Here is a 144,179-nt window from a genome sequence, read left to right on the forward strand (position 1 = left end):
TGCTTCCATCTTGCACTTCGAAGAATTCTTTTGTCACTGGGAGAGATGGCTTGAATGATTAGCATTCCACACAGACAGTGCCAAACTGATGATGCAAAAAAATCAACAATTGAGCTCCTCGTTGTATCAGATGGACGATGTTGTGAATGGGGTCATCTCCATGGATGAGAATCCTCCAAAATGAACTAAGGGGTAGAGTAAACACGCTAGTGTGGCGTCAGCCAAATTGCCTCCGATGCTTAAGTCAGTAAGGGAGAATGATTCCAGAGAGAAAAATGAGTTGAGAGTGATTTCGTAAAGTATTTGTGTGTACCTTTAACTTCTGTTGTCTTCTCTTTTATAGTTACATGCCTTACTAATGGGCAATGATGTGCTGTATTCATGCTCAACGACTAGTGCACTATAGAATCTTTGTCTAGGGATCACAACTTATTCTGTGACCGTTGCTTCGTTCGTTACGTTTTGTCATCAATGTGCGTAATAAATGCATAACGTCTTCTCTGGGTGAACGAAGATTTCCGTGAAACGATGATCATAAATTTCTGGTTCATCAATTTATATTATCAATAAATTAAAAATAATAATTTGGTATTATATTAACCTATTTACAAATTTATATAATCCAATCACAAGTCTATTTAAGTATAGTTTTAGACTAATATGCATATAAAAATCAAATATCATATATTGTTAAACTGAGCCATCTTGTTTACGAGTTTGTTTATGAATATATTATTATATTTGAGCTTGACTCGTTTAATAGTTGAGCCTAAACTTAAGCTTAAACTTGGCTTGTTTGCTAAACAGTGGTCATAATTTTTTTTCTTTCAAAGTTGTGCTCGAGGTGTTCAAAAATAGTTTGGTTCATTTATAATCCTATTCAATAGGTCCCACTCAATATATATATATATATATATATATATATATATATATATATTTTGGAGTGAATAAGAAATATTTATTAGATAAGAATTTACACGAGTTTTTTTTTTTTTTTTTTTTTTTTTTTGGGACTTAAAAATGATAGCTGATATATTTATTCATAATCTCGTTGTACAATGAAAAAGAGAAAGGAGGAGCAATAGCCATAGACATAGTAGCTCTATTACATCGCAATGGAATACTAATAAAACAAACATTATGAAAACTTTCACAAATCAAAGAAATATCCCCCAAATCCAAGCAGCTTATGGGGGTAAATTTTGTCTGAGTTAAGAAGGGTCGTTAATTCACCAAAAGGGTACTCCACTACAATGTTAAGAAAGCAGTTGGAGTGACAAAAGAGTAGAGCTTTTCTCTAGGGTTGGTCCTTCCATTAGGCGAGTTAGACAATCATCTAAGGCTCTCAAATTTTAACCAATATCGTTATCCCAAATATTAGCCAATGGAAAAAAAAATACCAAACGAGGATAAGTTTTACTAAAAATACTACAAATTTTATTACATTACTCTATTCTTTGTCCATATAAACTATGCAAAGGATATGTTTTTATCCATGTAAAAAGAGTCAGAGTAAGGGGTTTTGGTTCAAAAAATCTAGTACAACAAACTTATGTGACACAACTTTGCCATAATTTGGTGCGTCAAATTATGAGTGGTGGAGGGAAAAATAATGGATTCATGTGAATGTGGCAAACATCTAATCATGGTTTGTCATATAAGATAGTTTTGAAAAAGAGTTATGATAATTTTTCTAGTCCTAAAATTATTCGATTTTGGTTTTGTCCATATAAAAGGGAAGTCCCCAATCCTCTTTACACAAATTAGTAGCTTTGTCACTGTATTAGAGTGACTTTTCATTTATTTAATTCTTTGTCAGGTTTTTTTATTTTTTTTATTTTATAAGTATTATATTATGTGACTAGGACTTTGTTATTGTTATTGTTTTTGTATATAGCTTTTCATTTTTTTGTTAAATATTTTTTTATTAAAAATGTTTACTATGAAATATGCATTTAGACATGAAATTTTTTAATAAAATATACAAAAATCAATTGAGTTATAAAAGGATTATTGGATAAATTTTTTATCAGCAATAAACAAAATATAATAGAAAATTTAGATATAAAAGCCTCATTTTAGTTGTCACTTTACGCCTTAAAATGTAGGGCAACCTGCTTTTCTTATATGACCCATCAGCTGTGAGAGAGGAGAAGTATATATAGGAGAAGCATATATTCAATGCTGGGTATACTTTCTCTCTTTTTTTGAATGCTGGGTATACTTTCTCTCTTTACACGATCACATGTTGCTGCAAGAACTTCTCCTTTAGACCTGTGAACTAATAGACCAATACCCACTGTAAGAATTGATAGACCATTTGCCAAAGCGAGTATAACAAAAATAAAAAATGTAGAATTTACACTATCAACGAAAACAAATTAAACAAGAAAAATTATTTAATCATATAATATATCATTAATAAAAGAAAAATAGCAGCAATCCCTAAAAGGCTTAAATGGTGGTTTAGTAGAAGGGAACAAAAAACCTTGTATGGATATGCTGTCTAATTGGGTCTCCCTCCCTGTGGCTTGAAGAATTGCAAATATTATTGAGGAGATTAAATTTAAGGCTTTGGAAAGCACTATCCACATGCTATCTTTCACCTGGGTTCTTAGAACAGCCAACAAAAGCAGCTCATGAGCTTGGAATGGTCTTTCTCTGTCTTTGTGACTCTTCTTTAGTTAATAAAGTTTTTTCCATTCTAGGAAAAAAAAAAAAAAAAAAAAGCTTCTTCTCTTGAAGAAGCTATAGACCTTGAAATTTCATTGGTGCTTCAAAATGATGTATTTCTGAGCCTTCATGAGCAAATCTGTCATTAATGTTGGGGGACTCTTAGCAAGTGCCACTATGAATTCTTTGGACCTCAATCCTGCTTTGAACGTCATTAGCTGCACTTGATCCTCTGCCTCGTCCACTTCTAGCACTTCCCTATTAAATCGCTTCATGTAGGATCTTAAGGACTCTCCTTCTCATTGTCTGATTGTTAGTAAATGATCTACTGGTCTTTTCTAACGTTGTCCTCCAACAAAGTGACGAACAAACAAGCTACTGAGTTGGTCAAAATCATCAATGGAAGACTACGCCAACTTACTGAACCACACTCGGGCTGCTCCTTTGAGGGTGGTTGGGAAGGATCTACATACTATTTCATCCGGGGTCTGCTGCAGGCTTAAGGTCATCTTAAAGGTGGTGATGTGATCTAGTGGGTCTTTCAACCCGTCATACGACTCTAGCTACAAAAGCTGGAATTTTGGCAGGAGTGAGTGATTGAGTACCCGTTGTGTGAACAGATAGTCTATCCTTCTCACCTTCCCGTCTAAGTTCTTAGCTGTTTTTCCTTTTATCGCATTCTTGAGTTTGTCCATCTCTTTTCTCATACTCCTCAGGAGGTTGTTACTGGCCTTGTCGGACCACTCCGTCCTCCTTGAGCCATTTCTCCTTTGGCTCCCTTTTGGACCTTGCACTTCGTCTTCATTCTTGTTGTTTTCGACCCTTCTCGGTGGACGGTTTTCTTCCTGTTGCAGTCGCTGCCTTATCTCCTGGTTTTGCTTTGTTAGCTCTTCAGCTTGGACTTGCAATGCTAGGGTGGCTGATTCAGGTTGTGCACTGGACTCCATTTGGATGACAGTAAGGGTAGAGCAACGTTTCTGTCCTTAGGATTAGGAGAAAGAAAGCTGTCCCCACAGACGGTGCCAAACTGATGAAGCTAAAGTCGTCAGTCGTTCAGGTTGTCCAGATAGCCTCGATGCAACCTACAAGAACACGAGGGAAAATAACAAGAATGGGTCACCGGTGTGGTGTCTGCTAGCAAGCCTCTGATGATAAAGTCAAAATAAGAGAGAGAGAGAATAAGATTGAATATATTTGGTTGGTAAGAATAACTTAGTTTTTGTACCCTTTACCTTTGGTGGAGTGTGGTATTTATAGGTCATTCTTCTTCTAGCAGTTGGAACCACTATTAATTATGGTTTAATTCTGGGTAACGTTTTTAGTATTTAATGTGGGGGAAGGGGAATATCCTGATATTTAATGTGTGAGTATAGGAGCCTCTAATTTGTCGCCTTGCTTCATCAAAACCTTAATAGTTCTGGTAATAATATCAGCATCTATTGTTATACCCTCTTCCTTAGCTATGTCTGGACGAATGATTTCCTCGGGCTCATCAGCTTCTTCTCTTGAAGAAGCTATAACCCCTAAAATTCCATCGGTGCTTCAACATGATGTAGTAATTAACTAATTATTGTCCTTAATTAACAAAAAAATATGCACATCTGAAATGTTTCTTGGTACGTACCAAAACCCCACCCCCCCGCGGGGGCCGCGTATACGTTTCTTGGTACTCGCTTCAATTAAGTTCAAATATAAAAATGGTATTTAAAAACACATATTTGTAAATCTGGCATACTGTTTAGAATCTTTAGAGGATAAAGCTTGTCCAAAAACGAATAACATGGCCCATGTCACGATGAGGACAACGCCTTTGTCTATATCTTCATCTCAGACTCAGATGAGTCAGATAATGAAATAGCAGGTCAAAGACACAACCAACCAAAATAGCGCGAGAGATCAATGCCAATTGCGTCGAAGAACTGCTTTCTTGCTTCGTTTTTGTTATCTTTTATTTTTCTTTTTTCTTTTTTTTTCTTTTTTTTTTAAATCATTCAAGAATTACAATTTTTTATTTTTTTAATTATTTTTAAGAAGGGAAATTTATTTAGATAACAGAGCTAGTGCATCAGAATTGTGCATGAAACACATGTGAAAGGTGTATAGGAACTAAAGTCAGGGATGAAACCAAGATTCAAACTTAAGGGGACCGTATTTCTTTGTTCAAGAGTCTTTTTTTAAAATGGAATATCGATATTAGAGGTTGAGAACGATAAATTATTTTCATTAATTTTTTAATTTTTTGTATTTTATATTTTGAAAAAAATTTAATAATAAAAATTTATAATCAAGATTTCTATGAGTCAATTAGCGTGTTCTGAAAGGTTATTGGGTTTTTATGATTTGTTTTGTTAAGATTTGTAATTGAGTTGTTGTAATTATTTTTCTTATTATCCAAATATGTGAATTGTTTTGTAAATTTTTCTTTTTGTCCAAATTTGTAAATTGCCCAAATGTTTTTTTTTTTTTGATTCTGCCCAAATGTTTTGGCTAAAGGTTTTTCGTGATATATACAATGGATGATTTGATAAATTTTTCATTTTAGAGATCAAAAGAACCTTCACATAGCTAATACACGTGATGTTCACGAGGGCCAAATTACCTGCATGTAGCTGCGATCCGCTTCCAGTTCATTGGCTAATCTCTGCCTAGCTATCCGGGCTTATCTGAGTTGGCTCAACCCCAGAGTGCACAGGAAACATTGACTTTAATATATCAAGATCTTGCAGGATGATACGTGTTCTCCACGATACTCCCCTACTAGTGCATTCACATTAATTAAGCTCAACAAACTTCACTTTCTATCAATTTTGATGTGTAAAACTCACTTTTTCATCTCCGTATAGCTATTGCCTCAACAGATATTTACTTTGCTATAGCAACTCAGCAAAATATATATATATATATATATATATATATATATATATATATATTGTGAAAGAAGGATTTATTATTGAAATTTAAGAGCTAATATATTTGTTCAAAAACCATGTCAAATAGATGGCTAATTACAAAAGGGACCATAGGGCACTCATAAGGAGTACCGATTTGAAAAAGATCCCATACGTAACTGCACATTACAAAATTTGGACAGTGATTATATTCTTTTCTCTCTCTCTCATTGTTATGTGTACAATTCTTTGCTTGTTATTTCGAGAAAACCAATACCTTCAATTTGGAAATTAAACAAATAATCATATCCTTACATATTTGTTAAGAATATAAAGTGACAGAGAAAGATTGAATAGTTTGTATATTCTGTGTAAATAATAATGTAAAATAGAGAGCCTTAGATAGGCTAGGTATGTGTGCAGTACAATTAATATAAATAAACTACAAGTACAATATACTGGACTAAGCCCAATGGGCTAATTTAGTCTAAACTATACATTAACATCTCCCCTCAAATTCGAGGTGGCAAGGAAGAAGCCAATTGGAGTTTGGATATAAGATCTCGAAGACGACTATGCGAGTGAGACTTGGTGAAGATATCAGCAGGCTGATCAGCAGAGGAGATGGAGAACAACTTGAGATTGCCTTTCTTGAGATGCTGGTGAGTGATATGGTAGTCAATATCAATGTGCTTGGTGCGTTCATGGAAGACATCATTATGAGCAATTTAGATAGCACTACGATTATCACAATAAAGAGGAATGGCAGTGGGCTGTGGAGCATCCATGTCAGCCAAAAGCCAACGAAGCCAGACAAGCTTGCAGGTGGTGTCAATAAGGGCACGAAACTCAGCTTCAGTACTGGAACTGGAAACCACATCCTACTTCTTGCTACGCCACAAGACAAGAGAAGTACCCAACAGGAACTAGAAACTTGTGATAGAACATCGATTAGTCAGATCACCTACCTAGTCTGCATCTAAATAAGCATGAAACTCGAGAGAAGACCGATAGGAGTAGTGGAGACCATGATAAAGTGTGCCCTTAACATATTGGAGAATTCGAAGAATGACAGCATAGTGGACAGAACGAGGGGCATCCATGAACTTACTAACCATACCCACGGTGTGTGAATTATCCGGTTGAGTAATAGTGAGATAGATTAGACTACCAACCAATTGACGATAGCGAGTAGCATTGGAGATAGGTTCACCATCTAAGGGTGTGAGCTTTGCATTGTATTCCAAGGGAGTGGAAACAGTCTTGTTGTTGGTGATACCAGCTTTAGAGAGAAGATCAGAAGTATATTTAGCCTAGGAAAGATAGTATCCTTTAGAGGATGAGGTAACCTCAAGTCCAAGAAAATAGCTGAGAGTGCCTAAATCTTTTATCTTAAAATGTTGAATAAGGAAGTGCTAAAGAGAACGGATACCTGCAGAATCATCTCCAGTAATAATTATATCATCAACATAAAAAAGAATAAGAGTGATACTAGTAGAGGATCTTCGGACAAAGAGAACAGTGTCATAAGAACTCGAAGTGAAACACTGCTAAGCAACAACTGAGCTAAACTTTTCAAACCAAGCTCAAGGAGCCTGCTTGAGGCCATAAAGAGCATGGTGAAGGCGACAAACTTGATTGCCTGAGTATGGATAACCAGGGGGTGGTTGCATGTACACTTCTTCTTGGAGGTCTCCATTGAGGAAAACATTCTTCACATCCATTTGATAAAGAGACCAATGATGAACAACAGCCACAACAATGAGACATCAGATAGATGTAAGGTAAACAACAGGAGCAAATGTTTCCTTATAGTTAATGCCATACTCTTGAGTAAAGCCTTTGGCAACGAGGTGAGCCTTGTATCGTTCAACAGATCCATTAGCCTTGGTCTTGATCTTGCAAACCCACCTACAACCTACTACAGATTGATTAGGAGGCAAATCAACCATATCCCCAGTGTGATTCTTATGAAGGGCATCTAGTTCTTCGTTCATAACTTGCTGCCAAAGAGGGTTAGTATGGGCCTCACGATAGGTGTGAGGTTCATAGAGGGTAGCAAAAGTAAAAGAGCAGTGATAATCAGTGAGATAAGGGGGAGGAATGCTTAACCGAGTGGAACAATGAAGTTCAAGACTAACAGGAGACTTAGGAAAAGGTGGTGCCATAGGATCCAAGACAGGCGGGTCATATGTTGGGGACAGAATCGGAGATGAGTCGTCTGGAGAGGTAGCCGATGTCAAAAAATCCTCCATAAGTTTAGGATAGAGAGGGAGGTAAAGATCAGTAAAAATGAGAGATTTTGAGGAAGAGGACGCAGGAAATTGCTAAAGACTCGTGAAATGATGATGTTCCTAGACGGGAGACACGAAGACAATGAGAAATGAGATCATAGAAGCAAAACCCCTTTTGAGATACACCATAACCAAGGAAACAATAAAGACGAGCATGAGGTTGGAGCTTTGTTCATTCATGAGGAGGAAGGGAGACAAAGCAAGTACAACAAAAAACCCGAACAGAGGAGTAGTCAAGGGTTTGACCATAGAGAAGCACAAATGGTGATTTTTTGTATGTAGTTGGTGAAGAAATACGATTAATGGTGTACACAGCAGTGAGTACGACCTTACCCTAAAAGCGTTTAGGAAGAGCGGCAGAAATGAGAAGGGTGCGGAAAACATTAAGAATGTGACGATGTTTTCGTTTTGCATGACCATTTTGTTGAGGTGTAAGGACAAGACCACTGAGGAAGGGTACCGTGACTGTTTAAAAAGGATAGGAAAGATTTATTATTATATTCTTGAACATTATCTAATCGAAAGACTTTGATGGTGCGATTAAACTGTGTTTCAATCATTTTATGAAATGTTTGGTAAATAGACACAAGTTCAGATCTATGGTGAAATAGATAAATTCAAGTATATCGAGAAAAATCATCTACAAATATGACAAAATATCTAGATCCCCCCCCCCTCAGTGGGAACAGGTGCATGACCCCAAATATCAGAATGTATAAGTCAAAAGGTATAGAAAAAAAGGAGTCACTATTGTTATAGGGAAATTTTGTTTGTTTACCAAAATGACAGGAAGTACAATCAAATTTTTGAAATTGAACTGAACTTAAATGACCTTGAGAAACTAACAACTGAAGAGATAAGGATGGATGACGAGACGAGCATGTCATAGATCAGGTGAGGGGGTGGCAGTGGTAGCAGCTGCAAAAACAACTTGTGAAGGAATCTTCAAGTCATGAACCTCAAACATGCAACTAATCTTATAGCCTGTCCTAAGCACTTGACCCATCCGGGAATCCTGCACATCCACACCATGATTAGTAAATAGAAGATCTATGCCTAATTCATAAAGTTGACCAACAGAAAGCAAATTGAGGGATAACTTTGGGATATGAAAAGTGTCACTAAGGGATAAACAAGGAAAATGAATTGTTCCTTTATGACTATTAGGCATAGGAGTTCCATCAGCAGTGTAAATGGTGATGGGGTGTTCTAAGGGTGCCTTATCGAAAAATTGGGATTCATCAGGAGTCATATGGTTACAACATACAATATAAAAAAACCAAGGTTGTTTACCTGAGGTGATAGAAAGAGTAGTGGAAGTTTAGGATAAAACCTATTGAATTACTGTCTCAATATCAGCCGTAGTAAGTGAGGAAGCCAAAGATGGACCTGTAGGAACCGATGGATCTGAAGGACATACAACAGTTGCCCGAGGAAGAGAAACTTTATTTTGCTCTTGCATAAATTTCTATAGTTTGTGACAAATTGAGATGTCATGGCCTTTGGCACGGCAAAACTCGCAACAAGTACCTTTGGAAGACTGAGAGATGGGATGCCTAGAGTTTATTCGTGGAGGAGCAGTGAATGTAACAATGAGAGGTTGTGGAGATGGTGTAACTAATACATGATCAGATGATGACATGTGATGAGTACGCTGACAGTTCTCCTCAGAAATGAGCTCCTTGACTGCAGCATCAAGAGAAGGAGTAGGAGACTGGCTAAGCAGAGAAGCCGTAGTTGGCTCAAAATCCTCACGTAAACCTATCATGAAGTGCATAAATTTACAGCAATCTCGATATTTGAAAAAGAGCTCAATGTCCTTAGAACTCACTAGTGGAGAATCTGCAGTAGAAAGTTGTTCCCACACAGTAAAAGTATGAGAATAAAAATCAGAAATAAACTGGTTTGTCTCTTGGTGCATTTGATAAAGTTTTGATTCAATGTAGAACTCCAGGCTTGAGTCATTAGTGCAATTATAGTGATTGGCCCAAAATTTCCTAGCAGCCTCAGTAGTCTCAAGACAAGGAAGAAGATTATGAATGGAGGGAATAGAGGTATTGATAAACCAAGACAAGATTTTAATCTGAATATTCTTCCATTTCTCTAGGCGTTCTTCATAATCATTTGTTGTAACAGTAGTCTTAGAGGCATCTTTAGTAGTTGTAGTTTTGGACATAGATTTTTGTACTGGTTTAGGAATTGAACCAGTCACATATCTCCACAGTTTACGACCTTTGAAAAAGACAGTCATATTCTGAGACCATGTATGATAGCTAGTAGGGCCATCCAACATAATGGTGATAAGATGTATGATATCTTGTTCGTTTTGTTGAGCCATAATGAATAAAATGACCAAAAAGAGGGATTTAGGGTCCTTAAACAAAGAAATTGAACCCAAAAACGGAATCTACACAAAAAACTGAGCAAGATAGACCCATTTGAAAAATTTTGAACTTAGTCAACGACGGTCAAAGTCAACGGCGTCGTTAAGGTCAACGGATGCTTATGTCACACGGCTAACGTGTGCTAACACAGTAGTGAATGGCACGTGGGCACATGATGGTGCGTGAGATTGGGCGGTGGCACATGGGCGCGTGTTACTGCGAGATTGAACTTTCTAGTGGCACGTGGAAGTGTGTGCATGCCTGGTGGAGTTGATTTAGGTTGGTTTTTTCTTGGAATTGTGTGATCTATCAATTTGTGCACTTAGTTGGCAGGGTGATGGATAGAAAGATTGGATCCAAAAGTTTTTGGTGCTGTGGGTCTGACGGCGGTAACTTACTTCTGACAGTGGGCACTCGACAAAGGCAAGGGCAGCAGAAAGACACCGAAGAAGACCACAGGTGCTAGAAAGTTAGAGCATTGGCTCTGATACCATGTTAAGAATATAAAGTGAGAGAGAAAGACTGAATAGTCTGTATATTCTGTATAAATAGTAATGTACAATAGAGAGCCTTATATAGGCTAGGTATATGTGCAGTATAAGTAATATGAGTAAATTACAAGTATAGTATACTGGGCTAAGCCCAATAGACTAATCTAGTCTAAACTATACACTAACAATATTTACTCAACCCCAAATAACAAAAATACGATCTTAAATAAAATAGAAGCACCTAACATTTTCCCATCCTTAATTTAACCCTTCTAATCAAGGGTAGCTCTCTCTCTAACTATCTTCAAGGTTGTCTTGATGCATATTTTTCCTAGTCTACTGCTTTCCTTCTTCTTGAATAACTAGTACCCACGAGAATGCTTCTCCTTCAAAATGATAGCTAGTCAAAGGAATTTCTACCTTTTCTAGTTTTTGGCTGTTTGAGTTCAACGAACCACTTGAGAGATAGAGAGAGAGATCTGGGTCACTGCTCAACTTAGGACCATTCTCCAGATCAAGACCTAGCTCTGTCGTCAAGATTGGCTCTCTCCTTTTCAAAACTTTTGGATCTCGTTGGCGACACAGATCTTGTTGAAGTCTTGCTTTGGGGTTCCAAACTTACCGGCCTTGATTGTGCCACATAGAATTAATGACAATCATTAGGAGGAGGTAGATGAATGCGATGGTGTCGTTTCATAGGTGATTATTGAACGTGATTGTATTGGAATAGAAAAAAAGTTATTCATTTCTTTTGTTTCGTTGAGAAAGAAATTAAGTGAAAAGGAAATGTAATTTGCACTAATTTATGGATAATATTTAGTGATTTATACATAAGAATCAATTTTTTTTATTATTATTTATTTTTCATATTATTTGAGGATTTCTGCAAATAATGTATTACATAATTACATCAACAAATTAATTTTTATATGCATATTTTACGGTGGTGTGAGTTCCACCCCCTTACATTATTATATGCACACCGTGATGGCAAAAATATTTTGCATATTTTTCATGTGATATATGATATACCTTCTGTAAATTAGGATGATAGTTTTTTTTTTTTTTTTTTTGAGTCTTGATTGAAAATTTCAATCCACCCCCACTTTTCATCACCACATATTATATTATATCATATTATTTTATAATATTATCCATTATTTTCATCACACCGTGCAAATAAAAGAAATGTCCAATTTGCCATCTTTCAATATTTCCCCATCAAACATATCCTTTCAGCCATGTCTACTTCCTTCTCCAAAATTGCATGCATTTATTATCCTGAAAAATAGGACAGTATTTCGTTTAGTACGGCAGCTCTATATATATATATATATATATATATATATATCCGATCTTCTCAATTTTTGTAATTTTCTAAGATTAAGGTTAGTCCCATCAACAAGTATGTGTATATAGATATCATCGTATTTTATTGGGAGGGTCTGCTGCATGTATATTTTTTACTCTTTTCAAACAAAAATCTCTCCAAGTTAGATGATCAAAAAAATAAAAATCTCTCGAAGTTAAGGAATTGACATATGACTTATAGTTAAGAGAATATTCTTGTTTTGTTTTGTTTGTTTTTTTCAAACCATCCCAAAACATTACGTATAATTATTGATGGCCACAATTATTGTTGATGCTATAGCTATACATCGATCATGTAACAGAAAGAGCCAAGCGGCGGGGTCGGGAAATTTTACATTCTTCCCAGATCTGTCTTAAAGTGATGGAGACAAGAATTAGAGGATAAGATCGATGGGGCCTTAAAGAAATTATATGGATTCCATGTCATGTGCCACCTCACCCAACATAATGTGGATTCTTACTTATCCACAGCAGCCACAAATCCCAATCATTTAAGTTGAAATGAAACAACTAATCCAATACCGCTGCTAAGCTAGGTTTATCATTAATTGAGCTTATCATTAGGTATGGATAGGTCGTCATATATACCAAATATTCTCTAATAACGGTGCAAGGTTTAATTTGTAATTTTTTTTTACTGGTTTTACCAAAGATATATGGTACAATAGAAAAATATAAGAAAATAAAATAATGATACCTTGCGAGATAGATGTTGCCGAAGGAACCTTTGTCCTTGGACCCTGTTTTGGAAAACCAGCCTTGCATGCAAGTAAAATTCATAAACCGAAATATATAGTTTTCATTCTAATCCAATTTCTTATAGTTAATTTTCTGCAAAATATGTTTTTCTTCCATGATATGGGATGAAAATGTTGAACATTCGAGCCTTTAGAATTTGGGTTTCCATCTGCTCAGGTGATGGTAACATGATCAAATTCTCAAAATCCTAGTTACTAGGTCCATTTTTCTGATAACAACATATGTTTTTATTGATTGTGACATGTTTGGATGTTATATCTTGTTTGCATTACATAAACTCATGGCAATTAATGATGTTCTAGATTGCAAATTTAAGTTGAGCGGAATAGGTCACAAACACTTTATTTCAAAATGTAGCCTTCGAACTTAAATTATTGGTTTTAGACTAGGTTTTATTTATGTGATTTTTATCTTTTTTAGAATATAACTAAGAATTGAAGCATTGTAATTTCTTAGAATGCAATTAGGAATTAAAGTGTTATTATTTTCCCTTTTTTAATTCTATTCATGATGTAAGCTCAATATTTTTAACGACATAAATGGATTTATTTCATTTGATAGTTTTTTATTTTCTATTTTCGTTTTAAATGAAATAAGCGGCAACTAAAAATATAAAAACTTGATCTAGAAGGGAAAATATTCTCAGTCAAGTGGCTATTTTTGAAAGAAAAAAAAATTAAACAGCCTAATCTATTCACCGGGTGATCTCCACGTTGCAATTTCTCTTAGCTGCGTGATGCAAGATTTGGTGGGTGATTCTCTCTACTTCAGTTAGATCAACTTCAAATTTTTGAGTGATGTGGTTAGTGAATCAAAACAATTTATGGAGGACGGCTTGGATTTGATAAGGACAATGCTCGAATGGTAATGAAAATAATGTCGGAAGGTGACATTATTGAGGGAAACACCGAAAAATGACAAGAGAAATTCCTAAAACCTGGGCTCTATTTATGGCATGTTAAAAAAGGGGTCAGAAAAAGAGAATAAAAACCTGGGCTCTATTATGTAGTGTAGAGAGAGAAAGTGGCATTAAGAGGGTTAATGTTCAATTTGATAACCAACTTTCATAATGGTCCATAACGAAAAGCATAAGCAACTACATTTTTACTCTATTTAATTGTATATTACAATGGACCAAATGTAGGGTATATATAAAAATATATGTGTTGGTTTTAATATTGTAAACATAAAACCACAATAGCCCATAGTATTACAAAACCACAATAAATAATGGTTTTTACATAAAGCCTTATCTGCATATATATATATATATATATCCATGGTAATAACGAATTTATAGTAATTTCTTGATATATTTTAACAGTAGGAAAAACAAACAATTTAAGACCTGGAAAGTAACTCACCAACATATTTTTCTTTACATGCCTTTTTCCTCCTCTCCACCAGGTCTTTAAATTGATTTTTTTTGGGGATAAATTTTGGACACAAGCGCAGAGGAAAAAAGAAAAAGAAATTCAAACTAGACTTTGGAATGGATAGAGACCATTTCATGATTAAGATATATTTTTGACAAACTTAAAAGTGTGCATGGTATTACATCATTTAAATTCTCATTGCACTAAACAAGAGTTCAAAATAAATAACTGGTTTCAAATGACATAAAATCACCTATACATTGAGATATGTAACAATTAAATGGTTAATCAATTTCATATACAAATGACAAGGATCTTATCTCCTTTATTCTGCTCAGTCATCCAAGAGGTTTTAGGCTCTGTTTATTGCAACATAAAATGTTTTATTATAGAAAATATTTTAAGTGAAAAATGATTTTAGAGCAAATGATTTATTTTCAAATGTTTGTTTATGATTGAAACATGCATTAATTTTCTAGGATTCTGTTACACCAAGAAATCGGTGGCAATAATAGTTGACATCTTTATTTTTCATTGAAAATTTGCCCCAAAATTTTGAGTAAATTCAGAATTCAAATTTTGGATTCATTTAAGTTTTGAAAGGCCAAACCTACGACCTTAAGTTTTGAAGATTGCCACAAGTTGTTTATATTCTCTTATCATTTTGTGAGGTAGATTGATAATGCAGGTCGTCAGATATTTGTTGAAGTGGTTTTAATTATATTGTTTAAGCCGTTGGAAATCTTGTTGATTCCGCTGACTTGAATCTAGAACATGTTCGCAGGGTTAATAATCTGAATTCAGATGCGGATCATCAGGGGGTTTGATTTATATATAGGACTCCTTAGGATTTTTGGACAACAATAATATTGGATAATTTTGAGAGACAGAGAGAGAGATTCATAGAAATTTATTTCTCTTTTCGTTCCCAATTAATGCTTATACTATAACTCAACTTGTTCTTGGTATGTAATTGTGAAACATGTAGTTGGACTGTATAAAGGACACTTTTTTATTTTTTTTGTTTTTGGTAAGTAATTCGGATAAGGAGGAAACACATGAATATGACGTGGGTGAGCCAACCTCAGCCAATAATAATACAACTCAAAATTTTGACCTTATCCGAAGCGGTGGCATTCTTGTTAGTGTAATATATATAAAATTTCAAGGACGGCTAATTAATCATCATGTATTCATGTTCATGTAATTCCATTGGTTCGTTCCATTCAAGCTGCAAATCGATAAGGTCAACCGATTTTATATACATACTTATCGTGCAAGGAATAAAAACCTCAATTAGTATGATCGAGTTGGGGGCAGTACCAATATTTTCAACCGACGGGCACTGCAAGTGGTAGATTCTAGTATTGTATACCGTACGTTTTATAGTGCCTAATTACGTTAAACTTTAGTTGGAATTAAAAAAAAAAAAAAAACCGAGAGAAAGTCAAAGGAAGTGATACAGGTATTGCTTTGGACATACATGCATGTTGACTCTTCGAAGAGTCGTGAATTTCGAGGCTATATATATATATATATATATATATAGCTTCGCCCTGTCCTTAAATAAAGTTTATAAGAGACGTTTGTTGAATGTTTTCAAACCATAATTGTCAGTTTTTAAATAATATTATATGTATTTTTATATATTTTTTTTTATCTATATGTATTTTTATACATGTTTTTAAACAATAATTTTCAATTTTTAAGTGCATGTATCAAACCCTTCTTAATCTCTTGCATTTTCTTTTTCTTTTTTTCAATTCCTTGACTTTGGCAATAATCAGTAATTTAGCAAAAAAGAATTTATATTTTCTAGATACATTATTATTATTTTTTTTTTTTATACAAGATAGAATTTCTATTCTAACCTAATTTAAGTGTATATGTGTGTGAAGCTCCCTCCTAGAGACTTGAATCCCGGTCCTTACCCACACTACACAAGCACTTATACTTGTAGAGTGACCATCGCATCAAGGATGTGCGGTGGTGATACATTATTTCTATTAAATTTCATTTTAGGGGCAGTTATGTGCATGCGTAGACGCTATTCATTGTACCCATTACCCATACATTGACCTAGCTTTTCTTTAGTTGCTAAAAATAGAATGCTCCAGTTGCCTGTGATAATTAATAAATTAAACAATTAAAGCAACTAGGGCATTCCATTTTTAGCAAATAAAGAAAAGCAAGGTCAATGTGTCGGAAGTGCGTAATATTTAATATATTTCAAAGAGTTCTGCTTAGGAGTGTCAAATGGGTGGGTTTGGGTGAGTTTGGAGCTGGCATAATTAGGTTGGGTATATAAAACTCATTCATCCATTAAAACCCATTTAACTAATTGCTTCTAACTTAATCCTAACCCAACCCAAGTATAATGGATAAACCACAATCCACCTAATTACCCAATTATCAAAATTACCAAAATGCCCCTTAAAGTGAAAAAGACCAAAGTACCAAAATATTTTAGTTTGCATTTTTTAAATGACACTTCGACATTTTAATTTTCCGTCACTTTCCGTCACTTTCTCGTCGATTTTCACTCTGCTCCTCCTCTTCGGCTTTGGTACTAGATAGAAGGGACAACCTACTCTTCAAGCTTCCACCGATTTCAATAAGATCGTTGCAAATTCCAACGAAAGCTTGAGATTGCGATTGCAAGTGCGATTCTGATGATGATGATGGATCAACGACTGCGATTGAAGAAGGTGGTGGTGGTGGGGCTAGGAAGTTGGCAGCACTGCAGAACTGGCGACCGAGGGCGGAGAGGTCATCTTTAACACCATGAGGAGTCGTGGATAGGCTGTGATCATTGTGATCCTGCTTCGACGAATCTGGATCGTCGGATTGGAACGATTTGAATAGCTAAGACATTACTGTAAATTTGAGTTAATGAAATTGAGAAACAAGAACATAATCGAAGAATGAGGATTATGTACTTGAGTTTGAAGCTCTGTATTTTTTTTTTTTTTAAAGTGCTCCTTCTAGTCTTATCTAAACAACTGTTAAAGCAAGAAGCCGAGAGTAATGCTTTTTTTTTAAAAAAAATATATTAAAGAGTTTGGGTTTTTGTTTGGTTATCAAGAAAATCATAGGATGATTAATTTTCATTTGTTTAGTCTAGATTTTTTATTATTAAAAACTATGTTTTATTCTTCTTCTTTATTTATTTTTATTTTTTTAATTATGAGAAGGGCTGGGTTAAATTTTGGGTATATTGTTTTTGTGTTAAATGGGGTTCAATGGGCATTTAGTTAAAACCCAATAATCACTAGTTCTAATTGGGTTGATGCCCATTTAACCCAATTAATAATTGGGTGGGTTTGGGTTCAATTATAGTGGGTGGATTTGGATGGGCAAATAAGATTGGGCTTACTTTGCTACCCCTAGTTCTGCTGTTACCGACAGCATAGCCATATAGAGGCATCCTAATCATTCATCCGTCTTGTGTGGAACTAGCCCTTTGTTTTCTTATATATTTATATATAAAAAATTATTAGAATACGTATCAAAGTGTACAATGTTGTGCATGTATAGTTTGTTTACAATATAGATCTTATATTATTATTATTTTTTTTGAGAAAAATTCTTATAATGATAATACAATGTAAATTACCATTTTTTTATTGAAAACAAATCATCACACTTTTTTTTTCTTCTTTTTAAATATGATAAAATATTAGTCTATGATATTCACTCTGAGATGATTACTTTTATCGTTAAACTAAGACATTAATGAATTTTTAATATTGAAGAGGTTTGAATCCCATATTTCTTATTCAAGAACAACAAACTTAATTACTTAAACGTGGCTAACACAGCTAACGCGTCCAACAAAAAGTGCACGAAAATGCAATCAACTAATAAAAGTTGGACCTCGTGCATACCCAGCCCAGCTAAAATTAACCTTTATAGACAAACGTTAGAATAAAGAGAAAAAGCCCAAATCCAATAGCAAAAGATTGATTCAAGGAGCATCAACGGTAGAGGTCGTGAGAGTGCTGCATTAACTGAGACTAAAAGTCTAAAGCCATTACCTTAATTTTCCAGGACTTTTTTCCCTTGAGATGTCTACTGCATGAAGTGCTGCATTTCCATAATTCCTTTACCTTTTCCAGGAAGTTGTCCCTCTGATAGTCTGATCATAACAACATCGTCAAAAGTAAAGGTTATATATGTTCAGGCTAGCGGCTCCCACAGTTTTAAAGCAGCAACCTATATGCACACAGATTCTTCTTAATATTGTAGGTACTCTGAAGAAGAGCTAAGGGACCAGAGGAGGTTGGCTAAGGTTGAAAAATAAAAAGGGACATTAGGTTATGCTTGTAATTAATTGATTTACTAACACCAAGTAAACATAAAATAAAAGACCATGTGCTGGATTTACATCCAGCTCCCCATTACTTTTTAACAAATAAAGCAATACTACTCCATGATAACTCGATCTATTCCTCTTCCTTAATTATCTAATAATGTCAATACCCTCCCTAATGCCAAACACCATTACCATCAATGGCACAATATATCGAATGGACATGTAAAAACTATCCCATCCTTGATGAAACCCAAAATCGTTAGTATGTTGTTCATCCAACGGAGCCAACGTCTTCATTGTGTGCCTACAAAACAAAAGAGAGATTTTGGTGGAAAAAACACCAGTGGGGTGTTTCCTTAAAACCCTTCGATGATAAAGTCAGAATGACAGCTAATAATGGAATAATCAGAACTTCTTTTGGGGTTTCAGAGTGTTTTTTTTCCTTACCTTTCCTTCATTTGTTTGATTCCTTTTATAGGACCTGGACCTTGTAACCTGCTTTCATTACGTTATTAATTGGGCTTTATTGCCTTTATAACGTATTAGGTGATTGAATTGGCCATCCTTAATAATCATCAATTACAAAACCTGTTGGAGGTTTTGTCAGTTACTGGTGCACATAACTCAGCATTAATGTCCATTTATTGTTGTTTGGACGAATCATTTTCCAATTCATTAGTTGCCCCCTCATTTCAAAATTGTTCTTTTAGAAGGAGACAATTTGTAGGAATGAATTATCTTCGTCCATGTCGCTTTGGATTCGTTCTTGTCACATTTATGAGGCACAACTTTTTTGGTCAAATTCATGCCACATGTCATGCTTTGATTGGTTGTTCATGCATTGGGAATTCATAATTTTCCTGCGTCTTGATTTTTTGTCTACCCCTTTAAACTTTTATCTCTTTCTCTTTCCTCATTCCTTTGTTTGGCTTTTAACTCCGAGCATTATACTCCTCTATTTCCAGGTGAGTTCTTTTTTCTTTTTCAATCATTAATGGTTGATTATTCTCTTGTTTGGCATGATTCCCTTTCGATTTCTTTTTTATTTACTAGGTTGTGTTTTTTTCTTCAAACTTCTAGTAGGAGAAAACCCCAAGTAGGTGTGTGTTACTCAAGAGACTCGTTTAGGGGAGGTTTTGTTGTTGTTGTACCCCTTATGTCACTTTTCAGTTGGTTTCGCTCAATCTTTAGAAAGGAGAGTGATGTTTGGGGATGGAGTGAGGTCTAGTGATTTAGAAACTGATTTGTCCTCTAGTGAAAAACTGTTCCCCAAGAGACGGATACCGCTTCGGCTCTTCTCTTAACATTTTAGGTTTGGAAAGAAAAGTGTGGGTATTTGAGGAAGGACCATGAAAAAATGAGAGATAGGATTGTTGATAAGTATCAATTTCCTCCTTTGACTTTAATTAGGTTTCCTGAGGCGGATGAAAGAGCTTGCACCTTTCTTCTTGAGGAGGTATGCTTCTTTGAATCATATTTCTAGTGTGGGTTGCGTTTTCCCGTCCATCCATTCTATAAAGAAGTTCTTTCTCGTCTAAAGATTGCGCCGGGATAACACGTTCCAAATGCTTGGAGGATGATGGTGTGTTGTATGGTAATTTAGTCTACGGTAAATGAAAGAGATTTTATTAAAGTGGACGAATTTTTCTATTTGTATCGTTTGATGGAATAAAAAATCAAGGGTTATTGGGAGTTGAGATTGGAAACGTTTTTTCTTCGTCTTGGGAGAAGGTTGGGAAACTCTTCCAAACGAGAACTTGGACAAAGCTCCTAGGTTTCTTCATTAATGGGGGACCCAGATGTATGGTGCATCTTTTTAAGCTCCTTTCCTTTGTTTCTTTTGTATTGGCTTGTAACAATTTGATTGTATGTTTTTTTTTTTTTTTTTTTTTTTTAGTGAAAGCTCATCCTCATTTGAAGAGTCGCTACAAAGATTGTCTAAAAAGGGTTTTGGGGTATGTTGACGAAGTGAAGGATTTCGAAGATCTGATTAGTCCCAATAGCTTATCCCTTCACTTCCTTGGTCCAAAACCTTCTGGCAGTGTTTTACAGCATCTCAAGACGAACAAAAGGAGTTAGTTTATTCCCTTCTCCTCCCTTTTTTTTTTTGAGCGAATGTGTGGTGCTTGTTTTTTGATATCTTTTGTCATGTAGGGATGACTACTTGGTTTAACAAAAATAGGTATGTGGAAATCAAGCAAAAGGAAGGTGAAAAATCCCAACCTGGAGGGAGTCTCCATAGCAAGAGGCGTCGTTTGAAGAAGGGTGGTGATTCAGAGAAATCTTCTGTTCCTTCTGCTATTCAAGAAGTTTCTGAAGCTCCTTCATCCTCCCCAACAATTTTTATTGAAGAACTCACTCCTTATCTTCGATCCTTCAAATGTCAAGATAAGGGAAAGTCAGTTTTTGACTTTTGGAATGACCCTGGTTTAGCCGTGGCTAAGGTTCATGATGTAATCTCTATGGATGAACTGGGGCATTTTCATCCATTGAATCCCATGACTTGGTTACTCAACATCTCCACAAAAATGTCCAGGTTTGTTTTTAGGAATGACTTCTTCCTTGTTGATATTGATTTTTTATTTTTATTTTTTAATCTTCTTTGTCCCAAATTTTGGCGGAGTCTATGTACATGACAACCAATTACTTGGACATGGAAGAGAAATTGGCTTCGGTGCAAGCTATGATTAAGAAGCTTTCTCTTGAAAATGCTTCCTTAAAAGAGAGTGTGAAGAAAATGGTTGTTGAAAGTGTTGAAGTCCGGAAGCAGTTGAAGACAGTCCAGGTTGAGTTGATAATAGAGAAAACTTTAAGTGCCCAAAAGGCTGATCATTTGGAGAAGGTGAAGAAAGAAGACGAAGAGGTTGTGAGGAACTTTAAAGCGCCTGACTAATATTCAGATAGGTTGATGATGGAGTATGCTGATGGTTTCAAGCTTCTTCAGAAGTATCTCATCAAACACCATCCTAACTTAAATTTCTCTTCATTGGATAATGAGCAGATTGAGAAGGAGATGCTAACTACAGAAGCTGAACCAACCAGTGCAGTTGTTGATAACATTGAAGTGGAGGTCAGAGGTGTTGAAGGTGATGCTGGAAGTACTGTTCCCATTACTGGTGATGCCAATGTGGAGTAGGCATGTGTTTTTATCTTCTTAGGCCCACATGTTTTTAAGCAAAGATAAACCATTTTTTTTTCTATTTTTAGGCCCATGTGTTTTGGGCATTAGACAATGTTTTTCTTTTGGGCCAGTATGTTTTGGGCATAAGATGATATTGCTGTTTTCTTCTATTTTTAGGACTTTGTTGTTATTACATGTTCTCCTTTTGCGTACGAGATCTATTTCTTACTTGAACCTTGTGAATTTGTGGTAATATATCTGCTTCATCTATAATTGCTATGTACCATGGGACAATACTTTTGTGGAAAGTCCCGTGTTGGACGATCAAACATATTCATTGGACGATTGATGCGGTTGTTGCATATCATAGGATGATTGTCCTTTTTGTTTGCAATTGCTGCACGTATTAGGGCAATTCATCTTTTATTTGCAATTGCTACACGTAGCAGAGCAATTCATTTTTTATTGCATGATCATTGTTTGCATCAGGACAATCAACGTGCCATTAGGACAAATAAATAACTCATTTGGAAGAGAAATTTCAAGATCTTTTTATTCAGGGTCTCTTGTTTGGAAAGGACCTCTATTTTGGAATGAAATACAAAAAAAGGGAAATAAAACTCAAAGGCAGGAAAAAATAGGGAAATACTTACTGGCAGTATTTCCTTAGATGCTCGACATTCCGTGGACAAAGCAGATCTATCCTATCCATGTTCGTCAGACGTTAACTTCCCTCTTACATGTAGCTTTTGACTCTATAGAGTCCTTTCCAGTTTAGGCCCAATTTTCCCTATGTTGGGTCTTTGGTAGCTTGGGAGACTTTTCTTAGGACTAAGTCACCCTCTTCGAATTTTCTAGCTTTCACTTTGCTGTTGTAATATCCTATAACTTGATTCTGGTATCTGGCCATTCTTGTATAGGCTTTTTCCCTTAACTCATCGAGTAGATCAAGATTGACTTTTAGCTCTTCGTCATTCTTTGATTTGTCAAACGTCATGGCTTTGAAACTAGTGAGTCCAATTTCCACAGGTATGATGGCTTTGATAGGAGTTTCACTTGTTGGAATTTTGACTATTGTTCTGTATGCCCACAGAACACTGGGTAGTTCATCTACCCAAGCTCCCTTTGCCCCTTCAAGCCGAGCTTTGATTATCTTGAGTAAAGTACGGTTTGTCACTTCTACCTGCCCATTGGACTAGGGGTGTCCTAGTGATGAATAGTGGTTCTTAATCCCTAGCTTGCTACAAAAACCTTGAAAGGAAGAGCTATCAAATTGACGTATGTTTTCTGAGATAATCACTTTGGGTACCCCGAACCTGTAGACAATATTCTTCCAGATGAAGTTTTGCACATTCTTTTCTATAATCCTTGCCAGGGGTTCTGCTTCCACCTACTTAGTAAAGTAATCTATAGCTACCAACAAGAACTTCATTTGTTTTTTCCTAGTCAATAGTGGTCCAACTATATCAATCCCCCATTGAGCGAAGGGCAAGGAGAAGTTATTGGTGTAAGTTCTTCTGCTAGTATCTTGCTTAGATTGGTAAATTGTTGACACTTGTCACATGCTTGGACGAATGCAAAGGCATCCTTTTTTCAAGTTGGCCAATAGTAACCTGTCCTTAGTATTTTTGAAGCGAGTGATCATGTCCCTGAATGATCACCACAAATCCCTTCATGGACTTCCTAAAGTGTGTAGTTGGCTTCTTCTTTTGTCAAACACCTCATGTAGGGAAGCATGAATCCTCGTTTATACAAAACCTCATTGATTAGAACAAATCTTGAGGCTCTTAGGCCCGACTTTCTTGATTCCTGACGGTCTGTTGGAAGATTTCCACTATTAAGATAGTTAAGGATAGGAGTCATCCAATTTTCTGGGGTTTGGACAAGAAACACTTCTACTTCAGTAGTGCTTGGTTCTGTCTGTATTTTGATATGAACTACCCTTTCCTAATCGAAATCGCCTGATGAAGCTAACTTTGCCAATTGATCAGCTTGGCCATTTTGTTCCCATGGGATCTGCAGAAAATTCACCTTTTCAAAATGATCAGCCAAGTGAAGAATCATCTGTAAGTAACGCTGCATCCTTTCCTGAACAGCTTCATGTTCACCAACTGTGAGTCGTTGTAAACATATAGCTTCTGATCTCCCATGGATTTTGTTAGCTTCAACCCAGTCAAAAGGGCTTCATATTTGGTCTCATTGTTGTTAGTCAGGAATTGAAGCCAAATAGCATATTGGATTACATCCTTCTTTGGTGTCTCAAGAACCACTCTTACTCCTCCAGCCTCTTTGTTTGACAATCCATCCACCTTAACTATCCACACTATTTCATCAACCTCGTTCTCCACTCTTGAAGTGAATTTTGCGACAAAATCAACCAATGCTTGAGCCTTGATTGCCATTCAAGGATGATATTTGATATCGAGCTCCCCCAATTCTACTACCCACAAAATCATTCGTCCAACTGCATTTGGCTTGTTCATCGCCTTCTTTAGGGGTTAATCGGTTAGCACAATTATCGTGTATGCTTGGAAGTATGATTGCAACTTCCATGATGATACAATTAAGGCAAAGACCATTTTCTCAATACTAGGGTATTATGCTTCTACTCCTTTGAAGGCCTGGCTGGTGTAATAGATGGGCTTCTATACTCCATCTTCCTCTTGTATTAGAGTTGAACTAACTGCAGTCTGTGACACAGTCAAATATGAAAATACGTCGTCCATTCAAATTTTTTCTTAAGAAGCTCAAAAAATGGGAAGCACTTATCTGTGAATTGAGAGACGAATCTGTTGAAGGCAGCTATTCACCCACTCAGATGTTGGACTTCCTTCACATTTGTTGGGGGTGACATTTCTATTATCGTTTTTATTTTTTCTGGGTTCACTTCGATGCCTCTTTGTGATACCATAAAGCCAAGAAACTTCCCAAATGGCATAGTAAAGATGCACTTTGATGGATTCAACTTCATGTTGTACTTTCAAAGAGTATCAAAAGTTTCTTCTAGATTTGTTAAGTGATCCATGGTTTGCTAGCTTTTGACCAGCATGTAATCTACATATACCTCCATATTTCATCCAACTTGATTGTGGAGCATGTGATTAACCAACCTTTGATATGTATCCCTTGCATTTTTGAGTCCGAAAGGCATTACCATGTAGCAGTATAGGTCTTGACTAGTAATGAATGCTATCTTCTCCTAATCCTATTCGTCTATCATGATTTGATTGTAACCAGAAAATGCATCCATGAAGTTAAGCATTACATGTTTGGCAATCGAATCCACCAATTGGTCGATTCATGGTAGAGGGAAGCTATCTTTTGGGCAAGCTTTATTCAAATTAGTAAAATCTACGCACATCCTCCACTTCTTGTTTGATTTCTTGACCATGACCACATTTGCTAACCACTCCGAGTAATAAACCTCTTGAATGAAACTAGCAGACAATTGCTTATCTACCTCTTACATGACAGCCTTATTACGCTCTGGAGCAAATACTCGCCATTTTTGTTGGATGGGTTTCTACCTTAAGTCTACTAATAGGTGATGTACAATCACTTCTTTGTCTATGCCAGGCATGTCTTCATGGCTCTAGGCAAAGATATCCTGGTTATTCTTTAGGAACCACATTACTTTCATCTTCATTTCTAGTTCTAGTCCATCCACTATCTTTGTAGTTTTGGTCCGATCTGCTTTGGCTAATTGTATTTCTTCCAACTTTCCTGCTAGGTCCTTTTCTAGTTTTGCTTCCTAGACTAAGTATGGTTTTCCTTTGCCGCAAAGGCTACTTGAAAACACTCTCAGGCCAGAACTTGGTCTCTTCGAACCTCTCCAACTCCATTTTCCATAGGATAAACTTCATCTTCAAGTAATAAGTGGAGGTCGATGCTTTGAATTTGTTCAGCACAGGTTGTCCAGTGATCACATTGCAGGACGAAGAGCAATCTACAACAAAGAAGTCAATATCCTTCTTCACTTGATTTGGAAAAGTTCCTGCAACTACAGTTAGCATAATAATTCCTTTCGGTATACCTTGTCTCTAGAGAAACTTACCAAAGGAGAGTGGAATGGATGAAGTTTCTCTTTACCGATCTTCATCTGTTGGAAAGTGGATCGATACATTATGCCTGTCGAACTACCATTATCTATCAAAACCCGGTAGATATTGAAATTTTCAATCTTCAACATGATAACTAGCGGATTATCATGTGGTTATTTTACCCCCCACAAATCCTTTCTTGAGAAGGTGACATCTGGTTTGTCTGACTTGGCATGCTTCATCCAAACAAGTTCTGTACGTATCTTGTTCACTTGTCTTGAGTATACCCGTCTAAGTGACTTGGACGAACCTCCAGCCACTACTCCCTCAGCTATGGTTTAAATCTCTCTTGCTATTACTTGTTGCTTCTCCTTGTCTCGTGTTTGTGGGAGACTTCTATCCTCATCTTGAGGTCGAGTCCCATCTTCATCTTTCTGGGACTCATAATGCTAATCACTTCGCCCTACAAACCTCTTTAGTTTTCCTTGCTAAATCAAATTTTCGATCTGATTCTTCAAATCACGACATTCATCTATTTCGTGCCTATGATCCTTATGGAATCGACAATACATGTTCTTATTTCTCCCCTATGAATTACTTCTCATTGGCTTTGGCCACCTCAAAATGAAGTCATTTTTTACCTTCATTAAAATGTTGCTAGGAGACATTACTAGCGGGGTGAAGTTTGGGAAACACCCTCTATTATCCTTTGGCAGGCTATGTGTGAGTTTGCCCTTTTCGTTGTGGTTTAGATAACCCTCACTTTCCTTCTCCTTTCTTGGCCTTTTCGTAATTCCTTTAAAAGCTAGGACATCCTTCGCATTCATGTACTTTTGGGCTTTGAACAACAAGTCGGCCATGGTTGCCGGCAGGTTCTAGTTATCAAAAACAAGAAGTTGTCTAACCTTAACCCTACTTGAAAGACTGTGACCAACACTCAATCTTTTGCTTGTCCACTCGAAGGACTTCTTTGTTAAATCTTGTTACATACATTCTTAAGGATTCTTCTTCTTCCTGTCTTACACTTAATAAGTGCGAAGTGGGTCACTTGTATCTTTAGCCACCAATGAAATAGCAGAAGAAGGCACCTCCTAGTTCGTTGAAACTCCTAATCGTTGAAGGGGGAATTTAACCACACCCTGGTTGGCCCTTTCAGAGTAGTTGGAAAAGCTCTGCACATAATTTCATCTAGGGTTTTTTGCAAGTTCATTAAGCTTATGAATGACTCGATGTGGTCAAGCAAGTCTTTTTATACATCGAATGAATTGAGCTAGGGGGGCCTAAACTTTTGTGGCAACGGTAAGTCGAGCACAACTGCTGTAAACAATGATGTAGTTTGTTTGATCATTCCATCTAGGTTTCTCTCACCTTTCACCTTCACTGCATTATTCAATTCATCCATCCGTTTCTTCATGTTTTGGAATTCTTCTTCCAACCTACTTGGACGCTTAGTTCTATCAGAATTGTCTTTCCCCCGATTGTCCCCTTCGTTATTACTTTGTTGTTCTCTGTCTTCTTAGCCTTAGTTCCTCATTTTGCCTAGTTAGCTCTTCTACAGTTGCAACAAGGGCTCGAATCTGCTCTTCCGTTTGGTTTGAAGAATTGAGAACCATTGAAAAGACAATAAAATTTCGTAGTGGATTAGATCACTGGTTTCAGTATGTCCTCCCCACAAACAATGTCAAACTAATGACGCTTGAAATCGTCAGTATGTTGTTCGTCCAACGGAGCCAACGTCTTCTTTGAGTGCCGACAAAACAAAAGAGAGATTTTGGTAGAGAAAACACTAGTGGGGTGTTTCCTTAAAACCCTTCGATGATAAAGTCAGAATGACAGCTAATAATGGAATAATCAAAACTTCTTTTGGGATTTCAGAGTGTTTTTTTTGTGTTCCTTTCCTTCATTTATCTGATTCCTTTTATAGGAGCTGGACCTTGTAACGTGCTTTCATTACGTCATTAATTGGGCTTTATTGCCTTTATAACATATCAAGTGATTGAATTGGTCATCTTTAATAATCATCTGTTACAAAACTTGCTGGAGATTCCATCAATTATTGGTGCATATAACTCAGCATTAATGTCCATTTATTGACTAACATTTTCGGTCACATTAAATACAAAAAAAAAAAAAAAAAAAAAACTTAAAAAATGTTTTCCCAAAAAAACTGTTGTATGTTGAAATAAACATGCTCTAAGTGTTTGTTTGTTTGTTTTTTTTTTTTTTTAGTAAAAGTTTTTGACAAAATTTGAGTAAAGAATTTAAGTTTATGATTTATTTAAGTTTCGAAAGGCCAAACCGATCTTACCAACAAGAAGATTGTAACCCAATCGATTATATTCTCTTACCATTATTTGAGGTGGACTGATAAAATGAACGTCGTTGAATATTTTGTAACACAACTTTATAATACGTAAGCTTTTGGGATCTTATTAATTCTGTTGATTGAAGTGGAGTTTGGATCATTTGTGCTTTTCAAATTTGGATCAGGGATTTTGAGTTTGGATAGAGATTAGGCTATTGCATTTAATGTGATTTCTCTCATTCATATCACAATTCACTACAAAAAACCGATTTGTCCCAGTGTTTTTGAGTTAGAAGATTTGGACTCGTGTTTTTTTAGAAAATACAATTTTAAACTAACAGTTAAGTCTATTAATGATGTTGGTGTTTTTTGTAAGTGAGATGACAACAAGGACCAAAATGATAGCAAGTTTAAAAATACAAGGGCCAAAATAAATTATTAAAATTTAGGGGGCAAATTGAAAACATAGCCAAAATATAGGGACCAAAAAGATATATTTATCTTTTTTTTTTTAATACAAGATAGAAATTCTATTCTAGCATAATCTAAGTGTATATGTGTGTGAAACTCCCTCTTGGAGACTTGAATCTCGGCTCTTGCCCCCCACACCCCACAAGCACTTATACTTGTGGAGTGACTATTGCGCCAAAGGTGCGCGGTGGTTTATCTAATTTCAATTATCAGATTACATTGACTAATAAATTAAACACAAACACATTTATCTTTTCTAAGGATAATTAAACTCGATGGAGTTATGTGTTTGAATTTAATTGAGAAACCTAATGTACTTCAACTAAAGACTGAATTAATTTACTTAAGTTTTATCCTTTTTTTTTTTTTTAAACTCTCATTTTTCTAGATTTTGTTTTGAATAAGATTTGTAATCTTGAACTCCATTTTCAGAATTAGCTATTCTAGTGAAAAATTTCTATACATTAATCAAATACTGGTCTATTCGAATGCCATGAATTTAGCCTGTGGATTTGGATTTGAGGGCCCAAATCCAAATTTGTTGTTTGGATATGTTAAAAAGAGATGAATTTCGATTTGGCCCAAATCCATCCAAGATTTGAGACATCCAAATCCCTTGATTTTAAATTCACTTACATCTATCCAAATCCCTTGATTTCAAATTCACTCACACCTGATGGAATTTGCCAAATCCTCTAGCTTGTATCTACATTCTTCTTCAAGCAGACGCTTCCTTTTATGTTCTTCCTCAAGCTAAAACTGAAGTCACCATTAATCCCAGTGCTTAGGTTGTCTCTCTCAACTCATCTCATCTTCTTAAACATCTTTGTTTGTCTCTTCTATCAATTGTAAATCTGAATACAAAATATTGATAGAATTGTCCAAGTTTATCTGTGCCCTTGTGAGTTTTGTTTGATTTGTTTGTTGGTTTTGTTTGATCTGTTTTTTATGTTTTGTGGGTTTGTATCTTCTAGTAAGGATGAGAATTGGGTTGGTTTAGTTTTGTTAAGAAATTATTGATTTATATTTTATGTTTTTTGAAGTTCAGGGTTGGACTAGTAGAAATACAAATTGTTTGATGAAATGCTTCCATGAGCTAAGATTTCCAAAAGCTACTTGTATGAGTTAGTGATACAAATTTTAAAACTTACCCACATGTAGTTTGATCAAAATTTAAGCTGCCTATCTGTGGTTTGAAATTTGACACTTTACTCACCTAGGGTTAGCTCAGTTAGTGTTCTATAACCCACCTTTATTAACAATAGGGCTAAATGTGTAATATTGCTCAACTCTTATGTCTTTATTTTTCCAAAGAAAAAACACATACAAAAAAAGATCAAAAAGGGAGGGTTTTATACTTAAGTTGTCTATTATTAAAATACTCTTTTTTGGTCATGTGGTTTATTTGTAGGGAGGATCCACTAATGCTATGGTAATCCAGTTGCGTGGAGAGATAAAGCAACTATTGAAAGAGGCGAGCTCCTTGTCACAGTGAGTGGTTCTAGAGGTTTTTGAAATGACAAAACTTAGGTACAGTACTTTAGGTGCTATTTCTTAGATTCCCCTCTTGAAATTTAACCATGTGGTTACTTACCTAAAAAATACACTTCCATTCTATAAAAAAAATCCACATGACATAATCTTAAGAGGAGAACCTAAGGAACAATACCTAAGTATTATACCTAAGCAGGGGCGGAGCTAGGGGGGGTCAAGAGGGGGCAATTGCCCCCCCTGGCCTCACCCAAACCCCACCCCCTTAATATATATATATATATATATATATATATATATATATATATATATATATATATATATATATATATCTTTCTTTTAGATTTAGTCTTGCTTTATATATGTTTCTCTTTGCTCTAAGCTTATGGTCTTCAACTCTGCATGTAATTGTGCTACAGGGCTGTCACTCTTGGCTCCACTTTTAATACACTTTTCTTGGCCGGTGATTAGTAAGAAACCCCATTAACTTCGTATAATAATAACTATATATTGATTTTTTTTAAAATCTTTTACTTACTTGAAAAATACACTTATAGTCACCTATGAAGTATCTTAATTACAACAACATTTATACTAAATCTAACGTTACACACGAGGGGAAAAAAAAAAACTTAATACTAACATTATATTTTATATTTTAATCAATTTTTTTTTTAATTAGTTAAGTATTTTTTTAATTATACTAATTAAAAAAATTGAAATTGATTTTATCTTCAGCTCTTTATTTTCATCTTCCCCCCCTAAATTAAAATCCTGACTTCGCCACTGTACCTAAGTCTTGCCTTTTCTGAAAAGTCTTTTCTCCAACCTCATCGTTGAAATCCATCGTATCAAAGTTTGTTATCAATGCCACTAGCATTTTGAAGACCTATTTGACCAATCAATGATTAATAATAATTTGTCTACAATTGTGGAACTTAACACGATATTAGATTTTTGGATGGTTAGGTTCTAAAAGCTGTGTTGTGGATCCATATAGACTATTCAAGGGTGAAGATGATTGGCAAAGAGAATAGTGATAATTGTTGGAATGAACTAGGTCATTTACTTTTAGGTGCTGGATAAACAATTTAAATGAAGTATAAGAGTTAAAGAGCTAGCTTGAATTGATGTCATTTGTGCTGTTGTAGTTCAAAGTAGAGAAAAGGAAGCAGAGTCTTTTATTTAGAAGAATCCACTTCTTCTAGACTTTACTTTTTGTCTATTTTGTTCTAAAGATCTCCTATTTTATTTTTTAATTTGGAGTGGAAGGCTTGGCAGTGGACGTATAATGCTTGTAGATAGATTCATCTCCAACATAAAGAAAGAAGTTCTTTTGGCTGGAGCTTTGATGGTTCATAATTTTTATAAAACCCTCCCTTTTTTATATTTTTTTGTCTCGTTTTTGTATGTGTTTTTTATTTTGGGAAGAGAGAGACACAAAAGTGGAGCAAAATTACACATTTAGCCTTATTTTAATAGAATTGGGTTATAGAACACTAATTGAGCTAACCTCAAGTGGGTAAAGTGTCAAATTTCAAATCACAGGTAGAAAATTAAATTTCGGTCAAACCAAAGATAGTTAAGTTGTAATTTGCCCAAAATATTAAAAATACAGACTTTAACATCTTTATTTTTTTCTTTTATTGGACCAAGAAATTATCAAAATCTTAAATTTTATTATCAATAGCTAATTTAATGTCCAAGTTAAATATTCAAAAGCATCACTGTAAACCATTCCATTCAAACTGCCTTGAAAAAATTTCAAACTGAATGAGTTTATGCGGAGTAAATGATGTAGTCCAGATTGCTACCCCTTTCTTTGACTATAATTTGTATCCATCTAATGCTCCATCGTCATAATTTATCACCTTCTTAATGGTTTATAATCTTCATGATGATAATGTAAAGGTGGTACACCATTGTGATTGAATCTTAACCTTGACTGAAGGCAGATATTAGGTAATTTTGTCACTAGCCTGGTCACGAACTCACAATGAGGGATATTCAGAATAAGCTTTGGACAATTAACTCAAAACCAAAACATGCAAATACTAAAATAACACAAAGAACTTACCACTACAAAATATAGATAGTTTTCCCATTAAGCTTGCTAAGGTTGAAAGTGGTACTAAATTTCTGTTTTTTCATTTTTTAACGTTTTTGCCTTTTGTGTATGTGTTGGGTTTTTCTTAGAGTTGGTTGGTATTTGTGTCAAATTTTACAGGTTTTGGGCCTGTTAGGTTGTAGGCTTAGACCCCGGTTAGCTTCAAACCAATGGATTTGGTTTGCTATAGAAAACTGCAAGGACATACAGGCAAGGTATATTTTTTATGTAAAGATTAATATGTGCTAATTAGGATTGCTTGTTAGTTGTCCCTGATATTAGTTTCTGAGAATGCTATAGTGACATTACATGCATGAGTTTTTATTAATTAGCTATAGATTCTTATTGTTTGTATACTAAAAAATAAACAAAGACAAAAAAGACCAATGATGGAAGAGATATTCCACTCAATGGAAACATAGTAGAGTCGAGAGGAAATAGAAGTATATGAGGAAGAGACAATGTGGTGAATTCTCCTAATGCACAACAACCATGTTAACATTCAATATCAACAAGTTATGCAATTGAGCCTCACCAAAGAAAAAAGAGTAGGACAAATCCACAAGTTGAATTTTTGCAAATATTGGTTCCTCTCTTAAAGAGTATTGTTCCTTTCTAAAAGAGTAATTCACATAGCAAAGAAAATCAAGAGCAACCACAACCTTTTGGTGAAGAGATACATACAATGGTTTCAAAGGTGCTGGATTCATGCAGCTTGAAATATTCAAAATTGTTGAGAAGCTAATGCATTGAGGTGCAGAGGACTTTAAGTATTTGAAAAGTCTCTCTTCAACCACAACCTTCTACTTAGTCCTCATTAGTTTGTTATTTTGGAAGTTGTGTAAAAAACTCATATTTTTCGCATTTAATCCGTTTCTCTTAATATATAAATTTTTATTTGTAAGAACTTTAGAATAATTTTTAGTTTGAGATTTTGAATGTTGTGAAAAAACTCATGCATTTGGTTCTCTCTCTCTCTCTCTCTCTTTGTTGATATAGAATTTTTTTTTTTTTTTTTTGAGGGAAAACACATTGAACTTTTATTAAAATAAACCTGATAAATTGGTTTGTAATACAGAAAGAAAATTGTGGTGGAACATCCTCCATCCAAACTAGGAAATTTGGAATGCTAACTGCATATCTAGCCAGACTATGTGCTAAACCGTTGCCTTCCCTCTTTGTATGAGAGTAACACAGCTAATCAAATTGTCGAGACAAAATCCTTGCATCCTCCAATAGTAGTCCATGGTACCAATAGCCTTTCACCCTCTCTTAAACCTTTTATCACTGCCAAGGAATTGCCCTCTAACACAGCTCGTTTCGCCCCCACATCTAATGCGAAAGATAAAGCCCACGCCGTAGCCATGGCTTCGATGTTAGGACTGCCTAGCACCTGATGCACCGCCTTTGAACACGATGCAATTACTAAACCCCTACTGTCTTTGATGACCACCCCAAACTGAAACAACTTCTTTCTTTTGGGATGATCCAAACCCAAAAAAATAATGTGGAAAGGGATTTAATCAACACTTCCCTACCTACTTGTGAAAGTAACTTCCCTTCCCATCCTTGTAATTTTCGCCATACCCTCTCCTTAATGTAATTGAAACTTGCTTTTTTTCCTTTCCCAACAAAAGAAGGTAGACCTAAATATTTCTCATATTAGAATATGTTAGTTGTCATTAGTTGGCAAGACATTTTTTTAGTTGGCTATAATGAAAGATATTTAGTCATCAGCTTGTCAATTAGATTATCAATAGCTTTTTCATTATCTCATATATTTATTAAAAATGTTACTAAAATTAAAATGTAGGAGGATTAAGAAAATTAATAATTAAAAAATATATAATTTATTGATCATAAATCCAAATCCAAATCCAAATTTAGGTGTCAAAACAATGGAATTTCAAATCCTTCATTGTTTAAAGAGACCCAAATAAGGAATTTTAAAATCGATGGATTTAAAATCAGAGTATTTTAAATCAAAAGATTTCAAATTCAAATCCAAATTCAAATGTTACCATCCAAACACAACCTACATAAATTCAACAAAAAAATCTTTACCTATACCAAATATATAGATTTAGACAAATACACGACCAAAAAATTTATTCAACCCAACAAATATGTGGATTCCCTCTCCAAACCCGATCAGGCAAGGTCAAAGTCCATTCAACCCAATCCAAAAAAAAAAAAAAGGAGATTGAAATAGCTAGTCTCGAAACTTCTTGGAACGTAAATGAAATAGGATTGGAATCCAGACATGACTCCTTCCGTCAGGATGTGACTTGTTTTATGGTGGGCAAGGGCCATAGGTTCCGAGTCTATACATACAACCTGATTCAAGAGATGTTGCAGTGGGACGTTAATGACACAAGTGGTAGCATTGTATTTGTCAAGATGCTCTTCTGACGACACCTGAAGCAGTAGCATTAATGAAAAAATTTCTCAATTTGCTAAGGTAAGTATTTTCGTTGTAGGCCAAATACCTTTTTGTCCATATATTTTGGCATTGTTTTCAATTTGGTCCTTAAGTTTTTGAAGCTTTCATTTTGGCTATTATCGTTGTCACATTGACAGAAAATACCTACATCGCTAATAGGCTACGTAGTTTAAAAATAGTAGTTTTAGTAAGTAAAACAATGATAGGGTGCAAAATAACAAAAAGTTTAAAAGCATAGGAACTAAAATAAAAGTTGAGAAAACTTAAGGACCATATTGAAAATAATGTCAGTATAGATCAAAAAGGTGTTTTAGTTGTATATTAAAATGAGAACACTAGTTTAAACTAAGGGTGTCAAATGGTCGAGTTTGGATGGGTTTGGGATGGAACGAAATGGGAAAATAGGCATAATTTCCCAACTATCTAGTTAATAGGTCCGGTTTTGAAAGAAATTGGGTTAGTAACATCTCGAGTTTATGACAGTCGATTTTGGGCTGTATAAATCGACTCTCACAGAGTCGGTTTTGGTGGTCCGTGGCATCTGATGTGGCGTTATTGCCAGGTGGCAGCCATCTGAAAATCGACCATCAGAGAGTCGATTTCCATGTTGGTGTCACGTGCCATTGACGTGGACTGACGTGGACCCACGTGGACCTGGAAACCGAGTCTATGAAAGTCGATTTCTAATAGCATATTTTTGAATTTAACGCTCTCTCTTTCAGTCACCCACCCACTCACTCTCCCTCATCAGTCAAACGCCTCTACAGACGGACACTCTCACTCACCCTCTCCTTCTCTCACTCTTTCAGCATCACCGTCGCCGACGCCGACCCCAACCCAGTCACCCTCTCTTTCAGTCACCCACCCACTCACTCTCCCTCATCAGTCAAACGCCTCTCTGTCTCAGCAAACCGACACTCTCACTCACCCTCTCCTTCTCTCACTCTCTCAGCGTCACTGTCGCCGACGCCGGCCCCAACCCACTCACCCTCTCAGCCTCACCGGCCCAGTCTCAGTCACCCTCTCACTCTCTCGCTCACCTACGCGGTATCTGAAAGAAATAGAAGAAAAAAAGGTGAGTCCCTTTATGCATTTTGCAATTTAATCAGTTCGTTTTGTTTGTTTGTTTGTTTGTTTGGTTTTTTTTTTTTTTTTTTTTTTTTTTTTTTTTTTTTTTTTTTTTTTTTTTTTTTTTTTTTTTTTTTTTTTTTTTTTTTTTTTTGTATAAGAAGCATTCTTCTTCATTCCCAGATTGTTGCTTCAATTCCTTCCCATTTTTCAAGTATGCCATTTCTCAGTTACTTACTTTTTTAGATTCGAATTTTATGTTCGAATTAAGACAAATTTCGGGGATGAATTTTAGATAACATCAGTATTTTTTATTTTTTTTGTTTGAGTATATTATTGTGATGAAGGAGGACAAAAAAATGGCATGACATGTGGTGTGGCTTTGAAGGGGATGAATTTGGGTATTTGATTGCAGATAACACAGATGCTTCAGATTCATCTTTGGTAGGTTTTAGAAAGACCATAAGAAATGTAGAATGTACTGCTGTGCAGATAAACACTTAGGAATGAAATAAGACAAATTAATAAGCAAAGCACTTAAAAATCCAAATTTCTCTTTGACAGACCAATATATAAGATGCTGGTGTGTTCGTGTGTGTGTGTGTGCGTGTGTGAGAAAGAGAGAGAGATGCATTTGGCTTAGAAATTGAACTGCAACATGATGAAAAATCAATAATTGTGTCTATGCTATGTTATAGATAGTACCTCAAGAACCCCATCATGGGCAACTAATCTCCCTGCTGCTGATGTAGCACCTCCCGATAGAAAACTTGAGTGCTGAAAAACACCTTTCTTCTTCTGACCCACATACAAAGCCCTTGATGAGCTGAGCACAAAAATCCACTTAGAACCCTCAACTGTGTTAATAAGCATCCCTGTTTGCCTGTATAAAAGCTTTCCACTCTCTACAATTACTTCATATGCTTCCCTCTCTTTCTGTAATACCAAACGACAGAGAATGTAAAGTTATAACAGTGAAATAGTGAAATATATGCACTTATCCACATTCATAAGAAGCCACTTAGTTATCTATCTAGGCACTTATCTAGGTTGCAAAGATGCTTATGGGAGTGTGTGCATGTAAATTCAACACAACAAATTTGATGAAGAAACAAGATTGGAGGGGGTCCATTTCACAGTTAAGATATTATTTTTTGGATCTAATGTATAAAGAGCCATGTTACTTAAAATTTTAAATGATGTTGCAGTGGATACACTTAAATTTGTAATATTTAATCTAAACCATGAAATGAACACATTTAAAATGGAGAGGGGGTGTATTATTGGAATGCAGTAACAGATGGTATGATTAGTAATACTTACTGGTCCAAGATACGCGATGCATTGACGTTGTAGAACAGTCCTTAGGCACCTTTCAAGATTTAGGTCTTTACCATCACCAACATCCAACCTTCAGTTTCAGAGGAGGAGAAAAATAAAGTTAGAAATGAGTGATAAAGAAGGATAAGGCTAAATCAAAAGCAATTATACCAAGAAAGAAAAAGTTAATTTTCATGAGTACCAGTAGAAGAAAGGTTGGGTGCTCTTGCTATCAGACCAGACATCATAGTAGAAGTGTAAATTGTGTCCATAACGATGGCGTGGATCAATCTGAAAAAAAAACAAAGATTAACAAAGCCCATTAGTCCAGTGATTCTACTTCCTTACCTATTAATTGGGGACTAACAACATGGAACCTATTAATATCCAAAAATATAAATCCATAGAAGATATGTACTTAGCTAGACCACTATTCAAAAGCCCAAAACTTGAGCTCAATTTGAAATTTCATCCAAAAAAAAAGTCACCAATTCCTATATAGGAAGCATACATTGGCCAAGTTTGACTCTCTTTTTTAAGTCTTATTATGAGAAGTGACTAGGAATACATGTCCCCTAAATTCCTAATATCTAATACAGCAGTCGTTTTTGAAACCATCACTTGACCAAAATTAGATTGTTTTGAGGAAAATATTACTTTCTCCATTTTTAGATGGAAACGTAAAAAAAAGCAGAAAGAACAAAACTGCATCAGATTTAGAAAGAAGCATGTCTGGTATAAGCATATGAACTTACAGCTTCAAGCCAGTGTTGTAGTGCTGTTGATGATTCTAGGGAATAACAAGCTTTAGCATTTTGAATATTGAATTCTTTTAGATAACTAAACTAAATTATTTTGCATATTGAATTCTTTTTTAAAATTATTTCTCGTATTTTGCATATTGTAATAAATAAAAAATCTAATGCCATATAATTGTCAATAATCAGTTATTCAAATTATTGAACTCTCTCTCTCTCTCTCTCTCTCTCTCTCTCTCTCTCTCTCTCTCTCTCTCATATGCACTCTGCAAACCATGCAATACATACACAACAACAAGTTGCTTAATTAAAGCTTTGGGACAGAGATTGTTCCTTTGTGCTCTATTTTTGACCTATTAGATGGATGCAACTTGAAAGTAATAATTATTTGTATTTTGTGGTTTTGTTAGAGGTTTGTTCAAATAACCTATATAAAAGAAAAAGTTAGATGTAACATCAAATGCATACCTTGTTTCATTATGTATTATTATTGACAATATTTTTTAGGTTGTTTTTGTTTTTGTTTTCAATAATGTCTAGTATGTGCTAATTGCTTATCATTTTTGTGCAGTATGGCTGCTGCAAATGCTGGACAGATTAACCATGCACAGCCTGGCCCCATTGACAAGTCAGTTAGGGGTGTCCATCAGAACCCGAAAACCGACCCACCCGCCCAAACCGTCCGGGCCGACCCGAAAACCGGCCGACCCGACGCCGGTGATGGTCGGAGACGGGTCTCCGCCACCAAAAACCGTTTTAGGCGGTTCGGATGGCGGGTTTTCTTCCTCAAAACCCGATATACCCGATCCGACCGACGAAAGCGAAGAAAGAACGCCGGTTTTACCCAGATCCGTTCAAATTTGTCGATATTTCGGTGAGAAGTTTGGTAGTTTTTGGTCAGATTCGGCGAAGATCTTGGTTTTCTCTTTAAATCCGGTGAAGATCTTGGTTTTCTTGCTTAGATCCGGTGGGGAGATGAAGATTTTGCTTGATTTTTACTTAGATCCGGCTAGATGTGGTGCTTTTGCTTCGATTTTGCTCAGATCTGGGATTGATTTTTGCTTCGATTCTTGCTTGATTTTGCTCAAATCTGGGCTTGATATAGTGCTTTTTGCTTCAATTTTTGCTTAGATCTTGTGATTTTCTCTGAAATCTGGGCTTATGCGGTGGATTTAAGTCAATCCGGCGAAGATTCCGTGATTTTTCTCAGTACCGAGGCCGACCGACCCGACCGTCGTTCACCGGAGACCGATCCGACTCGACCCGATGTCGTCGGCGGTCGGCAGCGGGTCGTTCCATCAGCCACCTGATGTAAGCGGGTCGGTTGCGGGTTGGGCATAAACCCGACCCGAACCGACCCGTGGACACCCCTAAGGTCAGTGTTGACATTGCAGCCCAACCATCGATCAGAAGCCATTTGGAATGGGCAGGTAAAACACACCACTAAAGATTTCACTTTTTTTTTTGTGTGGTGAATTTCGTTTTTTGAACCTGGACTTTAGTTTGGTTTTAATTAAATGAATTTAAAATTTAAAAATATTTTTTTTAGTCGAAAATAGGTTATTTGTATTTTAATTAGGGGGATCCTTGTAATATCTATCTCTTTTTTTTTTTTTTTTTTTTTTTTTTTTGGGTTTATAAATCATATTTTTAAAAAATGTATGTTGTCAGTCCCTATCCCTGGATATAATAGAGATTAGAGAGACCTCCAAAATATTATGCATTTTTGGCTCCTTTTATTATTATTATGATAAAAGAGACGGTTTATCTGTTAGGCGAACAACGGGACAAATTATAAATACAGTAAATAAGGATTGAGCAATCACAATGAGACATTTCAATCCTTACGTCTATTAATATAATTGAGGGGGAAAATTGTGAATTCTCTACCTGCAGACCAAATGCATGAAAATTGTCTTCACCCAAAGGTCCATAAGTTACTTTGAGTGATTGTGTTAGTGGAGGTGGTGTGTAGGAGACTGTTTCAAGGCTTTTCACCACCAAAATAAAAAAATAAAAAAAAAATTAAATAAAATGATTTTCTTTTATTCACTCATGAATTCGCTTGTAAGGGAATACGGACATATGCAAGTTCAGGTGATTGAAAGTCGAGACTTTTAATTTTTGCAAGATGATGGCAAGTATCTTTGATGAATTAACCTATAGAGAATTTTCTGAGATATTTGACAGAGGCCTGGAAGATACCATTTAAAATAATACATATTCTCTACCCATTTTTTAGTCTGCTTTTTTCCTTTTAATTGAATGAGTTCAAGCCTAATGTCACACCATATCTAAAATATGAACAGAAATACTCTTCAACCACTGGTTGCTCTTATTAAGGGAACTACTAGTGTTCTTTCCCTTTTTCTTGTCTCTGATATTCCTGTTTCTGCTTAAGAAGCCATGCATACGCAAAGCCATGCATATGCAAAGCCATGTATATGAATTAATGCCTGGCTTTAATGATGTTGGACCCAACACTAGGCCTTTTGTAATTTGTAGGGCTAGTTATATTTCAAAAGGCTGCTTTACGTTCCACTTCTCTCCTCATTTCCCTTTTTCCAGTTTGATGTTTAATGCTGCTATTTTGTGATATGGTGCCTATAGAAAAGATAAAAAAAACGAAAAATATGATAGAAGATGAAAAAATCTCATAATTTAGTTTCCCTGATCAGCCTGATAACTGGGATGATGAAGAGAATGGTGCGTGGAAACCCCCAAAGGTACCTAATCCAGTGTATAAAGGACCATGGAAGCCCAAGGTATGCCAATTGAGCTCAAGAGATACACAAAAATGCTTGAAGCTTGATTCTCCTTTGCAGTTTCTCATGAGCTTGCTTTTTTGACTTGACAGAAAATTAAGAACCCCAATTATAAAGGAAAATGGAAGACTCCTTGGATTGATAATCCAGGTATTGTGAAGCATACCTATATAATTTTTTTCATTGATTATAAAATATAAAATAATTTGGACCGCAGGTACAAAAATTTGAAGTTGACATTAAGTGGTTTCCTTTTTCCTATGTCCAGAGTTTGAAGATGACCCTGATGTTTATGTGCTTAAGCCAATTAAGTATGTAGGAATTGAGGTTTGGCAGGTAGGACATAAGTCTCAATCTACTATGCTAGATAGACTGATTATTATGTTGCTCTTGTTATCAATAAACTATATGATTAATGGGGTCAAATAATGCAGGTAAAGGGTGGGTCAGTTTACGACAATGTTTTGATCTGTGATGACCCAGATTATGCAACACAAGTTGTGGAAGAAGTATTTGCAAACAGGGAGGTGTGGCCCTTCTCCTTAAACTTCATTGTTAGATTCCAGATCAATAGCAGTTCCTTATTTGCATATCTTTTCTGTAACTTCAGATTGAAAAAGAGGCCTTTGAGGAAGCAGAGAAAGTGAGAAAAGCACGAGAGGAAGAGGTTCTTAACGATACTTACTGCTGATTGCAATTTCTTTAGTCTTAGTTGAATTTCATTCCAAGTGATTTTAAATCTTCAAACATCATGCAGGAAGCTCAAAGAGCAAGAGAAGAAGGTGAAAGGAGGAGAAGAGAGCGGGGTTATGATCGACGGTACAGGGATAGATATAAGGACAGATACAGAAGGGTTTGTACAATTGGCATCACTCCTTTTAAATTTTTCATGATTTCATCTGTTTCTTTTGGTTGTTTGATGATCACCCTTATGATAAAAGTGATAAAGCCTATCATAGGCTTGGGCCAGCCAATCCTTTAATTTTTGAGGAAATTTTGGTCTTCTGTGATTAATTAATTGATTGTGTTGCATTTTCTGTGTATTTAATGGCTGTTCCCCATCAAAGGCTTCTTTACAGACGTGACAAAAGACATTTTTGATATCAAGATTTTATTTTTGTGAAGATGTCATAATAATACAATGAATTTCCTCTGTGGTTGTGTCCAACCAAGATTTTCATTGGAAGCTTTTGGCCTTTTTTCTAAATAATGTTGAATGTACTGCCAATCAGTTGATGGAAACACTTCTTTATTTTAATGGAATTTTATAATAGGAAACTGATGCAGATTGATGATTGTTTTATTTACAAGTTGACCACATTCCATATAGGGAGAGTTTTAGAGAGCTTCCCCCCCCTACCTGGCTCTCTAAAACTCTCCCTATTTTTTGGACTCAAAAGACTTGTATGATTGTTTCAAAGTTTGTCCTAAGTTCAAGGTTTAATTTGTTATGCAGGACCGTCGTGATTACATGGATGATTACCATGTAAGCTTCATTCTTTTCTCTACTTATTTTTATTGCCAAATAGAGGTGGTATTCGTCATGACAAGCATATGTTTTTCTTCTACTGCTGAGAGTTCCCAGTAATTTGTTCAACATCCCCAAGTATTGTGAATTATTTTTATTTACAAGTTGACCACATTCCACATAGGTCTATTTTTATTTATTTTTTTCCTCCATGAATATTAATCTCTAGGAAATCCTGAATGTAGTAAGTAAATTCTCTTTTTGGAAGCATCTTATAGCAGACTTACAGTCAAACATATTGGAATCTATTTTGTTTATTATTATTATTTTTTGTATTTTTTTTCCAGAAGAATCTAATTGCTGAAAAACTTTGTTGCTTTAAGAAATTGCAAGCTTGTTAAGCTGCTTCATAGAATTTATATCTTGAGAGGAGATTTGAAAGAATGTTGGTGTGGAGCAGTTGGCATTGGCAATGTATTAGTGATGAGTGATTTGGAACACACCTTTCTTGTTAAAAAAAAAAAAAAAAATTGTTTTTTCATTAGTTGGGATGAAGAATGAGTATGTGAAAACAAATTTATTACAATGGGTCTATTTTGCCTTTGATGTCATGGCCTGTTGTGTGAACACAAATAGAACACTGATACTCAATAATTTCAGCCATTTCTTAGGGAAACAATTATTAATTGCAGTTTTTGTATTTTGTGCAGAAATTTCTACTGAACAAACGTGAAATGGAGTTGTTGAAGTTAGAAAACAAGGTTAGGTTTATCCTTGCAGTTGTGAAGGGAGAGATCATTGTAAGTAATAGGAAGAGAGCTGATCTGTTTATTGAGCTGCAAACAAAAGGTTTCACTCCTTTTCCAAAGAAAACTAAAGCTGTTGAGCCAGAAGTTGCTGGTGCAACTGATGATACAGAAGAAACAGAAGTGAAATCTCCTGCTGACAGCAGTAGTAATGGGGTACAGATAAGTGATTATGAGTATCTACTGGCCATGGCAATTGGAAGCTTGACCATTGAGAAGGTTCAGGAGTTATGCGCTGAAAGGGATAAGGTCAATAAGGAGGTTGATGATTTGAGAAAGGAAACTCCAAAGTCCTTTTGGAGGACAGATCTTGATGCTTTGGAGGGGCAACTCGATGTATGACTGAAAAATTAACAATTCCTTGTGATGATTTGTTTATTTTTCTGTCTTTCTATTTGTTGACTGTTTTTAGTTTTATGTCATTTAGGAGCTAGAGAGAAGTGATGTGAGTCAGAGGAGTTAAGAAAGAAAATGAGAGGCAAAGCAAGGGGTGAAGCTGCTATGAAGTCTGCTAGACAAGCACCCAAGAACCCACGCAAGAACAATAATAAGAAGGCAAATAATGCAGAATCTGTTGCAGAAGCTGTCTCGTCATCTGTGGCTGCAATGGAAATTGGTAAGTGTCAAAAAATATTATGTTTATTATATGGGAATTACTTTTTGTTTGATTTTTGGTTTACTTCTGCTTCATTTACCAGAGAAAGCTCCTGAGGCAGCAAAACCCAAAGACAGAGCAGGCTCTAGGAAAGCTCCTGCTAAGGTCTGTTTCTGTTCCTATGTTCTATTTTTCCTTGGAAAGGATGAGCTTAAAGAACGACTTGCTGCCTATAACCTCGATGCATCTCCTGATCAATCAGCCGGTAAATGCTATATTATTATATTTCATTAGGTTGTGTTATTATGATCTTTACACAACTCAGCTGTAATGTAAGAAAAATTACAGTGGATGATATGGGGATATTGTTTGCAAACCAGTTAATATATGATCTTGTGTGAGAAATTGTGTTTCTATTATTCTTCTTCATAAAATCAATTATAAGAGAACAAAATACTGTAATGTACATAGATAAAAATTTTCCATGTTACAAGCACCAACTAAAATTTCCACTTGAGATTCAGCATCACTAATAATTAGTTTCTTGGTTATTTTTCCATGATCTTTTACCGTGATCATTGGGAATGTGTTGGACTGTTTTTTCTGTAAGTATTCCCACAGTAAATTTCTCTTTGTTTTTATGCCTGACAGCCATGGAGACTGAAGTGCCCAAAGTACCAGCCAAGAAGAAAGAACCTAGCAAAAGGGCTGCTGCTGCACAGAAGAAGAAGCCCTTGGCAACTGTTTCGGAGATATCTGATGATGATGATGATGATTATAATGATATTAATGAAATTGATGATGATGATGATGATGATGATGTGAGATAGAAGTTGTAGCTACTCCAGAAGCGAGGAAAAAGGGCGGGGGAAAACTGGCTGCAAATGCTAAGGCAGTTAAGGCCCCTGCAGCGGCAAAGAAGAGAGGTGCAGCGAATAAGCAGCAGCCTCAGACATTGGCCCAGAAGCTTTTAACTGACATGTTAAAGCCTGCTGAAAATTCCAGGATTTCACTGGAGAAGAAAGTGAGAAAGATGAGGGCATCTCCATTCAACAAGAAAAGTGGTTCTGTGTTGGGAAGGGTTGGTAAGGTAAATGAAGTGACTGAAAATGAAGAAAATTCGGGTTCTGCTTCTACTTCTGCCAGTACTGAAGAAACTATTGAAGTTGCACCAGCAAGAGCAAGACCTCAAAGGGTGAACCAAGTTAGAAAACAAGGTATGTGTTGAGTGACTCTGAAAGTGAACATGCCACTGAGGATTCTGAATTTGATGAAGTGACTGATGAAAGTGAAAACAAGAAAACAAAAACAAAAAACAAAAATAGCATCATCTCATAAGAAAGCACATTCAAGCAATTTTTTATGCCCAGTTGTGCTTTTGCTTGCTAAGCTTAACTTCTTTTTGTGCTTTCAGAAAGAGTATGACAGAATATGATCCGCGTCTTGTGGCTCCAACCTGCTTGTACCTGGCATCAAAAGCAGAAGAAAGCACTGTGCAGGCCAGGCTTCTTGTATTTTACCTTAAAAAATTATGTAATTACTTGATACTAGATTGATTGTATGAATTTCCGCTAAATTCAATTGTTGTCATTCTACATTAGTGTGTGAAGTGCTTACAACATACCTTTCTTGTTTTACAGATGCTGATGAAAAGTATGACTCAATTAACTTGGTAAGCGTCCAATCCCAGCATAGTCAATTTGGTGTGGCTGCTGCCAGCACACATCACCATGCTTCTCAAATTCTTTGCTTGCTAATTCCTGTGCTTAATGACCATAAGCCTTTATTATGAACATCGCATTTTTGACCATATAATTAATAAATTGCAATAAAATTTTCGCCAATTTTACCATTATGATTTGGTAGCTTGTAACAAGTGCAGATGCTCTTTGATAACCTTTTTTTGATGCTGAGTAGAGATGAAAATGAAAATGAATTGATAACATGTTGGATTACTGTTTTGGTGGAGTTGGTTGTACTTTCTTTTCTTTGACTTTTCTTCTGAAATGGATGCTGGTGTCTTTATGAAAGTTTATTCTTAATAGCACACTAAATAAGTATGGAATGCTTCAATTAAAAATGCAGGTGCTATGGGCCAGGTAGTTGCCCATCAAAGAGGGTCGCATGGGCTAGAGAATTGATAGACGAAGAAGCAGAACAGTTCCTCATGCCTCGTTTCATTGACCCAGATTCAGAAAGACCTTGGCTTGCCCAGAGAATGGCCTTGAGGATACCATATTCTGCGTAAAGTTAATGGAAGGAGACCTGCTTATGCTTCCCAGCAACTAATATAAGATCTGCATAATACGTTTTATTTTTAAGTCTTTGATTGGTCAAGTTATGAGAGAATAGCATGGTGCCTTTTGATGTATGAACTTCCTCTATAGATTGTTTGGCTTATATTTTGTGAACTTGTCCGATCAGCTTGTGTTAAGATTCTTTCAAATAGTGTTTCAAAAGGGACAGTATCATTTTCAGCAATTCGTGACTGATGGTTTTGTAGAAGCAAGATGGTTTCTCCATTTGAAAAACCAGTTTTAGTTTCTCGGAACAAGCAGTGAGCATTTTATAGTTGGGCAATAATAGGTCTCATGTTGACTGCCATGAAGATCAAAACTATAAACACATGGGTTATGACTTTATGTTAAGTGCCAACTTTGGCATCAACTTTAGCTCTCGTTTGATCTGGCATATGTATTTCATGCAAGACCTACAAGGGTTATGACTTTACAATAAGTCCCATTTGGTCCATTTCGGTCTAATTTGGTCCACTTAGGTCCACTTTGGTTAATTCGGTCCAATTCAGTGTATTTGGTCCTTTTGGTCTATTTTGGTCCAATTCGGTCCACTTAGGTCCATTCCGTCCATTTAGGTTCATTCGGTTCACTGCAGTCCAATTCGGTCTATTAGGTTCATTCAGTCTATTTTAGTCCACTTCAATCCTATTCGGTCCACTTAGGTCCATTCAGTCCAATTCAGTTTTGGGCTCGAAGTTTTATTTTATTTTTCTTAATTTTTAGGTTGAAAAGCATGAAATTTTATTCTATTTCTGTCAAACTCTTTAGTTTTAGGTTAAAAAATACAAAAAAAATAGGTATTGGAAATAAAGATATGGGCCCTAGAAAAGCAATAAAAATAATAAAAATTCAAAAAATTACCTAAAAATTAAAATTTCAACAATATAGGTATAATAATTATATTTGGAAAGAAAAAAAAATGCTACAATTCTAAAATTATATAATAATTTAAACTTATTGTAATATGTAACATGTATTCCATAGAATGGGGGTGTACAATTTTTTAAAAATCTTCTTGGATATGTTTAAATTAGTCAACTAACTATAATATATTTTTAAAAAAATCACTATAATAACATATTCTCCATTTATATAAGAAAATATTATAATAATCTAAGTTCAAATTTATCGTTATCGCTCTTCCTGTGTAGAGTGTGTATCCAACCCACCAACACAACCCAACCTAACCCACCATAAGTCTATTTGGGTGGTGTCATGTGTAGTGCATAGAATGTGACTTCAAGGCTTTAGGTGGCACGTAAGGGTCAGTGGAAGCTTGAAATCTTCAATAATGAGTTGATCTATCAATCTGATTGTGGAGAGCTGAATGTTGGGGTCAATTTGGTGAAGAATGGATCAATGATGGATTATAGCTCAATGTCATCGGTGGAATGTGTGAGGACGGTCTCTCTAGGCACGTCAATGTCTTACACCACTAGGGAGACACTTGGAATGCTAAGGGGCGTAGAGACACGTCAATGTGTTTGGTACTATGTTTCAAATAACATGTTTTAATGTGTAAAAAAACATTACTCAAATTTTTTCCTTTCTCTTTTGCCACTTAAACTGTACCAGCCTTGTGATTTTATCGTGAATATGAATGCAAATATTTGAATAATATAGCATGATTCGTTGAGATGAGTGGCGTTTGAATTCTATTTTTATGCTTAGTACCTGTATTTTAATGGTTACAATATACCGTCTATCAAAGTCTTACATTAAAGCCTGTGTGATAAAGTAAAAAAGTTTCAAATTTGAGCTTTTAGACTTGGCAGCATGCCCATAGGGGCCACCTTGCAATATATGGAGACAAATAACCTAATTTATTTAATTTGACTCTTGCAATTTAATTTCTGCATTGTAGTTAGTTTTATGCACAAAATAGGAAAGTTGAGTTAATTGTTATATTTCTCGTGACTTTTTACATCTATACGTTTCTATTTAAAGCAATAAGTTATAAAAATACCCCTTTTCACTTGCCTGTTGAAATTAGTTCCCAACTTGGGATTAAAAAAAAAAAAGATCTCCCAGTGGAAGTCGACCATCTTATACTCGATTTCCATAGGAAATCGACTATCAGAGAGTCGATTTCCACTGGGGTTTTTTTTTTTTTTTTTTGGCACCTACTCGTGCAGCAGTAAACCATAATTGGTTTCCCTTCCCCTGCAGCAGTAAACTAGATCCAGAACACATAACATGAGCAGCGGTAAACAAGTAGATACAAGCATATGATACTGGTAAATGGCTCGTACATCATATGCAAACAACTGGATTCAAACAGTTACTATTCATGCCCATTATAGGTTCCCTATTAACGGACAAAAAACATTCAATACTAGCTATCATCGCTTCAAAGGAGGGCCCTGTAGTTGAATTTGCCAAAGTAGTAGCTACTAATGCCAAAGTAATATAATTGCTGGCATTATAGGCAAAAACTGCACAACGCAACTATAGTAACAAGTACAATGGACAGCAAATAGTTCAATTACAACAACATTCAACAATAACCAAAATAACAACTAATAAATACAACGTAGTCTCCATATTTGTCTACCACTTGTCCATACTAAACCATACTGATACAACATACTCTACATAGTTACCAAGCACTTCTCCATACTGATACAACAGACTCTACATAGTCACCTAGCACTTGTCCATACAGAAGATAACCACAAGTCCCACGTACAATGTGACTTAGCAAAATCGAGTTTCCGCTTGCCTGCCAAAAATTAAAATACGGTCATTAGTTTCCAAATGCAAAGAACAATAAGAAAATGAAATTTTGAATATATTATATAAAAACAATGAGGGCACTTGCCTAGTTTATAGCAATACCACTTGTCGATGCCCCACGGGAATTGGGACAACTTCTACGGTTATGCCCCTCTTGATGACACACTCCGCATCGTTGCCTCGGTTGAGTCTCCCTCAAGTCCGGATCTTCCCTCCGGCTTCCCCGTTCTCGCCGTACCCCATCCATTTCATTCCTTATTCTTGACTTCACAGGACGACCTATGCCCCGCAACAGCAGTGGGTCAGGCACCCATCGTGGTCCGGAAACGTCCCTCCACTCAGACTCTGACTTTGGTACCACAAAATTATGTGAATATGTGAGAATGGCGTTGTTCAAACTGTAACATGGGTCAATATAGTTGGTCGCATTGAGATGCAGACTTGAAGAACTTTAATTGCATGTGAACAAGGGATCTTCAAGTTTTGCCACTTTCTGCAACCACATGTTCTAGCAAATATGCGCACTTCATGACTGTGGTTTCCCCCTCCACCTCTATGGTCATTGTACGGGGTAACCACCTGATATACACCCTCTGCATGATTAAATTTCCTCACAGTGTGTCCTGCAATTTTCTGCTCATTTCTGCTATAGATCTCCATTGCATAATCACTCCACAGCTTACCTCGAGAGAGATCAGAAGTAATTTGTTTATGTCGATCGTGGAAATATGCAACAAGTTTGCACCAAGTGAAATGAACCATTGCAGCAATGGGCAAACCGCGGGCACCTTTAAGTACCCCATTAAAGCACTCGGAGATATTGGTTGTCATTGCCCCATAACGTCTTCCACCATCATGTGACTGGGTCCATTTCTCCACATCCTCACTCACTAGATATGTGTATGGCATATAACGTTCAATCCGCGTATCAGTAGGGTCTACACCCCTCAGTAAATTAATCTCGGCCTCCTTAATGGTTTGCATTATGGACTTAAATTTAGCTTCATTACTCGCATATCCAGCTTTCAAGGCCAATGCCTTTAGAATCGGGTTATCAAAGTGTCTGTTGAAGTTGCTAGCAACATGTCGAAGGCAATATCGGTGATATACCTGTTCTCTTCCGTCCTCACGTCTAGGCCACTCTCGAATGGCACATTTGATACCTTTATGTCGGTCAGAAATAATACAAATGCCATCGTTAGGTATGACATGCTCTATGGAAGTCCTGAGACACTCTAAAAACCACCCCCAACTAGCCCCTGACTCCTTGTTCACAACAGCGAAGGCGAGAGGCAAAACCTTTTGGTTAGCATCCGTTGCCATTGCAATCATCAATACCCCTTTGTATTTACCATACAGATGAGTCCCGTCAATACTAATCACTGGCCTGCAATATTGGAATGCAGCAATGCATGGAGCGAATGCCCAATATACATAGCGTAGTAACGCAGTACCTTCGTCTGGCCTAGGTATGGTGTGATAGCTGTACTGGGTACCTGAGTCCTCATCCAAGTATGCCAACAACAACTTTCGCAACTTTTGGTAAGACTCCTCCCAATCCCCAAATATCTTAGCAATTGCCTTTTGTTTTGCGTCCCATACTTTATAGTAAGAAAGCTCATGATTATACTTAGTACGTATGATCTCCCATAGCTCATCAATACGTGCAGTGTGATTTTTTTGCAATTTTCCCACAATTTCTGATGCAACAAAATGCGAATCCATCATTCTACCATCTCTTTTTAGGCCAAAGGGTATACAAGTGTGTGGACCCACATAAGACGTAACCATCCACATACCATTGAATTTAGTCTTCATGTATGCCCCAACATACCACTTGCAGTTGTCATCAACACATGCGGCGCACAATTTCGTTTTGGTCGACCTCCGGATTATAAAATTTCTATTATCATTTGCTGCGTATATTATCAATGCATGCTTCACCGCATCTTTATTTGCAAAAGTCAACCCTTTAGAAAAATGCATCCCATCTTCCCAAGTAGAGACAAATGGTATCTGAAGACGTGAAGGATCAACCATATCTTCCCAAGTATTTGAGTAGAATGACTCAGCAGGAGGTCTGTAGCCAGTGGTCGTATTTCTATTATGCTGGACACCAATATCATCATTTGCATCACCTTCATCATGGTCCTCCATATTTTCCTCTTCAAAATTGGGAACGACTTCATGTTCATCCACATCGTTCTCAAAGTCGCCTTGCTCAATCCTCTCTTCGTACTCATCCACAATCTCAACATTTTCACCATCATTCGCAACATGATCTTCGTCTTCGTCTTCCTCCTCTAAATGTGTCTCTTCACGATAGAGGGTTTCACTAGTATTAGCAACATGATCTTGAGATGGGAGCGTATAACCTCCCATCGTATACCCTTGTGCAGTATACCCTCCCATCGTATACCCTCCCATTGTAGTGCATCCATCATCTAGGGCTGTAAATTGTAAAGCCGTAGTTGTTTCTTGCACCACCTCAGTAGTGTTATCTGCAGGCGCCTCCAAACTTACATACAACTCAGCAGCATTTACTTGGGGCATTTTCTGGATCCTATTAAACATCATCTTTACATGTTTATCTTCTTTGATCGCCATATACCCATAATTTATCCGTTCATGAAGGACTTCTTGTGGGTAACGATAAATAATCTTGATGTCATACCAAGCAGGATTCAATTTCAATTCGTCCATTATTTTCCTCTTCAAATCATTCAACGTCTTCAACTTACGACGTAACATCATGTAGTAGCATTCGATACCCTCCCCTCTAAATGGGAATCCGTCAATCCCTTCAGGATTGTGAAGGGGTCCACCGAAGTATACATTTATATCAATATTCTTCAAAGATTGTGAACCTATTAGAGAGCCAAGCCAAGGAAATTTATGTTAGTGACATATTTTATCTCTTTCATTTATGTTCGAATTACAAAACCTTTTCTATCTACTCAAAGTACAAAAATTACAAGGGATCTAAAAGTGTAACAATTGCATATACTCACCCCACATCACATACAAACACACTCAATAATTATAATTTCGTACTCAAACAAATAAAAAAACTAAAAACAAAACTCACCCCCATTACAAATTTTAAACTCAGCTCTAACAAAAATATAAATAAAAATATCATCATTCCAGTGCTACGGAAATTAATGGCATACCCTATTACACTACTATTAATGAAATAACATAGAGCAGGGTTCATCAGACAAAAGAAAATAAAAACACTAATGTGAATATGATCATGATCAATCAAATTAGGCATATCATCTAATTTGAAAATCAAGGCATTAATATACAGTGAAATATACTAGATGTGATATACAAACTCAAATTTTGACAATGGTAGTCATAAAAATCATACAATAAAAAATCCGTCATGACAGTAAATTTGTTTCGGATCAGCTAATATGTCATCCAGAAAATGGAAAAATGCTAGCTGCTTAATTAGGTGCAACTGGACCGGTGACCCAATTATTTTCATAGCTTTTACTGTATTCAATAATGTCTTTCTCATGGTTGGAATTTCATAAAAGTTGGAGGTTGCACAATTCTTTGAACCTGTTTCTTTTTTCTTTCCTTATGTGTCTATTATTTATATATTTATATAAATATATAGTTGTATAAATATATAAATATAAATATATAGTTGTATAAATATATACATATATTTATATTTATATAAATATATAAATATATAAATATAAATCTATATATTTATATATATATATATATTTATATTTGCATTTAGTTGTGTAAATATATAAATATAAATATATAGTTGTATAAATATATAAATATATTTCTATAAATATATAAATATAAATAAATATAAATAAAAATAAAAATATATATATAAATATTTAAACATATAGTTGTATAAATATAAATATATATACATATTTAAACAACCAACTAATATACATAAGGAGCCCTGCTTGGGCTTCCAGGCCGATTACTCAAAAAAAAAAAAACTAATATTATGAAACAAATATACATATTTAATACAAACAAATATCTTATCAGGAAACAAATATAAATATTTAATACAAACAAATATCTTATTAGGAAACAAATATAAATATTTAATACAAACAAATATTTTATCAAGAAATGGCATGACAAATTCAATGCAAGCAACACTTTTTAAAGCAGCTATATACACTAAACAACCAACTAGATAGTGAGGAGGAGACCCTTACTTGACATGAGGATGAGCAAATATACTGCTGAGATTGTATGAGAGTGAGAGGAGCAATGTTTTGCTGCTGATGTATGAGAGTTTATGAGAGTTGTATGATGTTTTGTGAGAGCTGTTGAGAGAGGTTTTGTGATAGAAGTTGCTGAAGGTGTGAGTTGTGTGAGGCAGTCAAAATATTTTCTGAGAGTTGTGTGAGAGGTTGTGTGAGAGTTTTTTATTACTGACCAATCACCCAAAAATAAAACACGGATATGACCAATGCCAAAACAGTGCTGGTCAGCTTTGCACGTTCAAAATAAACATTTGACATGACCAATCACTACACAGCCCAAAAGAGACCAAAAACAAAACACTACTGGCTGGTCAGCCACTCAAAAACACAAAACACTGTAGGCTGGTCAGCTTTGCACGTTCAAAATAAACATTTGACATGACCAATCACTACACAGCCCAAAAGAGACCAAAAACAAAACACTACTGGCTGGTCAGCCACTCAAAAACACAGACATGATGGCATAGTCAGATATTCTCTGCACGCAAAAGAGACAAAAAACATGGACACGACCAAGACGTGAGTAGGGGGTCTGAATGCGTAAAAATCGAGTTTCAGACACTCGATTTCCGCGTGTAGTCCACGTGGACTTTTGGCATGGAAAACCAGGTAAACCGAGCCTTAGAGGCTTGATTTAGAGGCCCTAAATCGACCCTCTAAGGCTCGAGTTGTTACAATCACAAATTGTTTGCAAACGGGGCCAACTAACTAAATAGTTAGTTTTTTAATGCTAGTTTCCTACAATCTCCTTTGGGATGGGCATAATTGGGTTGGGCATATAAAATCTATTTACCCATTAAAACTCATTTAACTAATTATTTCTAACCGAAAGCCAACCCAACCCAACCCAATTATTTTGGGTAAACCCCAACTCACCCAATTATCCAATTATCAAAATGCCATTAAAGGGAAAACCCACATGGTCACTACCACACCAAAAAAAAAAAAAAAAAAAAAAAAAAAAAAAAAACTATAGCATAGATCTAAATTTCCAAAAATAAAAGCAAGCAAATTCCATGACAATTCACACAAACGCTATGTTTGTTTGCTGAGAAAATGCAGGAAACTATCAAAACAGAACAAAAACCCAAAATGCGAGATCCAAAAAAAAAAAAAAAAAACCAGTCTCAAACTCAAGTATATTTTCAGAGCTTGAAACTTTCTTTTTTCTTTCTCTCTCACTTTCTGAGCAACCAAAACAAACACTACATACAAACACATGCACACCCAAAGAATAACATGAAACCCATGGAAGAGCTCTTGGAGCGGAAGTTCTTGGCGAGAGGCAAAAGTCTCTTAGCAGCTCGGAGAGCCCCAACTAGATCGAACAACCACATCCACATCATCAGAAGTTGCCGTCGCCGCTAACGCCGCATCATCCACCGACCGATCACGAAACTCTCTGATCTCCTTAAGCAAATGCATGAGTAGCGAAATCCTCCGCACCAGATCCGTACAGTCCTTCCTAAATGACCAACCGTCATTTCCACCACCGCCAACAACAATACTAGCCGCAGTAACTTCCCTGACGAGCTCAAGCACCAATGGATTCCATGACTTCTAGATGAGAGCTAGAGAGAGCAAGAGAGAGAGATAGAGAGAGGTGTTTGGAGGCCGAGAAAATGAAGGAAAATGAAAACCTAAAAACTGAAATGTCTGAGCTTCTTTCTTCTTCTTTTTATCTATTATTTTATTTATTTTTTATTTCATGGGAAGGGCAAAGTTAAATTTGGGTGTATTGTTTTCGGGTTAAATGGGTCTCAATAGATTTTTAGTTAAAACCCAATAATTGTTGGGTTTAATTGGGTTGATACCTATTTAACTCAACTAATAATTGGGTAGGTTTGGATTCAATTAGAGTAGGTGGATTTAGATAGACAAATAGGTTTGGGCTTGTTTTGCAACCCCTGGTTTAAACTGATGGTTAAGATTATTAGCATAACTTCACAGCCGTACTCATGTAAACAGTGAAAGAATGACATTTTATTTTATTTTTTGGGTATTTGAATAAATCATTCCTAACAAAATGATATTTTTAGCACATTTTCAGCACATTTTCCACTTCTCTTTTTTTTTTTTTTTTAAACACATGTTTCAATAAAAATATATATGAATATATCTAAAAGCAATGGGAAAAAAAGAATTTGATGGTTAAACAACAAACAATAAATCAAATAATGTGAAAGAGAAGTAAGCAAAATAGGTATACAATTTAGTATCATACACATACACAAAATTCAGTATCACACACTAACGTAATAGGTGGAAATTCTCTCCAAAAAAAAAAAAATTGCAGTATCACACACACGCACAAAAATTAAATGAATTTTACAATATTTAATAAGATATGAAGAATCATTCCCATTTGCTTTGAATCTTGTTAATGTGGTTGAATTCATAAGTTAATACCTGGCTTCCATCCATTCGCTTTAGCACAAATCTCTCTGCCAAAATATAACAGCCAAATTTCCCCCACCTACTTGTCCCTCCAAATTCCTCTACTCTTTTCAAGCTCACTTGTAAGTCACTCCCCCCAACCCATCCCACCCTTTCCTGCTCCCACTTCATTCTCTCAAAAACTTCCAAGCTCAATCCCACACTTCTTTCTTGTCCCTCTATACTACAACCCTTGAACCACATTATTCCATTGACCACTTTTACATCCACAACTTCCCTCCCAGCAACTGAAACCACTTCTCTTGGAAGAACAACATCCACATCAACAACATTGCCTTGGCTCCCATTATTTTCACATGCAAATATTTGTTCCCACTTTTGCTCAAGCGTCAGCTCGTAGTACATTGATGTACTCATTTGGTCTTTCAATGTTCCTTCCTTAATAAACATAAAAGGAGAATACCACTTTCCCACAACCACTGGTTGAGAACTCGTACATGATAGTGGGAAGTTGAATTCTGGAAGGCGAGCACGGAGTGCACTATCTAGGCCTAGTGCATTACCCAATCGAAAATTGCTAGGAGTTGAGGTATACACTTCCCACCCTTTTCTTCGAAGGAACTTTGGAGGAAACCCATCCGGTGTTATAGGTTTGGCAACAAAACCACCCCCTTGACATCCTCTTTCGATCCGATGAATCTCAAATTGCTGGTGTATGTCGTTGGGATCCAAAGGTTTTGGTGTTACATCACTAACATACTTGAAGCAAAAGCAGCTTCCCATATCCTCCTCCTTAGAATTTTGATACGCTTCCCTGATAAAAGGCCAATTGAAGTTGATATAGTAACATTAATATTTTGATAAAATTAGCTTATATTGCCAATAAGCCAACACTTTAGCAAAATCTTCCTTTGAAGTACATATGTCTTTGCATGATATATATATATATATATATATATATATATATAGACACACATACATGATAATGTTTGGCTTTTAATCCTCACAATATTTTGTCCTATAAGCTCTTCAAACTCATAATTTTACATGTCATAATTTTAATATATATATATATATATATATATTCATTTAATTGAGCCCAAATTTTATTATATATTTAAACCCTCTAGTAAAATTTTGTCATATCATATCATATGCAAGCACAATCATAATATATGTATGTTAATAACTATCATAATTAGTTACGCCTACTATAATTCTTTTTTATTGAATTAAAATTTTAAAGATCCTACCATGGGATTATATTTTCTCATTCTTAATAATATGCACACCTACTTTCATGTTAATTGGATATCATGTACTATCTAATCTATAAATTCATGCTTTATGTATAATTCTAAAATATAAAAAACTTAAAATCTAAATAATTTATAGATATCTTTGGTTTATATGTTCTCATTATTCTTAATATGCACAGCAAATCTTGTGTTAATTTGAATGTCATGTACTAATTGATCCATAAACTCATGCTTTATGTATAAAATTTAATTATTTAGTGTATTAAAAGGGGCAATTAAGGTACAAGGCCAATGAGCTCAAACGATTTAAAGCAAGGTGCAACATGCAAATTTCATATCACTATTTATTTTTTAATTACAAAATAGTTTCTAGAAGAAAACTACAAATATTAAAGCGAGACAGAACAGTACTATGAAAATATTATATCTCTTCTAAAATTAATAATTAAATTATTAATACTGGAAATTGAATTCAACTTGATATAATATATATATATATATATATACGCATACCCTTTATGGCTTCCATGTCTCTTTATGACATAGTACCGATTGGAAGACAACGGCTGATTAAGAACTGGGATTAAGTTTGCGTAAAAAAAAGAAACTTGTCTTTTCTCGCCAACGCCTGATGAATAGCGAAGCCTTAGGTTCTTGTTCTGAGGGAAAGGCAAGTCCTTGAGCTCATCACTCTTACACAATCCAAAACAAGTATACTGCTTCTCGGCTTCTTCATCTTCGATGACCAAAATACCAGAATTTGGACCTTCAGGGGGTGGCCATGAGAGTGCCGAAGGATTCTTTTGGAACATAGAAAGAGGCCTTGTCACATACATTTTTTCTTTTCCAAATATTATTTTCTTCTCTTTGACTTGTATACACCATATGCTATATGAACTTTCATGTATTTATACGTGGGAAAGGAAACAACGTGTCAGACTGGTCATGGATTCATTGGATCAGACCATTGACGGAAGAGAGGCGTGCGGGAGAAGATTTCCTTTGAATTGAAAGGTAGCAGCCATAATTTTTTATTTTTTATTTTTTGAGATACAAGGTAGCAACCATAATTAAGCATACTGTGTGATGTGTGGGCTCCACCATTTTGACAAAAAGCGGATTTTAAATTTTGAGATAAGGTGATGGTGTTATACAGCCAAACATGAATTTTGGAATTTTTGTAAAGTTTGGATTATGAGCTGTATTAGAAAATTGAAAATTCACATATGAATTATATCTAGGAAAATTGAAAATTTTTACGCTTATTTAAGGTTTTGTCAAAACATTTGAGCAGATGTAATAAATCATAAGTTCTAAAACACCCATATGCAGTCAATTCCTACAACAGGCATTCAGGCAAAATGATGTTTTCTAGCAGCATAAAATGGTAAATATTTAATATCTTTTATTATGTTTTGAATAGTTAAAGTCATTCTACAAGCATGCGTATCAGGGGCATATATACACATGCAAAATGCTCCAATGTAAAATCCAATTCACTGAACATATAAGTTTTCCTTAGGAACAGATCAATATGCATTTACAATACTAAATACCTTGTCTCATTCTGCTCTTCTGTCCTATACAGCCTTTCCACCAGAGGATACCCAGAACCAGAAATAGAACGAATGCTCCTACAGCCACTATTCCAACTACTTCTCTTACTGATACACTGCTGCCATTTTCTGATGGGGGTTTAAAGTCTAATTGAAGAAATAGTTCAAAAGATATAATATTAGTGCCTCAGAAAGGGGGTAAAATCATGATCCAGCCAACCATGTAATGCATAAAGAACACAAAATATTCCATCAAAACCATTACAACCACTTCAATGAAGAAATAATCAAGATATTTTCTCATCTCAAGTTCTAAATTTAAATGAACACGACTGTTTTTTAAAACACTAGGACAATTATCAGCTTAAATTTTCCTGAATCCAGTAGAGATTTCAAGAAAAATAAAATAAAAATGAAAATAAAATCCACTCCATCTGAATTCTGTGGGATTTGTACCCACATACTGATCAAGGAATGCATTAATCATCACAATAATAGTATAAGAGTTTAGACACATTCTGAGGTCCTATATATCAAACTAATAAAATTAGACCCAAAAAAAATAAAAAAATCCTGATTGAAAAGCCAAAACCCAAGAGACTTTAGTCACATAGTTAAATAAATGAGTAGATTGTAGATCCTGGGGCATTACCCTAAAAGAATTTCTTGACAATGTTGAATTTATAGAATGAAGATAAACATGGATTTGCAAGTTAATACATGGTCTATTTCTAAGGATCCAAAATTGATTACAACTGGCTAATGCCAGGTCTAAACCTACCAGGAAGAACAGAAATTGCCGAGATAAGAGGACCATAGACTCCTCTTTCAGGGATGCCAGTTGTACCCTTCCCAGCCCAATAAAAACGGATCTCTAAGGTGTTATTATTCACAACTGCAAAATAATGTTTTGTGACTTTCTTGCCAACTCCTCCAGCTTCATCTGCAATATTGAAATCCTTCGCCACTAGCTCTCCCTTCAATATTCTAAACATGTTAGTGACCAGCTAGTAACAAGCTATAAACATAAGAACTTTGGTTGATGAAGGTTAGAGCATAATGTCATTAAATACCTGAATATAAATATCAAATACATGCCTTCCCAAGCTGCTAGATGTATTATCATTGGTGAACTTTCTCACCGCAAAAAGGAGTTTTATTTTGTAAGGTCCAGTTCCCAAACAAAAAGCATAACAAGTAAGAGAGAGAGGAGAAAGGCGTGCAGTCATGTATAGTTCAGGATTAGCCATAGTGAGTTTGGAGGAATTTCCCAAAATATAAATGTCTGTCGATTCGTTATCCATGAAGTTACCAGTGCTGCTAAATGCCCAATTTCCTCTCTTAGTTTTAGTAAGTAAAACAATGATAGGGTGCAAAATAACAAAAAGTTTAAAAGCATAGGAACTAAAATAAAAGTTGAGAAAACTTAAGGACCATATTGAAAATAATGTCAGCATAGATCAAAAAGGTGTTTTAGTTGTATATTAAAGTGAGAACACTGATTTAAACTAGGGGTGTCAAATGGGCGAGTTTGGGTGGGTTTGGAGTGGGCATATAAAATCCATTTACCCGTTAAAACTCATTTAACTAATTATTTCTAACCGAAAGCCAACCCAACCCAATTATTTTGGGTAAATCCCAACCCACCTAATTATTCAATTATCAAAATGCCATTAAAGGGAAAACCACATGGTCACTACCCCCCCCCCCCCCCACACACACACACACACACACACACACACACACACACACACACACACACACAAAACTATAGCATAGATCTAAATTTCCAAAAAAATAAGCAAATTCCATGACAATTCACACAAACGCTATGTTTGTTTGTCGAGAAAATGCAAGAAACAATCAAAACAGAACAAAAATCCAAAATGCGAAATCCAAAAAAAAAAAAAAAAAACCCAGTCTCAAACTCAAGTATATTTTCAGAGCTTGAAACTTTCTTTTTTCTTTCTCTCTCACTTTTTGAGCAACCAAAACAAACACTACATACAAACACATGCACAAACAAAGAATAACATGAAACCCACGGAAGAGCTCTTGGAGCGGAAGTTCTTGGCGAGAGACAAAAGTCGCTTAGTAGCTCGGAGAGCCCCAACCAAATCGGACAACCACGACGACTCCACATACACATCATCAGAAGTTGCCGTCGCCGCTGATGCCGCATCATCCACCGGCCGATCACGAAACTCTCTGATCTCCTTAAGCAAATGCATGAGTAGCGAAATCCTCCGCACCAGATCCGTACAGTCCTTCCTAAATGACCAGTCGTCGTTTCCACCACTGCCAACAGCAATACTGGCCGAAGTAACTTCCCTGACGAGCTCAAGCACCAATGGATTCCATGACTTCTAGATGAGAGCTAGAGAGAGAGATAGAGAGAGGTGTTTGGAGGTCGAGAAAATAAAGGAAAATGAAAACCTGAAAACTGAAATGTCTGAGCTTCTTTCTTCTTCTTTTTATTTATTATTTTATTTATTTTTTATTTTATGGGATGGGCAAAGTTAAATTTGGGTGTATTGTTTTTGAGTTAAAGGGGTCTCAATAGATTTTTAGTTAAAACCCAATAATTGTTGGGTTTAGTTGGGTTGATACCCATTTAACCCAACTAATAATTGGATGAGTTTGGATTCAATTAGAGCATCTAGATTTAAATGGACAAATGGGTTTGGACATGTTTTGCCACCCCTGGTTTAAACCGATGGTTAAGATTATTAGCATAACCTTACAGCCATACTCATGTAAACAGTGAAAGAATAACATTTTATTTTATTTTTTGGGTATTTGTATAAATCATTCCTAACAAAATGATATTTTTAGCACATTTTCAGCACATTTTCCACCTCTCTTTTTTTTTTTTTTTTTAAACATGTTTCAATAAAAACATATATGAATATATCTAAAAGCAATGGGAAAAAAAGAATTTGATTGTTAAACAACAAACAATAAATCAAATAATGTGAAAGAGAAGTAAGCAAAATAGGTATACAATTCAGTATCATACACATACACAAAATTCAGTATCACACACTAACGTAATAGGTGGAAACTCTCTCAAAAAAAAAAAAAAAATTCAGTATCACACACACGCACAAAAATTAAATGAATTTTACAATATTTAATAAGATATGAAGAATCATTCCCATTTGCTTTGAATCTTGTTAATGTGGTTGAATTCATAAGTTAATACCTGGCTTCCATCCATTCGCTTTAGCACAAATCTCTCTGCCAAAACATAACAGCCAAATTTCCCCCACCTATTTGTCCCTCCAAATTCCTCTACTCTTTTCAAGCTCACTTGTATGTCACTCCCCCCAACCCATCCCACCCTTTCCTGCTCCCACTTCATTCTCTCAAAAACTTCCAAGCTCAATCCCACACTTCTTTCTTGTCCCTCTATACTACAACCCTTGAACCACATTATTCCATTAACCACTTTTACATCCACAACTTCCCTCCCAGTAACTGAAACCACTTCTCTTGGAAGAACAACATCCACATCAACAACATTGCCTTGGCTTCCATTATTTTCACATGCAAATATTTGTTCCCACTTTTGCTCAAGCGTCAGCTCGTAATACTTTGATGTACTCATTTGGTCTTTCAATGTTCCTTCCTTAATAAACATAAAAGGAGAATACCACTTTCCCACAACCACTGGTTGAGAACTCGTACATGATAGTGGGAAGTTGAATTCTGGAAGGCGAGCACGGAGGGCACTATCTAGGCCTAGTGCATTACCTAATTGAAAATTGCTAGGAGTTGAGGTATACACTTCCCACCCTTTTCTTCCAAGGAACTTTGGAGGAAACCCATCCGGTGTTATAGGTTTGGCAACAAAACCACCCCCTTGACATCCTCTTTCGATCCGATGAATCTCAAATTGCTGGTGTATGTCGTTGGGATCCAAAGGTTTTGGTGTCACATCACTAACATACTTGAAGCAAAAGCAGCTTCCCATATCCTCCTCCTTAGAATTTTGATACGCTTCCCTGATAAAAGGCCAATTGAAGTTGATATAGTAACATTAATATTTTGATAAAATTAGCTTATATTGCCAATAAGCCAACACTTTAGCAAAATCTTCCTTTGAAGTACATATGTCTTTGCATGATATATATATATATATATATATATATATATAGACACACATACATGATAATGTTTGGCTTTTAATTCTCATAATATTTTGTCCTATAAGCTCTTCAAACTCATAATTTTACATGTCATAATTTTAATATATATATATATAAATATATATATATAATATATATATTCATTTAATTGAGCCCAAATTTTATTATATATTTAAACCCTCTAGTAAAATTTTGCCATATCATATCATATGCAAGCACAATCATAATATATGTATATTAATAACTATCATAATTAGTTACGCCTACTATAATTCTTTTTTATTGAATTAAAATTTTAAAGATCCTACCATGGGATTATATTTTCTCATTCTTAATAATATGCACACCTACTTTCATGTTAATTGGATATCATGTACTATCTAATCTATAAATTCATGCTTTATGTATAATTCTAAAATATAAAAAACTTAAAATCTAAATAATTTATAGATATCTTTGGTTTATATGTTCTCATTATTCTTAATATGCACAGCAAATCTTGTGTTAATTTGAATGTCATGTACTAATTGATCCATAAACTCATGCTTTATGTATAAAATTTAATTATTTAGTGTATTAAAAGGGGCAATTAAGGTACAAGGCCAATGAGCTCAAACGATTTAAAGCAAGGTGCAACATGCAAATTTCATATCACTATTTATTTTTTAATTACAAAATAGTTTCTAGAAGAAAACTACAAATATTAAAGCGAGACAGAACAGTACTATGAAAATATTATATCTCTTCTAAAATTAATAATTAAATTATTAATACTGGAAATTGAATTCAACTTGATATAATATATATATATATATATATACGCATACCCTTTATGGCTTCCATGTCTCTTTATGACATAGTACCGATTGGAAGACAACGGCTGATTAAGAACTGGGATTAAGTTTGCGTAAAAAAAAGAAACTTGTCTTTTCTCGCCAACGCCTGATGAATAGCGAAGCCTTAGGTTCTTGTTCTGAGGGAAAGGCAAGTCCTTGAGCTCATCACTCTTACACAATCCAAAACAAGTATACTGCTTCTCGGCTTCTTCATCTTCGATGACCAAAATACCAGAATTTGGACCTTCAGGGGGTGGCCATGAGAGTGCCGAAGGATTCTTTTGGAACATAGAAAGAGGCCTTGTCACATACATTTTTTCTTTTCCAAATATTATTTTCTTCTCTTTGACTTGTATACACCATATGCTATATGAACTTTCATGTATTTATACGTGGGAAAGGAAACAACGTGTCAGACTGGTCATGGATTCATTGGATCAGACCATTGACGGAAGAGAGGCGTGCGGGAGAAGATTTCCTTTGAATTGAAAGGTAGCAGCCATAATTTTTTATTTTTTATTTTTTGAGAAACAAGGTAGCAACCATAATTAAGCATACTGTGTGATGTGTGGGCTCCACCATTTTGACAAAAAGCGGATTTTAAATTTTGAGATAATGTGATGGTGTTATACAGCCAAACATGAATTTTGGAATTTTTGTAAAGTTTGGATTATGAGCTGTGAGTTTTGAATATGAGTGTTTTTTTTTTTTTTTTTTTTTTTTTAGAAACGAGTTTGAACCATGAATATTAAGTTATAAAATTGGATCATGACCAAATCAAACAAGTCCTCAACCCCATCAAAAAAAAAAAACAAGTCCTCAACCTCCTCACCTCGACTCTACAACTTTATCTGTTTTTAACTTAATTTTCCTAATAATATTTCCAATCTTCTTCTTAAAAAAAATGATTATTAATTATTGGGAAGGGTTCAAAAACCAAAATTGACACGCTAAATTCTGTACTCCAAATTGCCACGTCACAGAATATGTAATAGCAATGAGGTCAAAGTCGCCTTGCAAATTCCGTGGGAATTGCGAAAATCTTCTGGCTTCAGTTTAAGTTGTATAATAGTAATAGTAATATTTCAAGCAATGGGGTTCTCCAATAGGTGGTTGCCACGTCGACAAGTCACATTTCATTTTCCTCGAATTCAAGACTGACGGTTTGAATGCGAAAGTGTGTTTTGACTTTTGCAATGTTGAAAAATGGTGGCTCCCCATATTTTTTTGTTTTATCTTTTTTAATTTTTAAAATAAAAAATGCATTTCATTTTTATTTTTACCATCATCTAATTAGTGGAAATTATTTACATAACAGGCAGAGTGTACTACTAACATACTAAATGTTAATATGATCAATAAAATAATATTTAAAAAAATTGTATTAAGCATTTTAAAAATGTCATATCAGTTTTTTTTTTTTTTTTTCATTATCTTGTTGGAAGAACATGTTCTTCCTCAAATAACATGTTTGGCAGCCACAAAATTAAAAATTAATATTTTTGTTTCTTTTCTTGCATTTTCTTAGCAACCAAACATCAAAACCCATTGAGGCCAAAACCCAACCATCAACCAAACACCAAAACATCTCAAATCCAAAACACCAAAACCCATTGAGAGCAAAACCCAACAATCACCATCTGATTGAGGGAGACCTGCCAATTTGAGATAGAGACCAGTCTGAGGGAGGAGGAGCTTGAGACATTTGGGTCTGATTTTGAGTGAAATAGAGAGATAGAGAGAGTGGGCCAGTCAGAGAAAGAAAGAAAGCACCATTATAAATCTCAAATCCTAAATGTTTTTCTTTGCAGAACTAATGGTTTCTCCCAATGTCTCTATTTGACTTCCATGCATTCCTGTCTCTACTAATTTCTTCACAACCCTCTCTTAGCCAGAAGTGTTGCCTCAAATTCCAGTCAACTTCCTTGAATTGGCTAAAAGGCCAAAGATTTTTTATTGGATGGTGGGTATTAGGGGGAAGATACATGAGAACCCAGAACTTGGGTTTGAGGAATTGGAGACCAGTAAGATTATTAGAGCTGAGCTTGACCAGATAGGCATCCCACAAATACCCAGTTGCTGAAACTGGTGTTGGTGAATACATTGGGACCGGTTGACCTCCTTTTATTGCAATCTAAGCGGATATTGGATGCTCTTGCTATGCAGGTTTGCTTCAATTCTGGGATTTTTTTAGCTTAGCTTCTTGTCTTTTGCTTTTATTTTTTTTTTTTTTTTTTTTTTTTTTTATGGATTTATTATGTGAAAGATTGTGCGTAATCGGTTTGAGATGGAAGTTTTGGGGTTGAAGTTTTTCTTTTGAGTTTGTAATTGTGCGAGAAAATGCTTAATAAAATATTATTTTTGTATAATAACATTAACAATATGAGTTATATTAGGGAAGAACACAAAGAACATTCTTCCAAAATAATAATAATAATGAAAGGAATAAAAAAAATTAATTTAATTATCTTTTTTTTTTAAGTTAGAAAATTCAAAAAAATTAAAAAATTTTATGTGATTTTTTGTTTATTTAAATGCTGACATAACATTTTTAAAATACTAAATACAATTTTTTTTTATTTTTAATTTTAATGGTCATGTCAGCATTTAGTGTGACAATAGTACACTCTGTCTGTCACGTAAATAATTTCCATTAGTGAGATGACGGAATGACCAAAACAGAACATATTTTTCATTTTAGGAATTAAAAGCGATAAAATAGAAAAGTAGGGACCAAAATGAAAATGAGTCCAATATCTAGGGATCAAAAATTCATTTACGTCTTTTTTTTACTATCAATCTCAGTTATTGAGAGCAATCACACAATATGCAATATCTTGATCTCAATCCTTTTTGACTTATAAGGCTTTGGCAATTTGAGATTTTTAAGAATCTATATACTTATTGGATAATTGAGAGTAGTTTGAGTCTTATTGCTTGTCATGTTGCTTTTTGATTAAAATATATATTTGAGTACAAGAAAATCTGGTGGTAGGATAAGGTATTAAGAGCATTAGCATTGATAGCGCTCAAAAGCTAAATTGCTAGTTTTAGCACCACAAATAACAAAATACATGCTACATCAATGGTACCATAGTCAAAAAAATTTAACAACCTTGCTACAGTAAACTACTGTCTTTGGCAATCTACTATAGTAACAAAGGGAAAAAAAAAGTTAATTCTTCTCTCTCTTTTCTCTCATTAATATATATATATATATATACTTTTTTTTTTCCTTCTCACCTTCTTTCTCTCTCTCTACCTCTCTGGTCTTCTCTCTTTTTTCGATTTGGGTTCGTGGGCTTAAGAACAAGTCTATATCTAAACATCATCAATGGGTAGCCAATCATAGGGGAAGAGACAAGTTACACCTTGCTTCTTAGGCAACAACACACATGGCATAGGAGTCGTGGGTGGGTTGTTGGGTTTGTGGTGTGGGTTGCTAGTTGTCAATGATGTGGGTTCATGGGTGGGTTCATCGGTGTTGGTGTGGGTTTGTGGTGGGTTCCTGAAATCGGTTTGGTGGTTATGGTGGTGGTGCCATGGTGGCTGTGGGTTGAAGAGAGGAATTGAGAAGAAGATAGAGTGACAGAGAAGAAGAGAGGCATGGGTTTGGTGGCTTGAAGAACTATTGGCAGTGGAGGTATAATCAAAGATCATAATGGTACTTGGGTTGCAAGTTTTGCAAAACTATTTGCATTGCCACTAGTGTTTTGGCCGAGCTATGAGCGCTTCAAGATGGGCTCATAATATGTTCATCTCTTGGGATTCAATCACTAGAGATAGAGTTGGATGCAAAAGTTGTTGATGAGTGGGTGTTGGGTCAAGCTCATTTGAATATTGCACATTCCTCTCTTATTGCGGATTACAAAAGTTTGGTGAGTCAATTTCCCAAGATGCAAACCAATTATTGCTACAGAGAGGCCAACCAATGTGTTGGTAGGCTTACCAAATATGAAGCTAAGCAAGAACAAGATTTTATTATCTATGATTCTCTCATTCGGAGATCAATTTGTTGTTTTATGATTTTTTTGGCATGTGTTTTGAGAGGCTTATGCCTTACTCTGAATTTTTTTTTTTTTTTTTTCCCCCTTAAGTAATAAGATCTTGGTTTACCGAAAAAAAAAAAAAAAAAAAAAAAAAAAAAAACTACTCACCCAAAGTTTTTACAATTTAATAAAGGCTCGTCGTTTGATACTATGAATGGAGATTACTACAATATTGGTAACTTTTATTACTTAGGTTCCGAGTCTATACATACAACCTGATTCAAGAGATGTTGCAGTGGGACGTCAATGACACAAGTGTTGGCATTGTATTTGTCAAGATGCTCTTCTGACGACACATGAAGCAGTAGCAATAATGAAAAAGTTTCTCAATTGCTAAGGTAAGTATTTTCTTTGTAGATAAAATAGCTTTTTGTCCATATATTATGGCATTGTTTTGAATTTGGTCCTTAAGTTTTCAAAGCTTTCATTTTGGCCATTATCGTCGTCACATTGATATAAAATGCCTACATAGCTAATAGGCTACTCTAGTAGTTTAAAAATAGCATTTTTAGTAAGTAAAACAATGAGAGCATTCTCATCAAAGGTGGAATAAATGCTAAAAGCTATTTTTAGCAACAAAAGTTACAAAACCACTAAAATAAGCCCCTACATCAATGGTGTTTGTAGGGACACAATTTGTAACGACCCATAATAATGTTGGGTTCGCACGTGAAAATGCTCAAACAATATCATTTATAGAGCGTGGATTTGAAAGGCTAGGCCTTGGTCACAAGACAGTAGTTTTCCGCGGTGTTCATACATAATTAAATCGTGTTCGCCCTAGGAGTCTTTCTCCTGGAGGCGGGCTGGGAGGTTCTGGTTTTTGGCCATTTTTCCCAGCCCCTCTCCCGGTTTGCTTGTTCCTCTTTTTATATTAGCCTGTAGTCCTTATCCTTCGTCCACGTGTAGGATCTACTTTTCCAATACTGATACTTGTCCCATCAACCCATACCCAGAGTGGTTGGGGGTGGTTGTAAAAGTTTAAGAGCATGGCTCTGTCAGGTGTAAAATGCTTTATTGTAGTTTTGGCAGCCTTTTAATTGTGCTGTTTCCGCACTGTGGTCGCTCTTCCTTTTAGGGGCATTTATGGCATACCGAGCAGGAGCTCGTCCTCGGCCATTTCCTTAGGCTGTCCATGACTCTCATGATGCACCCTCGGCCCTGTGTCTCCTTGATGCAGGCCTTGGGCCTTAACATGAAATGGACTGGGGTCACAAACTCTCTGGCCCCACAATAGCTCCTCAAAATCCTACTGTCCGACCTCTTGGTCGGAGAGGAGGGTTTTGGTAATGCCACGCCTTTATTGCGGTCTGCTTTAGATCTGCCCTTCATCAATGTGGGTGTCTCTTCATCTATCCAGGAAACATACCGGGCTACAAGACATTCCTCTGAATTCATTCACGATGCGTTCCTGCCGTTTCATTATCCGAAACGCGCCTTTAATGATTTCCCTTTACGAGACTATTTAAATTCGACGGTTATTGACAGCGTGGGGAAGTGGAGTAGGTATATTCTCGCTTACAGATTTTCTTGGGAATTTGGATAGATTAAATGCCTCCCATTTTGCCCTTCATATAAGAAGAAAAGTAAGAGGTTACTTCTCTTACACAGAGACCTTTCAATCATTTTAAAGTCTGAAAACCCTTAGCCTCCCCCAGAGTTTCCCTTATCCGCTCGCTTACACCTTGAATTGTGATACGTCCAAGATAGGAGCGGGAATGAAGAGACCATACCCTTCCCAGAAATGCTACATTCTCCTGAAACTCAAAATGACTTGGTCAGGGCAAGGATGGCAGAGACTCATGATACTTCTCATCCTCCTTTCAGCCAAAATCTGAAGCAGGGGCTCATCGCGTCAAACTTTTGGTGCGACTGAGCTGGGGTCACCCATTATCAGTACCAGCCACTCCCTTATAAGCATATCTAACCTGGCACCAGCGTGTTAGGAGTCAGGACTGACGCAGGGACAAAGTATCCCTGCTTCTTCCTCTCTTCCTTCACTGGTTCCTCCTTTTGCCTCCCCTTCTTCTTCTTTCCCATCACCAGATCCATCCTGGTGCTTTTCCTTCTTCCTTTTCATCTCCTCTTCCGCCAAGGAAGGTCCTCCTCTCAATATGGGTGCCACTGGGGCAGAATTTAGAAAGACTTGGGAGCAAAGCCTAAAAAGATTTCTGGTTATTTGTTTGTTTTGTTTTTTATTGCTTTTGTAATTCTTTTTCTATATAGGCTTGTTTAAGCCCTTCATTGTACGCTGTAACGCCTCTTTATATTAATAAAAGTCATCATTGCTTTATTTCGTATATTCTATCTCTTCTTTTTGAAATGGTTATGCCGTGAATAGACGTACTACCCTGTGACTTCTTTTTTATTTTTATACTATGAACGATGTTTAGGGCCGAAATCTCAGTTAATAAAAAGACCTTGCTCTGTGCTTATTGAAACTATCCGACATAATAATGCCGATTCGAACAAATGATACTTAGGGCAGAAATCCTTACTAAGAAGAAAAGAAAAAGATATTATGATGAGCCTATTATAGCGGTCTGGCATAATAACGCCGACTTGAGAAAGCAATACTTAGGGCCGAAATCCCTTACTAAGAAAAAAGATGTTATTATGAACTTATTGGAGGTATCGCGTACAATAAGACCGACCTGAAAATGGGTTATATAGCCCAAACTTGAAAGAGATGATGGCTGAATGCTCGATGCCGTGTAGGAAGTAATCATCCGAGGATATATAACCCAAAAATGAACAGCCCCTGCAGGTCGCTGAGTAATAAGGCGTTCCACCATCTTCCTAATAACTTTCATAGCCTTAACCTTTTCTGGTATTTGGTCCGAAGACTGAGCGACTTAGAATTCTTCTTAAGTAGCTGACTTTTCTATAGGTTTGAGTCTGAGGACCATGCAATACCTTAGTTCTGTCCAAAACTTGATTTTTTAAGTAGTTGGTTTCCCCATAGGTTTGAGTCCGAGGACCATGCAATACCTTGGTTCTGTCCAAAACTTGATTTTTAAGTAGTTGGTTTCCCCATAGGTTTGAGCCCGAGGACCATGCAATACCTTGGTTCTGTCCAAAACTTGATTTTTAAGTAGTTGGTTTCCCCATAGGTTTGAGCTCGAGGACCATGCAATACCTTGGTTCTGTCCAAAACTTGATTTTTAAGTAGTTGGTTTTCCCATAGGTTTGAGTCCGAGGACCATGCAATACCTTGATTCTGTCCAAAACTTGATTTCTAAGTAGTTGGTTTCCCCATAGGTTTGAGTCCGAGGACCATGCAATACCTTGGTTCTGTCCAAAACTTGATATTTAAGTAGTTGGGGGAATTAACCCCTCAGTTATGGCGTGGGACCTTGGTTTAGGGGGATTAGCTCTTCGGCCAAGCCCCTAGAACCATCAGTGCTGCTGACGCTACGAAGCGCAACCCCTAGCGAAGAAACGTAGCCCCTAGCGAAGAAACGTAGCCCCTAGTGGAACTTTACGCTAGAACATTACAACTGGCTATTAGAAATGACAAGGGGACTGTCTCGACCTACCGCCTATGCCAACACACAAGCCTTTTCCACAGACAGCGCCAATTGTAGGGACACAATTTGTAACGACCCATAATAATATTGGGTTCGCACGTGAAAAAGCCCAAATAATATCATTTATAGAGCGTGGGTTTGAAAGGCTAGGCCTTGGTCACAAGACAGTAGTTTTCCGCGGTGTTTATACATAATTAAATCGTGTTCGCCCTAGGAGTCTTTCTCCTGGAGGCGGGCTGGGAGGCTCTGGTTTTTGGCCATTTTTCCCAACCCCTCTCCCGGATTGCTTGTTCCTCTTTTTATATTAGCCTGTAGTCCTTATCCTTCGTCCACGTGTAGGATCAACTTTTCCAAGACTGATACTTGTCCCATCAGCCCATACCCAGAGTGGTTGAGGGTGTTTGTAAAAGTTTAAGAGCATGGCTCTGTCAGGTGCAGAATGCTTTATTGCAGTTTTGGCAGCCTTTTAATTGTGCTGTTTCCGCATTGTGGTCGCTCTTCCTTTTAGGGGCATTTATGGCATGCCGAGCAGGAGCTCGTCCTCGACCATTTCCTTAGGCCGTCCATGACTCTCATGATGCACCCTCGGCCCTGTGTCTCCTCGGCGCAAGCCTTGGACCTTAACATGAAATGGGCTGGGGTCACAAACTCTCTGGCCCCACAGTGCTAAATTTTAAATTTTTTAGCACCTTGTTACAGTAAAATGTTATTACATACTAACACCCTACTGTAGCAAGTTGCTACTCATTTATTATTATTATTTTTATTCCCCTTCTCTCTCTCCCCTTAGATCTCACTGTCTGCTCTTTCTCAAAAAGAATAAAAAATGATAAATAAATAATATTTTAATGAAGTGATAAGAAAAAAAAAAGTATTTGATGTTAAGTATATTGTAAAGTGATGTGTTAAATGCTATAAAATTGGTTTTTTACAAACTAAATGTTAAAATTTTTTAAACTCTTGATGAGAACACTTTGATAGGGTGCAAAATAACAAAAAGTTTAATATTGAAAATAATGTCAGCATAGATCAAAAAGTTGTTTTTGCATGTAATATAGCCTAGTTGTATATTGAAATGAGAATACTAGTTTAAACCGATGGTTAAGATTATTAGCATAACCTTACAGCCATACTCATGCATGTAAACAGCAAAAGAATGACATTTTATTTTATTTTATTTTTGGTATTTGTATAAATCATTCCTAACAGAATGATATTTTTAGCACATTTTCCACCTGTTTTTTTTAAACACGTGTTTCAATAAAAATATATATGAATATATCTAAAAGCAATGGGAAAAAAAGAATTTGATGGTTAAACAACAAACAATAAATCAAATAATGTGAAAGAGAAGTAAGCAAAATAGGTAAACAATTCAGTATCATACACACACACAAAATTCAGTATCACACACTGATGTAATAGGTTGAAACTCTCTCAAAAAAAAAAAATTTAATATCACACACACGCACAAAAATTAAATGAATTTTACAATATTTAATTAGATATAAAGAATCATTCCCATTTGCTTTGAATCTTGTTAATGTGGTTGAATTCATAAGTTAATACCCGGCTTCCATCCATTCGCTTTAGCACAAATCTCTCTGCCAAAATATAACAACCAAATTTCCCCCACCTACCCGTTCCTCCAAATTCCTCTACTCTTTTCAAGCTCATTTGTATGTCACTCCCCCCAACCCATCCAACCCTTTCCTGCTCCCACTTCATTCTCTCAAAAACTTCCAAGCTCAATCCCACACTTCTTTCTTGTCCCTCTATACTACAACCCTTGAACCACATTATTCCATTGACCACTTTTACATCCACAACTTCCCTCCCAGCAACTGAAACCACTTCTCTTGGAAGAACAACATCCACATCAACAACATTGCCTTGGCTCCCATTATTTTCACATGCAAATATTTGTTCCCACTTTTGCTCAAGCGTCAGCTCGTAATACATTGATGTACTAATTTGGTTTTTCAATGTTCCTTCCTTAATAAACATAAAAGGAGAATACCACTTTCCCACAACCACTGGTTGAGAACTCATACATGATAGCGGGAAGTTGAATTCTGGAAGGCGAGCACGGAGGGCACTATCTAGGCCTAGTGCATTACCTAATCGAAAATTGCTAGGAGTTGAGGTATGCACTTCCCACCCTTTTCTTCCGAGGAACTTTGGAGGAAACCCATCCGGTGTTATAGGTTTGGCAACAAAACCACCTCCTTGACATCCTTTTTCGATCCGATGAATCTCAAATTGCTGGTGTATGTCATTGGGATCCAAAGGTTTTGGTGTTACATCACTAACATACTTGAAGCAAAAGCAGTTTCCCATATCGTCCTCCTTAGAATTTTGATACGCTTCCCTGATAAAAGGCCAATTGAAGTTGATATAGTAACATTAATATTTTGATAAAAATAGCTTATATTGCCAATAAGCCAACACTTTAGCAAAATCTTCCTTTGAAGTACATATGTCTTTGCATGATATATATATATATATATATATATATATAGACACACACACATGATAATGTTTGGCTTTTAATTCTCACAATATTTTGTCCTATAAGCTCTTCAAACTCATAATTTTACATGTCATAATTTTAATATATATATATATATATATATATATATTCATTTAATTGAGCCCAAATTTTATTATATATTTAAACCCTCCAGTAAAATTTTGTCATATCATATCATATGCAAACACAATCATAATATATGTATGTTAATAACTATCATAATTAGTTACGCTTACTATAATTCTTTCTTATTAAATTAAAATTTTAAAGATTCTACCATGGGATTATATTTTCTCATTCTTAGTAATATGCACACCTACTTTCATGTTAATTGGATATCATGTACTATCTAATCTATAAATTCATGCTTTATGTATAATTCTAAAATATAAAAAACTTAAAATCTAAATAATTTATAGATATTTTTGGATTATATGTTCTCATTATTCTTAATATGCACAGCAAATCTTGTGTTAATTTGAATGTCATGTACTAGTTGATCCATAAACTCATGCTTTATGTATAAAATTTAATTATTTAGTGTATTAAAAGGGGCAATTAAGGTACAAGGCCAATGAGCTCAAACGATTTAAAGCAAGGTGCAACATGCAAATTTCATATCACTATTTATTTTTTAATTACAAAATAGTTTCTAGAAGAAAACTACAAATATTAAAGCGAGACAGAACAGTACTATGAAAATATTATATCTCTTCTAAAATTAATAATTAAATTATTAATACTGGAAATTGAATTCAACTTGATATATAATATATATATACGCATACCCTTTATGGCTTCCACGTCTCTTTATGACATAGTACCGATTGGAAGACAACGGCTGATTAAGAACTGGGATTAAGTTTGCGTAAAAATAAGAAACATTTTCGCTCTCGCCACCGCCTGATGAATAGCGAAGCTTTAGGTTCTTGTTCTGAGGGAAAGGCAAGTCCTTGAGCTCATCACTCTTACACAATCCAAAACAAGTATACTGCTGCTCGGCTTCTTCATCTTCGATGACCAAAATACCAGAATTTGGACCTTCAGGGGGTGGCCATGAGAGTGCCGAAGGATTCTTTTGGAACATAGAGAGAGGCCTTGTCACATACATTTTTTTCTTTTCCAAAGATTATTTTCTGCTCTTTGACTTGTACACCATATGCTATATGAACTTTCATGTATTTATACGTGGAAAAGGAAACAACGTGTCAGACAAGTCATGGATTTCATTGGATCAGACCAGTGACGGAAGAGAGGCGTGCGGGAGAAGATTTCCTTTGAAAATTGAAAGGTATAAGAGAAAAATCACGCCCCGGGTAGCCGCCATAATTTTTTATTTTTTATGTTTTGAGAAACAAGGTAGCAACCATAGCTAAGCAAACTGTATGATGTGATGTGATGTGATGTGTGGCCACCACCAGTTTGACAAAAAGCGGAATTTAAATTTTGAGATAAGGTGATTGTGTTATACTGCCAAATATGAATTTTGGAATTTTTGTAAGGTCTTTGGATTATGAGTTGTGAGTTTTGAATATGAGTGTTTTTTTTTTTAATTTATATTTTTTTTAGAAACAAGTTTGAGCTATGAATATTAAGTTATAAAAATTGAATCATGACCAAACCAAGTTCTCAACCTCCTCACCTCAACTCTACACCTTTATCCGTTTTTAACTTAATTTTTTTAATAATATTTTCAATCTTCTTCTTAAAAAAAATGATTATTAATTATTGGGAAGAGTTTAAAAACCAAAATTGACATGCTAAATTCTGTACTCCAAATTGCCACGTCACAGAATATGTAATAACAATAAGGTCAAAGTTGTCTTGCAAATTCCGTGGGAATTGCGAAAATCTTCTGGCTTCAGTTTAAGTTGTATAATTGTTTCTCAAAAAAAAAAAAAAAAAAAAGTTTAAGTTGTATAATAGTAATAGTAATATTTCAAGCAATGGGGTTCTCCAATTGGTGGTTGCCACATCGACAAGTCACATTTCATTTTCTTGGAATTGAAGACTGACTGTTTGAATGCAAAAGTGAGTTTTGACTTTTGCAAGGGGGATCTAGCCTTTTGCCCTTTTTGGGTAAAATATTTGGCATTATGCCCCTGTTTCAAAACTATATAGGGGCGTGCCCCTATTTCAATACTCGATTATACGATAATCGAGTTACTTAAATAACTCGACTATTAAGAAACCGAGTTCTGGGCAGGTTCTTGCCACGCTGGTGTTCCAACTTGGCTTTTGGGCAATAAAATATTCCCGCGTTACTGTTTGTAACTCGTCAATGTGGAAACCGATTTATATGCAGAATAAGAAGGAGTTTTTGAATGTAACGTCTCTAAAACTGTTTGTCTTCCTTCCTCAACAGTTTCTCTCCCTTCCTCAATCCGATCAGTAACCACCGTCAGTCCGTTCAGTAGACCATTCCCAAGTTTAACGCATCTTCAAGTTCTCCTATTTCTACCCGCACCCAAACCAAACCGTTCAGTAGACCCTTTCCGAAGCTGAATCCAAACCCACACTTTTTCAATCTCACCACAGCCGAAGCTTAACCCAATCTGTCTTCAGAGTTAAAGGATTAGAAATGTATTAAGGTAATTTGTAAATGTTGAGTTCAAATTTTAATTTTTTCCCTTTGCATGTAATCTGATTTGAGTGTGGTTTCTTAAGTTTTTCTCTGTTAGATTTTTCTCTATCTCTATTCATAATTATTGTTGCTGTTTTAGCTTTGTTGGGTTTGGTTTTGAAGTGGGTTTGGATGCACATCTAGGGCAAAAATTCATGTAAAATACAGTTAGCATGACAACGGTGTTCATTGTTAGGGGAAATTGCTTTGTAATTCATATAGTTTGAAAGTGTATCAAATCAGTCCCTATTTTTTCCAGAAATTATGTCACAAGTTATGTCATGATTTTGAATTAGGGAAAATTTCTTTTTAATTCAATGCTGAATGATCTTGAATTGAGAAGCTATTGGTTTTACAAGCTTCAAACTTACTGGCTTTTACAAGCTTCCACTTTGTTTAGTTATTATTATAATAGATATAATGTGTGTATAATGGATATGCACGCATATATCTACACACAGACCATGGACATCCCAAAACCTTTGCTGCCATTCACTCTGCTTAGGGCTCTAACTGTTAGGGGTGTACACGGTTCGGTTCGGTCGGTTTTAGAGAGATTTTTTGCACCACACCTGTGGGGTGCGGTTTCACCAAATGCTTAACCGCACTTGACTTTTGAAAGATAAAAACCGGTCTACACAAAGTGCGGTTAATATTAACGGTTCGGTGCAGTTCGTTTGGTTATATGGGCTGGATTTTTAAAGATTCCTATTCCAAGCTTTGGGATTTTAAGCCTTAAAAAAAATAGTATTTTGAGCCCATTATAATTTCTTTTTTTAACTGGCTTCTTTTTAACTTTTAACTAAGCCTTTCTTTATCAAGTTTCAACCACAAGAAAGACAACTTCAAACCTGCCACCAGACTCATATCATTCCAAATCAAATACACAATTATAGAGTATCAAGTCTCAACTATAATTTAACTTAAATTCAACCTGTCAAATTAAACATGTAATTATTAAAAACATTAAAACATTAATAAATCTAAACCTGTCACAACATTCCAAATCAAACACAATTATAAAATATCAAGACACAACATTCCAACATGGCAACAACATTAACATTAATATTTCTATTATAGTAATCACATCAAATATAAACAGTAGCACAACCCCAAGGAGGAGTAGTAGTGCAGCACTACAAAATAGTCAAGTAGTGCTTGAGAAGCACTATACAAATATCCATAATGGATGTTGGACCAGAATATACACCGGTACACTACACAACTACATATTTTTCACAAAAAATGGAGGCAGCCTAGTCTACTAAGACTAATAGTGTTTCATTCAGTAATTGTGTTGTCATGTGTGCAACTAGTAAACAAAAATAAAGCAGAAAGCAGCAAAAAAGCATCAAGCCAGCAACCAGCAACAGCCCAAGAAATTCAACTACAAAAAATTTCTACAATCAGCCAGCCAACAACTCCAACTCCAACTCCAACTCCAAGTCATCATATACAAAAAACTCCATCCCTACAATGTCAATCCCCAAAAAATAATGATAAGTAGAAAGTATAAAGCAATACATGACAATTAACACCATTACAAACAGCAACCAACAAACATAAGCAAATTACATAAAATTTTTAAGTTACCTTAGGTAGCTAAGTCCAAAAAACAACCCCACCTTCCAAATCAGTCTAGAACAAAATCTGTACCCACAATGGGTTTTGGTGCAAGCTCTAAAAGGGGAAAAAAGCAAAAAAAACAAAAATTGTATATAAATAAGAACTCACAAATAAATAAATAACATAAATACAAAAGAATTTATAAATAATAAAAGCAGAAAAAGATTAGAAAAGAAGATAAACACATTACCCGATTCAAGTTCATAGTTTTCCACCTCATCCATTGCCTCTCGTAGGTTAATTGGTTCAGTTGAATCCTTGGACCTCAACCAATTTTGTGTACAAATCAAAACTTCAACAGTATTGGGAGACAATGAGCTACGAAAAGGATCCAAGACACGACCCCCTGTGCTAAATGCAGATTCTGATGCAACAGTAGAGACACGAATTGCCAAAACATCACGAGCAACTTGAGAAAGAATCCTATATCTTGAAGAATTCACCCTCCACCAATCAAGAATATCAAAACCTTCCGTCTCCGGATCTACACTAGCTTCTAACAAGTATCGGTCCAATTCAGATTTGCATTCTACACTATCCTCATCTGCTGAGTGCTGTTTGTAAAAGTTATTGTACCTCTTCATCCTTTCTTCTGCACTACCAAAGCCACTTAGCACGGAGGACATGGTAGCAATATCACTACTACCAAACTCACTAGTCCCATTAGCACTAGCACTAGCACCACATGGGGTCCCCATTGCTCCACTATAGTGCTTGAACAATCTATTCAATGCTTCCCTAACTCTCAATCCTAACTCATCAGCCTTCTCCTTGTCATACCATTGCTTAAACCAAAACCTCACATATTTCAATTTATATCTAGGATCAACCACAACAGCCACAAACAACATCAGATTTATCCTATCAACACTTCCCCAATACTTATCATACTTCAATTTCATTCTTTATGCCATACCCTTTAACAAAGGATCACCCCTACCATTACACAATTGATTTAACTGGTCTTGAAGACTAACAAGCTCATGGAAATACACATTAGTTGTCATAAACAAGGAACCAGAAAATCTTAAAGTTGCCTCATAGAACATACCAAGAAACTTTGTAAAAAGTCTTACATTTTCCCAATCTAAAAACCGAGGGGGACCACTAGATGGATCCTCAAAATAACGAAGGAAATGCCCATCATCTTCCTCCATCCTTTCAAATGTAGCCACAAACTTTAGTGCACTTTCTAACATCAAGTAAGTTGAATTCCACCTAGTAGACACATCAAGGCACAACAAACTTTTGCTTTGAATTTTTTCTTTTTCAACACATGCCTTAAACTTCTCAAATCTATTAGGAGAGGATTTCACATACCTCACTACATTTCGAACCTTAACAATTGACTCATTAAGGTCCCTTAGCCCATCTTGCACAATTAAATTCAAAATATGGGCACAACAACACATATGAAGGAACTCACAGCCCAAGAGGCTACCCACCCTATCCTTTGTTTTCCTTCTAAGATATTCTATGGCCACATCATTTGAACTTGCATTATCCACAGTAATTGTAAAAATATGATCAATCCCCCATTGAAGCAAACAAGACTCAACCACACTACCAATGGTCTCACCCTTATGATCAGGTACTAGGCAGAAATTCAAAATCTTTTTATGATAAACCCAATCAACATCAATATAATGTGCAGTCAAACAAAGGTAATTAAGGTTTTGGATTGAAGTCCAAGTATCAGTTGTCAAACACACCTTTTGACCAGCCATTAAAACTTTTCTCAAACTCTCCTTCTCCCTAATGTAAACTCTAAGACAATCCCTTGCAACAGTAACCCAAGAGGGAACTTCAAACCTAGGCTCTACCTTTGCCATAAAATCAATGAACCCACTATGCTCAACAAACCTAAAAGGTAGTTCATCAACAATTATCATCCTAGCCAAGGCCATCCTTAACCTTTCCACACTAAACTTTCTCAACACCAGCTCATTACCCCCCACTCCCTCCCCTTTTATTTTTTACTTTGGTAACTCAAAGTGGTTTGGCCTTTATCACGCCTATAGGGGTACTTCTTACAACCAGATTTTATATGAGACCACATGGCAGAGGTTCCATTTCTTTTTGGGTGAAAATTATAACTCTTTTTACAATAGTTGCACTGGGACTTAGGGTAAAGGGGTCACAACCCTCTATTCTAGAGAAATGGTCCCATATCTTGGAAGACTCTTTACCACCATTAATAGTAGGTTGTTGAGTTTCTGTTTGTGTTTAAGGGGGTACAGCACCTGATGGTGGAATAGGAGATTGTGTATTCGGTTGATTAGCCTCAGCACATGAATTAAGAGTAGGCTCAGTAGAGGGGGTGGAAGAAGAAGCACAAGCAGCTATGATCTAATTACATCAATATAAATAACAATCACATATACATAGTAATTAAGGAATCAACAACAAATAAATCATGCAAGCAACCTTTAACTTAAACACACAGTCATACTCATACACTAATTTCAATAAAATATTAGTAAACAAAAACTGTACAAGCAGCTTTCTCAATGCTAAAATCACAACAAGATAATCAACTAAAATCACAACATATTAACATGATATAATAAACTAAATCACAACAGTATAATTAATCAATAGGATGATCAACAAATAAATTTACAATCTTTGAACCCTAGAAACAAAATCAAACAACAAACAACATGAGTGAACCTTAAAAAGAAATATTATATATGTATATAAATAAAATCAGAACAGTATGATTAATCAATAGGATGATCAAAAAATAAATTTACAGGTCTTTGAACCCTAGAAACAAAACCATACAGCAAACAACATGAGTAAACCTTTAAAAATAAAAAACACTAAAACTAAAAGCAAAATCAAACACAAAAATGAAAGTTTGACACAACATGGTGAACTAAAATAAATATAAAAAAAAAATCCTTAAAAGAAAATCAAACAAAAAAGAAAAAAAAATTATGAACTCAAAACAAGATATAAATAGTATGAGAAAATACCCAGGAACTATTTAAGCCTTCGAGATTTATAAGCTGAATCTTTTAAATTAACCCTAAAATTAAAAGAAAATAACCAAAAAAAAAAAATTAGAATCATCAAGAAACATTTAGTGACCATAAAATAAAACTAAAACAAAATAGGGGTTAGGGTTACCAAAGACAGAACTACATAGTGGCAGAGCCGCCACGGTGGAGAACGGAGATGAAAAGGAGATTGATTGTCTCAGGTATTAGGAATTTCGTGAGAACTTGAAAGGAAAGCCTTTCTTTGTGACAAAGTGAGACTGAGAATCAGAGATGAGTCTTAACAGTGAGAGTGAGAGCTTGTGTTCTTAAATAGGGGAAGGTTAGGTTGGAGCTTAAGACTAAGAATTTGAGAGGGAAAAACTACTGTTTGTTCGACGGGATTAGGGTATGGAAAAAAAATTATGTGCCTGAGTGCAAAAGAGAAGAGAAAAATTATGTGCCTGAAAATCTGAGATTGAAAGGGAAACATTACTAATTTTTCGGCGGGATTAGGGTTTGGAAGAAACATTATGTGGCTGACTGAGAGCAAAAAAAGAAGATAAAAATGGTTAGGTGAGAGTGAGAGCCTTTGTTCGGCGGGATTAGGGTTTGGAAGAAAAATGGAGGTACACTCTAGCTGATGAGTGATGACTGAGTTTTGAGTTCTGTCTGAGAAGCAAGAGTGTGGGACTTGAGAAATGCAGAAATCTAAGGAGTAAAGTGGAGAAATGAGAGCAGGAGTAGGAGAGGAGAAGAAAAGACGTGTGTGGCTGAGATCAAAACAGAAAAATATATATATATATATATATCTTGTACAGTGACTAGCTTCATCAATCACTCAAACAGTAACAGGTATTTTTTTAATTTATTTTTTAATATATTTTTTTTCCAAAAACTGACGGTAATACAATAACCCATACAGCCACAACATTTTTTTTTTAATATTTTTTTTTCAAAAAACTGACAATAACACGTTAACCTATACGGCCACATCATTTTCATTTTATTTTTTTAATATATTTAAAAAAAAAAAAAAAAAAACTGACGGTAACACATTAACCCATACTGCCACAACTTTTTTTTTTAATATATTTTTTTCAAAAATGCAAGTGGGAGACTAAGTTAGACAAGACCACTCAAAGTCTGATACTGTTCCTCTTTCCTGGCGTTCCATTTTTTTTTTTTTTTTTTTTAAATTCTGACACTAAAACGACGCTGTTTTGAACCTGATAGCAAAATTTTAAAATGGTTCCAAAACAGCGTCGTTTTGAATCAGATTAAAAAAAAGAAAAAATAAATGAAACGGCGTCATTCTAACTAACTTCCTTCTTCTTCCTTTGGATCTCTCAGTTTCACGCCAAACTGGTACTCTCTCTCTCTCCCTCTCAATTTCTTTTATTTTAAAACTGATGAATGATTATATATATATATATATATATATATATATTAATATATTATATATATATATATATATATATATATATATATATGTATAAGTTAAATATATATATATATATATATCGGTTCGGTTCGGTTTCTCTTCAGTTTGCAGATCTTGCTGCCGACCAACGCACCGGCCGACTTCGGTAACGGAAAAAGCCTACCGATCATCGCGCCGGGAACCTTTGGTGGAGCTTTTAGCGGTCGGATCGGCGCGGTTTGGGGCGGTTTTGTCGGCGTCGGTGAATTGTTGAACAGGCCTACTAACTGTGCCATATTGTTTTTATTCAACATCTAAGTTTTGTTTTTTTTTTTTTTTTTTTTTTGTTGGTTTCATGTCATTATCCTTGTAATATCATATGGGAACATATAAACTTACTTACCACATCAATTGAAAGTCACTTACATTTTGTGTACAGATGCATAATTGATTGTCTTAAGAGACTAGAATTGTCTTAGAAGTTCTTAAAGTACTTTTTTTTTTTTTGTTATTAGTATTCCTAGTCTTTCTAAGAAAGGATTTAGAAATAGCCTATATAATGAACATTCCAACTTTTTTCAATCGCAATTGCTATCTCCTACCTAAATGTGAGTACTTAGGAAAGCCTAGGTATGATTGCCCAGTGTTTTATCTTTCTTTATTTGATGTTCTTTTTATTGTTTAAATACCAAACAGCCATCAACACATTCAATATGTTATCAAGAATCTAGTTTAGTGCTGAAATTCCTAAAAAGCCTACGTCAAATTTGGTATTAAAGCCCGTTCAAGCTTCTGTCTTGTGTCAGATTAGCAGCCTTTTGTGGGTTATGTTTGTTGACTAAGTACATCGAATTATTATTGTTATCATCTATTACATTTGGGGTTGAAAAGGGAACTTAGTGGCCTTAGTGGCCTTTTAGGGTCACCCAATCCTTTCATAATAGGTTGGGTTAGGTTAGGGAGCATTGAGATTTGTGGTGGCTTTTGGGAATGGAAATAGTATAACCTCTATTAAGTATTAGCATTGATACACCATGTTGAATATGCTAGTATAGATGCGGAAGCGAAAGCATAAAGTATAGAACACAGTAACACATGAGAGCCTAACGGCCTACATCCTCGGAGGAAACCCTAAAGGTCTACATCAATAATATATTAGAGTGTAGAAAAAATCCTGTGTTATAATGAATTATAACATGTGTATATATAGTAGACTAAACCCTAGAGTAATAGACTTCTAGTACAAGTATGAGACTTGGCTTGCACACAAAGTAGAATTAGGCTTGGGTCTATGCTAATGGGCTAATATATCTTTAACATCCTCTGAAAAGCCAACTGTTTTCAGGTTGTGGTGCTTCTAGGGTGCTTCTGACGGACCTAGGGCTTTGTTTATTTATTTATTTTTTTGGTGGTTTGGCCTACTATACTTATTTCCCAAGGGTATTGGTGGAGGTATTGATTTCTGTGTGTCGGAATTAATTTTTGTGGGTATAAAGTGTAGGCTTTTGAATGGGATTTGATATGCAATTTAATTAATGGAAAGGAATGGAATATGAATTGCCACCTAGGCTTTTGATGCAGATGGAAAATTGCAATAAAGAAACAAAGATGAAAAATGATAAAAAATTAAAAACCTACGAGTCAGTGATGGGAATGTAACTGGCGGTTTCCTTTAAAGAGTTTTTTTAATTTGGGAAGTTTCAGATGATGAAGAGTTCTATTGGGACCTTCCTTAGTCTAAACTTGAATTTACTCTTATTTGATTGCAGTTTTCTTTAAAGACCTTTTAATTTGGGAATTTCAGATGATGAAGAGTTATCTTGGGACCTTCCTTGGTCGATCTAAAGTTGAATTGACTTGACTCTTATTTGATTGTTTGTTTTTGTTTTTCCCTGTTGGATTGCTTTTAATTAAGTTCTCCCAGAATAAAGACAATTTGGTAAATTCCAGGTCTTCTAGAATGGGCTGGCCTTGGTTGCACCAAAGGCCTTGTCGCCTCACACCTTAGGGCATTGGGCCATATAAGGCCTTGGCACCTTAAGGTTGCCTTTCACCTTTAACTACCTCGACCCTATTTCTAGTTGACTTAGGAAAGCCAACTATTGATTTTAAAAAATCTGCTTGATTCGAAGAAAAGAAATGAATTACTAATAACCTAATTTACGACCAAGACTTGACCAATAAAAATATAATTGACTTCTAAGGAAAAAAATAATCGACTTCATAAAAACAAATGAAGAAAAAAAAAACCAAAAGAGAAGAAAGCAAAGCTCTTGGACTGTTATGGTCACCAATTCAGTGTTCATTTGATATATAACTATGCACACACCATCATTTGATGGTATAGGTCTCACAGTTGTTTAATCCATTTAATTAAGCTCAATATTAATTTGACTACTATTAGTTGCCTCCAAAGTTGTGCTTGTGAGTGAGATGTCCATTGCACTAGAGTCTCTAATGGAACCTTTACCTACTTCCATGTTTGTCTCCCCCTTTTTTTGTTGAAAACACACCTCACTAGCCACTAAGTTACAATGAACCCTTTTCACTTCTTGCTTTATTAAACAAAATTTCTTTTAGAGTGTGATGTCAAGTACAGGAACAAGCAAAAGCAAAAGGAAAGAACTTTACACTTTGTTTAAAGAAGGGAAATTCTACTACTGATGGGTGGCAGGGCTTGTTTAGGGGTAATTGGTAATTGGGTACCTTTTAATTTTAGAGCTATGTTTTAGTGTTTTAGAATGGTGTTTTTTGTGGTGTTTAATTGATTGTTTGGTTTGCATTTTGCTGTGTTCATTTGTTGGTTTACTTTGTTTGATTTAGACATTGATTCTCACCTTGGTTGGTTGGTTAGGTTGCTTATACAATTTGCAACTATGTGTCTTTTTTTTTTTATGCCTTGCAGCCATGAACGTTAGGTTGTTTATATTTTAGTGTTTTACTTTAACTCTTCCTTGATAGGATTAAATGGATTGAAAATCAGTGTATATAGATGCATGATGTATAATTCAGTTGAGCAATTATATGTTTTCAATTTTCTGTCAAATCTCTATTTCACTCTCTTTCTCTTTCACTTTGTTTCTCTCTGTATTTGTTTCTGTGAGTTTGTTGTAGAACATTCAATTACTTGCCTGTGTTTACTTGCAAAAGCCAAGCTTTTCTTCACTATTAAACATAGACCTACGTGTCTAACATGATTGCATGCGTGTCAGATATGCAGCAAGTGGGAAATGTGGATCCTGGACCGACGGTTGGTACACAGTTGACGCAGCAGCTGGTTCATTGATCCACGGTGCTTTGGGAGACGCCAGCCGGTCAGGTACGTAGTTGTACTGAACTTTGGACATGTCGAAATCATTTATTTTTATTTCTGTAGGGTTCTTTGATTATTTGCAAATAGACGTTGGACATGGTAGAATCTTTTGGTTTAGGTAGAATTGTATTTAATCCAAAGAGAAAATGGTATGAAGCATAAATAATCAAGAAAATTGTATGGAGCAGAAATGTTCAAAGTCAGTAGATCTCATTTAGAAGCTATAGTAATCAATTAAAAAATGAATCTGCTGCCATTCTTTTTTCCAAACATGTGCACACAATTACGCGTGGCTACACATAAGACAACTGACAACTTTGATTCCTAATTCCCTACTCCATTTGACATAGTGAGGCACTTTGTTCATTCATTTCAAAACATGATGCCCATCACCTTAGTGCTAATTTTAAACAATGTCATTGATCTTGAATTGATCCTATCTGCTATTGAGGTAGAGCGAATAAGCAGTTAACATTGTAACTAACGTATTGCAAAATGTTCGTAACTAACTAGTTAGCCTACTGTTTCTTGCATATTATTATTATGTAGCATTCTTATAGTTATTCCGTGTGCACTATCCTAATACAATGCTCTTTCGTGTGCAGGTAGTGCCAGGCGTGCTAAAGTGCAGACGCCAAAGTTGCAAGTTACCCCAGCATGGGCTTGACCCACGGATTGCTCGCTGCATAATTGAGGCAAGTTTTGAAGGGTTATTCAAGGTTCCAAACTTGGAAGTGGATCATGCGTTGATCACAGCATTGGTTGAGCGTTGGCGTCCAGAGACGCACACATTCCACCTACCGCATGGAGAGATGGGCATCACCTTATAAGATATTGAGGTGATGCTAGGGGTTCGTGTTGATGGGTTGCCAATGACTGGGGCTTTCAAGATGGATTGGCCTACGTTGTGTCTTCAATTATTGGGTCATCGTCCACCAGACCCAATACCACATCCCCATGAAAACACCTCTATCCTTGCTGGGGCGAGGCTAAGATTCTCCTGACTGGATGCACAATTTAGTGGTCCCCTAGCTGCGGATGCTACTGATGAGGTAGTGCAGCAACATGCGCGCTATCGCGTACTCAAACGGTTAGGGACGATTTTGTTTATGGACAAGTCGGCAAACCGGGTGTCGGTGATGCCTCTACAGTTCCTAAACCCAATCAGCAACGCAAAGAGGTACAGTTGGGGTAGTGGAGCATTAGCCTGGCTGTACAGGCACTTATGCAGGGCATCGGAGACGAAGGCAATGCAAATTGGAGGAGTAGAGATGTTGGTGTAGCTGTGGGCGTATTCGAGGTTCCCACTGATATGCCTTATTATGAGGTCGCCACTACCGCCAGTGGAGGCAGGTCCCCTTGCCAGTCGGTATGTTATTTGATTAGTTTGATACAATTGTCATGCCATTTGTCATTCATCGTGCATGTGTCTATAGTTTATGCCACTTGTATTACATTCACTAAGGACACTGCTGTCAAGAAGTAAACCCTGTTTCAAACCAAAAGTCCAATTGACATTAATTTAATGGATTACTTAACAAGATATAGCATGCCAATATACACTGTTATGAGTTCCGAAGAAAATTACAAATTGAATATACTTTTTTTTAATAGATAATGCTAATACATAAAACTTAGTTGCATCTATTGGTGCAATGGGAATCACAGTCACACACGTCATTCAGTACTTAATATGTACTCGGCCACAATTTATAAAAAAAGGTTGTACAAAATATTGGTAAATAGTATATAATCTGATCGTATTTAAGTATAATATTGATATTGAAGATGTTTATTTTTGAATTTTGGCTAACTCATGAAAAAGTCTCTGTAATAATTTCATTTGGTAGTGTATGTAGACTGGTAATTTTTTTCAACAAGGAAAAAACGGGTTGTTTGTTAAACAATTTATATACATTGTTCTGAACTTATATCTAAATTTGTATTATTATGAAACAATGAATTTGTTTGTGTTTATTATATTTTCCGAAGGCATATTCATATGCTCAAAAATTCACAGTCTAGACTTCGTTTTTAATTCTTTTTTTAATAGTAACAAGTGGGGATGAAACCAATGAAATAACCTTCGGAGAAAACGTCTAAACTACAATGCTCTTAATGTCCTTTGTGTGCGATTGACTCACATGTAGTGCAGTAGATCATGGTACATCAGGCCAGATAGCTCCAATATTAGTTTCATGTTTATGACAACATCGTAATTCACTTTTTTCCCCCTATCATATGGAAATTAATCTCTTCAGTTCTAAAGGCATAAAATTAGGAGAGAATTGAACCTGCCAACTAGAAAATATTTGTCTGCAACACTTCATCAATTGTAACTACAGATCCATTTAAATTTTGAGCCTTGCAAAGGTTTTAGGTATTTCCTTACTTATTTCTAATAAGTATTGTCATATCACCGAAAATACGAAAGCTAATTAATGGCTTCATTTTTGGTACGCATTTATTTTTGTGGCATCATTGTTGTTTGATATTAACAAATGAGCATTGTCTGAAATTATAAGTTTACTAGATGGAAGGGGCCGAAGAGCACGACAGAGCATGCCACACATGTGCTAGCTGCGTATCGTGCGTCACTGTCGAGTATACTGGCACACCAGGTATTCTACCGCTTCATGTCACAAGGATATAATTCCCCATATTTTTGGTTTTCACTTTCTAGGGTTGTCAACTACTGCATGTATATAGTTAATAATGTAACTTTGGTCGATTAGACCATAGATATACAAGGAATTAGTTATGAATTCTAGAAAAAGGTAGGCAGTCAATATAAAGTACCTTCATTAGTAATTTTACACTAATTTGATTCCACATATATTTAGCTGTGTACACTTAAATTTTCTTCCTCGGTTTTAGCTAGTGCAACCAGTAGTATCCAGGTGCATCTCACCATGTCAAATCCAAGAATGTCTTAGGATTTTTAGTGAAGTGGTTCTTCAATGGTCTTATACATGTGTGCTCACATTGAGGATTGACACAAATAAGTACGTATTTGACTTGTTTTTTTGTTGACCATTTCTGTAGGTTGTCTGGGAGCCATACAGGGATGTCCTAGAGTTGTTGCCCCTATAATGTACTGTTGGCCGACATATATGGAGGGCCACTGTGCCATTGATCTATTTTTGGATAGTGGAGGATCATCATCCCGAACGTGTCTTTCGTCAATTCGGGATGAAGCAAGTGCCACCGGATATTGTGGATACGTCCGTTCATCTCCACAAAATCTCCCTCCAAGGTAAACTAGATAAGGATTGGGTGCAAGAGCATGCTGTCTACATTGACCGATGGGCCCATAGAGAGGAACATATTGCCGACGCACCAGCATTGGATGGGGACACGACGTACCTTGCTGCTTACATGAAGTCGTACCGAAGGATGACCAGACGGTACATTACACGCGACTCAGCGCATTGGGAAATCCTGGTAAGGCAACAATTCGATGCTTCTTTTATGGATTGACAATATATGTGTGTTGCTGCATGCATTATGAAAATTTAAGTTTTATGGAGCCATTGGATCAATATTTTGATATTCATTTTAGAGAACATTTCATTTCTTCCCACTAGATATGCATCTGTCACAAGCAATATGTACTGGTGTACCATTTCAATGTTCATATATATATGAATAAGCTCAACATGAGATATAGTCAAAAATCAGAACTCGATTTGCCCTTAAAGGCCTAGTGTTGCACAACACAAAACTAACCAAAGAAGTTTTAACGGGACTCCTTTATTTCGTAGGTTGAGTCCAATGTGGAATTACTATCGCAATGCGAACCAAACTCCTAAGTGTACAACCACCTGAAGAGGACGCTGGATCTTGTCGAAGAGATGAGCCGAGCGGCATTGGAGAATGCACGTGCCACGGCGACTGAGGCGAGCACACAGGCCACAAGCCGTGGTGGGGGAGGTCGTGGGTCTGGAGGGCGTGGACGCAGTGGAGGTCATGGAGGTGGTCACGAGGATGACAATGACTTGGATAACTTCCAACTCTAATACCTTCAATTCTTACTGACTTTAAGTTCTACTACTTTCAGTTGTAATTTATTTAGAGGACATATTATAGTAGCGAAGTATATATTGTTTGATAACTAGTTTTTAGGGTTAATTTTCACTTCCTTCTCATAATTATGGCATTAATGAAAATTTTTCTCAATTTGCTAAGGTAATTATTTTCTTTGTAGGCCAAATATCTTTTTGTCCATATATTTTGGCATTGTTTTCAATTTGGTCCTTAAGTTTTTGAAGCTTTCATTTTGGCTATTATCGTCGTCACATTGACAAAAAATACCTACATTGCTAATAGGCTATGTAGTTTAAAAATAGTAGTTTTAGTAAGTAAAACAATGATAGGGTGCAAAATAACAAAAAGTTTAAAAGCATAGGAACTAAAATAAAAGTTGAGAAAACTTAAGGACCATATTGAAAATAATGTCAGCATAGATCAAAAAGGTGTTTTAGTTGTATATTAAAATGAGAACACTAGTTTAAACCGATGGTTAAGATCATTAGCATAACCTTACAGCCAGACTCATGTAAACAGCAAAAGAATGACATTTTAATTTATTTTTTGGGTATTTGTATAAATCATTCCTAACTAAATGATATTTTTAGCACATTTTCCACTTGTTTTTTTTTTTTTTTAAACACGTGTTTCAATAAAAATATATATGAATATATCTAAAAGCAATGGGAAAAAAAGAATTTAATGGTTAAACAACAAACAATAAATCAAATAATGTGAAAGAGAAGTAAGCAAAATAGGTATACAATTCAATATCATACACACACACAAAATTCAGTATAACACACTGACGTAATAGGTTGAAACTCTCTCAAAAAAAAAATTTAATATCACACACGGAAAAAAATTAAATGAATTTTACAATATTTAATTAGATATGAAGAATCATTCCCATTTGCTTTGAATCTTGTTAATGTGGTTGAATTCATAAGTTAATACCCGGCTTCCGTCCATTTGCTTTAGCACAAATCTCTCTGCCAAAATATAACAACCAAATTTCCCCCACCTACCCGTTCCTCCAAATCCCTCTACTCTTTTCAAGCTCACTTGTATGTCACTCCCCCCAACCCATCCAACCCTTTCCTGCTCCCACTTCATTCTCTCAAAAACTTCCAAGCTCAATCCCACACTTCTTTCTTGTCCCTCTATACTACAACCCTTGAACCACATTATTCCATTGACCACTTTTACATCCATAACTTCCCTCCCAGCAACTGAAACCACTTCTCTTGGAAGAACAACATCCACATCAACAACATTGCCTTGGCTCCCATTATTTTCACATGCAAATATTTGTTCCCACTTTTGCTCAAGCGTCAGCTCGTAATACATTGATGTACTAATTTGGTCTTTCAATGTTCCTTCCTTAATAAACATAAAAGGAGAATACCACTTTCCCACAACCACTGGTTGAGAACTCGTACATGATAGCGGGAAGTTGAATTTTGGAAGGCGAGCACGGAGGGCACTATCTAGGCCTAGTGCATTACCTAATCGAAAATTGCTAGGAGTTGAGGTATGCACTTCCCACCCTTTTCTTCCAAGGAACTTTGGAGGAAACCCATCCGGTGTTATAGGTTTGGCAACAAAACCACCCCCTTGACATCCTCTTTCGATCCGATGAATCTCAAATTGCTGGTGTATGTCGTTGGGATCCAAAGGTTTTGGTGTTACATCACTAACATACTTGAAGCAAAAGCAGTTTCCCATATCGTCCTCCTTAGAATTTTGATATGCTTCCCTGATAAAAGGCCAATTGAAGTTGATATAGTAACATTAATATTTTGATAAAATTAGCTTATATTGCCAATAAGCCAACACTTTAGCAAAATCTTCCTTTGAAGTACATATGTCTTTGCATGATATATATATATATATATATATATATATATATATATATATATATATAGACACACACATGATAATGTTTAGCTTTTAATTCTCACAATATTTTGTCCTATAAGCTCTTCAAACTCATAATTTTACATGTCATAATTTTAATATATATATATATATATATATATATATATATATTCATTTAATTGAGCCCAAATTTTATTATTTATTTAAACCCTCCAATAAAATTTTGTCATATCATATCATATGCAAGCACAATCATAATATATGTATGTTAATAACTATCATAATTAGTTACGCCTACTATAATTCTTTCTTATTGAATTAAAATTTTAAAGATTCTACCATGGGATTATATTTTCTCATTCTTAATAATATGCACACCTACTTTCATGTTAATTGGATATGATGTACTATCTAATCTATAAATTCATGCTTTATGTATAATTCTAAAATATAAAAAACTTAAAATCTAAATAATTTATAGATATTTTTGGATTATATGTTCTCATTATTCTTAATATGCACAGCAAATCTTGTGTTAATTTGAATGTCATATACTAGTTGATCCATAAACTCATGCTTTATGTATAAAATTTAATTATTTAGTGTATTAAAAGGGGCAATTAAGGTACAAGGCCAATGAACTCTAACGATTTAATACAAGGCCAATTAAGCAAACTGTGTGATGTGATGTGATGTGTGGGCTCCACCATTTTGACAAAAAGCGGAATTTAAATTTTGAGATAAGGTGATGGTGTTATACAGCCAAACATGAATTTTGGAATTTTTGTATGGTAAAGTTTAGGTTATGAGTTGTGAGTTTTGAATATGAGTGTTTTTTTTTTTTTTTTGGAAACGAGTTTGAGCTATGAATATTAAGTTATAAAAATTGGATCATGACCAAACCAAACAAGTCCTCAACCTCCTCACCTCAACTCTACAACTTTATCCGTTTTTAACTTAATTTTCTTAATTAAGCAAACTGTGTGATGTGATGTGATATGGACTCCACCATTTTGACAAAAAGCGGAATTTAAATTTTGAGATAAGGTGATTGGGTTATACAACTAAACATGGATTTTGGAATTTTTGTAAGAAAGTGAGGTTTGGGTTATGAGTTTGAGTTTTGAATATGAGTTTTTTTTTTTTTTTTTTTTTTTTTTTTTGAGAAACAAGTTTGAGCTATGAATATTAAGTTATAAAAATTGCATCTTAAACACATGTTTTCAGTTTTTAAACAATATTATACGCATTTTTACATATTTTTCACTCATACGTATTTCAAAAAACTACAAATAATATTACTCAAACTCTTCTACCAAACAGACCCTTAATTTTCTTAATAATATTTTCAAACTTCTTAAAAAAATGATTATTAATTATTGGGAAGAGTTCAAAAACCAAAGTTGACACGATAAATTCTATGCTCTAAATTGTCACATCATAGAATATGTAATAGCAAGGAGTTCGAAGTTGCCTTGCAAATTCTAGGGGAATTGCGAAAATCTTCTGGCTTAAATTTAAGTTGTATAATAATAATAATAATAATAATAACTAGTCATTAACCCGTGCGATGCACGGAAAAGTTATTAACTATGAAAAAAAAAATTCAACAATGAGTAATTAGACATTTTGCTAATTAGCATTTTTTGAAAAATGAAGAAATATTTAACTTCTATACTTTTGCAAAACTCCCAATAGTTATGTATATATATATAGACACACTCAAAACTAATATAAACTGCAAAGATATAAACAAATACCATGTTATGAGGAAGACATATCAAATTTCAAATTTGAATAGAAATATGACTTTCTTGTTGTAATAACAATATAAACAATTCAAAACATGTAACAATATCAAAATTATAATACCTAATCTCATTATCTTTTATGTTGAATTCAAAAAAATAATTAATTAAAATTAATCCAAACAAATAATTAATCAACCAAAAATCACATGAACCTAAATAAAAAACATTTAAGGTGAAGAATTAAGATCAACCTACTGAAACGCAAATACTAAAAACTTCAGACCTAAAACTTCAAAATTTATAGAATCCCCAAATTCTACTTCAAAACCAACAAAGTTCAACAAATTTATATATAATATACCAAATAAAAATTTATCGGAAAACATAGGTTGTAGCTTTGATTTTTCTCCAAAAAATTAGAGATGCTTTATCTGCCATATACAATATAAAATAATTAATAGAAATTCCAACCCAAAAACCAAACCCATGAAAACAATGTAAATATAAATGTGGAGATTAACCCAAATGCTCAAAAGAAAATCAATTCTAAGCATAATAAAAGAATAAGATAGAAAGAAAAGTTAATGCACATGTGAAAGCAAATAAGAAATTTGACATAAAAGATAAAATTCATTACTAACAATATAAACAAATATCCACATATGTTGAATTGAAATTCTATTAATAATAATATAAAGGTGGTAATTGTTTTTTCAGTCCTATTTTCAATGTGAGTCCTTTTTTTTTTTTAGTCCTATCAGAATTTTTTGTTTTATTTATTCAAATAATATTGATGTGTAAAATTGTAGTGAAATTGAGAAAGAAAGACTTACCCCGCTCTTATTAAACTGATCATAATAGCGTTTGATTTCTTCATCAGTCATTTCACGCTTTGCTATATATTCATATACTTGGCCATCAATTATGACCCTTTTTTCGCAGATTCTAGCCTTTTGCCCTTAATTTTTAAAAAATTTAGCAATATGCCCCTGTTTCAATACTCGATTACCTTAAAATCGAGTTTCAATAAAATACTCGATTTGTAGAAAATCGAGTTATGCCCAATAAAACTAAAACAAAAAAAAAAAAAAAGCATGGAACTCAATTTTAGCCGAGTTCCAAAACATCGCTATAGAGCTTTAAAACGTCACTATAGGGCTTTAAAACGCCACTATAAGGCCCCCTGAATGTGGGGCGATCACACTTATAAAAAATTTGTAGGAAAACGCTGCTATAGGGATTTAAAACGTCACTATAGGACTTAAAAACGCTACTATAGGGCTCCCTGAATATGGGGCGATTACACTTATAAAAAAAATTTTGCATGGAACTCGATTTCCTAAAACTCGAGTTCCATGCAATTTCTTTTTTTTTTTTTTTTTTTTTTTTTTAAGTTTGATCGGGCATAACTCGATTTTCTATGAATCGAGTATTTAATTGAACTCGATTTTAGGGTAATTGAGTATCGAAACAGGGGCACGCCCCTATACAGTTTGCAAACAGGGGCATATTGCCAATTTTTTTAAAAATTAAGGGTAAAATGCCAGAATCTCCCCCTTTTTTCAAACTTACTGCCCATTCATGCAATCGTAGTCTAGGCTGAATTGGAGATCGGTTTCTGGGTTTCTTTCTGTTTGTGCAAAAGCGTGAGAGTGAGAGAATGAAAGGAGATTGGGAGATAAATCATAAAACTATTGTGTTGTGGACGAAGAGTCGAAAATTAGTAGTATTTATATGTTATCTCTTGGATGTATTAGACTTTGAATGATAGACAACCTCTTTTTATTTTTTCAATATTTATCTTTCTTGGATGTATTAAAATTTGAATGATAGACAATCTCTTTTTAGGAGGGGAGAGATAGTAGCCTTTTTATATTTAAAAAAAAATGATAATTTTATTTAAATATTAATGATAATGATGAGTTTGAGTTTAAGTTGGACTTATTAAAAAGATAAAATTTTACTCTTTGTTAAATTTGGATTAAACAAAAATAATTTTATTTAAATAAAATGATAATTTTATTTAAATATTGTGCTGACATGGAAAATTGTGGGAGTTTCAAAGGTTTCGGTTTTATATATATATATATATATATATATGTAGATAATAATAATATTTCAAGCAATGGGGTTCTCCAATTGGTGGTTGCCACGTGGACAAGTCACATTTCATTTTCCTGGAATTCAAAACTGACTATTTGAATGCAAAAGTGTGTTTTGACTTTTTGCAATGTTGCAACATGTTTTTGCACTGTTGAAAAATGGTCTCTTCATTTTGGGCTCATTTTTATTTTGGTCCATATTTTTTTATTGATAAAAATACAAAACTGACCCTCTAAGTTTCACTCTTTTTCATTTCAATCCTCTAACTTTCAGTATTGTCAATTTAGTCCTCTAACTTTCAATTTTTGTCAATGTAGGATTCCGTTAAACCCCAGTTATGGGCTGCCGTTAATGTCACTGAAACAATGCCATTTTTCCCTTTTTTTTTATTTCGAAATTAAAATTTTAAAAAAAAAATCTGTAAAAAAAAAAAAACATTCAAGGGGAACGATGTCCCCTTAAATCAAAACCGAGGAATCACTCCACACCCAAATCCCATTCGTCAGTACCTACCCAAAAAAATTAAAATTCAAAAAAAAAATTTGCACTCATCATTTATTAATTAACTCTCTGTACTACTAGCTTCCGGTTTGTTTCCCGAGAAAATCAAAAAAGAGAAAAAAAAATTATGAATAGACTGTATTTAGCTTAGATAGTCCGTACAAAAAAAAAACTAAATACTATCTGATCCAAGGTCCACTGATTCTTTCAATGCTAGAGAGAGAGATTACCTTCGCAGGAATTGGATGTTGACGTGGCGGAGGCAGCTCCGGCACCATTCACTAGCGTCTTCATTGTCTTTCTCCACCAAACTATTTTCCCTCTCTCTTTTTCAGTTTTCAAGAAATGATCAAAAAAAATATTATCAATGATTCATTTCTAAAAGCTGAAATCAAAAGGTCAGCTGAAAACAAAAAGCATCAGATCAACTCCATCCAAAACCAAAGCAGAAACCAGTTTCTTCTTTTTTCTATTACGGTGAAAATGGAGGCTATAGGTCACGGGAAAAGGAGAGCCGACATCGTTCCCCTTAAATATTTTTTTTATATTATGGAATCCTACATTGATAAAAATTGAAAGTTAGAGGACCAAATTGACAAAATTGAAAGTTAGATGACTGAAATGAAAAAGAGTGAAAGTTAGAAGATCAGTTTTGTATTTTTACTGCTTTTAATTTCTAAAATGAAAAACGCGTTCCATTTTTATTCTTACCATCATCTTACCAACAGAAATTATTTACGTGGCAAACGGAATGCACTACTAGCACACTAAATGCTGATATGGCCATTAAAATAATATTAAGAAAATTGTATTTAGCATTTTAAAAATGTCATGTCAGTATTTTTTTTTTTTAAAGCTAAAAAACAAATTCTAAACTATCTTTTAAGAAAAAAAAATAAATAAGTAATTTTTTTTTTCTTTTCATTATCTTGTTGGAAGAACATGTTCTTCCTCAAATAACATGTTTGGCAACCACAAAATTAAAAAATTAATATTTTTGTTTCTTTTCTTGCATTTCTTAGCAACCAAACATCAAACCTCATTGAGACCAAATCCCAGCCATCACCCAAACACCAAAACATCTCAAATCCAAAACACCAAAACCCATTGAGAGCAAAACCCAACAATCACTGATTGAGAGAGACCTATCAATTTGAGAGAGAGACCGGTCTGAGAAAGGAGGAGCTTGAGACAGTTGGGTCTGACTTTGAGCGAAATAGAGAGATAGAAAGAGTGGGTTAGTCAAAGAAAGAAAGAAAGCACAATTATAAATCTCAAATCCTAAATGTTTTTCTTTGCAGAACCAATGGTTACTCCCAATGGCTCTATTTGACTTTATTTTCCATGCATTCCTGTCTCTACTAATTTCTTCACAGCCCTATCTTAGCTTGAAGTGTTGCCTCAAATTCCAGTTGGCTAAAAGACCAAAGTGTTTTTGATAGGCCAAAAACGAATTGACCCATTGTGATGAATTAATTGATTAATTAGTCAAGATTATTAATTAATCAAATTAATATGCAAACGTGCGGTAGCACAAACAAATCACCAATTAAACTAAGTGCAGCGGAAAATAAATTAACACGGTGATTTGTTTACAAATGGGGAAAACCAACACAGCAAAAACCCCACCGGGTGATTTTAAGGTCACCACTCTCGAGAATCCACTATTATCACAACAAGTGGTTATAAGTAAAGGAATCCTAGTACCTTATAGCAATCTACAGTTGAACTCTTACCCCAATACCCAATTGAACTTATTCTGTAGTAACAATATCTCCTTGTAATGCAGGGCTCCCAGTACGTGACTAATTAATTGCGCGGATCCCAATACGCAACTTCAATCACCGACTAGAGAAAATTGTTGGCTGCAAAGTTCTTCAGTTCATCATACGATGAAGATCCAGAAGATGCTTGGTCACAAAACCCTATGGAGCACAAACAGAGCAACTTGTTCACAAGAAAGATGAACTAGGACAAAACTCTGTCTCCAGTCACAATTTGCTTGAACAAACTTTGCTCAACACTTGTGCAACTTGTGTCTATGTTGATGGCCCTCCTCATCAAGGCTGGGGAGCAATCATTGCTAGGATAGAGAAAAATTGAACTAGGAATTTAGGGGAAAGAAGAAGAAGAAGAAGAAGAAGAAGGAAACCTTCTGCAATGTGATAGAGCATACAATTGGTGAGAAATACAAACAATGCAATTAAAATAAATAAAAAGATTACTATAAAAATTTATGAAACAATACTAGAGTAAAGATAAAGTGTGTGGGTAGAATTTATATGAATAAAAAGAAGATAGGTTTATTAGGATTTAAGTTATAACTTAATGGTGCTAATTATATATATATATGTGTGTGTGTGTGTGTGTGTGTGTGTGTGTGCGCGCGCGCCCCCGATACTTGAGTTCAAACTCCACCTTTTACTTCCCTACGAATTACTTAGAAAAAATAAATAAAAGGGTAAAATGCAAAACTGGCCTTCTAAGTTTCTTTAAATTTCATTTCAGTCCTCTAACTTTGCTTTTGTTCATTTCAATCCTCTAAGTTTCAAGTTTATTCAATTAAGGCTTTTCTATCAACTTTTGTTATATATTGTGGTTAATTTTTCAATTTTATAAATTTTTCTTCAAACTTTTTTAATTAAAAAAATTCAATTAATGATTGAAAAATATTTTCCAAATTTATTTTTTCATAAAATTTTAACAAAAGTTAACGGAAAGACCTTAATTGAATAAATCTGAAACTTAGAGAACTAAAATGAATGAAAGCAAAATTAGAAGACTAAAATGAAATCTAAAGAAACTTAGAGGGTCAGTTTTGCATTTTAGCCTAAAAAAAAAGACATAAGGCATGTGGTATTCAAAACACAAACTTTCACAATTATAAAGTCAATAAATTGCTTTCATTACTATGGTACTGATAACGAGATATATATAACCCTTTTACAAACCCTAGAGAATTACACAAAACGTTCTCAAGGCCAAATACACTCTGTTGTTGACACACCCAACAGCCTTAGGGTTAAATACACAGAATTAACTTCTATAGCAGTTACTACCTAGTAACAATCTGGGTCTTGGACAATCTGCCACATGTGTTCTGACTTAGGACACCTTCAACTGATGCTGTCTTGGCATGTTCTCCACGTTTCTAGCCCCTACACAGCAAGTCTGAACATCAGGAAATCTAGGGACTCCTTGGTAACTGCTTGATAACTGCCACTGCACATGCTGCACATGCACAACCCATGTCTCAGCAGACTATGAGGCCTATGCACATCCTCTAATAGCCCACTCAACATGTTCCCACACGTTTTGGAGAGGCTTGGCCCATGCTCAAGACCTCCCATCAACACTACAGCCCACACAGCATGCCCACATGCAGCACACAAATAAATGCCATCAACCCACTAGCACTTGTCCATGCATTTAGCCAGCCCCAACCAGCCCAATGCCTTGCACACATCATTTAATCATCACAGCAGCCTAGCCCCGCCTTACACTCTAAAGCCACCAAGCCCACACACATAAGGAACCAACAACCAAGCCACCAATGCCATGCATTACCATATAGGGTAAACACCACCTACTGCTGCCCATCATCATAATCATCTCTGCCCACCATGGCTCTCCTCTGCCATGGCCTTAGGGCATCATGTGGAGTAAGGTGCCTCCACATGCTACCCCTCATCACTGCTCATCAATCCAACTCGAGTAGGGAGACTTGGCAGGTCTCCCTCAAAGAGCCCTTAAGAGCATCATTAGTCAGGCATGAGGAGCCATGAGTGTGTTTAGAAAACATGAAGCCAAGTGATTAGCCCAATGTTAATTAGTGTTGAAGACTTGGCTACTGCACTAGATGCCTAGGGCAGTGCAGCAAGAAAGGCCCAAAGCCAACTTGAGATAGAAATTGCCTTGTTAAAGTGAAGGTGCCTGAACTAAAGCCCTTTAATGGTGTTAGGAGTGCCAAGGATTTCGAGAATTTCCTTTGGGACATGAAGTAGTACTTCAAGGCTGCAAGGGTGCCAGATCAAGAGATGTTAACCATTACTAGCATGTATCTTTTAGGAGATGCCAAGTTGTGGTGGAGAACCCGTGTGGAGAATGATGCAGATGCTAGTAGAGGAAAGATTGACTCATAGGAAGCCTTAAAGAAAGAGTTGAAGGACCAGTTCAATCCCAGTGCATTAGCATTATTCTGCAGACTTCAGAAAGAAAAAATTTGGAAGATTTATTAAAAAATAAAATGTTTAGTAAGACATAAATTAGATGAGAAAGATTCATAAACTTGGAAGCATTTACAATAAATTTCCAATCTTGGGGGCCACAAGCAAGGGAGGGGCCCTCAATTCCGAACACAAAAAATTAAAACATGGTTAGTGCCTAGTCACGTTAAAGACTGCAAGTTTGTAAGAAAGACTTGAAACTGTAAAATGATTTAGCAACCGCAAAATTGTGTAGCATAGAAGAATTTTAAAACTTAGATGTAAATGAGGATCTCTTAAAACAGATTCATTATTCAGTATGGTTACAAGTAACAATCTTGAAGATTTTTTTTTTTTTTTTTTGATAGGTAAATCTTGAAGAATTTTATACTAAATCAATTTTATAATAGCCCAAACAAGAACTTACTTTTTGGACAAGAAGAGCTTCTCAGACACGAAATATTTCCACTGATAAGCCAATCCACCAAAGCAAGTCAGCAATATTACATTGTGATTGAATATTTGTTACGTGACTCAAGACAATATTACATTGAAGATTATAAATAAATAAATAAAAAATGAATCAAGACAATATACCAGAAAGTTAATATCAAAAAACCCTTGTAATGCATGTTTTGAAAGGTGAACTTAAAAAACTTACGTGTCACTCCCCTTTGAAGAGGTTGTAAACAAGTTCCTACATAAAATATCACCAAGTCCAAAGCTTAGCTAGTAAATAAAAGATCACACTTACACACGGACAAAAGCATTCTTACAAGCTTTGGTGTTCACAAATTAAGCTTCCATTGGCAAAGTTGTTATACGAAAGATCGCTGCACATAAAAATTATGATGTAATTCATTACCTAACAGAATGAAGCATGAATAATAAACTTTTATTTTACCCAGGATAGTTGATAACGTATATGGAAGGGGTAATAATATTTCATTTTTCATTCAGTGAAACTCAATCCTACATATTTTAGGAGATAAAGATTTCATCCAAACTCCCACATATAAGCTAAACCACTCTTATATGGGAAAGATGCTTACCATTACATTACCTAAGCCCAATATACCTTTGTGTTTTTGATAATGTAAATAACCAACCCCATATGCAAATATCAAGATCATAAGAGCTAACCTAAAATAAGGAGACTCCTTCCTTCATGTTAAACTATGAACTATACAAAGATACTAAAATTTAAAGTTTGAAGTTAAAAAGGAGATATAATACGATAGCTGGAGCTAAGTATTACGACTCATCACTGTTCGATTCTTGGATGATGCATGGGCGGATTGCAAGGGATAGGATAATTGATGTGTGCATGGGTGAGGGATTGTAAGGGATAGGACAATTTGTGTGCATCAGTGCAAAGGATAAGACCATGTAGAAGTAGAAGATTAGGCTTTTCAAGTGATAGGCTCCTGAAGCGATTAAGTGATTAAAATTTTATCGAATAAATGATTCCTTCTTTTTTTTTTTTTTAATGAATATACAATAGCTGAAGACTATGGAGAGTAGGAAACATTTAGAAACTTTTGGAATCCCCACAATAGTTTTATGAGTTCTGCAAAATGCTAGGGAAGTGTATAGGCAACATGTTTCCTATGACTCTACTATTTAATATATTTTGATGCACTCATTTATGCTGCAATTGATTAACTATCAAAGATGGTTTTGTAAATTAACCTTTAAAGAAACAATATTCATTGCAAAAAAGGTTCCTTTATATATAACCATCCACAACAAATCAGATGGAAGAAATTATATCCAAACATGCAAATAACTACTTAATACCAGTGGTTATCAACAGATGTTGAGAACACAGTTAAACCTAGATTGCCTACATTATACAAGACATTCTCCACAGGAGTTAGCAAAGTAAAGGGGAACAAATAATGCATGAATTTTAATGATTTACCCTTTAATGAATTAATGCAAATGATACAAACTCCTTCACATTAATTTGGAAGAGAAGCTTACATGCTGCCTCTGTTTAGCATCCAATGAGGCACTGGTCCACTTAGCAAGTTCCCAGTTAGATACCTAAACAAATTCAATCTACAAGATTCAGAACAACTTATGTAGTTACACAGCACATTGATATGACTTGCCAGTGACACAAATTTTGAGCTCAGTGAAATGGCTAACTTGAAATACAAACACACACATGTACACATTCTCATGATTTTGGAATATATATTAACAGTGGTGAATTGAAGGAAAAATAAAAGGGACCTCTAGCCAATAGAAGTAGGACTGTTAATTACATCCACCATATGACAGAGGAACTCTGACTCAGAAGACAATAAAGAAGGGTCTACATTTTATTTTTATTTTTTATACACATATATATAGGTAGATGATAGTGGGAAAGGGGGAGGGAGGTTTGAACCATGGGCATGAGGCTCCATAAAGGATGCCATCACTACTGGACTATCACTTGAACCCCAAGAATGGTCTACATTTAACTTCAGTAATCATTTTATGGATGGCCAGATTTTACTCTAAAGGCTTTTTGATAACTCTATCCTTAAAGCATATTGTTGGATTTGGCACACACTAGCCAACTTTAAGCCTAAAATTCATCTTGCATTTTAATTTAAGGCAAAAAAGGTTATCATTACTTGATTTGTTTATCTTACTCGAGATGTTTTAAGGCCAAAATTTTGGATTTGTGCAATTAATCAAATTGATGTAGTGGCTACTTGGTATGTTCAGAATGGAATAAAATCAAACATTTTCACACAATTTCTTAGACAGCTTCCTTTACTTCAGTGTAAGGAAATCTGCATCTAAAGTCAAAACGCTTACATGAAATTTATATCAAGACCAACATAGCTGCTTGGAATTCCTCCAGTTAGTTTGTTAAAACTGAGGTCTCTGCAAGAGAACTTCTATAATCAAATTTTAGTAAAACAGAAAACTCTCCAAAAAAGGGAAAAAATTTTCCAAATCATTTACTCTAAAAATTGTATTATGCAAATAACATATTGAAGTTTGCAATTGAAAGAAACGTAAGAAAAAATATAAATAAATAAAATAAAAAATACACAAACTAAAAGACTATTTATTTAACATAACTATCTCATAAACAAGTATTTATTGGAGACTTGTACTTGATTTGGTTATTATATAAATATATATATATATATATAATTATCTCTTTTTTTAATTTTTTTTTCAAGCAAGCTGGGGGGGGAAAAAATCCTACCGTAGACTTAAGCATGATTTGGATTTTAAATAAATGAGAACAAAAAAATTCTTCTTCTTTTTTCTTTCAATGAAGCTGAAAATAAAAATGAACTTGATTTATATGCAGTGATAACTTTGAGCCAAAATGGCTATTCAAATTTGTCATTTTCCTGCTCATGCATATCACTTCACAAAATATGTACCAACAATAACTACTGAGTAAACGTACTTGTATCAAGCATCTAATTCATTTGAGATGGAATGAGACACAACACATGCACATGACTTAGACAAATACACACAGAAAACCGTGTGCTTGTGTTCCACATGGGCATTCAGATATCATTTGCTTACAAGGTAATGCTCCAGGGGTACAGGAAACTCAAAAGTTTTAAGATACAACTCTTTTTCTTTCTTTTTTTCACTAAGTTAAAGAAAAATTTTATTTCCATTCTCAAAAAAGTCACTTCTTGTGGGTTCCTGATATGATTTTACCATAGAAGCCTTTCTCTACATTTTCATAACCTCTGACTGGCTAATCACCAGATTCACTTTTTCCTTATTCTTCTAAAAAATTAGTACTCTTTTCTGAGAAGGAATAAAAAGGAAAAAGACATTTGGATTTATAGTCCATCAGCATATATATAGATGTCTTGTACTTATGCTACCATATATTCATGTATATCCATGGTTGGTAATTAAAACTTAAAACTGTCTGCAAGAGTGCATGCACACACGCATATAAACTGCCTTTTGGATAATTGCTACCATCAGACAGCCAAAATGCAGAGTCAATAATTTGATTTAGCCTATCCTACATGACCCTTAAATTAGTAGGAAAAAATGTACAGCAAACAAGAAAGTAAAAAAGAATTATATACTGACAAGGTTGTCAGCTTATTCATCTTCCCAAGGTATTCAGGTAGTTGCCCAGTAATATTGCAACTCCTTAGTATCCTGAAACAGAACCAAATATTTTATATTGAGTTGCAAAATAATAACAATAATAAAATCAAACTTTTAATTGAAGTATATAACTCACAGAGTTTTCATCTTTGTCATATTTTGAAGTGGTGGAAATTTTGCTTCAGGTCCTCTTAAGTCACTAATTCTCCTAAATATTGAAATTTGAATAGGAGTAAAAAGTTAAAAAAACAAAAAATAAAATAAAATAAAATGCAGCTGCCTATAAAACAATAAATAGCTACAGATTTATAAAGCCACACTGACAAGTCACTTAAGTTTTCCAAAAAAGCAATGTGGAGAGGAATCGGCCCATTCAAACCACTTGCTTGAATCACCCTGTTGTTAAGAAATTTTGATTTAATAAGTAAATAATACATCAAGTTCAATTCTTTTCTTAAAAAGAAAACAGTCAAATTCTCACAGTTTGTCGAGATTTGTCCAATTCTGAATAAAATCGGGTATCTTTCCAGAGAAATTATTTTCACCAATCCGACTGCAGTATTGGGGGGAGAAATATGTGAATTTAGAAGGTAAAATAGATGTATAAAATCTTCAAGATAGTTTCTTTTAAAAAAAAAAAAAAAAGATCTTGAAACTTACAAGTCTTTCATTGTCGTTAGCCCTGCAAACGTTTCAGGTATCTCCCCAGTAAAATAGTTTGAAGTAAAGTGTCTATGACAATAACAATACCAATTTAGAAAAGCCAATAAGCTAAAAAAGATATGCATCAATACACTTATACAAGTAAAAAAAAATTAATGTAAATCAATTTTGCTTGATCATAATGACATTTTTACATCTTCCTACAGGGAGGGAGGCCAACCAAAAGAAAAAAGAAAGTATAATGCAATAAGTTTTTAAAATATAGTAATTCAAATGAAGGGTCTTACAGCCTTTCTATATTGATTAGGTTCCCAAGCTCTTTAGGAAGACTTCCAGAAAGCATATTGAACTCAAGGGTCCTGTTGATAACAAATTGGAATTCCTTTATAACAAAACATTGTGTAACAATACAAAAAAAAAAAATGCTAGTCACATTTGCACTATACCTTAAAATTACTAGTTTAGTATATGCCTGAAATGGGAGAAATTTTGTAAAACAATACTTTTTAAATATTATTTATTTAAATTGGTACCGTTTTGGAGTTATTTGAGAATCTAGCCTCTAATATAAAATCAAGTTCTAGAGATACAATTTCAACACTTAAAATCATGTTTTCAAAACATGATTTCAGCTGACTTGACTGAATTTTAAGCGATTGTGTTTTTCAACACTTCAAAATTGGGTTTTGCTAAATACCCAAATGATTTCAAAACAGTACCAATTTAAATCATTATTATCAAAAGAATATTATTTGGCAAAATTTGCCCCGACATGGGATTTATCACACATCCACACTACACCCACTCAACTAATTCAGTATCAGTAAGAGGGCATCATACATTGTATAGAAACAGAGTGAAATGGTGGAGGTGCGCAGTAAGAGTAAGAACTCACAAACTTTTGAGAGTGGAGATATTTCCAAGCTCTTTGGGGATGGAACCGGTCAACCGGTTTCCAAGAAGAGAACTGCAATACAGAAGAAGCCATGAATAACAATATGAAAGTCACAAACAAAAACACACACAGGGACAGAGAGAGAGAGTACATGTTGACAAGCCTTGTGAAGGAGCCCCATTTTGGAGGGATTGTGCCGTTAAGGTAGTTACGGGTCAGGTCACTGTATAAGGAGATGCCACAAATTATAAATAAGAGATGAAAACCACAAAAACACAGACAGGTTAATTATTTGCTATTGACTAGTACTTACATTTCTTCAAGATACGGCAAGTTCACCAGTTCTGGTGGCAGAGTGCCCGGGAGATTTTGTGCTTTCAGAACTCTGTATTTCCAGCAGTAGAAAAATGTGTTTTTCTTTTAATTTTTATTTTTTCCCATAAAATAATTAAATTTAAAATTCATACCAATTAAAGAAGACACAAATAAATATGGTTAGTCTTACTCATACCGATACTCTTTTTTTTTTTTTTTTTTTTTTTTTTTTTTTTGCTTTCCTCCTATACTTTTTTAATTGAAAGTGTCTTTTTGTTTTAAATACACAATAACAAGTGGGTGATATGGCAATTTCTCATTAAAATAAAAGAAGATTTCAATTAAAAAAATACTGGAAGTAAGTCAAACTATTTTTTTTAATAAGAAGTCATACCAATACATTAGTTTCTTTCTTCTTTTTCTTTTTTTTTTTCTTTTTTTAGAGTGAAAAGAAAAAAAAGAAAAAAAGGGCTATGTCATTACTACATATTTTAATAATGATATGGTCCATATAGAATCACCACCAAATTTTCCCTTTACCTCTGCTCACCAAACACCACTTTATACTTTAGTTATGTTTTAAAAATAAATAAATAAATTTAAGTGGACCATGTATAGTCTTTCTTCATCCATCATTTAATGTAAAGTTATAAAACATATTAGACATTTCTCATCCACAATAGTTACAAATAAATTTTTTCTAGTTCTACACCATCTAACATAGATGTAAAAATTATATTTTGAACAATTGTAGTTATAGACAACTAAGGATGAATGGATGGGTTTTATAATGTAAAATTGTAATTTGAACAATAGCTAATCATAGGTGGGACCAGAAACATGATAAAATGAGTATGCTATTTTCTTATTTTTATTTACTTGGTTTTTGGGTATTTGAGCATTTCATAATGTAAATTTGTTAATCTTGTAAAGTTGTGATTTACAACTATGTTTTATTTTAGCTTTATTCCATGACAAAAAATGTTGTAATTATTTTAATTATTTCCTTGTATTTTGTGGGATTTTATTGTATTGGGTTTAGTATTAAGATAGTGAAAAATCGAACATGAATTGAAGATTAGTGCAATTTCACAACTAGCTCGCAAGAAGTTCACGAGAAGAGTTCCCACGAAAAGGGCACGTAAGATGCATATGCTGGAAGCTAAAGAGTCAAATATCAGGCTATATTTTGCGAGTACTTCGCGAGGTACCCGCGAAACTCTCTGTCTAGAGGATTTTAAATGTGACTTTCTTACCCTTCACCCATACTATGTATACCCTCATTACCCACAAAAGTAAAGGAAGCTATTCAAAAAAAAAAAAAAAAAAAAAAAAACTCTAGATAGGTTTTCTACAACACAACACACTCATCTTTTAGAAAGAGAGTTACTCATCCTTTAGTGAGAAATCATTCTAGCATCTTCTACTTTCCTCTTTTATTGTCATACCTTGAGAGGAGATTTGTACTCAAACACAACCCACACATATTCAAAGTGTAAAGAGTGTTTTAGAACTTGGGAAGTTTTGGGGATTTGCCAAAAGAAGCCAGTGACGCTTGGCGGATGCAATCGGGCGTATTGTAGGATCCAGAAAGCTAGTAAACACAAGACTCCGAGAAGTCTATTGGTAATAGGAGTTTGGAGGGTTCAAGTATATTGGGTAGACTAGGCTTGGAAGGTCTTTTGTTATTCGTGTACTCCAACTTATTCACTAGTGGATTGATTTCGACTTGGAGAGTCATGGAGAGATTTTTCGCCAAGTTCTTCGGTTTTCTCTTCGATAACACGTCTTGGTGTTATCTTGTATTTGTATCTCTCTTCCCTTACTCTTATGCTTTACTTTTATTGTTTATTATTCATGTGTATGCACTAGAGTAGATCCGATGATTGCGCTTCATTTACTCTTATTCTGCATTTAGATAAGTTAGAGTAAAAGCAATCTAACAATAATTTTTAATTGGGAGTCTAAACAAACTCGTTGTTTTTAGCACAAATCTGAGCTTTTATAGATCTTAAGCTCAAAAGCTTGACTTGAGTTTGACTTGAACATGGCTTGACTAATTAATTAAGTCAAGTTAAGCCAAACTCAAACTCCTTGACTTTCCCAAGAGTAAAAGCTCAAACATTATTTTTGGCTTTTCTCAAGCTTGAGTCAAGATTGAACTTTTGACTTTTACTAATGAGCCAATTTCAAACATGCACAACTTGGCAGAACTCTGCCCGTTTATAGCCTTACCTGAGGGGGAAAATATTTTCCCCCTTTAACATCCGTTTAACCAAACTTTGTTAAGTTAATGTTGAAAATATTGTATACTAACATGCCCTTTACTTAAAGGCAGGTTTCCAAACTATCTTCCCTAAATTAAAATCCATTGTTTTAAGTTTTTAATTAAAGTGTATTTTAAAATATTAAATGTGAGTTTTGCTTCATTTTTTTTTTCTTTTTCAATGGGTGGTGGAGAATTTTGCTTTTTTATTCTAAAATTTATCGACTATGTTTATACTAACTATGGTTAAACTTTTGAAAAGAGAATCTTACAGAAATTTGAAAAGAAGTCATAAGATAGTTTACACTTTACCACCCTAAACTATACCCTATATTACACTTTGCACCCTAAATTTTTCTAATGCACGTTTTGCACCTTAAATTATGACCATTGTAACACTTTGCACTCTGTCATTAAGTTCTCTGTTAACTTGGATAAAAATTCAAAATTTAGGGTGCAAAGTGTAATCAAGAGTATAGTTTAGGGCGGTAAAGTATAATTTATTTATTGTTTTTAAAGCATTGAGAAGAATGACAATTAGGTCTTCTCACATGATGCCATATTTTTCCATTCAAGTTAACAGAAAACTTAACGTTGAGGGTGAAAAGTGTAACAAGAGCTATAATTTAGGGTGCAAAACGTACATTCGAAAAATTTATGATGCAAAGTGTAATCAGGGGTATAGTTTAGGGTGGTAAAGTATAATTTCCTCATTTCTTTTATTTAGCTTGGTGTGAAATTGAGTTGTAAAAAAAAAAACAACTCTATTTTATGCCAAGCTTAATAAGGAAAGTAAAATGATGTTTTCCCAACTCATTTTAAGAATGCTACCAAACATAGAAAAATGAGATAATTTAAAAAAAAAAAAATTTAAAAATTATTCATTTTCCAAAAACTGTTAATGTCAAAACAAACAGAGTACCTACTCTTTTCTTTTATTGTTAACATAGGTGTTCATAACTCTTCAAGGCTTGATTATTCTATCATATGTGTGTAATCCCCCACCCCACCTATATTGGGCAACTATAAGGAGGTATCTATTGGAGTGACCCCAAGATGACATCTACCACCAGGGGCAGAACTAAAAAGGGACCTGGGGATTGGAAATTTAAAATATTTTTAAGGGTTAATAAGAATTTACCAGCCTATGGTTATTGGTTAGGACTAATTTTATGTTGCCTCTTTGTAGTTTGAAAAGTATTATTTTAATCACCTGTGGTTAGTTTTGTTATGCAGTTATTACTCAACTCACCACTTTCACCGATAAAATACCACAAAACTTCTAAACTTATAGAAATATTCTTAAAAATCTCCAAAATAATACAAATACCCTCAAAACCCCCCAATTGACTACAACCAGGCCTTTAAAATAACCAAAACACCTCTAAAACCCTCAAAATGGCAAAATATCCACCAATATTTCCAAAATAATCAAAATACCATCATTACATCCAAAATGCCACTCAACTTTCAAAATGATCAAAATCCTCTATAATGACTAGAATACTTTGGAAACATCTATAATGACAAATATACACTTAAAATTAGGGGTGTGCATCAAACCCACCAACCTAAAAAAAAATGACCAAACCCAATGCCTCGATTTGGTTTTCATGGGTTGGTGGGTTGGGTTAGGTTTGAATTCTATTTTGAGTCTTAGGTTGGGTAGGGTTTAGGTGGATAGTTTTTTTTAACCCATTTAATCCATTATTTATATAAGTTTATTTTAATTTTTTAATTTATAGATTTTGGTATTATAGGAATTAATTTTGATGAATTTGATATAATCTAAGTATATTATATGAATTGTAACAATTTATTGAAAAAAGTGTTTAAATAATTAAGAAGGCCTAATTTTTTTTTACAAGGCGTAAAATATGTATGCACAACCGATTGACTCAACCCAACCAAACCCGACCCATGTTGGTTGGGTTGGTTTCCACACATGTAATGAATTGGTTAAGAATTTCTCAACTTGACCAATGCACTCCCCAACCTAAAATCTCCAAAATGATCGAAACACCCTCAAAATTACAAATTGATTAAAATAACCTTGAACACTTCAAAATTACTAAATATCTTTAAAATCTTAAATGTAACATAAATGCCCCTAAAATGACAAAAAAATGAAACCATGGAAATGACCAAGATACCCCAGGAAAACTTCAAAGTAATCACAATATGACTTAAAACTTTGGGAATTGCTTCCAAATTTTTTTAAGTCATGCAAAAACATCTTTCAATTGTTCCTTTGAAGGTTTCAAGTGTTTTGTAATTATGCAAACAAAAGTGTAATTCAGTGAATGGGTAGTTTGGGTCTCACCTAAAATTAAAACTTTTTTTTTTGAGAATGACCTAAAATTAAAACTTGATAGTAGTTTGTAGGCTAAAATGCAATTTGCACTGTCTAAGTTTGGTTGCAATTCATTTTAGTCTTCTAACTTTACTTTCGCTCAATTGAGTCCTCTAAATTTCAAATTTATTTAATTCATGCCTTCTGTCAATTCTGTTAAAAATTGCCCTTAAAAAAAATATTATTTTCACATAAAAACACATAAAATTAATAAAAATATTTTATAGATTTTTTATGTGAGAATTTTTTTTCAAATTATTTTTTCATTAGTTAATTGCATACTTAATGGCAATTTTGTTAAACTAAATTGGTCAAAAGGCCTAAATTAAATAACTTTGAAACTTAGAGGACTCAATTGAACAAAAGTAAAGTTAGAGGACTGAAATAAATTTTAGTAAAACTTAGAGGATGCACTTTGTATTTTAGCCTAGTTTGTATATATATAAAGAAGTTTAGTTGATAGTTTTATTTTTATTTTTCTTGTTATTGCACTCTTATTTTGATTGTATGTACTTGATAGTGTAATTTTAAATAATTTCATTTTGATTTTCTTACTATTTAGGATGAATTTATATGCTAGGAATTAATATTCAAAGTTGTAATTTAATATCATATAAAAAATATATAGAAAGTTTTTTATTTTTTCGTATAAGCCAATTGCCAGAAATGCATTCCGAAACATTCTTATGAACATAGCCAAACACTAGAAAATAAACAAATTTTCCCAAAAATGTTTTCTACTATAAATCATTTTGAGTATGTAAAAATTTTTTGAGCTAGGATTTGTTCTCCTAATGGGAGGTCATACAAAAGAAGATATGTTGGAATCTGGTCAAATCCACTGAACTGTTGTGTGATTTGCCAATCAGGACAACCCACTTTTCAAGAATTGAATCAATTGATGGTGCTTTTGCAATTGGAGATGATAAAAATATGAAGGTATAATATGGAAGTGGGCAGCGTTACTAGTGGCTGTGATTGGTTGAGATTGTGGATCATATTTACTAATTTACAAATATGACCAAGAAAACCATAAACAGTTTTGTGTCATTTTCCCTGTCTCTATCTAAAACAAAATTGTATCTCATACCCATTTTCCCAAGGAAAGTGGTGTGTGTATGATTATAAAAAGAAGAGGGTTCAAACAATATTCCGGTAGTAATAACATCCTTTGCCACCACCCATATCTATGATTCGAACTCGATCTCCCCCTCCCCCCCCCCCTAAAAAAAGAGGAAGAAGAAGAAGAAGAAGAAGAAGAAGAAGACACTCATATACATTTTTTATTCTATTTCTCTCTCTAACTTAAAAAATTATTTCCAGTATTTAAAAAAAATCTTCACACAGTTCCATCAAACATCTCTCTCTCTCTCTCTCTCTCCAACTAGTCACCAACAAACCATCACTCTTTTACTCTCTCACACGCCACAATTAAGGTAAATAAGTTTATATTCTATTTCTATGATTAATTAATAAGAAAAATTATATTATTAATTTGATTTGAAGTGAAAATTTGAAGCTATTAAATGATTATATTAAGTAAAGTTATGATAGGTCAAGAGTTTTGTAGCTCAGCTTGTTGGCGCTACCAATGGTGATTGGTGAATTTGAAGTAAAAAGTAAAAATTATTAAATGATTCTATTATTAAGTAAAGTTATTATTGGCTAAACCTTATAACTCAACTAGCTATGTTACCAACACTAATCAGTGGTTGACCCAAGTGGTGAAATTGTGAGTTTTTTCATATACAAAGTTGCAAAATATGTCAACACCCATTGTACAATACATTGACATGTGGGTTTTAAATGAGTTTTTTTTTGTTAATTTGCCCTCTTCTCTTTCTCCTACAAAATTTGAGCTATATACTTGACACTTCACTTTCCTATTTGCAAATTTCTTTTCTATGCTATGAATAATGTATTAAATTAAAAAATTTATTATTATTGTCATAAGTCTAAGAAGTAAGAATGCCAAGAAGAAATATAAAGAAAAAAAATTAGAAAAAAGAGCAAGAAAAAAGATAGTAAATGTTGATGATGATGAAGAAAATGTTAATGAATAATAGTTTTGCAAGATGATGAGCATGATGATACCATTGACTTAGATGGAGTTGATTAGGCAAGATGAAGAAAAGTAATTATTAATTTGACTCATATATAACATGTATTATTACTTTTGAGTTTAATCCATTTGAATTTATATGTTATAAACATATGTTAATTTGATTAATTTAGTTAGTTTTCTGAAATATTATTATATAAGTGATTATTAAATTGGTTATTAGTTGAATATATTTCGAATTTATAATAAACATACCTTTTATTGTAATATTATGTATATCTATAATTTTTTTTAAAAAAAATTATTAGGTGTTTGTGTATTTTACTATACATGGTATGATATAATATACTATACAAAAAATTAAAAATCCATTCATAATATTAATTCAATTTTGACAACTATATACACAGATTTTTGACAATTATGTAGGCACATATATTTTTTCTTTTTGGTTGAGAAAAAGGCATATATAATTGAGTAGCACTATCCTATTTTTTTTCCTTCTAATAACTAGCTAAGAGCATTCACATCCAGGGATGTAAAAAAAAAAAATGTCTATTATACGTCCTCAAAACCTACTTTATCTATTTAACCATCCCATTTTGCAATTCACCCAATATCCAAGTTTTTATTTTTACATACAACTAATTAAAATAATATAAACTATACCAACAAATAATATAAACAAATCAATTCTCTCCCATCTCTCTCTTCCCTCAATTCCTCTCTTCCTCTCTCACTCCATTAAAATATGTGTTTTTATTTTTGCAACCTATGAACAGTAGGATTGTATGTATACAACCTTAGAGCACTAGCATTGAGGGTGTAACAACCCCTCAGTTGCTATTTTAGCAACCAACAAGGCAAAAAGAAGCTACATCCAAGGATGGGTTTTTAATTTTTTTTTACCATCTGTGAACAGTTAGTTCTCATATATGAGAACCAACTGTAGCTTAGGATGTAAAAAATATATATTATTTTATTCACAAATATCTCATATTTCTCTTTCTTCATCATGTTTTATGCCTCTCCTCATCACTCACACTCTCTCTCTTCCTCTCACTTTCAGACTCCTTTCTCTTCTTTCTTTTCTCCTCTCTTCCTCTCACGGTGACACTTGCCTCTCTCTCTCTCTCTCTAAAGATTTTGGTTGGCTGTTTGGGGTGGGTTCAGATCGATTTGGGTGGGTGGGCTTTGAATCGGCCTTGGGTGGGTAGTTGTAGATCGGCCTTGGCAGTGGAGGGTTTCAGGTTATGGGTTGTCAGTGGGCGTGGGGCCGTGGTGGGTGTGGGTTGTGGATGTATGGGTTTAGGTTTTGGTGGGTCATGAGGTGGTAGAGTCTAATTTGTGTGGTGGTAGATTGCAGCAGTGGGTTTAGCGGTGGTGGTTGTTATGTTTTTTGTGGTTGGTGGTTGTGAGTTGTGGTTTTGATTTGGTTTTGATTTTTGTTTTTGTTTTTATTTTTTTATTTGGGTTTGTGGGTATGGATTGGCCGTGGTTGTTGTTGATGTTGGTGGTGGTGGTGGATTTTAGGTGGTGTTGGTGGTGGGTTATGTGGGTGGTGGTTGTGCTGTGGATTTTTTTTTTTTTTTTTTTTCTATGGGATTGATTTTTGGATGGATGCTAACTGTGGTGGCAGTGGAGGTTGGCTTTGGTTGTGGTGGAGGCGGTTAATATTGATCGTGGGTGTGGTGGTTGGTTATATTTGTGGTTGGGGTGTGGTGTTTGCGATAGTGGATGAAGAGAAAAAGAGACTCGGAGGAAAGAGAGAGAGACAGTACTTTTTATTATTTTATTATATAGTTTATATTAATTTATTGGGTTGTATGTAAAAATAAAAATCTAGGATGTATGGTGGGTTGTGAAATAAGTTGGTAAAATAAATAAAGTAGTATTTGAAGATGTAAAATATATTTTCCTTTGCATCCCTGGATGCTAGTGTTCTTAGGGCATGTTTGGTAAACTGTAATGGTAATTACATAGGAATAGGAATAGGTATTACAATGATTACAGGATATTGTACTGTAATACTTATTACTATTCATTTGTTTGGTAACAAATAGAACCTTGAAGACAATGGAATGAAAATATTTTAAATCAAACTTAAGATATATTTTAGGAAATATCTTACTCATATAATTATATATCCTAAAAAATAATATTTTTTAAATTTTAAAGAGAGATTAGTTATTTTTTATGATTTTTTATTTTCATAATTATTATATGCATATGGAAAATTTATTTATTTAGAAATATATTAATTTTAGAAATTAATACATCTACTAAAGAATAGCTATTACAATCATTTTATAAATGAATATCTATTCCTCATTTTAAAAAATAACTATTCATAAGGAATACCACCGCATACCCTTGGTGCTATGGTCACTCCATAAGTATAAGTGTTTGTGAGGTGTGGGGGGTAAGAGTCGAGGTTTAAGTCTCCAAGAGAGAGCTTCATACACATATACACTTAGATTATGTTAGAGTAGAATTCTATCTTGTAAAAAAAAAAAAAAAAAAAAAAAAAAAAAAATTCATAAGGAATGACTATTATATTACAGTACCCATTACAATCTATCAATCATATCCTTATTGTTCACAAATGCTAAAAAAAACTTGCACCCTAATCCCAATGCTAATGCTCAAAGATATATTGCAAGTTGCAATAGGTGATGGAGACACCAAACCAACACGGTCATATACCTTTAATTTCAGAGAAATAAAGTCTTGTCAAATAATGAATTCTTTAGGGAGCAATAGCATGACGCGTTAGAAAAACAGAAATGGGACAGTAAGCATGCGTTTGGATGGGGCATTTTACCTAATCCTGCATTACGCGTTTTGTTTGTGGTCCTATAGATACTGTTTATGAATCCACAAAAGTCATCCAAACACAGATTTTTAACAAAATTTAGGTCCTACAACACTATTTACACATTTAAAAATTATTTTACTATAATATTTTTAACAATAAGTTTTCAATTTTCAACAAATAAACGATATCCAAACACATCATAATCAAAACAAAACCAATGGTGTGGTACTTAATATTATTCCTCATATGCGAAGACAGGATATAAAGTTTGTGTGAAGACAAGATATAAAATTTGTGAAAGGATATAAAGTTTGTGCACAGACTTTTTTTTTTTTTTTAAAGACTTGATTGAAACTAATCACCACAACTCAATTTAATATATATATTTCTATTGGATGTAAATTCGACAAAGTCCAAACACTTGATTGGAGTGGTGAAAAAGTATGTTACTCGTGAATATCAGACTATTTTGTTGAATAAATCTTAGTGCAACAAAATTATTCTCAATTTATTTTACATCAGTTAAGATGATACAAGAGTGGACCCACTTGGAAGGATGGAGGGTCATGGTTCCCCCAAACTTTTCTAATTTTATAAAATTACCCCTAAAGTTTCTTAATTTTTTTCAAAAAATAAATGGTTGGCCCCCAAACTTCTTAAAAATTAGATTTTTAGCCTTAAATTTACCTAAAATTTTCAAAAGAAATATGATTAGCCCTCCAATTCTTCATATTTCTTGTATGATACTAATAAATTAGTTCAATTTCATATTTATTATTGTTTTGCCCCCCATTCATAAAATTCTAATTCCGCTACTGAGATAGTATATATATAATTTATACATAGAAAGAAAGAAAGAAAAAAAAAAGTAGAGTAGCAATGAGTAACTATATAAAAATAAGGTTGGTACACATCACATTGTCATTTCAACAAGTTTTTATTTTATTTTTTATAAATTATGTTCTTAAAATTGTTGTATATTATTTTAGCTTTGCAACTTTTTTTTTTTTCTTTTTGATATGAAGAACTTTGCAACTTATTAAGAAAATAAGTTATAACTCATGTAACATCATTTTTACATGGTATCACTAATAACACTATTTTTATCGAATGTTATGAATTTTGTTCCATTTCGGCCAAAATGGATGGAAAATACCATACGGTAAACAAACCGAAATGGTAAACCCCCCAACCCCCCTCCATTTCACCTCGGAGAAAATTCCAAATTGTCTTGGATCATTTCGGGTGTTTCGGTAAATATCCGCCAAAATGCAAGATTTGATTGGCATTAAGTTTGGACTCAAAAAATAATTTCTTAAAACCTAGACAAATCTATACACATAAAAAAAAATAAAAAAAAAATGCTGACGATGAGACCATAATGCATGGCAAGTTGCTAATGAGGAAACTGAGTGAAAAATGAGGTACAAGTATTGTCTGGTACAAGTACTGGCCTGGGTTGTGGATGAACATAGAGAAAAACAAAATATAAAATGAAAGAAATGATATAGATGAGAGGATGTTACACAATGAGAAGTGGATAAGTGGAAGGGTAAGAGACTTGGAAGATGTGTGTGGAGGAGAAAAATCAAGAAAAAAGTAATAGTAATAAATACGATAAAAAAGTGAAACACGTAGGTGGGAAAAAAAATGTGTTAGAGATGGAGTTGGCTTGGGTAGCAGCCTAGCTGAAATATTAAAACCACCGCCGAGTCTTATTTCAGTTGTTTCATTGTTGCATAAGCTTAATTAGTACTTTAATTAAAATAATAATAATAATTTAAATGAATTGATTAGGCCAATTTTAAAATAATAATTTTTATAAATGTATTAATAATAATAACTTTTACGAATTTTTATCTATAGTAATAAGATATGAAATATTATATATATATATATATATATATATATCTATCTATTTGCCCAAAAGGATATGTCAAAATAGATTGGTATTGAAATAAAATGCTTAGGAGTGTTTGATTTGTGTTTTCAAATAACAATTTTCAATTTTAAACAATATTATATGTATTTTCACACATTAAACACATAACAATTTTTAGTTTTAAACAATATTATACGTATTTTCACACATTTTTTCATCAACACGTATTTTCACAAATACTTTCAAATAATCATTTTCAGTTTTTAAACACATGCACCAAACTGTTCTTAACTATTAAAAAACACATTTGTTTATTTATTTTGGATGAAGTTAAAAATCACATTTTTATATGCACAGTTCTATTTTTTGACAAAATAAATTCATCCGACCACGCGTGCAACTCTAACGGTTTGGCAGTAACACAGTACTTCAATGGTTTGGCCGATAAATGTTTGGTGCTCGTAAGTATGAGAGATAGAGAGAGAGAGAGAGCATACATGCTGACAACATGGCAGCCGGTGGTATTGGGGATACTGCAATTGCAGTTAACAGCATTATCTAAATTTTTGACCCATACAGATTGTGCACTGCATGGATCTTCATTGAAATTCCAGTCCGTCTTCCCCAAAGTCTTCGCTATATCACGTAAAGCTTGTACTGTAAAGCGTTATCGTCACCCAAAAAAAAAAATTTATATATTAGTAAGGTTATAAAGAAAATCAAATCAATCATACTTGTAATATTTTCTACCAAATTGCATGAGTTACATTCCATCCACATGGAAACAAAGATTTTATAGAAAACAGAAAAGAAAAGATTAAAAAAAGAAAAGAAGAAACTCAAGCTATCATATACACAACTGTGTGTGTGTGAGAGAGTGAGAACATACTTTCATCATCTACCAATACAGTGGCTAAAACAAAACTTGTGAAGCAAAAGGTGACAGCTGAAGCAAGGAGAAGTCGAATGAAGAACATCTTGAATTCTTTGGATAAATAAATAAACCTAACTTTTGAAGGCAAAAATATACGGTGTCCAAAATGGTGTAAAATTGTTATATATGCTAGAGAGAGATCATGGGAGATAAAAGTAGTAAGACAATAAAGTTGAGAATATATATATATATATATATATATATATATATATATATAGGAGATTCTGGCCCTTTACCCTTAATTTTTAAAAAAATTGGCAATATGCCCCTGTTTGCAAACTATATAGGAGCGTGCTCCTGTTTTGATACTCGATTATCCTAAAATTGAGTTCAATTAAATACTCGATTTTTAGAAAATCGAGTTATGACCGATCAAACTTAAAAAAAAAAAAAAAAAAATTGTATGGAACTCGAGTTTCAGGAAATCGAGTTCCATGCGAAAAAAAATTTTATAAGTATAATCACCCCATATTCAGGGGGCCCTATAGTCGCGTTTTTAATCCCTATAGTGACGTTTTAAAATCCTATAGCGGCGTTTTCCTGCAAAAAATTTTTGTAAGTGTAATCGCTTTGTTTTGGGAGCCCTATAGTGGCGTTTTTTAAGCCCTATAGTGACGTTTTGGAACTCGACTTCCCTAAAATTGAGTTCCATGCTTTTTTTTTTTTTTTTTTTTAGTTTTATTTGGCGTAACTCGATTTTCTATGAATCGAGTATTTCTTTGAAACTCGATTTTAAGTTAATCGAGTATCGAAACAGGGGCATATCCCTATATAGTTTCGAAACAGGGGCATATTGCTAAATTTTTTAAAAATTAAGGGCAAAAGGCTAGAATCTCCTATATATATATATATATATATATATATTTTTTTTTTTTTTTTTCTTCTTCAAAAGAGGGTGTGAAATGGGAGACCTTTAAGACACTTGGAGGTCAACTATTAAGTCAAGCTATTCCCACCTGATTGATTCAATAATTGCAATATTGCAAATTATGATGAAAATAACAAATTCTATTGAAAAATTTGAAATTGTACCCAATATCTCCCAATTAAATATGTAGATAATAACATACACGCACTGACTCACACTGCCACTCATAAAGGGGTCTTCAATAATGATACAAAGAAACATAAGCCAATACTGTCCAAATTATATAATCACATACGGGAAGAAAACTGTAAGATAGACGTTCGAATAACAAGTATATATTATCGTTAAGTACATGTTCTAAGTATAACCGAAGTCTGATCTTCCATAAAAATAAATAAATAAACCGAAGTCTGATCATACAGCTGTTGGGTGCACTGTATGGTCCAGCCCACATGCTTTTTTAAGAGCTCATTTAATGGGCTTGTCACTCCATGACCTGTGAGAAGTCTGACTTCTATCATACAGCTGTTGGGTGCACTGTATGGTCCAGCCCACATGCCTTTTTAAGAGCTCATTTAATGAGCATGTCACTCCATGACTTGTGAGAAGTCTGACTTCTAGATGAGAAGTGAGCCGAAGTGTGTTGGACATGCTAAAGAAAAAAGAAAAGAAACAAGCAAAGGCCATTCGGCCAATGAGAGCTGAAGGAAGAGATTTTGGTTGAGGCAAAGTCAAAGTCAGTGGCTTGCATTTATTGTGATTTGATATGAAGAGTGTGAAAGGAAGAAAAGGGTAAAGAAATATAAACAAAGGCCATTCGGCCATTTGGAGAAGAGTGAAAGCGTGAAGTCCCAGAATTTGAGGACCGGTGCGGTCATGAAGAACTGTACGAGTGAGAGCAAGCAGAAGAGAATAGAAAATAAAGAGAGTAAGAGAAAATTGTGAGAGGTATACGGTGAAAAAGAGAGCAGTGTGAAAAGAAAAAGAGATTTTTTTTTTCTTTGTTCAAGTTATATTTCTATTTAATATAGTGAAATTATTTAAAGTTTGTTCCTTGATTTTTTCCTACAAGGAAAAAGAATTTTCACGTAAATCTTTGTGTTCTTGTATGGTTATGCTTTTACTATACCTGCTAAAATTTATTCACAATTATATAGAATTTTTCCCAACAACAACTGCATCTAATAACTACACACAGGAGGAATATGACTTTATTATGGGAGCAATGTATCCAAACTTGGGACATCAGAAGCTAAAAGAAAAGGAAGAAGCACTAGAAACAGCTTATTTATTCCAGTAAAAGCATTCTTTAGGGGGTGTTTGGTTTAGTAATTTCCATAACTCATATTTCAATTTTCATAACTCATAACTAAAAAATGATGGGATCGATAGCAAAAAGATTGTTTGGGAAGCCCACAACTCTGTTTCCATCACTCAATTCTCTGATTTTTGAGCTATGAGTTATGGAAACTGAAAACATATTTTGGCTGTTTTCAATTTTCATAACTCATAATTCAATGGCAATATTTTAATTAAACACACATAGGGGACCCACAAACAGTATTCAGCCGTAACTTTTGACCACCTTTTGACTTTTTTATTTTTATTTTTTTCCTTTCTTCTCTTGGGTTGGTTTTTTTTTTTCTCAGTCTATTCTGGGTTTCTTCTTCTTCTTTTTTTTTTTTTTTTCCTTCTTCTTTCATTGGTTCAGTCTTCATGTTCTGGGTTTTTTTTTTTTTCACTAGGTTCGGTGAGTTTGGGTACTGAAGAAAAAAAAAAAACTGCACTGGGTGACAGTTATGGGGCCCACAAATAGTGTGAAAAATATTGAGTGATAGGAAGTGAGTGATGGTGCCAAACAAACATGGCATTTTAGAGTGATGAGTGATGAGTGACAAGTGACGGAAATTGAGTGACAAAAAAAATAAACCAAACAAGGCCTTAGTCTTTAGTCTTTACTTACATCCTCTAAAAGAATTTCTCTATGCTGGTAATCTAGGTAAATTTGGGAACAGCACCTATAATTTTATTTATTTATTTTGTTTTGTTTTTTGTCTTTTTTTTTTTTTCCCCTCACCATTTTTGAAGATTATGATAGTCGGGATGCTTCCAAGTTCAGAAGTTCTAATCCCATAACTAGTTGCAATTGAAGGGCTCTCATCTGTATTAACTTTGGATTAAAATCTTCTAAAGTTCTGAAGATATTCTACCAAATCCTCACCATCCACTTAAAATAATAAGATTATGCCATGTCATGAATCCACTGGCAAAAACATTAAAAAAAAATTGTAATATTTCTCATAAAAAGTTCAAATCATTCACGATAAAACCCAAATATTCCCCTTTCTTCCTCTTTCACTTTCAATCTTCAGCGATAGGATCCATTATCAATGGCCAACTCCAAACACCAGTTGTCAAGTCAATTGCGTCTCCACCTCTACCATTTTCTTTTTAAAAGAAAATGAAAGCAGATTTGCACTAATTTGTAACTCTTAGCATATTTTTTTTATTTCAAATTTTTCCTTCATTAATTTTTTTATTTCAATTTTTTCCTTCATTATTACCAACTAATATGTAGCCCCATGCATATGCACGGGTGCAGTTAAAAATAATCACAGTTATACAATTTAAATTATACTATTTTTGAAAAAATGTTCAAATTATACATAGTATTAGCTTACACTTTTTTTAAATCATACATTTCTAAAATATGTAATAGTTTCTCATTTATATATATATATATATATATGATTTAAAATTTAATTGGTTTTAGATTCTTCTGTTTTTACACCTAATAATTCATTTGCCACAAAAATTAAAAAATTAGATGGACACATGGTGGAAAATTGGACTCCAATTTAGAATCTAATTAGATTTGGACTCTTTGATTTCTACACTCAATAATTTACTTGGCACAAAATAAAAAATTATATGGGACATGTGGCACAAAACTGAGAATTCAATTAAAATCTAATCAAATTTTCTTTAAGCTTTGGCTATAAATACATAATAGTATATAACCCATGCTTACGCATAGGAATGGTCAATTGTAATGATGCTATTGATCTTAAGCTTAGGTTATTAAACAATTTTCATGATATTGTTTTTTTAGACAACAATTTATTTTATTGGGCTACAATTAAAAACAATCTTTGTTCTCTTTTAACAAAATAACAAAGGCGAAAAACACATTTTGGTCCTTACATTTTCAGCCGATTTCCGTTTTAGTCCCTAAGTTTTTTTTTTACCGCTTTTAGTCCCTCTCCTGAAAAACACTTCCATTTTAGTCCCTGCCGTTACATCAGAAACGGATATTGCAGACGTGGCAAACGGCAAAGTTAAATAATAATAAACTAATGTCCACGTGGCCTAAATTAATAATAAAAAATATTTTTTAATGCCACATCAGCATCTAAATTAAAAAAATTAATTTATTAATTTTAACTAAATAAAAAAATTAATTTATTAATTCTAACTAAATAAAAAAAATTAAAAACTCTCATAAAAAAAAAATCAAAAACAAATTTAAAACTAAACCCAGCAAGAACAACAAAACCCAGAAAGAACTAAACCCAGCAAGAACAAACTAAACCCAGCAAGAACAACAAATTTAAAACCCAGCAAAAACAAGATCAACAAAACACAATCACGGCAAATTTAAAACTCAAAAAATTAAATTCAAACCCACGTTGTTTTTGTTTTTTATTTATTTATTTATTTTTTAATATTCAAAAGCAAATCAATCCTTTCTCTTATTCTTTGCAAATCAATCCTTTCTCATATGATATCTCTTCTTCTCTCGTAGAAAAGAAAATCAGAAAACAAAGAGAAACAAAAAGAAAAAGGCCAAATAATTTTTTTTTTTTTTTGAAAGGAAAGAATTGAAAATGGCAGACCAACTCACCGACGACCAGATCTCTGAGTTCAAGGAGGCTTTCAGCTTGTTCGACAAGGATGGTGACGGTCCGATTCTCTCTCTCTCTCTCTCTCTCTCTCTCTCTCTGATTATTATTAATTATCAGATCTACTTCTTTGATAGATCAACGTATTTTTCCGCCTTCCATGTTTTTTTCAATAATATCTGCATCGTTGATTTAGATCATCATTTCTGGGTTACTAGACAATTTAATTATTATTTCCCCTTTTTATTTGATTTGGACCGTATTTGTGGTTTCACCGTTCCCTTGCTTGCAAAGAATAAGAGAAAGGATTGATTTGCAAAGAATAAGAGAAAGGATTGATTTGCTTTTGAATATTAAAAAATAAATAAATAAATAAAAAACAAAAACAACGTGGGTTTGAATTTAATTTTTTGAGTTTTAAATTTGTCGTGTTTGTGTTTTGTTGATCTTGTTTTTGCTGGGTTTTAAATTTGTTGTTCTTGCTGGGTTTAGTTTTAAATTTGTTTTTGATTTTTTTTTATGAGATTTTTTAATTTTTTTTATTTAGTTAGAATTAATAAATTAATTTTTTTATTTAGTTAAAATTAATAAATTAAATTTTTTTTTAATTTAGATGCTGATGTGGCATTAAAAAATATTTTTTATTATTAATTTAGGCCACATGGACATTAGTTTATTATTATTTAACTTTGCCGTTTGCCACGTCTGCAATATCCGTTTCTGATGTAACGGCAGGGACTAAAATGGAAGCGTTTTTCAGGAGAGGGACTAAAAGCGGTAAAAAAAAAACTTAGGGACTAAAACGGAAATCGGCTGAAAATGTAGGGACCAAAATGTGTTTTTCGCCAATAACAAAATGCTAAATTGAACGCACTAAAAACTATTGAAAATGAGATTTAAAGAAATCTTAGGTTTATTTTTATTATTTTGCTGAATATTTAAAAGATATGCTTCGCATCAAATTAAGCTTCCATTCAAACTACAAAAATAGCTAGAGATGACAACAAATCTAGATGCCAAGGAGAAAATAAAATAAAAGTGTACAACAGACAAATAGAAACCCAACTTGATGGGCTTGTGTAGTGCGTTGTTGTACCTTTTTTTGGTCCAAAAGAGGAAAACAAAAAGAACACAAGTAAGAAACAGAAAAATTGAAGAGCCATTGTGGCACAGCAAAATAAAATTTACTGGGTTTAACATCTTTACCTTTAAGAAACAGAAAAATTGAAGAGCCATAAGTGACATAAAAGAATCCAATATTTTCCAATATGGCCTCTTTACCTTGTTATACTTGAATGTCCCAATTCAACACAGTTAACACCAAATAACAGTGCAACGATACAAAAAATAACAGAGTGCAATAATACAAAAAATAATAATTCTTCTCACAAAATTGGGATTCCTGTCCAAATATAAGATCAATCCAATCATTTATATACGAATTCCAAATATATTTCATATTTATTACCTTAGAAAAAATTCATAAAAATTATTATTTTTAATAAATTTATAAAACTTATTATTTTAAAATTGGCCTAATCAATTCATTGAAATTATTATTATTTTAATTAAAATACTAATTAAGGCTATGCAACAATGCAACAACTCTATCTCCAACACATTTATTCTTTTTCTTTTTTTTCCCACCCACCTGTTTCACTTTCTTCTCAAATTTATCTAAATTTTTTTCTTTTGATATTTCCCCTCCACACACATCTTCCAAGTCTCTGCCCCTCCAACCCATCCACATCTCATTAATTGTTAAGGTTATGTTTGGTAACGGCTTTTGTTTGCTATTTTCAAAAACTTGTTCCTGAGAATATAAAGAAAAACCAAATTTCTTGTATTTTTGAAATAAAAAGCATGTTTGGTTAGCTAAAATTAAAAAATATATATATATTTTTTTAAAAATAGAAAATACTAAAATATATTTTTACTAGGATTTGAACTCTAATGCTAACTCATTAAATGAGATAGATTTATTAAATTAAATTCATGTTTTTATTTACTTTTGAAAATCAGAAACTGAAAACAACATTTTGCATGTTTTCGGTTTCCTTCACAAATTGAGTTTTGAGAACAGTTTTTGTTTTTTGTCAATTTTGGGTTACCAAACAAATTTTTTAGTCTCAAAAGTAAAAAATTATTTTTGAAAACAGAAAATAATGAGAGAAAACAGTTTCCAAACATACCCTAAATATCTTCTCGTCAATCTATATCATTTCTTTTATTTTATTTTATTTTTCTCTTGATTTTTCTCCTCCACACATATCTTCCAAGTCTTTGACCCTCCCACCTATCCACTTCTCATTGTTAAATATCTTCTCATCAATCTATATCATTTTTTTTTTTTTGGGAAATTCTAAAAAATGTCTTTAGGACATTGATTAATAATTCATTTAAAGAAAGCAATTAATATTTTGATAATTTTTTTCATTTTCTATAAAAATGGTGTCAAAATTTTTCTAAAATAGATTATTAATCAATGATAAGCCCGACAAAAAAAGGTAATCGTCCATGCAATACGAGATAAAGACGATCTTACCAAAATCGTCCAGTGAGGAAAACGTCGTCTCTCAAAGATCCGAACACTCGTTCCCACCCTTCGCGGAACGGTTACAGGACATTAATCAACCTTCGGACCGTTGGGGATGGCCGCTCATCATTAACAACTCAACGAGAACGTTACCAGGCTAAATTAAAGCCTCCATCAATACTCCACCAACGGCTAGAAGAAAGGAACTGCAAGCACACATATATAAAGACTGAACCCCAAAAGGGGTGGGGTAAGAAAACATTCTAGCATAATACTCTCATTGCTCTCCTTTGTCAATCTTCCTGACTTTGGCATCGGAGACCTTTTTGCAGGCACAACGCCAGCGAATCACTCACTTTTGTTCGTCCACGGGTTGCAGAGGATTGATTGGGTAAGGAACGACTTCCATCTGGACGATCATAATCAACTGACGATCAAATCATCATCAGTTTGGCGCCGTCTGTGGGGACGACGATTCAAAACGTGAACTGTCCCTAGTCCAAATGGAATCCAGTACAAACCCAGATCCTGCTGCGCTGGCCCTACAAATCCAGTCGCTATCAGCAACCGTGGAAGAACTTACGAGACAAAACCAAGAAATGAAACAACGACTAATACAAGAAAGCAATCGTGCAGAAAGGGGAGACGACGAAGACAGCAACAGAAGGCGAACCAGCACTCCGGAGGAAGCAAGCTCAGATCTCTTGAGAGAAATGAGGAAAGAGATGGACGAACTAAGAAACGCCATAAAAGGAAAGACTGACCAAAATTTGGAGAGGATCGTCCGGAAGACGGACTCGCCCTTTACCATAGCCGTCCAGGAATGCCCTGTACCCTCCAAATTTCGTCTACCCCAGCTGGAACCTTTCGACGGGCTGAAAGACCCTTTGGATCACTTGAATACGTTCAGGACGACCCTAGGCCTCCAACAGCCCCCTGACGAGATCTTCTGTCGCTCATTCCCTACAACCCTCAAAGGATCAGCCCGAGAATGGTTCAACAAGTTGCCAACATCGTCCATTGACAATTTCGAGCAGTTGAGCAACTCCTTTGTCCGTCACTTCGTGGGGGGGCAGCGACCTAAGAGAACTGCTGACCATTTGCTTACTATCAAACAAGGAGAGAAGGAACCACTGAGGTCTTACGTGACACGCTTTACCCGAGGAATGTTGGAGATAGACGAGACAGATGACAAGGTACATCTCACAACCTTCAAAGCAGGATTGAAGTCCAGAGATTTTGTGGCATCCTTGGCAAAGAACCCCCCTAAGACAATGGCCGAGGCACTGTTAAAGGCTCAGAAGTACATGAACGCGGAGGAAGCCCTGGCAGCTATTGATGGGGCAGATAAGAATAGGGAAAAGAAGAAAGAAAAGGAGGACGATCGAAGAGGGCTAAAACGAGAACGGGCTGACAGACGGAATGACGATGAAAACCGAAGGAGAGACGATAAAAACAATCGTTCATCAAGGTTCACCCCGCTAGTGATGCCAATAGATCAGATTCTAACAGAGATAAGGGACGAACCATCCCTAAAGTGGCCAAAGCCACTCCATTCAGCACCTGGATTACGTGACAAGAGGAAATACTGCCGTTTCCATAAGGATCATGGGCACTACACGGAAGACTACAGGGACTTAAAAGAGCAGATTGAAGAGCTCATCCGCAATGGGAAGCTACAACAGTATGTAAAAAGGGGGGATTTCGGCAAGTACGGACAGAAAAGCCAGCCCGTGAGCACACGAAGAGACGAAGATCGTCCCCAACTTAGACCTCAGAACGCCCTCGGGGAGATAAAGACCATCGCTGGGGGACCAACCGCCGGAGGATCATTCAAGTCTCTCAGGAGGTCATACCAAAGACAGGTAAACAGCGTCCACAATGTACCACCGTCCAAACAAAGACGCACCAGCGAAGACTTGCATTTCTCTGAGGAAGAGGCCAGAAGTGTGAAGCAACCCCATGATGACCCGCTCGTCATTATGATCATGATCGAGGGGTTCAACACGCGAAGAGTCCTGGTCGACAGCGGAAGTTCAACAGATATAATCTATCTCCCTGCTTTCCAACAATTAAAGCTGGACTCAAAAAGGCTTCGGCCTTTTGAGTCTCCCCTAGTCAGTTTCAACGGGGACAGGGTGTACCCCAGAGGAATCACGACCTTAACGGTGACAGCCGGGTCATACCCCCTCCAGGTAACCAACCAACACAATTTTCTAATAGTAGACTCACCCTCGTCCTACAATGTGATCATTGGTAGACCGATGCTTAATCGCTGGAAGGCTGCTATCTCCACCTACTACTTAAAAGTGAAGTTCCCAACAGAATATGGAGTCGGGGAGATTAAGGGAGATCAAGTGCTGGCCAGGGAATGCTACCATGCTGTCCTGGCCTCAAAAGAAAACCATACATGGACAATTGAGGAAAAGACGCCAGAGGTTATGGAGAAACTTGAAACTGTAGACCTGGCTGACGGAAACCCTCCCAAGACGACCCAAATAGGGACGAGCATGAGTCAAAAGATGAAAGGCGAAATCGTCAGCCTTCTGAAGAGCAACCTCGACATTTTCGCCTGGAGCCACAAGGATATGCCAGGAATCCCAGCAAGCCTCATCCAGCATCATCTGAATGTTGATCCGGAAAAGAAACCTGTCCAGCAGAAAAGGAGAGTCTTTGCTCCCGAACGAAATAAGGCAGTGATGGACGAGGTAAATAAGCTGCTTGCAGCGAAATTCATCAGAGAAGTCCATTACCCAGAATGGTTGGCCAACGTAGTTATGGTCAAAAAGTCAAATGGAAAATGGAGGATGTGCGTCGACTTCACAGACTTAAACCAGGCATGCCCAAAAGATAGCTTCCCGCTGCCCAGGATCGACCAGCTAGTAGACTCCACAGCGGGGCACAAACTTCTCACGTTTATGGACGCATTTTCAGGATATAACCAGATACAAATGGCTGAAAAAGATCAGGAGAAGACTGCTTTTATCACCAGCCAGGGACTTTATTGCTATCGGGTCATGCCTTTTGGGCTCAAAAATGCAGGAGCCACCTATCAAAGATTGGTAAACCAGATGTTCGAGAAACAAATCGGGAGAAATGTGGAAGTTTATGTTGACGACATGCTCGTCAAGAGTAAGGAAGAAGAAAACCATCTGGATGACCTCAGGGAAACGTTCGATACTCTTAGACGGTATAGCATGAAACTAAACCCGTCCAAGTGTGCCTTTGGTGTTTCCTCGGGAAAGTTCCTCGGGTTTGTAGTATCACAGAGAGGGATTGAAGCAAATCCCGATAAAGTCAGGGCCATCCTGGAAATGTCTTCGCCCAGGACGGTCAAAGAAGTACAGTCCCTGACAGGGAGAATTGCAGCCCTCAATCGATTCGTCTCGAAGGCAACGGACAAATGCCTCCCGTTCTTCAAGACTTTGAAGAAGGCGTTTGCATGGACGGAAGAATGTGAAGCGGCGTTCAAAGAACTGAAAAGGTATCTCAGCAACCCGCCTCTCCTGAGCCCATCCAAAGAAGGTGAAGAGCTATTCCTATACTTAGCCGTCTCAATCACGGCTGTCAGCGCGGCATTAGTCAGAGAAGATGGCGGTTTGCAACTTCCTGTGTATTACGTTAGCCAGGCCTTCCAGGGCGCCGAGGCGCGGTACCCACGTATAGAGAAGATCACCTTCGCCCTGATCATGGCTTCAAGGAAACTTCGTCCATATTTTCAAGCCAATCCCATCGTCGTGATGACGGACCAGCCCATAAAAAAGGCGATGAACAAACCCGAAGCAGCAGGAAGGATGGTGCAGTGGGCAATCGAGCTCAGCCAGTTCGATATAAAATACCGTCCAAGGGTAGCGATAAAAGCACAAGCACTGGCAGACTTTATAGCAGAGTTCACTGTCCCTGAAAACATAGAGAACATCTGGACGGTTAATACTGACGGATCGTCCACTCAACACGGTGGTGGAGCTGGAATCGTCCTCACCTCTCCCGAAAAGAATGTCGTCAAGTATGGAGTTCAACTTAAGTTCCCGATGACCAATAATGAAGCGGAATATGAGGCATTACTGGCAGGATTGAGAGTAGCTCGAGCACTAGGAGCTGAGAATGTTGTGCTCAGGAGCGACTCCCAACTCGTCATTGGACAAGTAAGAGGGGAGTACGAAGCAAAAGAGGCAAGGATGCAAAAATACCTCAAGCTGACGAACCAATTGATCAGTTCCTTCAATTACGTAGAGTTCGTCCGGATCCCCAGGGACCAGAACACAGAAGCTGATGAGGTAGCCCGAAGTGCCTCAACGGGCAGCACAGGTAAGAGGTTCGATTGGAAGACGGAAGAACAAAACCATCCCAGCATACTGGAACTTCAGATTTCCTCCGTCCACACCGACCAGGGATGGACGAGCCCAATAGTCACCTTCCTTCAAGATGGACGACTACCAGACGATCCGGAGGAGGCTAAAAAGGTAAGGAGACGAGCAGCCAGATTTACGATGCTCAATGACGAACTATACAAAAGAGGCTACTCCCAACCGTATTTGAGATGTGTTGAAAAGGAGGAAGCTAGGTACATCCTTGAAGAAGTGCATGGTGGGATCTGCGGAGATCACACGGGGGCAAAGTCCCTCGCCAGAAACATCATAAGAGCTGGCTACTTTTGGCCGACAATGCAACAAGACGCAGCTGACTTCGTGAGGACGTGTGACAGTTGCCAAAGATATGGGAATGTTCAAAGAATCCCCGGGGAGAAAATGACCACAATATCGTCTCCCTGGCCATTCGCACAGTGGGGGATCGACATCATGGGTCCCCTACCTCAGGGAAAGAGACAGGTGAAGTTTCTGCTCGTCGCTATCGACTACTTCACAAAATGGGTGGAAGCAGAAGCTCTGGCAACAATCACGGAAGCAAAGGTACAAAGTTTTGTTTGGAAAAATATTGTTTGCAGGTTCGGTATACCAAGGACGATCATATCAGACAACGGTCGGCAATTTGACAGCCAAAGCTTCAGGTCATTTTGCTCGAGCTTGGGCATCAAAAATAAATATTCATCACCAGGCCATCCCCAGGCCAATGGACAGACGGAAGTAACCAACCGGACCTTGCTGAAGATCATCAAGACCCGGTTAGTGGGGGCAAAAGGAATGTGGCCTGAAGAACTGCCAAGCGCCTTATGGGCGTATAGGACGACAGCACGGACACCAACTGGAGAAACGCCGTTCAGTCTGACATACGGCACAGAAGCAGTCATACCAGTCGAAGTTGGTCTCACAAGCTTGAGGAGGGAATTTTTCGACGAGCAAACCAATGACGATCAATTGAAGGAAAACTTAGACAGCCTGGACGAGATTAGAGATCAGGCAGCTGAAAGAATGGCAAAATACCAACAGAAGATAGCAGAATACTATAATCAAAGAGTGAAGCTGAGAAGATTCAACATTGGTGACCTCGTCCTTAGAAAAGTCACCCCCGCGACAAAGGACCCAGCACATGGTAAATTGGGACCGTCCTGGGAAGGACCCTACAGAGTCGTCCAATATTCGCGTCAGGGCAGCTACCACCTGGAGGATTCAGAAGGAAAAAGACTACCTCGTCCATGGAACGTCGAACATCTAAAGAGGTATTACGAAAAGGAACCATGAACTTCATTGTAAAACAAATTTGATTCTTCTATCTTATGTAAGCAATTGTTCGAATTATGAGAATTATCCAGCATCCCTTGAGTGTCATTGAGCAAATCATTCGACATAATTTTCAAAGAAAAGCTTAAAGACGATAAAATTCCTTAAATGGATGTACATCGTCCCTGAAAAGCTTAAAGACGATAAAATTCCTTAAATGGATGTACATCGTCCCTGAAAAGCTTAACGACGATAAAATTCCTTAAATGGATGTACATCGTCCCTGAAAAGCTTAAAGACGATAAAATTCCTTAAATGGATGTACATCGTCCCTGAAAAGCTTAACGACGATAAAACTCCTTAAATGGATGAACGTTGTCCCTGAAAAGCTTAACGACGATAAAATTCCTTAAATGGACGTTCGTCGTCCATTTAAAGGCCTAAAGACGACAAAATTCCTTAAGTGGATGTACATCGTCCCTGAAAAACTTAACGACGATAAAATTCCTCAAATAAATGAACATCGTCACTGAAAAGCTTAACTGGATGTACATCGTCTCTAAAGATTAGTGACGGAGAAAATTCTCTAAACAAATTGCGTTAAAGCTTAACGACGACAGAAGCTCCTTGTGTAGGTGCACGCCGTATCAAGAAATAAATTTCCTTGATGGCCATATGCATTACGCAACATGATCACGTCTGTACAGAAGAACAAGAAGGCCAAATCCTTCAAGTTGATCAACAGGACGATCAAAAAGTTAGATTATGGGAAACTTTTCCAAAACCAAAAGAGCGAACGCAAACACAGACGTTTATAAAATCAAGCATAAAGTTAAATTGTTCTAGAACCAAAATATGAGGCCCCAAAAACAGGAGGGGTATCCAAATAACAACTGTTCTTGACTTGGTGCATAAAAAAAAAAAATAGAAATTTTCTTAAGGCAAATTATGCTGGAGGAACAATGTCATCGTCCTGAGTGGCCTGAGGTGGATCACCGCCGGTAGAAGCCCCTGCTTGAGCCGCCTCGTCCTCCTCGATCTCCTTATCGACGGCTTCAAAGTCTAGATCATCGAGACTCACGGCAGTTCCGTGCTTGATCAAATACCTCCGCAGCAGCTCAAATCCTTTAAAGTACCACTGGAAGAGAATAGTGTTATATTCCTCAGTCGTCTGGAAAGCAGTGACGGCCTTGGCCACTACCACCTTCATCTTCTGAGCAGCCGCCGCCAGAAGTTCGTCCTTCTGCTTCACGGATTGTCTCTCGACGTCCAATTGCTCCGTCAGCACACGGACTTGCTCCTTGGAAGCGTTGAGAGAGTCCATGGTCGAGATCAGATCCTTCCTTAAGCCAGAAGCCTCAGCCTCCAGAGCTTCTACCTTCGAGTTGGCCACGACGGCCTTCTCTTCATTTGCTAGATACTAAGTGGTGATGTGCATGGTCTCCCCCAACACCTATGGACGAACACAGAGTTAGTAAAAATTAGCTCAATGAAACGAAAATGGTCAGGCAGATAAAAACGAAGAAAAGGATAAGGTATATAAAGATTCACCTGCACAAGTTTGTGGACGTGGCGGCTCACCATCTCGTGTGAGGGAATGCTCGTGACTTCCCTCATTTCACCAGGAGTAAAAAGTTCGGTGGCACGATCCATGGCCGTCCCTGCGTCCGACCAAACGCTGGCGTCAACCTTCCCTTTCCCTTTGCTAGCAGCCTTCTGCCTCTTTGAAGGACGAGCGACCTCCTCAATTGAAATCCCAAGAGACGCAACCAGACCCTCGTCCAGGTCAAGCGTAGGTGTGGACGACCCTCTCTCCACCACCTCTTTTTCCTTCTCTTTATCCGTGATTCTGAGCCTCTTTTGGCCTATGCTGGATAAGGGCTCATTCTTTTTACCCTTAATTTTGTCATACATCTCTTTGTTGAATTTCGACGTCATTTCTACAAAGAAATGAAAGGACGAATTAAAGAAATGAAAGGACGAATTAAAGAAATGAAAGGACGAATAAAAAAGAACTCAGATAACACGAAGAAAAGACGTAAAGTGCAACTTACGTTTTCTCTCCTCACGATCAAGAGTACTAAGTACGTAGAGGGAAGGCTCCGGGCCCAGACAATGACGAGCTAAGGTGCGCGGATCAATCAACTCACCAAAATCTTCTATCGTCCTTGCGTACCTGATGGCAGCCTGCACTCGCTCAGCAAACTTGGCCTCTAGCTCTGGACGTTCTTTCACTGTAAAGGACGATCATTAAAATAAAAAATAAAAATAAAAAAAAGAAAAAAAGAAAAGGGTCCAACAACAGTGGATACACGCACCAATCAAAGGGGTCTCCCATCGTCGCAGCAACCTAGGGACGTTCCCCCACAAATCATCAGGCAACGTTTCCCAACCGTCCCCAGACACAAAAAAATATCTCGATTTCCAATAGCGGAAGGACGATGGAAGGTCAGCTATCAGGCGAGCCTTCCTACTCCAGGGTACGAACTCATAGTACCCAAACTCTCTAGACTCCTTCAGACGATACAAGTGGACGAACTCATTAACTGAGATCATATCCCTGTCGGCAACGGTCGTCCAGATCACCATACAACTAATCACTATTCTCCAGGAGTTAGGCATAAGTTGCCCCGGCGCAAGGTTAAAATGGTAAAGAAGCTCCATTATGAATGGATGGACGGGAAATCGGAGGCCACACGAAAAAGCAGCCTCATAGAAGCAAACTTCTCCGTGGGCGAAAGCACAGGCCTTTTCACCCTTCCTGGGCAGACGAGCCTTAGTTCCCTCTGGGAATTGGAATCTGTCCTTAAATTTACTAAAAACCTCAACTTTCAATGAGCAATTTTCTTTCAAGGCATGAAATCGACGAGCCGTCGATGGAGCAGGGGAATGGGAGGACGAAGGAGCACGGGAAGGAGTAGTGATCGTAGCACTGATCCCGGCCTCTCCCTCGGCCACGTTTGAGGACGATCCTCTCTCCAAATCACCCAACCCTTCTTCTAAACCCATATTTTCCTCTCTTAAGTGCCCTCTAATAGAACGAAACCAAGCCTGGGACTCCAACAGAAGAGGGTATAAAACACCCAACGCCGGACCTAACCCGGTACCCCTATCAACAAATTCCTCAACTACTGGGTACGAACCGGCGGCGGAAGGCGCACCTAATAGATCACCGGAAAGCTCTACCAAAGAACCTAGGCGGGCAAGTAGAAAAGCTACGGAAGGGAAGTTACGTCTAACTTCGAAAGTGTCCACCATTAAAGAAGAAAGAAAAGGAAAACTAACGCCACTACTCAGAGAAACCAGTGCAGAAAGAAAAGGAAACTTAAGCGACACAAGTACAAGGAAAAAATGAAAAGGAAATAGAAGCGTAAATGAGGGTGGGCGTACCTGGAAATTAGGGAGAAAACTGAGGAGGTGAGGAGCAAAATACGCGTAAGAGATGATCAACTGCACAAAGAGGGGGGAAATAAAAAAAAAAAAGAAAAGCCAAAAGAAACCAAAGGTTTCTGCCTTGGAAATTGCGGGAAAAACTGAAAAGGCACTCACCGGAAACGAGGTACTCCCACCAGTAGAAATCAAACACGTGGCACTGAGAGGAGCCACAGCCGCCACTACGCAATCAATGCGGAGCAGAACCCCAAGCGTCATTACTGAAAAATAAATAAATCAAAAAATAACAATCTTTTCATATTCCAATGATCGTCCAAGTAATGGACGACCATGGAATAGGGGGCAGCTGATAAGCCCGACAAAAAAAGGTAATCGTCCATGCAATACGAGATAAAGACGATCTTACCAAAATCGTCCAGTGAGGAAAACGTCGTCTCTCAAAGATCCGAACACTCGTTCCCACCCTTCGCGGAACGGTTACAGGACATTAATCAACCTTCGGACCGTTGGGGATGGCCGCTCATCATTAACAACTCAACGAGAACGTTACCAGGCTAAATTAAAGCCTCCATCAATACTCCACCAACGGCTAGAAGAAAGGAACTGCAAGCACACATATATAAAGACTGAACCCCAAAAGGGGTGGGGTAAGAAAACATTCTAGCATAATACTCTCATTGCTCTCCTTTGTCAATCTTCCTGACTTTGGCATCGGAGACCTTTTTGCAAGCACAACGCCGGCGAATCACTCACTTTCGTTCGTCCACGGGTTGCAGAGGATTGATTGGGTAAGGAACGACTTCCATCTGGACGATCATAATCAACTAACGATCAAATCATCATCAATCAATGTCCTAAAAGCACTTATTAGCATGATCCTTCTTTTATTTATGTTTTGTTTTCCTTTACATTCGACCTCAATTTCCTCAACAGTAACTCGTCGTGCATTATTCTCACCAAAAATAAACTCATCATGCATTATTGTTATAATTTTTTTTTTTTTTTAAAGTCATCGTGCATTATAGCCTCATTGTCAGTTTTTTTATTTAAAGGTTGTAGCGTCTTTTTTTTAATTTGATTTTTTATTATTTTTAGGTTTTTATGTGTACAGATTTGTTAAGGTTTTAAGAATTTTTTTTTTTTAAAAGTCCGAATTTCATGCCGATCGAATCTTGAATTTTGGCTAGTATTTACTGAAATGATCCAAAACACTGGAAATGATCCAAAATGGCTTGGAATTTTCTCCAAGGTGAAATAAGGAGGGTTACCATTCTGTTTTATTTACCCCAATACAGTATTTTTCATCCATTTCAGTCGGAACAGAACGAAATTCATAATATTGGATAAAAGTAGTGTTATCATGTAAAAATAATTTTACACGAGTTATAACTTATTGTCTTAATACGTTGCAAAGTTCTTCATATAAAAATAAAAAAAATAAAAAAAAAAAGTTGCAAAGCTAAAATAATATACAAAAATGTTAAGAACATAGTTTTTTATAAAAATAAAAAATAAAAACATGTTGAAGTGACAATGCGATAACCATATTTTTATATAGTTACGCATTGCTACACTATTTTTTTTTCTATGTATAAATTATATATATACCATCTTAACCGATGTAAAATAAATTATGAATGATTTTGTTGCACCAAGATTTATTCAACAAAATAGTTTGATATTAATAAATAACATACTTTTCACCACTCCAATCAGGAGTTTGGACTTTTTTCAAACAGCTTTGAGGAGGGGTCTTGCATCGTTATATTAATGAAATTTCTGAAAAAGTTACATTTTCCTTCCAAAATAACCCTAATTTGGGGAAGTGTTGCGCAACACAACCATTTCCAACGTACACATTCCAATTAAGGAGTAAGTTTGTAACCTAGATTCTCTCCACACAAAAAATAAAAATTGTAAACTACATGTCCCACAAATTTTATATATACAGACACCTTCCATTTGCCAGAATAAACCTTCTTCTTTTCTTCTAATTAATAAACAAATATTAGTGAGTCCTACTTACAGTTACACTCATAAATAATTCTAAAGATAATCTTCTCATGTACCAGAGCTAGCTAGTTTAATCATAATAAATGGAAATGCTCTTATCAGTTACAACGCATTTTTTTGTTTTAATTTTTTTATAATTTGATAATTACAATAATGGGATGAGGGGATTTTAGAAATAATAAAATTTGGCTACAAATTCTACTAAAAATCTTAACACGAGTATATACTTTAAAAGTTTAATAGTTGAATTGCATATTTTGTATGTTCTTAACACACATATCAAATTTCGAGTCAACAAATGTTATTTACTATTTGTTCCTTAAACTTATGTTTTTATGATATTGAATTGAATTGTGTTGTGATGATTAGTATCAATAAAGGTTTCTATTAAAAATAAAAAATAAAAAAGTTTGTGGACAAACTCTATATCCTTTCACAAATTACACAAAGCTATGAGGAATAATATTGAGGGCCACACCGTTCGTTTCATTTTCATTACTATCTCATTCGCTTTCTCTAATGCGTCGTGCAATTGCTCCCTCAGAATTCATTATTTGACAAGACATTATTGTCTCCGAAATTAAAGGTATACGACCTTTGTTCGTTCGGTGTCACCATCAACTATTGCAACTTGCACTATAACTTAGCCAGTTTGAAGAAAAAACAAACAGAAAAGTGCCACTCAATTATACATGCCGACATAGTTGTCAAAAATATGTGTATGAACTAGTCAAAATTTTTTAGAGATATATGTACTAGTCAAAATTGAATTAATATTATAAAACGATTTTTTTTATAAGATATTATAAAACGATTTTAATTTATCTTTATTGGGTATCATATAAGTATAATATAATAACACCTAATAAATGTTTTTTTTAAATTATAAATATACATAATATTACATGTATAAAAGGTATATTCACAATAAATTTGGAATATATTTAACCAATAACCAATTTAATAATCACTTATGGAATAATATTTTAAAAAATTAACTATAATCAAATTAACACATGTTTATAACGTATACATTCAAATATACTAAACTCAAAAGTAATAATACATGATATATATATAAATATAAATATATATATATGTATATATATATAAAAGCTAAAATAATAGTTACTTTTAATTATTTTGCCTAGTCTATTTCATCTAAGTCAATGTTGCCTAGTCTATTTCATCTAAGTCAATGTTATCATTATGTTCATTATCTTGAAAAAATATTTCTTCATTAACATTTTCTTCGTCATCATCAACATTTACTATCTATTTTCTTCTTTTATTCTTTTTTTTTTCTTTATATTCTTCTTGGCATTCTTGCTTCTTAGACTTATAACAATAATAAAGAAACAATTATATTTTCATTTAATACATTATTCTTAGCATAGAAAAGAAATTTGCAAATATAAAAATAAAGTGTCAAGTGTATAGTCCAAATTTTGTAGGAAAAAGAGAAGAGGAGGAGTTAACAAACAAAAAAACTCATTTTAAATGCACATGTTGATGCATCGTAAGATAGATACAATTATCGATATGATACGATTCATACGATATGTACCTAGCTATATATCATATGATTCATGAGTACTTGCAATATGCCCTTACTATATAAAAAATTTTGTGTACCATACAATAAGTATTATTGGATACTAACAACTATGGGTGGAGACATAATCTGCAATTTTGTATATGAGAAAACTCACAGTTTCACCACTGTGGTCAACCACTGATTCTTGTTGGTAACACTAGTTAGTTGAGTTAATTATAAGGTTTAGCCAATAATAACTTTACTTAATAATAGAGTCATTTAATAATTTTACTTTTTATTTCAAATTCACCGTTGGTAGCACTAGCAAGTTGAGCTACAAAACTCTTGATCTATCATAACTTTACTTAATAGAATAATTTAATAGCTTCAACTTATCACTTCAAAGCAAATTAATAATAGAAATTTTCACATTAATTAATCATAGAAATTAAATAAACTTATTTACCTTAAATTTGACATGTGAGAGAGTAAAAGAGTGATGGTTTGTAGGTGATTGGTTGATGAGAGAGAGAGAGATGGAACTATGGAAAGAATATGTTTTCGAAAAAATAATGGAAAAATACATTTTTAAGTTAGAGAGAGAAATAGAATAAAAAAGATATATGATGTCTTCTTCTTCCTCTCTTTTTTTTTTTTGGGGGGGGGGGGGGGGATGGGAGATGGAGTTCGAATCATAGACATGGGTGGTGACAAAGGATGTTATTACTGGTGGACTATATATCGTTTGAACCCACTTCTTTTTATAATCATACACACACCACTTTCCTTAGGAAAATGGGTATGAGATACAATTTGTTTTAGATAGACATGAGGGAAAATGACACAAAGATGTCTATGGTTTTCTTTCATTTATATTGACAAATATGGCCCACAATCTCAACCAATCACACCCACCATTCCCACTTCCATCCTATACCTTATAATTTTATCTTCTCCAATTGCAAAAACACCATTAATTCTTGAAAAATGGGTTGTCTTGATTGGCAGACCATGCAACAGTTCAATGGATTTGACCATATTCCAACATATCTTTTTTTGTTTGAGCTCCCATTAGGAGAAAAAGATCCTAGCTCAAAAAATTTTCACCTACTCAAAATCTTTTTAGTAGAAAACATTTTTGGGGAAAAATGTTTATTTTCTAGTGTTTAGCTATGTTAAAAAAAAAAAAAAAAAAAGATTAAATTCTGTAAGGATGTGTAAAACCCATGTTTTACCTCTCCAATTCCAACATACCATATTATATTATTGCATATTTAAGAATAAGCACACCCACACCCACAACTACACCCAATCAGTTCTAATACTCATATATAAATCCAATCAAATTAGGAGTTTATTGAGATGTTATTAGGTGTGGTAAGATGTATTGAATTTTAAGTAAAATGTTGATGTGATAATCTCTTATTGGATGATGTAAAACATAGGTTTTACACTCTACCCTTACTAAATTCAGACTGTCAAAAAAATGTTCCCAAAAGCAATTTTGACATTTGGCTTGTACGAAAAACTAAAAAACTTTCTATATTTTTTTTTATATGATATTAAATTACAACTTTAATTTACCACTTTAAAATACTAATCTATGACATATAAAATCATCCTAAAAAGTAAGAAAATCAAAATAAAATTATTTAAAATTACACTAACAAGTACAATCAAAATAATAGTGCAATATATAACAAAAAAAAAGAAACAATTAATAAAAATTAACAAATAAACTAATTTTTATATATATACACACACACACAAACTACTATCAACTTTTAATTTTAGATGAGACCCAAACTATTCATTCACCTAATTACACTTTTGCTTGGATAATTACAAAACACTTGAAACCTTCAAAGGAACACTTTTTTTTTTTTTTTTTTTTTTGAGAATTTCAAAGGAACTCTTGAAAGTTGTTTTTGTATGACTTAAAAAAATTTCAATGCAATTCCCAAAGTTTTGAGTCATATTGTGATTGCTTTAAAGTTTTCCTAGGATATCTTGGTCATTTCTTAGAAACGAGTTTAAGCTATGAATATTGAGTTATAAAAACTGGGTCATGACCAAACCAAACAAGTTCTCAACCTCCTCACCTCACCTCTATAACTTTAGCCGTTTTTAAATTAAAGCATTACCATCAAGTGTGTCAAATGTCAAATATTTGGCATTTGACACACCAAACACCAAAAAATCACTCTCATGAGGTGTTCTAAATGCCAAAATATTTGGCATGAGTGAATAGTACCATCTCAAATATAGAACGGTACGGACAACAATTGTAAAAGTTTTATTATTTTATTATTCTCTTTTCTCTCTCCTCTTTCATCACTTTATTCCTTTTTTTTTCTCTCTTCTCTCATTCTTCCTCAGACATTCCTATCAACCCATCTCTTCTTTCACTCTTTTTTCTTCTCATAGTTGTTGCTTTTCTCTCTTCCATTCAACCTCACCGCACCACCTAATGCCAATCTCTGTTGCTGTGGTTTTTTTTTTTTTTTTTTTTGAAGTGATTTGATGGGTGGGTTCGGCAATGGGTGGGTTCAAATGGTGCCGATCTCTGATGCCGCGCCACCTGATGCCAATCTTTGAGTTTTTTGTTGTTGTTTTTGTTTTTTTGTGATTGTGGTTTTGGTGTTCTGCTGTGGTGGTTTTGGTGTGAGACGGTGGTGGGGTGGGATGTGGGGTGTTGATGGGTGGGTGGATTGGTGGTGGGTGGGTTAGCGGCTACAGTGGGTGGGTGTGTGGGATGCGGTTGGGTTGCGTTTTTTGTTGTTGTTTTTGTTTTTCTGTGGTGGTGGTTTTGGTGTTCTACTGTGGGGGTTCTAGTGTGAGACGGTGGTGGGTGGAGCGTTGATGGTTGTTGGCAGTGGGGGTGGGCTGTGGGTTGAGGTAAGGGTGGTTGGTTTTTTTATTTTGTATTTTTATATATTGTTGGTTTTTTTTTTTTTAATATTTGTATATATTATATTAATGTATAAAATTGAAGAATAGAAGATGTGATAAATGGTGAATTGTAAAGTGATGTGTTAAAATAATAAAATAGCATTTTTGGTGTGTTAAATTGGTATATTTATAGAAGAGCTGATGGTAATGTTCTTAAGGGTTGTTTGGTAATGTTGTTCTAGTAACCTTGTTTGTATTTTTTAAAAATACGTGTGGGTGAAAAAGTGTGTGAAAATACGTGTAATATTATTTAAAAATTAAAATCATGTGTCTAAACACAAGTACCAAATGGACCCTTAATTTTCTTAATAATACTTCCAATCTTCTTCTTAAAAACAAATATTATTAATTATTGGGAAGAGTTCAAAAACCAAAGCGGACACGCTAAATTCTGTACTCCAAATTGCCACGTCACAGAATATGTAATAGCTAGGAGTTCGAAGTTGCCTTGCAAATTTTGTGGGAATTGCAAAAATATTCTGGCTTAAGTTTTAGTTGTACTAGTCGCTAATCCGTGCGATGCACGGGAAAGCTATTAATAACTTCCCTAATATGAAAAAAAAAAAATCAATATCATGGTATAAATTATATACCAAACCAATAAAATCTATCACTTACAAAGTAATAAAATCTATCACATACAATGAGAAATCATGATAACCAAGAGCTTGAGGTCATATTTAGAAAATATATAACTGATATAAGTACACTCCAATACAATTAATTACACAAATATAGTTAATTCCATACTCATTCAATCAAGTATCTTTCATAAATTACATTAATCGTTCTTGATGTCCAAGATGTATCTAAATTCTAACATTGCCAGTAAACAAAGATGCTAGACCTCAATGGGATTGAAAAGGCAACATAATGCCAATTTACACAATTTCTGAAATCATTATTTCCACTATTGAGAGAGAGAGAGAGAGAGAGAGAGAGAGAGAGAGAGAGGGGTGGCTGTTGTGTTGCATCTCTTAAGAAGAATTTACCCTGTACATTTTTTGATATGTAATCGACCAATAACAAAATAGATGTACCACATTTAGAGTATGCACCTTTGGGAGATTAAAAGTAAATTAAAATGAGAAAATGAACCCACCTAAAGTTTTTTGCTCTCCCTCTTGATGTTGACTTTTCCAACATCTTCCAAAATCAAATTTATGTACTCCTCAAAGCCCTATAAGGCATAAAAATTAACATTTGACCAAATTTACATGTATTCACTTAAAATTGTGAAAGATGCTAAAAATTAGGTTGATATCAACCTTTTAACCAAAATTCAACATTTTAATGATTGCACATCAATCAGCAATTTTGCCGTTATTACTTGCAACATATATCTTTTTTTGTGTGACAAATATGGTGCAATTTTGGCCATCAAATTTTACTCAAAAGCCAAGATTAGACAACCTCCATCCTGCATTACTCTAAGAAATCTATAGAATTACCCTAAAATCAAAAAGAACATGCCACAGCCATATGGATAGGAGGGGAAAAAAAAGTACATGTTCACAAAGATTTCAAAATAAAAAATATACATTATGTAAACAGAACTTTTTCCGCCACCTCTACACCTTCTAAAACACCAAAATAACTAATCCTCCTAAAATGAAGTCGTTTAATGCAATCTTTTTTAAATTAAGTCATTAAAATAACAACAAATGACTAACAACATGATCCTTTTGAAAATCAATTCTAAATAGTTCAAGGCTTCCAAAATTTGAGACTTTCAAGTTTCTTCTAGATTAGATAACTCTAAGTTGGGCTGATTATGCTCTTTTGGTAGTATTGCCTAGCAGATCTACTGTTCAAACATTACAATGGTTCCAAATCAACCCTTCAATATTCTATCATCAACGTGGAATTCAGCCAATAGCTTTAAAAAGAATTTGATTTGCAAAGTAGGCCACTTACCATTATTCGGGTCTCTTTCAAAGATAGAAATTGGTCAAGAGCATTTACAAATATAATAAGTCTAAAGGATAATTCAGTGATATAACAATAAGGGAAGTGGCAGCATAAATAAAATCTAAATGCATCTTATAGGGAGTAACAATTAGCATAGCTGCTCCTAGCTGCTCCTTTTGGAATTTAGATCAAACATATCTTTGCAGCTCTCCATACCATTTTAAATCACAATCATATCATTGAAAAAATTATAACACTATAAGAAGAAACTATACAATGTATAAAAAGAATTGAAATGGAACAGAGCTGATATTGTACAAAATTACAACAGAAATTGCTATGATAAGCCTAAAGACTGAGCTAACCTACATTTTTTTATAAGTAAGTTACACATCATTGGCTGGATCTTGAACCCAAGATCTCACCATCCACTTTGCTCTTACAAGGAGATGATGTGTGATTTGCTAGAGCTCATTGGTGCACTGAGAACTAACATACAAGCAGGTTTAGAACACAAAGAGCCTCCACAAAGTTGATCAAGCTTGCTCTCCAGAATTCTTCACAGATTTGATACCCAATAAATTAAATCAAAACCAACTAACCAAAATACAGAAAACTAAACCCTACGAAATGCAAAATTAAAAATATTTTTGTTAGCGTTCATATATTTTGATGAAGATTAAGTCTTTCAAACATGGAAGACTCATAGCTTGTCTACAATTATATGGATAACAACAAATAGAACCCAAAATATATTTAAAACCTTATTCAGAAGTTTTGAATTAAAAAAACACAAATTAGTAAACCAAAGTGCTAAACTGGACCCAAAAACCACAATTTCACTCCTACTAACAAATAAATAAAGAGAACAGGTTAGGGAGGAAATCCTAAATTAAATTAAAAACATCACTAACCATAAACGCCAAGAGGCAAAGCCTAGGTAGAATTTGATCTTCTATGGTGTTCCCCTGGGAAAAACAAAAAAGAACAAAGAGGAAACATATTAGCAATTGAAATCTATAATTGCAACAAACCCTAATTAGGAACCCCAAAATCCCAAAACTAATAAAAACCCCAAATCAATCCTTCAGCCTCAAAGTCATCTTGATTTCATCCTAATTCAAGAATGTTTAGAAACTATGGAAACAAAAACCACAAGTTAATTATAAGCAAATAGATTAGGACAACAACAACAAAAAAGGAAGAAGATAAGGAAGATTGAGGATTCAAGGTGATCTTACCAAGGAGTTCTTGAGAAATTGAACTGGAAGATTTTGGGGCAACACTCACTTTTGGGTATCGAATCAGAGAGAATATCTTTACACATATTGTGGCCTGGCCTGGGTGTGCAAACTGTAATGGTGAGAGTCGGTGGTGGTCAGTTCTTGAAGAGGTTTAGGGTTTTATCGGGTTTGATTGAAAAACAAATCAGAGGATGCTGAAAGGGTAGAGAAGAGAGATGAGGGAGAGAAATAGAGAACAAAGAGGAATAGCATTAAGAGTTGGGTTTTGAGGAAGGAGAACAAAAATTTGGGTATCGGGTTTGGTTTTGTCGTGGAAATAGAAATAGCTTTTTTTAGCTGATTTTTTTTTAAAAAAATAATGTTGATAATTTAAAAATAATGATGACGTGGACTGGGAAATAAAAATAGTTTTTAATTTTTTTTAAATAACGATGACGTGGAAAATTGTGGGAGCTTTAAAAGTTTCGGTTTTATATATATATATATATATATATAGAGAGAGAGAGAGAGAGATGTTACGTCTACAACATTTTTACAATAAATCACAGGTGGT

The 144,179-nt window shown here is 35.0% G+C and overlaps 8 protein-coding genes across 11 annotated transcripts; 2 read left to right on the top strand and 6 right to left on the bottom strand.

Moving 5' to 3' along the window:
* Positions 1-36,244: 36,244 nt before the first annotated feature.
* On the bottom strand, positions 36,245-38,153 carry LOC115956587 (IQ domain-containing protein IQM5-like). Its single transcript, XM_031074917.1, has 5 exons — positions 38,144-38,153; positions 37,673-37,707; positions 37,120-37,208; positions 36,921-37,008; positions 36,245-36,533 (listed from the first exon to the last, which is right to left on the bottom strand). The coding sequence occupies exons 1-5, from the start codon at positions 38,151-38,153 to the stop codon at positions 36,285-36,287; spliced, it is 471 nt and encodes a 156-aa protein (XP_030930777.1). The 3' UTR covers positions 36,245-36,284.
* Positions 38,154-38,247: 94 nt separating this feature from the next.
* LOC115956589 lies at positions 38,248-43,268 on the top strand. The gene is made up of 10 exons (XM_031074918.1): positions 38,248-38,549; positions 40,341-40,440; positions 40,533-40,590; positions 40,709-40,776; positions 40,875-40,967; positions 41,051-41,107; positions 41,198-41,293; positions 41,897-41,926; positions 42,619-43,050; positions 43,142-43,268. The coding sequence occupies exons 1-10, from the start codon at positions 38,248-38,250 to the stop codon at positions 43,175-43,177; spliced, it is 1,272 nt and encodes a 423-aa protein (XP_030930778.1). The 3' UTR covers positions 43,178-43,268.
* Positions 43,269-43,439: 171 nt separating this feature from the next.
* LOC115957987 (DNA topoisomerase 2-like) lies at positions 43,440-45,814 on the top strand. Of its 2 annotated transcripts, none has more exons than XM_031076347.1 (4): positions 43,440-43,474; positions 43,961-44,526; positions 44,950-44,981; positions 45,395-45,814. In XM_031076347.1, exons 2-4 carry the CDS (start codon positions 44,289-44,291, stop codon positions 45,410-45,412), a joined length of 288 nt encoding a protein of 95 aa, XP_030932207.1. In that variant the 5' UTR covers positions 43,440-43,474; positions 43,961-44,288; the 3' UTR covers positions 45,413-45,814. The 2 variants fall into 2 exon arrangements, 1 of the variants encoding a protein (XP_030932207.1); XR_004084431.1 differs by lacking the exon at positions 43,440-43,474 and adding an exon at positions 44,724-44,842 and having other exon boundaries at positions 44,421-44,526.
* Positions 45,815-54,822: 9,008 nt separating this feature from the next.
* On the bottom strand, positions 54,823-57,264 carry LOC115957594. Its single transcript, XM_031075880.1, has 2 exons — positions 56,777-57,264; positions 54,823-55,818 (listed from the first exon to the last, which is right to left on the bottom strand). Exons 1-2 carry the CDS (start codon positions 57,097-57,099, stop codon positions 54,963-54,965), a joined length of 1,179 nt encoding a protein of 392 aa, XP_030931740.1. The 5' UTR covers positions 57,100-57,264; the 3' UTR covers positions 54,823-54,962.
* Positions 57,265-57,576: 312 nt separating this feature from the next.
* Positions 57,577-59,422, bottom strand: LOC115956590 (probable leucine-rich repeat receptor-like serine/threonine-protein kinase At3g14840). The gene is made up of 4 exons (XM_031074919.1): positions 58,893-59,422; positions 58,601-58,796; positions 57,820-57,966; positions 57,577-57,602 (listed from the first exon to the last, which is right to left on the bottom strand). Exons 1-4 carry the CDS (start codon positions 59,274-59,276, stop codon positions 57,577-57,579), a joined length of 753 nt encoding a protein of 250 aa, XP_030930779.1. The 5' UTR covers positions 59,277-59,422.
* Positions 59,423-60,814: 1,392 nt separating this feature from the next.
* Positions 60,815-74,161, bottom strand: LOC115957595. 3 transcript variants are annotated; one of them, XM_031075883.1, is made up of 2 exons: positions 73,707-74,161; positions 60,815-61,826 (listed from the first exon to the last, which is right to left on the bottom strand). In XM_031075883.1, the coding sequence occupies exons 1-2, from the start codon at positions 74,027-74,029 to the stop codon at positions 60,971-60,973; spliced, it is 1,179 nt and encodes a 392-aa protein (XP_030931743.1). In that variant the 5' UTR covers positions 74,030-74,161; the 3' UTR covers positions 60,815-60,970. The 3 variants fall into 3 exon arrangements, with proteins under 3 accessions (XP_030931743.1, XP_030931741.1, XP_030931742.1); XM_031075881.1 differs by lacking the exon at positions 73,707-74,161 and adding an exon at positions 62,798-63,297; XM_031075882.1 differs by lacking the exon at positions 60,815-61,826 and adding an exon at positions 71,756-72,756 and having other exon boundaries at positions 73,707-74,147.
* Positions 74,162-89,771: 15,610 nt separating this feature from the next.
* On the bottom strand, positions 89,772-95,449 carry LOC115956591. Its single transcript, XM_031074920.1, has 3 exons — positions 95,386-95,449; positions 94,124-94,181; positions 89,772-90,678 (listed from the first exon to the last, which is right to left on the bottom strand). Exons 1-3 carry the CDS (start codon positions 95,447-95,449, stop codon positions 89,823-89,825), a joined length of 978 nt encoding a protein of 325 aa, XP_030930780.1. The 3' UTR covers positions 89,772-89,822.
* A 2,652-nt stretch (positions 95,450-98,101) lies between these two features.
* LOC115957592 (probable leucine-rich repeat receptor-like serine/threonine-protein kinase At3g14840) lies at positions 98,102-117,791 on the bottom strand. Its single transcript, XM_031075879.1, has 17 exons — positions 117,608-117,791; positions 117,216-117,375; positions 105,336-105,407; positions 105,174-105,245; positions 105,023-105,094; positions 104,415-104,486; positions 104,125-104,196; positions 103,946-104,017; positions 103,789-103,860; positions 103,601-103,672; positions 103,444-103,515; positions 102,178-102,246; positions 101,347-101,409; positions 100,137-100,193; positions 100,022-100,057; positions 99,788-99,828; positions 98,102-99,360 (listed from the first exon to the last, which is right to left on the bottom strand). Exons 1-17 carry the CDS (start codon positions 117,693-117,695, stop codon positions 99,329-99,331), a joined length of 1,194 nt encoding a protein of 397 aa, XP_030931739.1. The 5' UTR covers positions 117,696-117,791; the 3' UTR covers positions 98,102-99,328.
* Between the last annotated feature and the right edge of the window lie 26,388 nt (positions 117,792-144,179).

Source organism: Quercus lobata, chromosome 8, assembly GCF_001633185.2.
Source record: "Quercus lobata isolate SW786 chromosome 8, ValleyOak3.0 Primary Assembly, whole genome shotgun sequence".
In the NCBI taxonomy this organism is placed as follows: Eukaryota; Viridiplantae; Streptophyta; class Magnoliopsida; order Fagales; family Fagaceae; genus Quercus; species Quercus lobata.

Bases quoted from the DNA above. Each gene is read 5' to 3' on its own strand.
- LOC115957595 (XM_031075883.1), bottom strand. From the start codon at position 74,029: ATGTATGTGACAAGGCCTCTCTCTATGTTCCAAAAGAATCCTTCGGCA. The intron at 61,827-73,706 runs GTATGCGTATAT...GCCTTTTATCAG, and splicing joins AGACGTGGAAGCCATAAAGG to GGAAGCGTATCAAAATTCTA.
- LOC115956591 (XM_031074920.1), bottom strand. From the start codon at position 95,449: ATGAAGACGCTAGTGAATGGTGCCGGAGCTGCCTCCGCCACGTCAACA. The intron at 94,182-95,385 runs GTAATCTCTCTC...TTGCACAAACAG, and splicing joins AACATCCAATTCCTGCGAAG to AAAGAAACCCAGAAACCGAT. The intron at 90,679-94,123 runs GTAAGTTTGAAA...GCCTTTTATCAG, and splicing joins TACGATTGCATGAATGGGCA to GGAAGCATATCAAAATTCTA.
- LOC115957594 (XM_031075880.1), bottom strand. From the start codon at position 57,099: ATGTATGTGACAAGGCCTCTTTCTATGTTCCAAAAGAATCCTTCGGCA. The intron at 55,819-56,776 runs GTATGCGTATAT...GCCTTTTATCAG, and splicing joins AGACATGGAAGCCATAAAGG to GGAAGCGTATCAAAATTCTA.
- LOC115956589 (XM_031074918.1), top strand. From the start codon at position 38,248: ATGGCTGCTGCAAATGCTGGACAGATTAACCATGCACAGCCTGGCCCC. The intron at 41,108-41,197 runs GTTCTTAACGAT...AACATCATGCAG, and splicing joins GAAAAGCACGAGAGGAAGAG to GAAGCTCAAAGAGCAAGAGA. The intron at 41,927-42,618 runs GTAAGCTTCATT...TATTTTGTGCAG, and splicing joins ATTACATGGATGATTACCAT to AAATTTCTACTGAACAAACG.
- LOC115957592 (XM_031075879.1), bottom strand. From the start codon at position 117,695: ATGTTCTTCATTCGACTTCTCCTTGCTTCAGCTGTCACCTTTTGCTTC. The intron at 104,018-104,124 runs GTAAGTTTCAAG...CCAATACTGCAG, and splicing joins CTAACGACAATGAAAGACTT to TCGGATTGGTGAAAATAATT. The intron at 102,247-103,443 runs GTCAGTATATAA...GTTCTCTTGCAG, and splicing joins ATGAATAAGCTGACAACCTT to AGACCTCAGTTTTAACAAAC.
- LOC115956590 (XM_031074919.1), bottom strand. From the start codon at position 59,276: ATGCTGACATTATTTTCAATATGGTCCTTAAGTTTTCTCAACTTTTAT. The intron at 58,797-58,892 runs GTATTTAATGAC...AGAATATTGAAG, and splicing joins TATTTGATATTTATATTCAG to GGAGAGCTAGTGGCGAAGGA. The intron at 57,967-58,600 runs GTAGGTTTAGAC...TTCTTCAATTAG, and splicing joins GGCAATTTCTGTTCTTCCTG to ACTTTAAACCCCCATCAGAA.
- LOC115957987 (XM_031076347.1), top strand. From the start codon at position 44,289: ATGTTAAAGCCTGCTGAAAATTCCAGGATTTCACTGGAGAAGAAAGTG. The intron at 44,527-44,949 runs GTATGTGTTGAG...CTTGTTTTACAG, and splicing joins GAACCAAGTTAGAAAACAAG to ATGCTGATGAAAAGTATGAC.
- LOC115956587 (XM_031074917.1), bottom strand. The intron at 37,209-37,672 runs GTAAGTTCATAT...TTTTTTTTTCAG, and splicing joins TACAACACTGGCTTGAAGCT to ATTGATCCACGCCATCGTTA. The intron at 36,534-36,920 runs GTAAGTATTACT...TTGGTATTACAG, and splicing joins GCATCGCGTATCTTGGACCA to AAAGAGAGGGAAGCATATGA.